The 102,577-nt window shown below is 39.5% G+C and overlaps 1 protein-coding gene across 1 annotated transcript; it reads right to left on the reverse strand.

The window, feature by feature from the left end:
- Positions 1–46,336: 46,336 nt before the first annotated feature.
- Positions 46,337–101,873, reverse strand: CPE (carboxypeptidase E; the record flags this gene model as incomplete). Its single annotated transcript, XM_084285749.1, has 9 exons — positions 46,337–46,740; positions 47,893–48,011; positions 50,258–50,357; positions 53,761–53,900; positions 59,397–59,575; positions 60,626–60,747; positions 61,635–61,802; positions 63,676–63,872; positions 101,597–101,873. 9 exons carry the CDS (start codon positions 101,871–101,873, stop codon positions 46,642–46,644), a joined length of 1,401 nt encoding a protein of 466 aa, XP_084141875.1. The 3' UTR covers positions 46,337–46,641.
- Between the last annotated feature and the right edge of the window lie 704 nt (positions 101,874–102,577).

Here is a 102,577-nt window from a genome sequence, read left to right on the forward strand (position 1 = left end):
CTCAGAGTTTCAACTACTACATCCTTTCATCAATTAAATCTGTTTTATACATACAGTTAAATTTGATTGGGGCTCCTGGTACTTTGACAGAATTGCACTGGATCACATATACTTTCTCCCCCAGAAGAACAAAAAAAAAATGGAAAAAAAAAAAAAAAAAAAAAGGAAAGAAAAAGGAAAAGATGAACACTTACATAAATCTGGTTATAGAAACTAGGTCAACATCAGCTAGTATCATTGCAAAGCTAGAAACCTGTGAGTACTTTGGTCTTCAAAACTGTTCTTCCTAAAACAAGTGGACCGACGTATTTAATAAATTATTTTCTTCATCACACTGTTCCTCCCCCACCTACTGTCCCATAATGATATATTGCCATGTACAGAAATAGACTATTGCAAAAACATTGCTACGTGCTCCACCATTTCATTCTAATCTAAGATATAATAGAAAAAATAAGTGAAAGAATGATTTATTAAAATATTATTGCTATTTTTTTTTGATAAATCTCAATGAGAAATCAGGTTGATATTTAGTAAAACTAAATACCAGTGAAGAATAGAAAGGAAAATCCCTGTGAGAAGGAAATTGGATAAATGTCAATATTCATGCATGAGCTGGTAAACTGTCTTGAATGACTGAATTAATTTCAATAGTTCTCCTGGTAGTTCTGTAAGCAATTAAGCAGTAATTAGCTACCCATATCTGTGAGGGGAGAAAAAAAAATCTATTTTTTTAAGGTTAAAGATCACATGGATAAATCAGTATCCTTCTCAGTGTGGATTACTAGTATCCAACAAAACCAATTCCTGGTATATAGTCAAAGGCAGTTTCATCTTTATCCATCCTGTAAACATTAAAAAAAAAAAACAAACAAACAAACAAACAAACAAAAAAAAACAATGAAATACAAGAAAAAAATAATTTTGTACCCTTAGAGGGGTCATTTTTCTGACTACTTATAGGCAAATTAATTTATTATGTACATTCACAATGACTTTTGATACAGGAAATTAGTAAAAAATACTTTTTTCATGAGCTTATCACATTGTGCAATTTGTTTTTCAATGCATGCTTCTGCTTGTTATTAATAATAAATCAAAAGCTCTGTTTTGTGAAAGTCTCACAGCTGGCTCTTCATAAATCTAAAATGCCAATAGCTATCGAGTATTGCAGATACGCCTTAGTGAGAACATTCCAACTGTTTTGGTCATACTGTAATTTTTGTTTCAGAAATATGGTTTTAATAGGGTTTTACTAGGGAAAACTGACTGGTAATACTTGAATTTTAATCTCAGACTTCAAATTACAAAGGAGATGTGGGAAACTAGGTGGAATCTGTGCTGCTAAACAATCCTCATAAAATTCACACCCTTGAGAATATTTCTAGTACCACAAAAATATTCTCACAAGTGAAATAATGTTTCTTTGTTCCACGTTAATCAAAAGTCTCCAAGAGAGCAGTTTTTATAGATGAAGAAAAAAAAAAAAAATCTTTGAAAGAGAAAAACATCAGCCAACCTATAAATCAAACAACATTGTGGCATTACAGAGAAGAGTCACCCTAACTGCTAGCATACTACAGAAAAGGAGATAGAGGTCCTCTAAAGGCCATCTTTAAAATTTTCTTATATCTTGTCAAACAAACTCCACATGTGCCTATTTTCAAAATACCATTGTCAGCTTTTCAGAGCACTCTCCATATCCAAATCTGAGTGAGCAGCAGGACTGAAATATAAGCCTATCTTTTTTTGCTCTGGAATCTTTTCTTCTGATCAAAAAATCTTAAAGAATAAAGCTGAAATGGAAATAAAAAGGTCATTCATTAAGCTATCTACCTCCGCCAAGCAGGATCAAACTGCATGCCAGCTATTTCTGACAGATTTCTCTAACTTCACTGTTAAAGCCCTTAGTAATGAGATCTTTTCGAAATAATCTATCCCAATGCTTATTTAACCTCATAATTAGCCATCACATTTTGCTAAAATCTAACAGAAGCCTATCATGCTGCAGTTCCTCTATTGCTTCTTGCTTTGCCCAGGACATAGCATTTTAGGAGAAATATAACATCTTACATGTTTGAAAACAACGTGCTTCCTTCTTGTCTCCTCTAGACTAAACAAAGACTTGACCAGCCTTTCAGCTTTACAGGTTCTGACCATTTTGGTTGCTCACCCAATGGCCATCTTAAAAAGCCCATCCATATGGAACATGAAGCCCCAAGGCTTCATGGGGCATAAACCAGGACCATAAACCAGCTCCAAGGCTTTCAGCAGAAACTGTTGTTTACCCTATCACACCTACGGCATTCCACAGTGACCTATTTTAATGTGACCTTATCTGTGAACAAGACTCATTTGTGATCACAATCAGCCTAACTGAACCTTTGCAAGCAATGGTGTTCCCCACTTCAGTGGGGATGAAAGAGAAGCAATACCACAGTGTCCAGCTCTGATGTTTATCTTTAAGTCCAATCCATGTTTGAAAATTCTTGCTGACTTTCTCAGGAGGATAGCATCTACAAAGATATTTTAGTGAGTACACTCTCTAAACCATTGTCCAACTAGCTAATTTAAATAGTTGACAGCAGACCACTGAAAACTGCTGAGTATAGTCTTAGAGTTGGACTTCATTTCTTAATGATGCATCTTGCATCTAGACTGTTTTTACTTTGCTTGTGAAAACATCCACAGCTCTAATAATGTAACAATATGCAATACCTTTTCTCTACCACTGAAGGGTATTTAGCCAGTCCTGTGTGGAAGATAAATAGGTTTAATATATTTTTGACAGGCCTGTGTTGACTACAACTCTTTTTTTTGTTTGTTTTGTTTTAAGCTCTGCTTCTTTCAACTTCTTACAAATAGTTGGCTTGATTTTCAGTTCCAGTATTTTTCCATGCATTGAAGCAAAGCTGACTCATTGATAATAATTCCTTTTCAGTCCCTTTAAAGATAGGCACTACCTTTATCTTTTTATGTCCTTCTGGAATAATATACAATGTCCCTGATGTCAAAATAAAAAATAAAAATCTATTCTGTTTCTGTTTTAGTCAAGCTCTAAGAACTGACAAACTCTGCTATGTAAGTTAAAAGAAAAATATTATGTATTTTAAATTAGAATTAGATACATGGGTATGATTATATACATTTTACATATTTACATGTATCATTAATACTTTATTTTAAAATATAGCTAAAAATGTAGAACAACAATAGTTATATTTTGGGAGTTCTCAGAACAGCTGCAGGTAAGAGAGAAAAAAAGTAACACAAGTAATCGTTGAAAAAGAGGCATAAATATGTGAGATAGAAAAATAAGAAGAAGGGAGGGGGGCTTAGGAGGGGAAGGTGAGGAGAAGAGCTAAAACTGAAGGGAGAAAGAATCAAAAAACTATACAGAATGCTTGACCAAGAACGCAAGTTCTATAAAAAGCCATCTAAGTAACAACCGACGGAAACAGCTTCATTCACATTATTACAGCAGAACCAAAAAAAAAAAAAAAAAAAAAAAAATCAGCATAACAGAAAAGAAAAAGGAAAAATAAAAGAAAGTTGAGTCCCAGTAAAGCAAAGAAAGTATCAAATCTGGGTTTAAAGGGGCTTTTAAAATATAACCATATGCAGTATTTTTTCTTTAGGGGTACAAGTATTGAGACAAATGTTCAAAACTGAATTTATAATAATTTGAACCACTTCAAAAAGTACTTCGTTTTGTTATGTAGCTTAGGCTAGTATATTATTTCTCTTATAGGTCACGATAATATAAATTCCCCAAATTAGCATAGCATCATCAAAACCAAGAATGAGATTTAAAGATACCAAGGTCACTCTTCCTTTTGTTCCTTGGCCACACAACTGCTGCTGAATCCTTTACACCAGCATAGCTGACAGAAGCTCCTTAGCTTCTCATTAAGCTAAAGTACTGCTATTGGTTTACAAAGCCTTTTCCTGTTGGAGAAGCGAGCCCTGTGTGTGTTCTTAATTTTTAGTTTGCTGCAACCATATTTAAAATAGAGAAAATTCTTATCTGGAATAAAGGAAGATGCCAAATTTACACTTAGCACATTATATGCTGTAGAAGGTTACATAAATGCAAGTATAGATAATTATGCATGGAAAATCCCTGACTGTTTTTGTTTGTTTGTTTGTTTGTTTTTAATGTATTCCAGGCACCAGATGATGTAGCATAATCTTATTGTCTTTCTATCAAAAGCTTCCTCAAATTTCTGTGTTCCATATAGATCCACACATTATTAACATTTAGCTTACAAGCTGTGATGTTTCTCAGTATTTTTTCCACATCTCCCCATTTCATGGAAATTTCCATCAGTCCTGAATAGTGTTTTGTATTGTCCCCTAACCATTGTACTTTGCAGATCTTTAATGACATTGCTGCTGGTATTTGAAGATCATCCAGTGATTTCTGCAGTGTCTGAACGATGGGATACAGGAACCCTCAGAGCAGTGGGAATAACTTCTCTGTACCATCCTCCCTCCCTGATACAGCAGCACCACTCAGAGCAGCATCTTACATCAGATTCATTTATGTCAGCTTTACTTTTCTTGATGAAAAAAAAATAAATAAATAAATAATAAAAATATATAAAGGATATAATAAAATATATAAAATATATAATGCAAAGGGTATGGAAAGGGAGCTCTTTAAAGAATCAGTTAAAGAAAGAGTAAACAATAATTGGAAAACAGTGATTATGCATAATACAAACTGAAAGTCTCCTAGATCACATTTGCCAAAGTAATAAAACAACACAGTTCCATCCCTGCCACCAACAAATGTGGAAGTATTGTTTGCAGAGCATAATTCATCTACTATGATGAGCAGCCTGATCAGCAAGCACCCAGTAAAATTAAGAACACAAGTGAGATTTTCAAGAAAGAATTAAATAAGGCAATAGGGACAATATGAAGTTGCTGACATTGAAATTTTGCATCCAGCACTTCCTTTGGCTGAGCCAAAAGACTATTTGAAGACAAATAATAAATGTATAAAGCCGATGTGTCATATCACGATGCTGTTACACTGCTTTTTTATGTGAAACAAAATCCTTTGCAAATGTTAATTACACTTCAGAAATCCTCGAAGAAGAATTTATTCTCAAATAAATTTTAGCAATGGAGGAATAATATCACACAGAAATGAACCAATACAAGGTGACCCAGCAAACCAGTGAAGTAACTGGTCAGTCAGCTAATTTCCTGGCTCCTGAATTACACAATTATCCCTGAAAATACTTCACAGGGATGTGAACAGGAGTATCACTGAGGAGAAAAAAATTAAACAGACATTCAGTTCCATGAGATGGGATGGCCACTAATTACTACCAAGATTCTCCATTTAGCATTGTGAAGAAGACTATGGTAATGATTATTTTCCAGGTTCTTACATATTCACATTTCCCCTCCTCTATTTGCATCTGCACCAGCTTCACAGTTCAGATTCAATATTGAGGAATCAAATGGTGGCAGGGTGGGGAAGGCTTCAGGCCTATCTCCAGCAGCATTTTGGGCGGATGTTAAGGTACTTGATACCCGGCAAACTACTTGCAAAACTGAACAGAATGGAGATAAGCTAAGTAGAAAACAGTGATATTATTTGGATGTATACTCTGAGAAAGAATGAATTTTGTTTACCAACAGAAGCCAAATTAACAACTTTCTTGTATCTTCACACTCATTAAAACTGATATATTTGGTATTCTGGGGGTGCAATTGCTTTATCAGAAAGCAGGGGAGTTATGGAACTGGCCATCACAGCAGCAGCTTCTGTAGTGACATTTGCTGTGCCACATGAATGCAGAGCGCCAAGAGGTGCACGTGCCATGCAGTACTGGATAGCTCCACGTTTGCTGTCTTCTTCGCAAACAAAGATGCTTTCAGTCAACTAGGAGATGTGCCCCAGCCTGCCTCATTGCAAGGAATAACCCCAACTCATTGCAAGGAATAGGAAACTCCTCCAGGATACAAGTTCAGTTATATGAATTCAGGATACCTAGTCATTGGCAAGTAACACAGAGGACCTGCCACTGATGCTACTGCTTTCAGGGTGCTTACACTGGACTAGCAAAGCAGCCCAATTCATCCCAGAATATGAACCAAAATGCAATGAGAGGATCACCAGAAGATGCACTTTGAAAGGATGTGTTTGATTCAAACAAAAAGGATATAGCACATCACTAACTTTGGTTGAGCTGAAAATGAAGTTGCACAAAAATCATGTGAAAGCCCCTTTACTAGTAGATTGGAAAAACTATGAAGCAATCTCAAAACAATGGCAACATTTCACAATCAATTTAAGGTAATAAACTGTGGTGAACTTGTGTAGTAAGCATACTGAGGCAAACAAACACTCGAGGGCTGTCGGATGCACTTTCTACTCTAATTCTCCAATTTCAGATTCTCTTGAGCATACAGTTGGGTGCCTAAGGGAGACAACTCATTTTGCTGCTGCAGACTTTGTTCCTGTACTCAGAATTAACCAACAGGATACACAGCCCATGTTTACAAGACTTCTTACTGGAATTACTCACACCACAGTTCCTCAAAGCTTATTACCCCCACGGTCTGTGTCAGAGCTGGATGAAAATTCAATTAATTTTCTGTTCCTTCACACTGATCCCTAAAAAAAAAACAATTATGTTTAAGTTTGGGTGTGTCTGAAAATTTAATTCTGGGAGAGGGAGGACAGGACAGGAAGATAGGGACCAATTTCTCCTGCACACACATGCTGTGATATACAATCTGTGTTGGTTCCTCCACCAGAGCTATTTCACTGCAGACAGACACTGCACAGCACTAAAAATGATCTAATTAAGATAGTCATGGAAAATCACTAGAAGCAAACCATCTTTTAGAGTAGGTGGAGCCTCCTACATCTGAACTGCATTAAACAGGATGAGACGGACCTCCACAATCTGCTGTCCAAGTCTAGTCCTTGGGAACTGTCTTCCATCCCATTTTATAAAAGCTAAAAATTGATTGGCCAATTTCCTAAGGGAGATAAGCAGGGAAAGAGTTCTCTACTTCCACCAAGCTTTAACAAATAACTGTCTGTACCATTTAAATTTTTAAAAAGTAACAAATCATCACATTTAGATTATAAAAACATTCTAATGAATGTTTATATTTAATAAAACTGTTATGAGGACATAGAATGCTATTTATAAAGTGCCAGATCTGTACAAATACAGAGATTTGGCAGTCATCAGGAGCAATCATCTCTCTTTTCTTCCAATTTCTGGCCTGGACACTTTGAGGTGCTGAATGCTCTGGCATATTGTGAAAAGCTTGAACAAACTTTCACAATTAGATCCTCCCAGGATCAGACCGAATGGTAGCTGCCAAGTAATCCTCCTATCCACTCTCCTAAGCTACTGTGAAGCTGCAATGCTGCTCCACAGAGCTTATTTTCTCTTAGCAGCAGCCCACCAGGTTCCCCCTACCATGACTTATAGGCATGTGCCTACAGCCCATGTTCTCTGCTAATCTGAAAGCCTGGGGAACTGGCAACTCACATTAACATCCATGCATCTAGAGTCCTCTCCTACCGCTCTATACAGTGGAAATCACAGAATCATAGAACTTCTAGGTTGGAAGAGACCTCAAGATCATCGAGTCCAACCTCTGAGCTAACACTAACAGTCCTCCACTATACCATATCCCTAAGCTCTACATCTTTTAAAGACCTCCAGGGATGGTGACTCCACCACTTCCCTGGGCAGCCCATTCCAATGTCTAACAACCCTTTTGGTAAAGAAGTTCTTCCTAACATCCAACCTAAAACACCCCTGGCGCAACTTTAGCCCATTTCCCTTAACCTTTCACCAGTAACATGGGAGAACAGACCAACCCCCACCTCGCTACAGCCTCCTTTAAGGTACCTGTAGAGAGCAATAAGGTCGCCCCTGAGCCTCCTTTTCTCCAGGCTGAACAAGCCCAGCTCCCTCAGCCGCTCCTCGTAGGACTTGTTCTCCAGACCCCTCACCAGCTTCGTCGCCCTTCTCTGGACTCGCTCAAGCACCTCAATGTCCTTCTTGTAGCGAGAGGCCCAAAACTGAACACAGTACTCGAGGTGCGGCCTCACCAGAGCCGAGTACAGGGGGACGATCACCTCCCTAGCCCTGCTGGCCACACCGCTTCTTATACAAGCCAGGATGCTGTTGGCCTTCTTGGCCACCTGAGCACACTGCTGGCTCATATTCAGCCAACTATCCACCAATACTCCCAGGTCCTTCTCTGCCTGGCAGCTTTCCAACCATTCATCTCCCAGTCTGTAGCTCTGCTTGGGGTTATTGCATCCCAGGTGCAGGACCCTGCACTTGGCCTTGTTGAACTTCATGCAGTTGACCTCAGCCCATCGGTGCAGCCTATCCAGATCCTCCTGCAGAGCCTTCCTACCCTCAAGCAGATCAACACACGCACCTAACTTGGTGTCATCTGTGAACTTACTGAGGGTGCACTCGATGCCCTCGTCCAGATCATCGATGAAGATATTAAAGAGGACTGGGCCCAGTACTGAGCCCTGGGGAACGCCACTAGTGACCGTCCTCCAGCTGGATTTGACTCCATTCACCACAACTCTTTGGGCCCGGCTATCCAGCCAGTTTCTAACCCAACGAAGCATATGCCAGTCCAAGCCAAGAGCAGACAGTTTCTTGAGGAGAATGCTGTGGGAAACGGTGTCAAAAGCCTTGCTGAAGTCAAGGTAGACAACATCCACAGCCTTTCCCTCATCCACCAGGCGTGTCACTTTGTCATAGAAGGAGATCAGGTTCGTCAAGCAGGACCTGCCTTTCATAAACCCATGCTGACTAGGCTTGATCGCCTGCTTGCCCTGCAAGTGCCACGTGATGACTCTCAAGATAATCTGCTCCATGAGCTTCCCTGGCAGATGTCAAACTGACAGGCCTATAGTTCCCCGGGTCTGCCCTCCGGCCCTTCTTGTAGATAGGCATCACGTTTGCTAGCCGCCAGTTGACTGGGACCTCCCCCAATAGCCAGGACTGCTGATAAATGATGGAAAGCGGCTAGGCCAACTCCTCTGCCAGTTCTCTCAGTACCCTCAGGTGGATCCCATCCATTCCCATCGACTTGCACACATCCAGGTAGCAGGTCGCCAACCATTTCTTCGTGGATAGTGAGGGCCACGTTCTGCTCCCTATCCCCTTCCACCAGCTCAGGGTACTGGGTATCCAGAGAACAACTGGTTTTGCCACTAAAGACTGAGGCAAAGAAGGCACTAAGCACCTCCGCCTTTTCCTCATCTTTTGTAACAAGGTTTCCCCCCGCATCCAGTAAAGGATGGAGATTTTCCTTAGTCCTCCATTTTGCATTGATGTATTTGTAAAAATATTTTTTGTTGTCTTTAATGGCAGTAGCCAGATTGAGCTCCAGATGAGCTTTGGCCTTCCTAATTTTGTCCCTGCATAGCCTCATAACATCCTTATAGTCCTCTTTAGTGGCCCACCCTCTTTTCCAAAGACTGTAAACCCTCTTTTTTCTCCTAAGCTCAAGCTGCAACTCTGTGTTGAGCCAGGCCAGTCTTCTTCCACGCTGGCTCATCTTTGGGCACATGGGGACAGACCGCTCCTGCACCGTTAAGATTTCCTTCTTCAAGAGCACCCAGCCTTCCTCGACTCCTCTGCCTTTCAGAACCGCCTCCCAAGGGACTCTACCAACCAGTGTCCTGAGCAGCTCAAAGTCAGCCCTCCGGAAGTCCAATACAGCGGTTTTTCTGGTCCCCTTCCTGGCCTCGCCAAGAATAGAGAACTCCACCATTTCGTGGTCACTCTGCCCAAGACAGCTTCCGACCACCACATCTCCCACCAGTCCTTCTCCGTTTGTGAAGAGGTCTAGCGGGGCACCACCCCTGGTAGGCTCACTAACCAGCTGCGTCAGGAAGCTATCTTCCACGCTCTCCAGAAATCTCCTAGTCTGTCTTCTCTGGGCTGTGTTGTGCTTCCAGGATATGTCAGGGAAGTTGAAGTCCCCCACGAGAACAAGTGCCGACAATTTCACAACTTCTGTCAGCTGCCTGTAGAACTCCTCATCAGTCTCCTCATCCTGGTTCGGCAGTCTATAACAGACCCCGACAAGGTTGCTAGCCTTGTTGGCCTTCCCGTTGATCCTAACCCAAAATGACTCAACCTTGTCATTCCCAGCCTTGAGTTCCACAACATCGAAAGATTCTCTAATATAGAGAACCACACCGCCACCCCTTCCATGCTGCCTGTCCCTTCTGAAGAGCCTATAGCCAGACACTGCAGCACTCCAGTCATGAGAGTGGTCCCACCATGTCTCTGTGATGGCAACCAAGTCGTAGCCTGCCTGCCGCATGATGGCTTCCAGCTCCTCCTGTTTGTTACCCATGCTGCGTGCATTAGTGTAGATGCACTTCAGTTGGGCCATTGCCTTATCCCCCGGCCTTGCCATTGTTACCCCTGGCACAGCTCCAACAAGCCTTGTTTCAGCCCCATCCCCCATCTTACCTAGTTTAAAGCCCTCTCAATGAGCCCTGCCAGCTCCTGGACCAGGATCCGTTTTCCCCTCAGAGATAGGGACCCGTCTGTGGCCATCAGGCCAGGTGCTGAGTAAAGCGCCCCATGGTCAAAAAAAACCAAGATTTCTGTGCTGGCACCAGCCTCTGAGCCACGTGTTTAGCAGGTGCGCTTTTCGTGTCCTGTCAGTACCCCTCCCTGCCACCGTAGGGATAGACAAAAACACCACCTGTACTCCCACTCCATTCATTAATTGTCCCAGCCCCCTAAAGTCCTGTTTGATAGCCTTGAGGCTTCTCTCTTCAGCGTCATCACTGTCCGCCTGAACTATCAAAAGAGGATAATAGTCAGAGGGGCAAACCAGGTTGGGAAGCTTCCTGGCAACGTACCTAACCCTGGCCCCAGGGAGGCAGCAGACTTCCCTACAGGTAGGGTCAGGCCGACAAATAGGGCCCTCTGTTCCCCTGAGAAGAGAGTCTCCCACAACAATAACCCTTCTTTCTTTCTTGGTGGAGGCAGTCCTGAGATGTGGAGTCGACTTCCTTGCCCTAGGCATCCTCCTGGGTACACTTTCTACCTTTTCCTCAGCTACCGGTCTCTCAATCTCCAGGGCCTCAAACCTGTTGCATAAGGGCACCTGGGAAGGTGGAGCTGGTGGGGGAGCGCATTGCCTGCGATGTCGAGCAGGGACCTGTTTCCATTCCTCCTCAACTCCCAGGTCCCCTCCCTCTGCCCGACGGCGACAGGGCAGGGGGTCCACCCCCATTTGGGGTGTCTCACCCTGGTACTTCTCCTTGAGGCCCTGCAGGGAGTTGCTCCACCAAAGAAAAAGATTGCACTGTTCTGCCAGATACCTCAATATCTGCTGGGGTTGGGCTCCAGATCCCTCCTGCTAGAGGTAAGGAGAGACTATATTCACATGGATATATATACATAATTCTTCCATGTGAAAGAATTGACTCAGGAATGCACTGCAGAAAGCCTGCTGGTTAGTTTGGTTTCCTTAAAACTTACTTTTAAATTAAGCAGAGGGAGGGGGCTCCAGGCTTTATTATTCCCTGTCCCAGCAGCACAGGTGTGTGGAAATGAGCTTTCCCATTAGAAAAGAATCAAAAATCTGTGGAACAAAGCAGACAAAGGAAAAATATACTATGCATAACATAATAATGTGATGTTTCCTGTAATCCCTAGGAAAACAAAAAATGACAGAATCAAGCCAGATAGTGACTTGTATTTGTGAAGCAGCACCCTTTATTATCAAGGAATGAGGGAGTCTGCTTTGAGGTGGGATGAGGTGTGGGAGGCAGAGGCTGTTGTGCTCCTTCTTTCAGAGGTCATCCTTACAAAGCTTGGTATCAACTGACAAATTTCTAAAAATAATGCAGCAAGTAGTATCACTATCAGAGAAAGGTAGAAAATAACACTGACATTAATATATCCTGCCCAGAAAGTCATTCCTAAATGAGCTAAGTTATGCCATTGGATGTAGTGAGGCCTTTTAATTAAGCAAGCATTAAGAACACAATAAATGGAATCTAAAATGGAGTTTGTATCTACCACTTCCCAGCCTGTATGGATAAATGCTTCTATCCTCAGAAGAGTCCAAAATAGAAGAATAAGCCAGACAAATCAGCTACCCAGAAAAAACTCAGGATCTTATATGTGCAATAGCTGATTCCAGCAGTCAGTCACAGACCCCTGAAACACTGTCATAGCTGATGTCATGTTGCTCAGCCTGCTCTTGCACTACAGTGCATACATATAGTTGATTTGTAAATGGAAACCATTGCAACATTCTATGAAATGATTGTTGAATTTATTTCAGAAGCACTGACCTTTCCTTTAATCCCCTTAATCAGATTGATTAATAGGTGTTATATTTGAAGGTAGCAACTAATGATATAGCATAGGTTCTCAAATTGGACATTTAGGTTGAATCTAGAGGGGAAGGGGCTCAGGATATTTCCAAACAGTGTAAAAACAACTTTCTGATGCTACTTCTATGTTGCTTTTTTTAATGCTTTTGTGTCTTTTCAAGATTACACTCAGTCATTTGAGATTGTGTGCATGCGCGCGTGTGTGTGTGTAGAGATTTAAACAATGACTTGCAGGTGAAACCCCAGACCTGCAGAGCATACTAGGCTAAAACATGATTAGTTTTGAGTCATTCAGTTATAACCGTAAAACACAGTTTTAAAGGGTTCCCCTAAATCTGGGATACTCCGTTGAGAGAATAATAATAATAATAACAACAATAATAATAATAATCTTCATTACAATACCCAGTTCCTTCTGAGAAAGATATCCAAAACATACCATAAAGAACTGGCATAGAAGAAATGTCTCTGAGAAAACAGTTACTAATTCAGCTGATGAGCCCATATTCCACAGGCTTCAAATGATTTAAGTACAGGACTTTCCTTCACTATTTTTGATCTCTAGAATACTTGATATGAAAAGAAAGCTGTAGCAGAGGAGCCAGCTTTGCAAATAGCCTGTTTTCTCTCACTTCTCTGAGGATTAGAACATAGTTTGTTAGAAGAGTTTATTAAAAAAAAAAAAAATACACATTCACTGAGAAACAACAGTAGATTGGAAAAATAATTCAAACACTGGAAGGCAAATCAACTGTTAAGTTCACGTAGAAAAGAGATGAGGTCCTGAAAGTAGTTTCCATGGAATCTGTGAAAACTACTGACGTAGGAAATACAATTCTGTTCCAAAAAAGTAAAGTCATTTCACCCAAGGGCATTGTAGACTTCACTGGTGCCAAAGAGTATCAGGAGGTGATGACCACACCGTTCTAGGAAGTCCTGAGTAAGGACACAGTATCAAGTGGTACGGCTGTCAGTGAGACAGAAACGCTTAAGATTATATTGGCTCTTTATTCCCATGAATCACACAGGAGTTGATTTGTTATCAGCAATAACAGCCTTTCTCCCTAAGAGAGGGGGACCATACAGGAAGCATATGCTCCAGGCTATTTATGAGGATGTTGCCAGAAACGGGTGTAACATTTTGAACATGGTGACCTGCACCTTTAGATTATAATTGTATGTGAAATCATAAACTAGACAGAAAGGACATAAGAGGGACATAGAAAGGAAATCTAATAAAAACGATTAATACGTGATAGTTTCCAATCCATTATTTCATCAGGAAAAGAATAAAACAGCATATTGCAGCTCTTGGACTCCACCTTTTAGTTCCCTTAGTCAGGAACAACTATATCCAGCTCAAATTTCTGTTTTATCTGTTGTAATGACAAACATCTCATCTAGCAGCAGAGTTAATATTTGCTCTAGAGATAGCTAAGTCCCTCTGGCAATGATTAGGGAAGGACTGGGACATAACAGCACCACTGGGTTCAGTGTCAAGAGAGGCTGCCAGTGCTTACTTTCAGATACCTATGGATTGTTTATCTATTTCTAGTCTCACTCAGAATAAGCTATTAGTAAATTTGTACCAATTTCATTATAAATTATTCTGCTAAAGAGAGTAAGCTGAGGTGAGGCTGCTAAAATACAGAAATATTTAAGATTCAGTTCACTTTCTTCTCAGTTATATCAGACATACAAAACTATTTTAATATTCACTACCAATTTCTTTTGTCTTTGCTCTTGAGCTCCCCAGATTCACTTCCACTGTGGCCTGAAGGGTCACTATAGCAGCAGGTATTCAATGCTTATGGCTACATTTTCTCTGTATTTTTCTTCATTACCATCCTGTTTATATCATGTCCAAATAATAGAATCGACTATTTTACTAGATCAAGTTTCTAATGACAGATGTATTTCAACATCCAAATGCTAACATTTAGGTCCTTAAGGAAAACAAGTTTTCCTTCACTTTCAGATCAGCCATAAGCACAATTTAAAATAAAACAGGAAGATAAAGAGATGGATAGAAAATCTTAAAGAGTCTAACCTATGAAAGAATAAGAAACATTGTAATAAGCCTATACATATTTTTGGATCAATTAAAATGTTTGTATGAGACCTGGTATTCACATTCATTTGATTCTTCCATAGAAAAAAAAATTATCCTACTGAAATTGTCTTGATACAGTAATCAAAAATCCATGAACACATCAGAAGTGGTTATGTTTTTTTGCCAGATTGGATGATCAGCTGGCACTGCTGTCTGATCATATGGACTTCTGCATAGGAAAGCAGTTTTTCTTTGCACAAATACATTGAACAAGAGTTTCAGACATAAGCCACAAATAGCATTGATGTGGTGTTTAACAAGAAGGAGTTCTCTGTTAAGTCCTTCATTCCAGTTACTTATTATGGAAGAAACAGATGGAATTCAATTTTTTGCCCCACTGTTTTTAACCATGAATATCATTTCAGTCGATGCTGAGGGAGTACAAAGATATAACAAAACAGTCTGGAGACCAAAATATAAAATATGATTCAACACAAAGAATAAATGCAATCATCATCTGATTTGTTGCTTCCACCATGACTTCCTCACACATAATAGGCCACCAGCTTGCAAAAGCCTGGTTTGAGAACTTTGCTGATATATATGTTCTGGCATAATAATTTCAACCCAATTAAAAGCCCTAATTCAAAGCTACAGAAATCAATCAACACATTGCCTTTGACATCAATGGTTTCATTCAAATCTGATGTTCAGATCTTTTTTTGCCATTCTTGCAGATGGTCTTTGGCTTTAACCTCAGTTTTCTTACTTGCTTTTCATACTGTTCTTCCATAATCACATTTTCTTCCAAGCCTTTCCTCTAATTGGAGACGTAAGCTTTCTTGTTTATTTCTAGTGGCTGAAATCCATCCTTCTTACAAAGATATTTTTCTTTTGGGGGCTATCATAGCTTCTGGTATTATCAATGAAGAAATATTTAGTCACAACACTATTGCAAGCTTTTCATATTACCTGTGAGAACTAGTTGCATTAAATGTGGTTTAATTTTTCAGTCATTTTAAAAGGGAAAAGAATAAGTTAAAGAATAAGTTAAAAAATATGTTCGTAGTCTCTTTTCTCCATGCAGAATCCTTCTCTCTCTGAAGCCATTTGGATATTTGCCACTGATTTAAACAAGAGATTGATAGGGCTGTAAATCAACTTTTCTGGGATGCCCCCCAATCTCTCCCCCAAGCTTTTTTTTTTTTTTCTTTAAACATTGACCTGATTATTTTCCAACATTTTCTTCTACAATTCTAGCATGCAATATAAATCAGAGAAGTTTCTCTTTGTTTTTTGTCACATGTTTTCCTGGAAAATTCATAGTGGAGATTTAACGGAAGAACACTAGCGATACATGCAAAATGTGTACACATTTTTCTTTTGAACTTATGTCTAAGGTGGTCTTCAGTACTCTATGATTTTTCCTATTGTATGTGAAGTGACTCATTTGGACTTTGGCACTGTTCATTATTTTCCTGCTGTTTAAAACAAAAAAAAAATAGTGAGCGTGAAGAGGCCTATGCAGACTGGCTCCATCTGCGCTTCCTCACCGGCTCCTGGGCTGTCGGAGAGTCAAGGACGGCCAACACTCCCCATGTTCCAGCATCACTTGCTCTTGATGGGCCATTGTTTCCCTAAACACTATTATTGTTTTAGGCTGTCACTTAAAGGAGATGTTAGGCTTACAGTTACTTCAGAGGAGCCAGGTCGCTCTGCCCTCAGAAGTGGTGTTTATAACTTCACCACAACATTTTGCAGAGGATGACTGGCTGACACTACTGTTGTCTGCAGTTTAAGGGTAACTGTAAAAAGCTCTCCTTTTTCCTGTTGGTGACTGTTTCTCCATGCCAAACTGCAAGGTTTGCATAGCCACCTCCACTGTTATAAAGAGAAAAGTTCAGTTCCTTTATGCATTAAGAGATGTTTCATAGATGAGGTTTAGAGGAGCCAGGAATGGAAATTTCTGTTAAGCTACAGAAAGAATTCTGTGGGGAGCAGGCAATCAGAGCAATAGAATTTGTAGAATTCTGTATAGATCATTACCTAATTATAGGTCTTAATCATCTGCATATTGCAGAAAAAAAGCCTTGCTGCAAATCAGATCCACTCAGCCAGTTTACAGACCAGCATAAAACTGAGAAGTAAACGTATGGGTAGTTAGTAATCATCTCCTTAATCTGGTGGCACTGCTGCACATAATGATATTCTGAAAACAAATCTGATACATGTGACAACTTTAATACTACTGGGGGAAACAAAATGCAGATGTTCCTAAAGTTAAGGAATCTATAAACAAATGTATGGAAAGATTAAGAAGATTTACCATCTGCAGTAACCTAAAAGGAGTAATAAACCTGACAACCTGAGCTGAGTATTTAAAAATGCATTTGCATACTTCCAGAACTGCTGTGCTGTCATTAAAAAAAAAAAAAAAAAAAAAAAAAAACCTCTCTCTAGTTATTCTACATTCATCAACCTCTCTCATTATCCCAGGCTCTTAGCACACTTGGCTCACAGGTGCCAGACCACAGCACAAGCCAGCAGTTGGGAGTCCTTCACCCAAGGACTTTCAGCTGCTTTGGAGCATCCATTATGCCCAATTTCTGACACTTACATTCGTCCTCAAAGAAAAATACACAAATCCATATTATGTGAAATATAATGAAAATGATTCAACCACTGTGATGGGATATTTTCAGGAGACTCAAGTTAAGACTTGCTAATCAGGTTTTAAGGATCCAGCCACAAGTGCCCTCAGCCAGCACCCTACAGGATGGGTGGGAATTCTTCCCCTCATCTCAGAGGATTTTTTCTCCTTTTACTTTTGTAATAGGGACAGTCTAGATCAGATTAAATCACTTTTGTGCAAATCTCGCTCAGATCACTATGAACTGCCTACTCTTGAGGCAATTTGTTTTCTTTTATTTTAGGTAAGAAAGTTATTTCTGCTCAGCAGGGTTGTGTAGCTTAATACATGATGAAGAGATATGAGACAACTATTAAATAAGGCTAAAATTTGCTTGCTCCCTACTACAGGGCTCTTTGTCACTACCAAGCACGAAAAGAGCAACGTAAAATAAACAGCATCTATTCATCTTATTCAGTGAGAAAATTCTCTTGAATGTTTGACTTCACTCATACCCACGAATGACTAGAAAATATGCATCCTACCAACCCAACCATGCAACTGAGCGGTGGAAAACTGACACACAAACAAAGGCAAACAATTTGATAAAAACTTATTTCTTAACTTAAAAAATAAGCTTCTGGGTCTGGACTTCTGACAGAAAGCTGTAAATCTATAGCTGCCAGCCCAGCTAGCTGGTGGGAACATCCATGTGGCAGCAGGGCTGTATGACAGCAGGTCTCCTCATGGTCACTGGGATGACACCACTTGTCCTTACAGCAGTTAGAGCCTGCAGTGGAGCCCCTCACACTCCTTTCTGAGAAAGGGACATCTCACATATTCAAAGTGTGCTCTGGAGCTAAGAAAAACAAAGATCCCTGAACACATTCACTTGCACGTCTTCACACACTCATGGAGAGATGGGTTTATGGTTCTAGAATATTTAAGAATGCTCTGATGAATTCAAATTCAATAAACAGAAGGAAAAACTACAGAGAAGACAGACTACTGGTATCCCAGAAGCAGGAATTATTTTGCACTTGAAGCAGTTTCCAGGACTCCTTGGCAATGGGAAGGCAAAGAGCCTTTGCCCAAAAACCCTCTGCTGTCAGTTGCATATGTCAAATTGAGCCAGGTAATGCTCCAATCTTTATAAAATCTACCAGTTTGCTTTGCTGGTCTGTCTGCTTCCAACTTCCTCCACTTTTACTGCAGCTGAAAGGAGTAATCAAGGCATGTATTGGTTGGTGTGTGCATACAAGCCACCTACGTTGTGTGCTCAGTGCCTCTAGTATAGAGTTTCTTTGCATTTCCTGATTGCCATATCCGCTCGTTTTTCATCACGTATTTAGTTGTTTAGTGTTTTGTGGCAGGAACCATCTGTTTGCTGTGAAGAATGGCTAATGAAATAGGTACTCCATTGCTGACATAGACATCTGGTTGCTACTTCACTATTAATAACAAAGAAGAAATCGTACTTTTAACTTTAAATAAAAATGTTATTAGTTTTTGGGGGGGTTGGTTTGTTTTGGATTTTTTTCCCCCCTCAAAAAAAACTTTAATGAAAGAAGTAATACACTTCTGCAAAATGGCAACAGAAAAAGTTATTTGGAAATAAGCATGTTTAGCTCCTTCAAAAGGCATCTTTATAGTACCACACCACTGGAAATTACATAGATAATACCTAGCAGGTGACAAGACTCCAAGCTGCAGAACACCAGAAGTTAAAGTGTTATGTGACCGTTTCCTCTTTCATTAATGTCTCTGTAATGGGTGATATAAGGAGCAGGGTCTGATTAATACTTTTCAGTAATAATAGAGAAGCATATTTCTGAGGAAGCCAAGGTTTCTTGCATGAGTAACTAGTAGTCTAAAATAGGACAGATATCTGAATATAATGTGGTTAGAGGACTAGGGGGGTAGGAAGGGGGAAATAGAACGGCAATATGTATTCTGGTCCAAATAACATGTCCCAACAAATTTACACAGTGTAGCTGATGCCCTAGAATTAGATTAGCACAACATTGCTCATTTCCAAGTGCAAAGACTGCGTGCATAAAATGCTTAATGACAACACTACGAGGAAACTTGCTGAAGCAGTGAGACACAGATGGCCAGGATTCAGTACCGCAACTCCACAGGAGTCAAGTTGTACTGGGGCAGGGATGAGATTTCCCTGTGCACTGATCTGCTCAACAGAGGACAAAGAGCAATTGTGCCTACTCCAGAGAAAAAAAAGAAATATTAGAACAGCTACGTGCAGCAGATTTAGGGGTGGAGATGTGCCAGAAGAAGGTTCACAATTTCCTTCTCTTGCCAATAATGAGCAAGCAGATTGAATATTTTGACATGTAGATATCATTCTACATGTAGTTAAAATAAAGAAAAAAATATATTCTCCATATCAGAAGACCCTAGTGAGTAGGAAGGCATCAATAATTTATTTGGTGCTGCTGGATTTATACCGTAGACACTCTGGGTACTACTTCCAAATTAATAGTACTTCTGTGTCAAAATACTTTTTTTTTTTTTTTTTCCTCTCTTGATATGAACAGGATTTAGGGATTGTTTTAAAATAAAGGATATTGTGAAGGAAGGGTGGGGTTAAGCACTAGGGAAATAAAAGTTGTCTCATTCGCTTTACTACAAAAAATTTAGATGACATTGGGACAAGTTTCTCCAGATTGGTACTTTATCTAATTAATACTTAGAATAAAGTAATAATATTTCCTCTCTTTTGCTCTTGCAAAATCATGCCTTTCACTCCCTTGAAGCCAGTATTTCCAGCAATACACGTCTCCCCAACTCCTAACATAGTAACTCACACATCTGAGTTGGGGACTTTAGGAATCACAGTTCAGACAGGAGGCATGTGTGTAAGTTCATTGTTTGCTAGTAGATGAAATTGGCAGCAGAAGAAAAATAACTCAGAAAGAGGTGAGCAAAAGAACAATATGTGGGGACACTGACACAAACACTTATTTCCATACCCAAATATCTATGGTATCTTTAAAAACAGCAGTGAATGCAGATGTAACATATTTAACCTTGCAGCAGGGTGGAAGTGCTCAGCAAGCACGAGGCACTGTAGGAGACACAAAGCAAAAATGTTCCTGAATTATACAGTTTCTGAAGATTTAAATGGTCCCCTGAAATCAAAGTTGATGAGCAAGTTTGCCCAGATATAAATCTCCAACACAAGGTACAGTTACTGGCACTTTAGAGCAACAGGCATTGCCCTTTAATGTCATTTTATGTTATCGGACTCCATTTTTCAACTATGATCAGCGAAATAAGGTCTGAGGCAGGCAGAGAAGAAACAGTGCTTTTACTTCAAAACCGAGAAGTAAAGACAATATAAAGTGTTTGAACAGCACTTTCTAAGTAGTGGTCTGTTACACCTGCCATCAGCACATTTTCAAAAGTGTTCTTGAACAAAGGAGGATATTACATAGTCACAAGTTATGTATATGTGATACTTCAGAAGTACCTAATTAAGTAATTTTTAAATGAGTGGCATACTGGTGTTTAACTTTACGGCCGCGAGAGCTAACTACTTTTGTTCCATCCAAGTAGAGATCTATATCCAAAACATTTTGGAACTTTCAAACAAGAAAAACTTCCTGCAGGTTTTTTTTTGTTTTGTTTTGTTTTTTGTCAGTTTTGTCAATAAGTTACTCAGAAAGATATGAAATACATCTGTAAACTCCACTCAGAATCATATGAAACTCACTGCTCTACTACAATCAAAAGACTTCCCATCCTGTCACTAAATTAAATTTTGTACTCAAGTAAGAATTCCAGGTGCTGCAGATTATTGATATTTCAACTTTCATAAGGAAAGTTCTACAGCCTTAAAGAATTAAATTGAAGACTGTCATAATGAAACATGGAATTAACCCCATAAGCCATATTTGATTGCAAAATTTTGCAATAGTCTTATTCATCACACTGAGCATTCCAGTACTAGACCATTGAAAGCACTGGGGACAGTCAGCATTACAAATATCCAGAGATGCAATTCCAGGCAGTGTTAATATGTATATGCCTTTGACAGTCTGTGATTTAGGACTCATTCAAATCCCAGCAAAGCTCAAAACTTTGAATCAGTGCCTTATCAGCACTGATATGGACTCAGCTATCTGAGGTCCCTATGTCAGGTCAAGTGCTTAACAAACTTCACTCACAGAAAAGTAACTTAAAAGAGATTTATCATCCCATGTAGTTCATATTTAATTGTAAACAGAAGAAAATTCTGAGAAAGGAACAAAGTACATAAACACCAAATAAAGGTACCATTATTGTTAGTGTAAAAATAATTATCTGGGTTAAGAGATTTGCCTTGCAAGATATTGCTCTGACTCAGTGCTCGCTCCCAAACTCAGTGCTGTGCATGGCTACCTGCAGCTCCTCCTGTCCCCTAGACTCTCCATCTCCTTAGCAAATAAAGCTTTGGCAAGCTCTACACTCAGGCTGTTGTGTGCACAGCCTCCATCCTTTGCTTTTTATCATTCTTAGGTTAGAAAAATACTGTCATCTCCCTCCAAGAAAATAGTCTTCAAAACTCTGTATCTAATATTATGCACTTTTGATACGTGGATGAGCAAGTAAGAGCCAGTCACAGAATGAGACAGAGGTATCTGTAATTAATACTTTGTTATGATGATGACTGAACACTGTGATTCATATAATACATCAGCCAAGATGTACCAGTTTTGCAGGTGGTGAGAAAGAAATAAATTGTCATTACGATAATTAAACAAATAAATATAATCACTGATCTGGAGCACATATGAATGCAAAATATATTTTTTTTTTTTTGCTATGGTTAATTCTGCAGTGTCCTTGTTCCTCAAGCTATTTTATAACACTGCAAGTTCTAACATTGCTAAGGATTAAATTGCAATTAACGCTAAATAATCTGATACCACTCAAAAGCCAGGGTTGACAAAACTAAATTGCAATCTCCAAATCCTTTTTATGCTGTTGATACTGGGCCTTTTTAGTTGTGGCAGTCCTCAGCAGGACCAGCTGCTTGCGGTCATTATCATGGCAATCAAGTCCCTCACAGATGTGTCAAGAATGAGAAGGCACACTGGGGTCAATAGGAGCATGACACAATTGACAGTAGGAGCATGAAGAGAACACTTTTTACCAGACAGAGGCAATGCCAATTTATAACGGGTGACAATCATCATTACCAGAGAACCAAGGATAGGCAGTCAAAAAATGCAGAATTTGTCTGTGGAGCCACCAGAGCTGTGCTGGGACAGGAAAGCCCTTCCTACATGTACACCAAAAAACAGGATTCTTTGAGCAGGCATCCACAGGCTGCTCTTGTGAAGGCCAAAGCCAGGTGCCAGAGACAGAAAGTTTTGTTGCATTAAATAATTGTTAGAAAAGTCAGCTGCATTAGCCCCTCTCAATAATTCATTCAGTAATGGTGCTGAATTCTCCCTGCTTGCAAGTTTGCATGTGCCAAGTGCATCCTGCAACTGATATTGAGTGTAAAGGTATCAAGGCACAGTGGGCTTGGTTTTGTTTTTAAGTAAGACCCTTAGCCTAGGTCCAAACTATTAAGTACAATCCATGAAAATAACTCTGGGAACTGTTGTGCTCAGAAATAGAAATTCTGCCAGTAGAAGACAGAAGTCTTGTTTCCTATTCCCAAGTACTTCTCAGAAAAAATAGAAATAAAAATATATATATATATACACACACACACACAGTTTGTAATGCCGTGATTATAGACAACTGAATTTTAAAAGTAAAATGCTCCAGAAGAGAACCCAAGATTTTATCTGATCATAGATCATTGCTTCCAGAATTATGCAGCCTAATGAAGAACAGGTTATTTACAACTCAATGTGGTTATACAATTGAAAGCTTGATAAGACTAATAACAACAACAAAGATGATACCACTTTCTCCACTGTTCATAAAACCTTCCTTTCAGTAGTCCTAGCTCTGCTTATACCAAAAATGTCTTGTTAACAAATTTATTATTATTATTATTTCCACATTTCTGTGATCCATTGTTTTTTTTGTTTGTTTCTAAAGAAAAAGAGGTAGTTTATGTACAGATTAAGCTTTTTTTTTTCCCCCCTCCTCTCTGTCATCTGGTTTTAAGATTTCCTCACTGCTCCATAACATGTATAGATCACTTGCAATCTATAACTTCCAAGTACTCTCAAACATGGCTCAGAGGATAAAAATATCTTGAAGACGCTCAAACTGTTAGTTTTACTGTGTTGTTAATCATAGAATCATAGAATCATAGAATATCCTGAGTTGGAAGGGACCCTTAAGGATCATCAAGTCCAACTCTTGACACCGCACAGGTCTACCCAAAAGTTCAGACCATGTGACTAAGTGCACAGTCCAATCTCTTCTTAAATTCAGCCAGGCTCGGTGCAGTGACCACTTCCCTGGGGAGCCTGTTCCAGTGTGCAACCACCCTCTCTGTGAAGAACCCCCTCCTGACGTCCAGCCTAAATTTCCCCTGCCTCAGCTTAACCCCATTCCCGCGGGTCCTGTCACTAGTGTTAATGGAGAAAAGGTCTCCTGCCTCTCGACACCCCCTTACGAGGAAGTTGTAGACTGAGTCCCACTAAGTGGGACTAAGTCCCACTGCCCAATGACAGAATTTGAACAGGCTGAGAGGATTGTGGTTTCAGCAGAAGGACTGGAGCCATTTTCCTACTGCAGTGGTAGTATTGAATTCAAACCAGCTGCATTGCAGTGAATCCCACCAGCCCTTTCCAGATGTCCTTCAGTCACCTCTGAGAACATTTTGGTAGGGAAGAGAACTAACCATATTTAAAGACACACAGGATGAACACATAAGGTTAAGATTATTTCTGTCTAGCAATTGTTCCTTAAGGAAGAAAGAATGACTACTGTCTGATGTTCATCATTGTATTATACTGAGTAGATGATTCTAGCAGTCTTTCTGGACCATCACAGTCAATCAACTAATAGACATACTGCTCTGAGCCATGCTAATTCACAGGAGTTGACATTTGGACATTTATTTATATAAATTCAGATGACAAAAAAGAATTCTTTAAACCTGTTCTGCCTTTCTTTGAAGTTGTATTCACTTGGTCAATAATACAGGATAGTTTAAATTTATTAATAAATCACCATATTCTGATGGTTAGCTCCTGACAAGCTTGTATTTTTCAGTGTTGCTGTTCTCCAAGTTCCCATCTTTTCACGATTATTTTGCTCCCCTGCAATCTTTCTTACTTTCTTCTTGATACCCTGGGAAATATCTGTATTCTGCATGATTAAAGTTAATGGGAGCTTTGCCATCAACTTCAGTGAACATGCGATCATGCTCTGTGCCAAATTCCATAAACCTTCTAGTAAGCCACAACACCTGTTTTCCTTCTTCTCCCATGCCCCATTTCTCTTCATTGCACATTTTTTCTCTGCTCTGACACCTATTAATCCATGCACTCTATCCAATCCATCATATTCACCTTTCTTCACCAGTTACGTTGCTGTGGCTCTATGGCTGGAATTAGTGGGAGAGTGTGAACTCACTTATAAAAGTGCTACTTTTCCTACTGCCAAAATAATGTCAGAGCATCACAGAACACGAGTCCAAAATGGTATGCAATATCTTTTCATGTATCTTGATCTGGTTTTAATTTTACTTCCAGTCCCCCTTGGAAAATCACCACCCCATACATTTATTTCTAAGATGTTCTTATACCCAAGTGCTAAATCTCTGCCATTGTTCAGTTTGTTGAATTCCAGCTTTCTCCTTCCTAGCAAATGTAATGAACATACTTTATTATTTCTGCCAAATTATTTCAAGATTCAAGCGCCAGCAGTTCTTCATTCCTTGTGCTAAAACCCTCCCTGGGATTTTTATTTTCAGTCCTCCCAAGTTTAATTAAAGACATGTCTTCTAAAAACACCTATTGAGACAAGCAGAACAAGTGAAACTATCTTAGGAAAGTATAGAGCTTCAGCTTTATATTGATAGTGACTAGGCAGACTGAAAGCAAAAGACGATCATTTGGGAGCGATCACTCGGGTCAACAGTCTCAAATACAGATTAATCATGGGAGGGAAGGAAAAAAAAAAGAGCACTTGGGGAACAGTTGGTTCCTTATTGAATCAAGACCTACTGCTCCATCTCTTTAGCATATCCTCTCATTTGTTAAGACCTTTCATTAGTTGTGTGAATGTAATCCACTACTTCATCTCCAAAATGCGTGACAGGCCCAGCAGCAGGTGAAGGACATCCTTTATTTAGCTCCTTCTGACTTTGACTTTATTAGAGTGATACATCATTCAGGATTCAAATTAACATCTATCCCAAGAGACATATTGTATGGCTCGATATTTACTCTAAAGCATTCTTTGAATTTGCTGTCTATACACACAAAGCATACTGCCATTACCAGAAAATTTATCTTCAGCTACTGGAGATCGTTCTGTGAAACCCAGACTTCTGCTCATGCTAGTTTAAGATGAAATATGTTTTTTTACCCCCACTTTCTTCAGAAAAAAATAAAGCCTGAGCAGCTATAGCACTAAGTAAATAGCAAAATATTGCTTGTCCATTCAAACACAAAAGCTAAACACACAGTTCAGAGTATAACAGCCAAATGCTCATTGCTCACTCACTGCTTTTATAAGAAGTTAGGACACTGCCTTAGGGAGCCACTGACATCAAGTATTTCATAACAGTACCAGCAGAGCTGAGTTCCATCTCCTTATTACTAATCCCTAAACTTAAAAAAAAATAAAATAAAAATCAAACTTAAAAAAAATTAAACAATTTAATCCAATCTGACATCTCACCAGATTGCTGGGGTATCTTGGTAAAGTAACCTGATGTGTCAAAGAAATTGCACTGCTGTCTTGTCCAATGAGCTATACTTAATATTTAATCAGCTAATGAAAGACATCTTAGCATTGTTTCTTCTTCCAATGAAAATTAGACTCAAGACTAAGAGAAGCAAAGTAGTTCTGAAGCATTTTAGCTAGTGGTAAAGCTTTGAAAGCAAAATTCAAGCCAACAGAAAGCCATTTAGGTAGATTTTTGAATTTCCACCACATAGAAAGAAGAGCAAAGCACCAAAATACTACCTTTAAATGCAGAAAACAGAATTTTCTACTGAGCAGCACAAGCAGACCAGGGATGTAATCAGAATGGGGCTTTCACAGCAACCCCATTACCATTCACAAGGCTTTCAGAACCACTGTTCCTTCCTCATTGTTCAGATCCCAGCAGCATTCACTGCAGATTTAGCTACATATGTTCTTCTGACTGTTGTTTTTATTTCCTTATCCTAGCTTCTATTAGCAATTCTTCTTTTCAGCCCTCTGCTAGGCACCTGACTCTTTTCAGTAATCATTACACTTAATTTTAAGTACTGGTTTAAGCACTTGGGGAAACGTAAAAGTAGGCTGGGTAGCATTGCAGTTATTTTACAGGCACAAGGAGTGAGAAACATTTTTTTTTGACTGCAATATTTCATCCAAATTAATCCTTTACAGTTAAACATTACAATATTAGGGCTTTGTTTCCCTTCCTCCCCCACATAAAGTTGCACTCCAAACATTGGCTGTCTTGGTATTTTTTAAACAATGGAAAGAAAGACCAACTTCAGGTTAAGTTTTATTTTGTTTCACTGTATTGTAAAATAGTACTTCTTGAACTATTTCTCATGTAAGTTTCTATTTTGAGGGCTTGCTCTGTACAGCGATCTGCACCAGTGTAATTGATACTCCCCCTAATGCACATTTGTGCGTGCACACATGCACTATAAACCTGAGAGTTTAGAGCAGCAAAATTTACTTCAGTATCAACGGAACTGTACAAAACCGACTTGCACATCAGTGGTATTATCCTCCATGAACTGGTTTTGTGTAGGCAGGGAATAAATCACCTGGATAATCTAATGAGAATAGATCATGTAAGTAGTTCCACAAAGAGCAAATGTGCATAGCTAGGGCAATAAATTGGAATGATCGATGGGATAAGCACCACGGTAAGATCAAAGGCATAAGATTACAGCAAGTGTTTTAATCACCAGACCTTGCACTGCCATTAACCACATCCTGTAAGTGCTCTTGCAGCACCCCAGACTGGATATTTTCTGCATATTTCTGCCTTGGACCATTCAAGTTCAGTAGGATACAGCCTCCAGCAGCACCAAAAACCAGGTAAAGTGCAAACAAGATCACCCTCATGATGCATCGGCTCAAGTTCAGCAGCTCTGCATGCTGCAACATGAGGGCTCAGCCACCCTGGCTTCCCTTGAGCCTGCTGCTGCATGCTGTCTTGTCTTTCACAGGAAGCATTATTAGCTAGAATTGTGAGTGTACCTTTGGGGTACGAGGGTGACACAAGAGGACATCCTTCCATCCCCTACCCTTCAATGCTTTACTGTGCTTTTTTTTTTTTTCCCCACAAGCCACCACAGTAGATTTACCAGAAGAGTTCAGCAGGTGAAAGAGCATAGGATAACACTTGTCTCCCCTTATCATCCTAATACCCCATTTCCAACTCAACCCATGCCTTCTTCTCTGCATCTCCTCAAGTTTGCCTTATTAAGGCCAGAAACTTCCCCCTAAACCTGAGCTCCCCTCCCAGGTCCTGTTTCATCCTCCACAACATTTTTTTTTTATTCCTCTACAGCTGCTGGATGCTACAGCAACTGCCTCTTCCTTGTCTATTCAATCATCGTAATGAATCTGTAAAAGATGCCAAAGAGTGCTGAAATGCAATGAGAGCAAAGTTCAAAGTACTCACTGTTCTTCCTCTACCAAATAGAAAGGAGGAGTTTAATTATCCAGAGCTCTGCAAATACTCAAGTTATCAAGTGATCTCCTCTAGTTCTAAAACTTTTCTTAACCCTAAAGATGTTTCAGCCACCAGAAGTCAAAAAAGGCAGCTTTTTAGAGACAAATTATGAGTATGCTCTTTTCACCTAATTCATACATACTACATCACAAATTTATCAGCATTTAATATTTCATTTATGTTCTTCATCTCCTTTACTTTTGCATTTTAATTTCTTTTCACTGAAAGAAGAAGTATGCTGACTTAGCCTCCAGAAAGAGGTCATCTTAGCTTTAAATGTATCATAAATGCAGCCATTGCCTAGGGGAAGGGTAAAGGAATTGAACATTCAACATAGGCACAGCACATTTTTCAATAATTTTAAATAATCAATATATTAAGTATTCCAATATGTTAAAGGAACTTTACACTGAAGAAAGAGAGACACATATCTGTATACCAAATAAAAAGTAATACGTTCATGGGTTTTGGTTTGGATCCCCTGTCCTCCTTCAGTGTTTAGGGTGTGAATATTAAAGATTCTCAGTGATTATTTTCTTGGTTCATTGATTGCTTTTCAGATAAACTCAAATACCTAGCTCAGTTCAAGAACATAACCATTACTGTCAGGTCAGTAATTAAAAAAAAGGCATTTTGGAACAGTTTCAAGAAAACATCTCCCATATGATATCCTCAGAACAGCGCTCTGATGTCAAGATACCACAGTCCTTAATGAACTCATTCACAAGGCAGGCCCACTGAGTAAGCAAAGATGTCAAGGAAAGTATAAAAGCTTGAAAAAAGAATTGATCAACAAAGGATTGCAGGATTTTCTTCTAAACATGCAGGTCAAATTATGAATGTGTGGAAATGTGTGGGCAAAGATTATTACTACTTCTCTCTTTTGGATTGGTCTCATTTGCAAGATAATAGGTATGTCATTTCTCTCCCTAGGAATTTCAGTCAGCTGTTATGTCTTCTATACTTAAGACCATTGCAAATCACCATAGGCAATACGGGTATTTTTTCCAAATTGATCAAGATTTCCCTCAACTCCACGGTTGATCCATTTTACACTGAAAAACAGATAATCAGAAAGGGAGAAAGTCCAGTCTGAACATTTTAACTAGCCAGACGCAAGAGATTTGCAGTGGGAATTATTTTTAAAACTGGTTTCCTTTTCTGAAATAGAATCCCATAATTAAAGAAAAGTCCTTAAGGGGAAGGCTTTGAACTTAAAGGAAAGAAACGACATCATCAACCAAGCCAAAGACTTGATGGGCCAGAGTAAATCCAACCTAAACAGAAAAAAAAAATACATGCTACTGCAATCACCACCACAACCCAACTATATCTCTAATTTACAACAAAGCAAAGAAAATTCACATCAGCTGTGTTATATTTCACATCGCAAACTGTAAATAGCAACAAAATGAGAACAAAATTTCAGCTGGAAATTGCAAAGCTGTGATGGGCTGAGATGCTGTAGCTGCCAGAGTTGATACTCCACTGGAAAAAAAAAAAATAGCATTTAAGTCACTGTGACTTATTACATGCTTTTTAATTTTGATTTGTGTTGGGGAATGTGTGATCAAAGACGGAGACATGCAAGGTTTTTTTTCTTCGCTTCAATCTCACAGAGTCAATCACTCTAGAATAAAATCAGTTCATCAGTGAAGAAAAATTCATTTTTTATTTTCTCCTTGCCTTAGAAAGCCATTCTGCAGCATTTGCTAGTAAGAACTGTGAAAATTACTTATATGACAGATTTGCATCTTGAGGCTAAACTAAGCACACTGACCTTCCACTCCTTACTCAAAATACATTCTTTTTATATTAAAATAACATATGGAATGAACTCCTGCATTTTTTCAGCACCTGGAACTGTGTGGTATGTTATAAAGCACAGAAATTATCTAGTTTATAATATTCTGACAACATAAATCTATAACACCAAAACAATAGAGTGAAACAACAGGTCTGCACAGGTTGACTTGCTTTTCTTCACTCAAATGAAAACTACTCCTCACTTGCAAATAAAAGTTAATTACATAAAAATCAGTCTCCCTAACATATTAAACCCTTGCTTTATATGCAGGTGCCAATACATTAGTCTGAGACAGACATCTTTCACCCAAGGCTGCTAACTTCATACCTCAAAGGAATATCTCAGAAACCAAAAGGACAAACATCTCTGTGTTAAAGTGTCAAATCAAAATGTAAATCAAACAACAGATGTTCAAAAACATTTTCTAAATAGCTGCGGTTAAAGTACATATATACATATACTTACTAAGCTTTTAAAAATACATATTGTTAAATTATTTTTAACAATACCACCTAATAAAATGTCTCAAATGCAAGATGCCACATGGTAAGTGTGGCGCTAGGAATGGAGAAATTTATCCTAGGACCCCTCCAGCTATCAAAAGCACCAAAAGGATTTCATGGGGAATTTTCAGCTGACTTTTATCTAAGGCCATACTACCCAGTTAGGGAAGGCATTTTCCATAAATTAATGACCTGATTCAGTTTTCACTTTTGCTTTCTGTTTCACTTTAAAAGAAAACCCTGAGGCTAGCAATACTGTAATACAATGCAAACCTGTGCTGGTTTGTAAGAGGGCTGCATTCAAGGAAAACTCCACTGCTGGCCTCAAATGCAAGAGCAGGTCATTGCTAGAAAGGGGCTAAGGAAGGAGCTTTAGAAGACAAGAAAGAGGAGGTGCAGTCAGGAGAAATACATGATTGCAATTAGTCACTGGGAAAGCAAAGCAGTGTTAAGCTTTTCTGTAGTTTTTGTATTGCTTACATTCAGATACTCTGATGAGAAAACAAATAATCAATTAATCTTATGATAGAGTCAAAGCATGAGCATGAGGAAATGGTAATACCGAACCCTCAAGGGAGAAAATTAATTTAACTACTGCTGTTAACTCCCTGCAAGCCAAAATACAATTTTTAAATCTTTGTGAGTATCTTCTATACAGAAGTGAGCAGGAAGGAAGGAAAAGGCAGCTAAAAAAAGCAGGTGGGTGGACAGGACGGAAATAATAAATGGCCTGCAAGAGACTGCACTAATGGGGAAAAATGCTGGAAGAATTAATTGGGAGAGAGTAAATGAAGACCTGAGGAGAAAAAATAAAACGGGGGGGGGAGGAAGGGGAAGAAAAAAACTTGGGCAGCTATACAGGATGTAGAAAGATACTTGACAGGACAAATTCTTGAGGGACTTGTGGGATTACTGGTTGCTGCCTCAGGTTACAGCAGCTCTTCATACCTTGACACCAGAAATACTAGAGAATAACATCTGGAGCGTCCTGCTAATCCTTTAGTTGACTGAAAGAAAAATGGAAATTCACTGATTGCACAGTTAAGAAAGCTGCAAAGGGTATGAATTGAATTAAAATTTAGATTAAAAGTTCAGCATGGTATAAGTGAAATACTAATTTTCTGGGTCAGAATAAAAAAAAAAAAAAAAAAAAAAAAAAAAAAAAACACAGAACATAGTGATATCTGGTTTATTCTTGATTACAGCATTACCAAGAAAATAAATACACAGAAAGTCTGCTATGAGTTTAGGACAGCAGATATCCCTTAAGTTTTATTTAAATAGTATGTGGAATAAATTAAAACAAACAAACAAACAAACTGAAGAGGAAGAACTTCTCAGTATGTTACAGTTTTACCAAACATTCAGATATATTAAAACTTTTTCATTCTGGCCATACTTGAATGAGGCAATCACATAAATATATGAACAAGAAGAGCACAGTATATGCTAAATCTACTATTATCACAGGCTTATCTATGCCTGGGCTAAATCCAGAAAGCCACGGCAAAGCCTGAGAAAGAGGTGGACCTGGAATACACATGCAACAAAGCTTCCTTGTGTCCCAGAAACATTACTGAGCTGTTACACAGGCTTTTGCTCATCGGAAAAAGAGGAAATGAAAGGGGAACATCTGCAATGTCTAAAGTATTCTAAAGGGAATACACGGGAAGGATGTTTCAAAGCTATTTGAGCTAGTGTCAAACAGAGGTAGGAGATGCAAAACCTGATTAAACCACATATTCACAGAGTTTACCGTATGAAATATGACATGACAAATATATAAGCAGTTATGAAAAATACTGAGGGAGGAACAAGCAAGAAACAAACTCTGTGGACCTCTCCTGACCTAAACTTGTCCTGTATTTTTCCTTTGTGTTAGAATGTTTGCTCACAATAAGAGTAAAACAGTTAAGGTAAAGCTGTTACTTGTAAAGAACTTGTGGTACCTACCTGAATGCAGTTTTTGTTGAATTCACTGATAAGCCCTTTATGCAGGTATTACATTGCCATCTAGTGTATGTGGCATATATTGTAAAACACAGGAAACAGACACAGACATGCATTGCACAGAGCAGCTGAATTTCCCCCTAGCTGGTTTTCCTCTAAACATTTCATCTTACAGAAAGACAGATTTCCTCCATGCTACTCAGTCCCAAGAAACATATGACTTGTATTATAGGAAAAAAAAAAAAAAAAAAAAAAGGCACCATAAAAAAAGCACTACTCCAGAAGCAGTTTTTCTACTGAATCCCATGCTGTTGTATTCAGTGGGTACATTCACTGACAGTTTTAGCTATTTCCACTGTTCTCATGCATCAAAGTGTGCTTTAGCTTCAGCAGGCCTCCTGCTGAGAGGATGAGCCCTAACCCCTACCAGCCAAATAACATGGGGCTAAAGAATGAAGAACAACACTGATCTTTCTAGCTGGCTCCACTGAGTGTCGAGCAATGCCCCCCCACACACCTTGTGACTGCATAGGCCTCACTCCAGTTTAAGGTCTTGGGCTGTTAAACCCAGACTTCTGAAACAAGTTTTTCCTCCAACCTTTACAGTGAAATTATTTTTTTTTAAAAAAAAAAAAGCCCTTTTGAAACACAAACATGCCCAAACACATAGTACTCATAACATACTCCATATGGCAGAAAAACAAGTGTGTACCCTGACTACCAGGTTTACAGAGAGACTGCCCTGGCACTGAGCCCCCCACCTGCCTGCTTGGCTCTTCTTAGCCTCTGGGTGCTGCAGTAAATACTGGAGTGAAAAGATGAAATGGTTTCACACTAACCTCATCTGCCAGTTCACCTGAGAGAAAAAGAGGCCTCTTCACACTCTTTTCCAGTGAAAAGCCTCTTCACTAGGCAGAGGGAATAGGAAACAATCCTTACTATGATCAGAATGGAAAGTGGTATCCATAAAACATGCTCCTGCTTTCAAACCAGGCTTTCCAGTTGTGGAGCCAAAGAAGCTCCTTTACATCCCAGCATCAGTTACTAAAATACCACATTTTAGGAGAACTTGCTACAGCTGTTCTTTTTGGAGCCTCACCATTTTAACAAGATATCAAGAGCCTGATATTACACATAATCAGCAAATTTTATCTTGTTTTTGCTAGATGTTGGGCAATTGTATTACTAGTTCTCCTCAATAACAAATTTACTTGCTTTACTCATCATATGATCTATTGCATAGGATGAAGTAGCAAATACAAAAAACGATCTGTAGCCTTTTTTTCAGCCATTACGTATGTGTATTTGTTAGCAATACAGTCAACATTCAAAATACATCCTTTACTGAATTCAGTTTTGGTTTGTTATTGACCTACAGATATTACTTACACTGTGCCAACATGCGTGCAGCCCATAAACAGCTGAGCTAGGGAAGGAGGCTAGCAAGCTCCCTAATTCCTTTCTGTCTAAAAAAGCCAAGTTAGCAAAAAAAAACAAACAACTGTTTAAGCTAACCGATGTCGCTTTAAATGAATCACTGCAATAGCTCTGTCAGCAGATCAAAGGGACCAGTCCCTTCCAGCAGGGAAGGAGGTAAAGGACAGTTAGAGCTGATAACTCCTCTTGATGGTACAGCTGTTGGGCATCATGCCAAGGGAAAAAGTAGCAAGTGTAAATAGAGCTCCAGGGTGATTATAATTCCTTTGTTCTAAAAGTGTTTAACATTAATTCACCAAGATACAGGTACCCTCACTTAACACTAATCAAGTAAATACTTCCATTCTCTTTAATAGGACAACATCTCAGGTGAAGCAAGCAAGTGGCTTGCTGAATTAAACCTTTAATGTAATAATCTCCAGTGAGAGATTTTAGTATACCTCTTCTACCCCATTTTGTGGACTGCCTCCCTCATTCTGTCACTGTGCTTAAACTTCAGCCCTCCTTAAAATGACAGATTTTCATAGACAGACAGACACATTGTCTATCTATATTAGTCAGGCATATTTGTAGCCTCTTGGCATGTGAACAGAAAAAGCTGTCATTGCTGTAGCTGGAGCAAGGTACATCCCCCATTTACTGAAATAAAAGAACTTAAAAATGATTACCTGATCATCAGTTTACCGCCTGATCAGCTAATAAAATAAATGAATGTTTTCTTCAGAGATCAAGACAAGAAAAGGAGGTGATTGTTTCTATATCAGCTGGGGTTATCTGTCTTGTTTTTGCTAATAGAAAAATGAGGTTTTGTTAAATAATAATAATTAAAAAAAAAAAAAAAAAAGCTGCTCCAAACTAAAGAGCATCCTTTTCTAATTATTTAAATAAGATTTGTTTTAATCCAAAATGGAAATAGCAAAATGCTCACATTAAAGTTTTGAGTAAGAACTTTGTTGAGATGCCTAACAGCATACAAATTTCAACAGCATCCTAATAATCAGCCTCAATTTGTTTGTGAGACCTAGCAAATTAGCACCAGTCTTTCATTTGAACTCATCTAGCACAAGAAAGATTTTATTCTAAGAAGGTAGATGAGGGTCAAGAAACTTCTGAAGACACAGTCCTGCTAATTCCTAAGCTAGAGCAGAAGACAAAGCTTGTAGCAAGAGCTCATTGTGTGCTATTCTCAAACATTTACAGTCAAATATCAGTAGACTGCTGAAATCATGCAAGAGAACTGTAAAGCTGTTCAGATTACAGCTTTATCAGAAAGTATTTGCAGATCATATGGTCATGAAGTATTTTTCTTATTAAAATTATGTGGAAAGACATGAACTGTTGGAACTGTTTCCCAAAAGCTATTGTGTGCTGCTGAGCATAATGGATGGCAAAGCTTCCATTGAATTTATCTGTGAGGGAGATGTCTGGCTCCTCACCTGGAAGAAGAGAATTTAACGTTCTTGTCCTAAAAAACACATCTTCCATTCAAGCTTCTGCAGTGTTTTGCATGTAACATGCTATAACATTTCTTTTTAATAAAGTGAGCAGTAAAATATTGAAGGTAAAATGATAATATAGAGCGGAAAATCTTAGTGGAATTTCCTATGGCCACATGAGGCTTTTATTCACAAAAGGGGCAGCTATCTGTTCAGAACAAATCTAATAACCAGATGTGTCCAGAACTTGGTGCTTCCAAGTATTTCAGGTATGTGAGGTTTGAGAACATGACACATCATGCCAAAAATGCACACAGGAGAGGAAACAGGTAATTGGGAGGGAAATACGCAGTAGCAGCACATGCCAAACTGCCATTGCTCAGTGTGTGAAAGCTGGGAAAGGGGATCTTTGTGGTGGAAAGAAATGGGACACAAGGTCATTTTCTACTCCTAAGGATGGCATTTAAACCCAGAGTAATTCCACTGAAGTCAATGGTTTTAAATATAGAGTGGAAAATAGACTCTGGCTGTTGTCCCTTTCTAATCACAACAGGAGGTGGAGAGTCAGTTCAGCACATCTTTAAGACTCTCATTCTCTCTAGGGACAGCTGGGATCAGAACCAAACAGGTACCTAAATACCTGGATTTGCTCACTCACAGACAGTGCTGGATTAAGGCATGTTACAGAAGATGGTCACCTCATCAGCCAAAATCTGTTTGTCCCATCTCTCTGCCAGAGGGTGCTACCCAGCAGCAGGGCAGTTTTGACTCACAATGCACAGAATTTAAAGCTGAAGACATGGGAATAATGTGGCATTTGCAGCAAGGCGTAGCATAGATGTCTAGATCCTGTTTTACGTTTTTATGCTTAGGTTTTCCAAATACTAGGAATCCAAGTTTTGTAGTATTTTTTTAGTCTTTCAAAACAATTTTTCCAAATATTAAAGGCTTCAGCTGGGGGGAAGAAAAGTTGTAACAGGAAGGGTTTGCACAAGTAGATTTTTATCTTTTAGTTATTTTGATCTGCAAGTTTCTAAAGGGAAAACATTCATTGGAAAAGTATAATTGATTTTTTTTTTGTTTGTTTCCATTTTTGGTTTCTGAGTGCACTCCAAAAAAAAATTAAAAAACAAAAACAAAAACAGAAACAGAAACAAAAACAAAAACAAAAACAAAAATAAAAGAGAGAGAGAAAGAGCTTATGTTTAAGTATCTATAGATTCTTCAGATAAATAACCACACTGTAGTTTTCCTGTGGTTTATTGTCCTGAATTTCAGTTTTGCTTTGTTCCTATCTCCTAGGTAGAAAGAAAAAATATTTGAATAGCTAAAGAAGCTAAATAGCTAAAGAACAGCTAAAGTACAGAATTTACTGTACACAGTCATGCAGGAACCTCAGTCAAGCTGGGTCCTTTCTGTTTACATCCCATTCTAACTCTACAAGTGGGAAGTGCTTGAGGTACACTCATTGAACAGCCATGCAGATGAGAGTTGCATGATTGTACTTGACCTCTGCTGTAGTGAAGAAATGGTTTCTCTGGGGGTGCTCCTGGACAGTAACACTCTTGGCTGCTTGCCTACAATGCATGAAGCTTACCCTAATATTTCTTCTCAGCATTAACCATGGCTCTGATTCTAAGACCACACAAGTCTTAATCCAAGACACTAAAACAAGAAAGCAGCAGCTCAAACTGTCTGGATGAACATGTTTTTAAAGTATTGAAACTGATGCAGTAGAGATTAGTGTTGGTCAAACAAAGCCCTTTCATGGTCCATCCTCTCCTGGAGAGAAAATATCCCCTGCAAGGCAAAATGAGAAACAAGATGAATACATCCATGAGATCCCCAATCCTGAAGTCTGTCACCTAAAGCTGACTGTAATACTCTAAGAAAAGTGCCAAGGCTTGTGCTCCCCACTGGTTTAGTGAGAGAAAAGGCTGTTAATGTATTACTGCCAACAACAAAGGCCTCAGATAACCCCTGTTGCTGCTGTTCTGTAAAGGACTAGGAGAAGGAAACAAAGTGAAATATTGACATTCAGGAAAGAGTAAGCATATGTATATATGTTGTGTATCTAGAAGCATACATCTATGTATGTATGTACATAAAACATATGTAACTCTAATCTTTGTTTCCCTTTTGTGGCTTTTTTATAATATGCATAATATGCACCTAAATATCCATTTATCTAAAAAAAGAAAAAAAAAAAAAAAAAGTTGCCATGAAGTAATTTGCTCTCATTCAAGAGGCTGAATGGTGTGAGGAACTGAGACTAAAAGGAAGCAGAAAGGGAACTAAATTGCAGATTATGATCACACCTTTCTAGCCCCTGTGGTGGTTTTACTCAGGTGGGCAGCCGAGCTCCACCACAACCGCTCTCTCACTCCCCCTCTCCTCAAAGAGGAAGGGGGAGAAAATACAACACAGAGAACTCGAGGTTTGAGATGAGAAAGGTTTAATTAAAGGGGAAGGGAATGGGGAGGAAAAACAGAAACAAGAGAAACAATCAGTCCGCGTGGAAGCACAGAGAGAGAAAAAATTATTCTCTACTTCCCATCAGCGAGCGGTGTTCGGCCACATCCTGGGAAGCAGGGCCTCAAACGTGTAGTGGTTGTTCAGGAGGAACAGCCCCCTCCCCCACGAGAGCCCCCCCTTTTATTGCTGAGTGTGACATCAGGTGTTATGGAATATCCCTTTGGTTGGTTTAGGTCAGCTGCCCTGGCAATGTCCCCTCCCCATCACTTGCCCACCCCCAGCCTGCTGGCTCTTGGGGGCTTGGAAGGAGTCCTGATGCTGTGCCAGCACTATGCAGCAATAGACACAACACTGGAGTGATATCAGTGCTGTTCCAGCTACGAGTGCAGAGCACAGCACTGTGCGGGCTGCTGCAGGGAAAAGGTGACTCCAGCTCAGACAGACCCAACACAGCCCCATGTTTATGGGGGATGGCCAAGTGAAGATCTGACAGGACATTACCAATGAAGACTACTCATTGCCTTCAGCAATTTCTGTCCAAAGGCGCAGAATAATGAGGTTATTCATAGGAAATGATGCAGCTGTGCATCTGCAACTGTATGGCCTCATGCTGATGTATCAGCATCAGCAGCCTAGCTTCACCTTTTAGATAATAAATTCCAGCATACCATGATCTATTTCACATTTTCTGACTTGGAACCCAGTGCACAGGCCATATCAGGGTTTCAACATGCATCTCAGGGACGCTGGAATGCAAAAATGAAATTGTGGAGAAAGAACAACTACAAAATCCTGATGAGGGGGAGAAACAGTGCATGGCTTTGATGTCCCACCTCTACCCCTGGAAGTAACTGGATTTGAGAGGTGTGGGAGCTTACTATACAAACAATTTTCATGGATATTATGGGACCTGAATCTGCTGACATAAATATGACACCAACAAGCCAGGCTTTAATTAGTAAATTCTGGGAATACTGTAATTCAAGGAAAATGACAATGTTGTAAGTCTCAAGGATAGAAAGCCCTCCTAAGCATTTCCTTTGATCTAAAAATCAAACACATTCCTGTAAGCATTTCAGCAGGTTGTGTTATAGCTTAGAATTCAGTTCAGAACCAAAGCTAAAATCTCCCTTGGCTTCATTCATAGAGCACATAGTAAGGGAACCCACAATCAAACATGGAAAATCAATATCCAGATACAATTAATGGCATGAAGATCCTGCCCTCAGAAGCCAAAGCTGAATTCTCAGAATCCGGTAATTAATGCATCCCAAAATGCCCTTAGATTGATGAAGCAGACCCTTGAAGGGAGGTATAATTGTCTGATACCTCGGGAAACAATTAAACCAGATGGGACAATCAACAGAAAGGGAGTATCCGTGAAGGATAAAGGATTGGTTCAGCCAAGGAACAAACTTTTCTTTTAAAAGGACAATGGTCTTAGTTTAAAACATTCATTTGATGAAAAAAATCTGTACTGCTACATGAACTATTGCTAAGGTGAATTAGTCCCATTAAGAAAATACTGAACATTATTTCTGCTTCTGAATTTGTCTAGTTTTAGCTGCCAACTATTTGATCTTATTCAGTCTTTCTTTGCTAGACTGTGGGTTCATTTATGTGGTTACATTAATAAAAACTATGAAATTGGTAAAAATGCTTATAAGTACAAGCATTATACCCTAAAATCTCAAATTTATCTTTCAATAGCTGTTCTATTATTATTTTTCATCCTATAGTTTCCAAAGGCGTATAGAAAGTTTTATTATAAATGAATTGTTTTGGTACACAAATACTTAGTACCATCTTTTAAATTTGTATTTATTGTATTTTTATTTGGGAATTCACAGTGTTTTTTATTTTTATCTTGGCTTCAATTTTCTCAAATTTAAAATTAATTCTTGAGGTAAATTTATTTTCAAACAGTATATGAACATATATCTATATTTAACCTCCTTGCTGAAAAAAAAAAAATCCACTAGGTAAAAATTTCATTCATCTGTGACACTTGTTCAAATGCATTAAATGTAATTATTATTGTTTTATTGTTTGGGCTTTGTATTTCTAGTATCTATTTATCTAAGGATTCTTAATATAATGTGCCAGCAACTTATGTAAACTCATAACTAATAGTACTGAATATTTTCCATGTTATTTTGAGTTTTTCTTGGCATCTTATAATACCATCCAGTATGCTGGCAAACAAATATCCACTGACTTAACTTAGAATCTCCTCCAAATTTTCTTTTCAGTGGAAATCCCCTGCAAACTGCATCTAACTTTTGAGACATTACAAAAATGATCAAAAGGTTTTGCAAATATTTATATCTTGCCTATTACTTCTTATTTTAACAGGCATCTGATGCTGACACCTGTCAGACATAGGTGGAAATAGAGAGCTATGTTTATTTAGAAAGGAAGGTTTCATGCCTCGGTGTAATGAAGCTTAGAATGAGTTTCTCTACATTTAGCCTTTCAGTTTCCTGAAGAAGGCACAAGGAAGCAGTGCCTTCAGAAAATTCTTCTACAAAATCCCTATTAAAATACCTAATGAACAGGCTTTATAGGTCAAAATGCCGTAAAGGGTTCAGTGCTACAGACTTCAGCAGATGGCATTAAGGCAGTCTGGTGCCATCAGACATGATGCAGGGCAGCCAGCACGCAGAGCCAGCAGCCATCGTGTCATTTTGATGTAGTCACCAGCTATATTAGAGGCATATGTTATGTCCTTCAAACCATTCCCTCGAGTGGTGATTGGGCCTGAAGCTTCCCCAGCCTCTCTGGCAAGGTGTCTACCTGCTCCCTCAAAGCTTCAGGGTCTGCCTGGGACTCACATGACCTACACAGGCATTTCATTTAGATGTGAAGCATGAAACCAGGAGGTGGTGTTCCTTTTATGCCAAACAGAATAGGTACCTTCAGGGATTTCTGAGCAGCGCCTGCCATAGCCTGGAGATGTTGTACATTCCAGTACTGCTCCTCTGCTCCCCCTACCACACACGCTCACAGTGCACCCAAAAGGTAAACTTTGCAGCATCTGAGACTTTTCTTTGCCAGTAAGACTTTTCTGGGCCCTAAGCTTTTATAATCTATGCATGCGCAATGCAAAAGCTCTTTCAGACTGCCTCCCAACAGTCTTCACCACAGCGGTTAAACACCAGGACTGGAGCGAGTGCCCCTCGTTTACCACACAGCAAGAACAAATGCTGTGCAGCACAAGCCAGTGAGCTGCATTTCCATGTGCTCCTGCTCCAAAGGCTGCTCCTGTATTTCAGACAAAGCTCCTTTAGAAGCACTTCAGCCCCTTGAATAGGATCTGCTGCTATACGCATACACAGGTTCAAATATCACTACCATGATAATCCTTTAAATAAATTACCTGAATCTGAAGGGGAAAGAAGATAGTATTACATTTACTGCTATACCTTTTGAAACTGATTTTCTGATACTGTCTCAAAAACCATGTCTCAGACTATGCCTGAGACCTGTAGGACGCAGGAGCACTTCCCATCCTCTGAGTATTCATATGCCTGCCATGCTATGAAATGGAGTCCAGGGAGTAGGCCAGATCCTTCCTCCTACACCACCAAGAAAGTGTAGCAGATTTCTTCTACCTCCATGGGAATAATCCTAAACATAAAGGCTAAAAGCAAACTGCTGGGGGGTCCCCATTCTGAAGAACTAAAAATTCAGGGTGCCAGGCTATGCCATAAGAGATCTGTCTCAAGTGGAAGCGCAAGTGCAGATTTAGGATTTTTGGACACAAGAAAACCCTGTAATCCTGTCCTGATGGGTCTTGGCACAAGCGAGCCTTGAGCTGCTCAGGCCGGGCTAGTTTTTGACACACCCAGAGAGAAAACTGGAAGCAGCCAAGGAAAGCCACATGAGCGGATATTTAGTGAGCGGAAGGGAGGCAAGTCAGACTGTAATTCTGCTCTTGGCAGCCAAGTCCTGTCTTGAATCTAGTCCATAGTCTCTGAAAATGTGTTTAATTTACCTTTTGTGCTGGAGGTGCTGGAATGTGGAAGAGGGATATTGGTTCTGCGCGTTCGGACACTAGCGCGTGCATCGCCGCACACCACAGCACAGATGCTCCTCTGGGTTTCTGAACTGAAATCTCACATTACTGGGTGGAATTGACACTCTGTTATATCCTATTGTGGCCACACTGCAGGCAGGTGAGAAGTTCACCTAGCTTGATATTTTGTCTCTTTATAGCCCTGACCACATCCTCAGCAGGTGACTGTTCCAAAAGCATCCTCCTGATTTATCCTTCTGTCTTCTCCTGAGGCTTAGTGAGCTATAGGTTTCCACTAGTGCAGCTAATTGCCTTTATTTCTACTTTAGGTCATGCGATGACCCTTAACAAATTCCACAACCATATCTGCACTTTGAGAAAATTGGACTTCATTTCTTGTTTATTGTTTTGCATCTTTCTTCTGGAAAAGATGAAGAACAATTACTGTTAATGCAAAATGAGCAGCCTTGGCAACACATAGTCGCGATTACTCAGATTCCAGGCTTGAGGGTCTGATAAAAACCCCAGTGAAGCTAATGGGAATCTTTCCAGAGTAGCTTTAGCTGAAGTCTAAAGGCATGGACATGTTACACTCCTAGAATCCCATAGGTCCATAATCCTTTTCAGCCCTTTCCTGAGGAATGATTAGCAGAAAGATCTACAAAATCTACTTATTTCACAATACTAAGCTGCTTCCAGTGCATTCCCAGATGTCAAATTCCCTCAACATTCCCAATGCAGAAGCCAAACTCTTCAACTTCTATCTTTGACAATTTCCACTGTGTGCAGAGCAATCCATGATTACAAAAATCTGTGGTGGCTTAACTTAATATGAAAGTAGGACAAAGATAAAATAACAGGCGAGTATTAACCATCAATTCAGGGAAAATCTAGCACTGTGATAAATGGTGCCTAACCATGGATGTGTTTAAGTCACTGATGAAATATAACACCTCCAGCACAGAGAGGCAAAATATGAAGGGCAGAGCGATCAGCACATGAAGGCCATTTAACTCGTTTAACATAGTTCCCATTATCACTGTTAGTAAAAGTAAACATCAGTTGTTTCTAAATGTCTCTTTTTGTACACTGCCTACTCCAGTACTTGCTCAGAACCCTTGCTCCTGAAGGCATAGGATTACATCAGCTTCTCAGTTGTCATTTTCTTCTCCCCTCAAAGCAGGCTTTAAAAATGGAAACTTTAAACAAGCTCACTCAAAGTCTTCACAAGCCAGGAGAAAAACAAACCCACTGTTTTTTTCTTAATACCATGACTTTCAGAAAATCCCCTGGGTGTTTTTGTTTTCTGGGTTTAATTATAGAAGTCAGAAATACTGGAACAGCGGCTGTGTCAATGACCAAACTTCTGAGTCAAATTAACAAGCAGTGAATTATTCACAACAGATGTTGCTCTGCATAAACAGAAATGTAGGGAGCAATAAAATACCTACAAGGAGATGATCAGAGTGGGATGGATCACTGCAAGCTTCAGGAAGCCAGAAGGCAAGGGCAGAAGCGATGTCTCTGGGTCTCCCACTTCCAGAGCTGCTGATTAAAAGCAGCAGGAAGCAAGGCGCTCCTCCACTGAGGCAGGTCTGCTGAGAAGGTCTGGAGGCAGCTCAAACCCTCAGAGACTGACATCAAACTGCTGCTGGACTACGGCCCTCAGTGGCCTGAGTAAACTAAGGTCATATACGGAGACAACCAGGTTGATGGGAACTATTCCTGCTTTAAGTTCTGCCTCCTCTGAACTTATTTGTCATCCTGCTCTGAATCCTCCTTCCTATAACAAGCTATTTATATTCACCAAGTGTTCCTAACACACCTGTTAGAGTACCTCAAAGAAACTTGGTAGTAATTCTGCTTTCTTACATACCCTCTTAGTTTTAATTCACACTTCAGATTTTGTCATTATCAGCTCAGGAATATGACAGGACTGTGTGAAACAGATATATCAATGTGCACATTGATATAAAGTGCACAATTGATGAAAAGGGAGATGTAATACAGATGCGTTTTTATTTGGCTGGCTTCATTATAACCCTGACCACCATAGTACCACAGTTTTGCAAACAACTTGCACACTGTGCTTACTCATCCTAAGAAATAATATGGAAAAACAATGGGATTGTAAGTACCGTGAAAGGGAAAAGGACTTACAAAAGTGGATGCCCTGTCCCCAGTGACCCCACATAGATGCAGAGCATCTCATGATATTCTTCTCCATGATGCTTCTCCATGACATTACCTACATGGGGAAAAGGTGCAAAATCAGGCTATTCTGGCATGGATTGAAGGGGCCATGGCTGGCTCTCACTGGGATACAGGCACTAATCCTGGTCTTGTTCTTCTCTTCAAACAACAAATTAATTGGCAGATGCACCTCACTGAGGATGTTGATGACATACCTTACAGACATGGCCAGCCAAAAAGGTCATGTTTTGAACTTGTAAATTACTCACACGTTTTACATTTTAAATAAACCTGTAGATTTATTGTACAATAGTACAGCATGTGTCTTTTTAACCAAAAGCTCAGCATCACACAACACTTTAATCTTCCATTTAAACATACACGGTCCTACAACACAGCTCAGTTCAGCTAGGAAGGCTACATAACTCATTGAAGTCCTGGCTACGCTATTCTGAAGGATGTATACCTACAGCAAGAACAGTGGCAGTGGTTCTGGTGTTGTAACAGTTAATTACTTTAACCTGTTCTCAGCACAGTAATGGCAAGCAGCTATCTAAAGCAAAACATAGAGATCATTTACGGGATACTGCATTTAATCGCCAATGCACAAAACAGTAGAGGATCCCACATGTAACACAGGTAAGGGTTGGAGATGCACCATGACCTCAGTTTGATGTAACATCTGCACTAGCTATGCTACACAACCCACCACAGGAAGACTGGATGCAAGACAGGCATTGCACCACATAGTAATATTGTTTGGATTGAAATTGTAAGGTTTGGAAGGGGCAGAGCAGGGTGTTCTGTACAAATATACACTTGCCATATTATGTTAGTTTACAGGTCAGAAACACTCCTGTAGCCAGTTGCCCCCATGCCCACAGTCTCTTTAGTTAATTTTCATACTGCTTGCTTGAGTTTTGCCTGGTTCTGTTGAAAATGGTATCATCACTTCCAAACACAGGTCATGCTGTGTCTTAACCTTTCAGATGATCAGGGACCACACAGCTGAGTTGGTGTAACTGAGCATCCTTTATCCATGCACGTGCTTGTGCCCATATCGCTGCAGGCTGTTACCAAGACATGCACAGGTAAGGTAAATTCTTGGTTTGCCACACAGGCTCCTCCTCACACTGGAGATTCTAAGGTCATCACTGGATGATGACGTACAGCACATGAAGTTCTCCTGTAGTCTGGAATTCAACAACTAACACCTAAATGATCTACAGGTTACATGGTAAATTCTTGATCAGAAAGTATATTTGTTTTTATTGCTGTTCAATTTATCAATGTGTATTGTAATACTGTAATATGTAATCTTATTGTAAAGGACCAACTATGTTTTTTATTAAAGAATATCAAATTCTCAAAAAGTATTTTTAGTAGATTTTTAAATACCCAAAGGAGGTAAATTTGGATCCCACTCCTGGACATGTGATTTTTCACTTAAGGCGGGGAGCATGATATTGAATTGTTTCAGTGGTTCTGAACAGTACTGAACTTCTACAACATCAATGAAAATAACGTGCTCATCAAAACACACAGTGATACTAAAGAAACAGAGGAAGGAAATCTGTATCAAACACCTGATCCGGAATTAAAACAGGCCAGCAATAGTGTCTAAGCTTTCAAACAGATGAGATGCTTAGCTGATATCAAGTAGCATACCTGCAGCAGCTTCAGAAGAATTATACCAGACGTGCACCCACTACAGTTCATGTGTATTCTCTGACTCCGCAATCTTCACTCAGACAAAATACTAAAGCAAGCTAATTCAAGTGTACTAAAAAATTAAAATGGGTGGGGAGGTATCTTTTTAATCAAAGTTGCTTTATTTGGTAAAATTTCACCACTGATAAAATTTTCAATTCTCTCCATTGCTTTTGGATTTAGATAAGACTAACCAACAGAAGAGACAAAGTTGGAAACAAAACTGTTCTTGGCTTGTGAGACTAGACGCATGTCCTCTGTAATTCTTGGTTCATTGTCTAAACTTTGTGTAAAGCTTTGGTAGCTTTCAGTGAGCATATGAATTTCTGGCTGAATATCTAGACACCACTGATACATGTAAAGATTATTGAAAAAGCAGTTTTCTAATTTAAATAGACCTCACCTGAAATCCTATTTTTCTTGCTGTAAAACAAACACAAGCAGCATATTAACATAGTACACAAACTTTTCTTCTTTGTCCATTCAAAATTTTTAATTTGGTTAATAAGTAATGAGAAATAATTAAAACCTGATCTTGAAATGTAATTAACAGCTTAAGGAATATAGCTCTTTTATTTCCTGAATTCATTTCATGCCATCTTCAATAAAAGAGCTTATGCAGATTCTTTCTGCTTATTAAAATGAAGCCAGAAGCTTATGTTTCTTATGTATTTAAATAGCCCCAACACCAGAAACATACAAAATATTATACTATATTTTAATCCTTGTAAAACATCATTACACTACCACACTTATTATAAATCTTTTCAATAACATTCATTATGGAACTCGGTAAGAGCACTGTCTACTACTATGCACTGTCAAATATTTCTGGCAGTATTGGGAATTGACTACAGCATTTTTATTTATTTATTTATTTTTAAACCAAGATTAAACCTACATATTCTGAACTTGTACATAATACACAACAGATTGTACTTCCATATAGGCTGCAGACACATTCACTCATTTTGTTCTGATTTGTATATAAGAGTAGATTTTCTATAACAATATGAAAGAAAATTAATAACTTCTGTATCTACCTAGGAGTTTAGTAGTTATTTTTATTCATATGAATCAAAAGATGACTGGAAAAAAAAAGTTAATTATTGTGAAGTGCACAAAATCTAAAATATAGGGACTTTCCACAGTACAATATACTAAATCAACACATAACAGATTCATGGCTGTAAAGCCAAAATCTTCATTTAAAAATTTAGTGTTTCTGACATCATCTTCCACCATTCCATCAACTCTTCTTTCTCCTCTTCTTTTCTTTCAGATAACGACTCCAGTTCAAAATCAACCTGAGTAAGAGAAACAAACAATAACTTCAGTAAGAGACAGAGAGAGAAATAAGTTGATATTTTGAAGAGTTATTTATTGAAAGCTGTTGTTTAATATAGCCATGGGCCTTATGGACGTAATTCCTATTTCAGGCTATTACAAAGTCTCTTGAGGCTGATTTAAATATGTGCAACACTTGCATATCAGTACAGTAAACTTATCTTAAACTGCATATAGACGTATAACAAAATTTCCAAAAGAAAACAGATATGTGACCAGTCCTTGACTTGTCTAAAAACTTGTCTAAAAAAATATGGGCCAAGGAAACTAAAAATTAAATAGTGGTAAGGCACATAAATCTTCTAGCATATAATACTGTGTCTCATCAGCATTCTGCTGTCTATCACCTAACAGTGCGGACTCCCAGCATATCAAAACATGTATTCTATTTTATGCCATAAAGAAAATCCAGGGAGCTTTTCTGACATATGGCTCACTAGTGTAGATATGATGTACATCTTCCTGTATGATACACACTACAGAAATAAGCATCTATTTTAATTTTTATGAGAGGAATCTACACTTATACAGAGGATGAATTAAAAATGCTTCTGAACTCTCAAACAGAGCTAAGTTTTACTCGCCATATATGCTGGGTATCTATATGAAGCACAGCTCCATCATTATCTTTCTGAGTTGCTTTCCAAATTCTTTTCTTTAGCTCACTAATTGAGCTGAACATCATTTTTAACCTATGCAGGTAGTCACTACAAACTAGACTACAAACACCAAGTCTCACTGAAAACCTCAACATCTCTTGCTCTTTATGCCACAAAATTTACAGCCATACCGATCAGATTCTATCTGATCTGCTAGCCATGCATCCACTAATAAGAAACATACAAATATTTCAGTATTATCCTTCTCTGTGTCAGCTTGTTTTAAACAAGACTGTAAGGAAATGAAGTGAGTTTAAAATGAGACTACTCTCAGTGGCTTACACAGCATGTACTAGAAAAGCAGATTTCCAGACTGTCTTCTAAAATAGCATATATCAGTAATACTCTGAAAAATAACCTCCTGGTTACACAAATACCATGAAGGGGAAAAAGAGAGAGTTTTTCTTTTTTTGCCATAATAGATGTTAAACTGATGTACACATGAGCACTTACCATGACAGCAGGGCTAAAGGGCACAGCTACTTTTTTAGTTATTGCTAAATAACCTGGCGCCGAGGCTGTAAGTTTGTAATTTCCAGGCACAAGCAGTCTCCAATAATCACCATCCTTGGCTGTGGAGAAGAAGAAAAAAATAAAACCATATAAATATGTATAAAACTAGTTATGCAGCCAAGTAAAATGGACTGTCTAGCTTGTCAGCATCTTTTGTGTTCCTGTCAGCCCTCTTCTTTTGGCTGTCTGAAAGAATTTTTCTGTAAAGGCTGTACAAATATATCACCACAGACTTTCTTCTTTTCAGGTAATCAAAACAAGCATTTTAACTCTGACATTGTGCTGTAGCCCCCACAAAAGATTTTGCCTTCTGAAGTGGAAGGCTCTCCAGCACGCTGAAGAAAAGGACAAGAGCCTTGCTTAGAAGGACTCCACCAATGCACAGCCAATTTCAAGCATCTGAGTTTGCCTGCAATGCAGCATGTTTTTTTGATATCCCTCGATATTCTGGAAATCCAAATGTAAATAATTTTTATTCTCCCCAAATTCAAACAAACAAGACTACTTTTCTCAAGTTATATTGCAGAGATAGCTACATGTATAAATGCTCGTTTCCATGTGTCACCCCTGAAAGTATCAGTATCTACAGGTTTCAGTATCCAGGCTGTGTCTAGGGATTTTTTTCTTCCATTTAACTGAAAAAAGAAATGAAAGCTTGATCCACTGAGGTCAAAGAAGGGCTCCTGCTGCACTGACTGTTACTTCAGACAATCTTTCTCTGCCACAGAATAAAAATGCATAATCTTGTTTTCTGAAATGACCCTCTACCATTTCCACAAAGAATCTGATCCTCTCTGCACAAGGAGTGGCCTTCAAATCATCTGATTTGTCTCAGGCTAATATTGCAAATGTCTCCACACAGAACTTCAGAAAGCATGACAAATTATTACAAAGTCCATTTAGCAGTGCTATTCAAAGCACTTGTCCATGCTTGGGGAAATATTATTTAAATGTCTGCAATTTGCATGGTCAAAAAATGTTAGTAGTCAAGCCAGTTGTCCACAGACTTTTTTCTTTATGAAACAAAAGGAAAAGCAAACACTGCTGCAAAGCAACGATAATGATCTATTCTACTTCCTGGCAATGAAACAAAGATGAATTTTAAGTCATGAACAAAGGAGCAGGAGAAAGAGGGGAAAAAAAAAAAAAAAAGAAGACGAAGAAAAAGATGATGATCTGTCCTTCATTTCAAATGTGCTAAAATTTACATACTTATTTTCCTCACTGTTTTGACAGTATGCAACTTCCAGGCATATACAGACACAATAATGTAAGGGGATTCACTACAATACCCTTCTGTACCATAGAAGTGTGAGTATTCTACGTATCACTCTCTTATACTGCAAAGTATCTCTGCAAAGCTTATTCCCTGAAAATTTATTTCCAGCCTTTATACCTTTTGCTTTCCTATATGTAGTGAAAGACGGTAGTTAATGTTATAAGAGACTGTTCTGTTTGGCAGAAATGCTGCCCAACTAGCAGGTGATGTGAGAACACAATCAAAGCCAACTGAGGGTCTACCTGTCCTGTATCATTGTGTTTAGCACCTCTGTAAGAGTACGGTGAGACGTATCATTGGCAAAATTATCATATTGTAAAATGCCAATGCTTTATGCATGATCTTATTATTGTTTTTCTAATTAGTATCTTGTAAAAACAACAACAACAAAATGCCATTTAGTATAAGAAAGCATGGTCCATAGGGAAGTCTGCAAGTTGGCACTGTGCAAACTACCTTCAACTCTTTCATAGAATAAAGCACAGTAACACCCAAGAGGTGACACAATTTTCTATAAACACCAACATGACATTTGTCTCTCTTAGAACTGCCCTTCTAGAAAGAAAAAATCACACAACAGCAGAGAGAATTTACCTTCTCAGGACAAATTTATGTAAACTGAAAATCTTTCAAGAATTTACATATGAAAAGGTATGATCACATCGTAATATAAGTTTTATACTGCCACTTAGGCTTTCGACTCAAAACAGCACTGCCAACAGAACTTTACATTCTGGCACATTTGTGAAACACTGCTTGCACCACAAATCAGTAGAAAAACCAAGCATGAATAACCAAGAGCCATCAGAACCAATCCATGCTGGAGATCCATTAACTCCCAACAACGGGTCTTCAGCTCCTTTGAAAGCAAGCAGCTGGAGGAATATTCATGAAATCCTGCAGATAGCAAGCTTCTTGAGGCACAATATGTTTTTCTAGCTCCAAAATTTTGGTGCCTTAAGGCATCAGCTAAATAAGATCTGAAATGGCCCTAGTTTGTGAAGCAGAGGATATAGCAGTACTCACCTGATGTAATGTCATGGCTTATCCCCTCCACAGAAATTGTAGCATTTGCTATTGGATTGCCCTGAAGATCTTTAACAAAACCCTTCACTCCTCGATGAATCTAAAATAATTAAATAAAACCACATGAGAAATTATTTAACAATTCTTAAGAAAAGGCATTTTCATCAGTGAAATATACTGATACATGTATATCTAAGGATGCATGCTATGGATCCCAGTCTACATGTTGACAACTATCAAAGATAATTATTAATAAGTATAGATATAATATTAATATTGATAATATTTATTATTATTAAATATAGAATTTTATATATATAATAAATATTAAACATCATAATGGCACAAACAGTGATGAGGTAAAAAAATTAGTTGATATACTAATTTCTCTGCATTATGCAAACATTTCTCAGAAACACAGAGCAAATCATAATTCACATAAACACTATTTTGAAAGTATTTGTCATGGGGAATTAATAAATGTTCTGAAAAGTTTTGAAAAACAGTCTGAAATTACTTCTTTTTTGTTTTTAAGGTTTCATCAGCTGTAAGAATTTAGGGCCCATAATGGACACAACAGCGTAAAAGTCACACATTAACAAAGTTAAAAGTGGGCACTTGGACTTGCACGAGCAATCCAGGACCTTGAGTGAGATGCCTGAGCTCTCTTCATTGAGCACCCAAAGCTCCCAGGTCTTTGAGCTGGGATCGCTTGGAGCCACAGCACTCCCCGTGTGGCCTGCAAGAGAGAGGCCATGGTGGGTCACGTCCTACTTCCTTCTTGCCCTGTGGGCAGCATTCTCACGGCTGCAGCAGGGCTGAGCTTTTGGAATCTCCATCTTAAAACCTTCTCTGTTCAGTTTTTAAAAATTGAACCAGGTTCCCTGCTTTCTTTAAAATCAAAGGAGGAATAGCAGTAGCCCTAATGTTTAAGGTAAGACAACCTGAGAGCAGGGACCAAAGTTTACAATCACTTCTTACTCTGCCCAGTAAACATCAGAGTTATCTAACCCATCTGTTCCCAGCATATATACAACTAAAGCAGTGATTTGACTGCAGTGTGTAGGGAGACAATCCTGCTGGTATTCACAGAATCACAGAATTTTCTAGGTTGGAAGAGACCTCAAGGTCATCGAGTCCAACCTCCAACCTAACGCTAACAGTCCCCACTAAACCATATCCCTAAGCTCTACATCTAAACGTCTTTTGAAGACTTCCAGGGATGGTGACTCCACCACTTCCCTGGGCAGCCTGTTCCAGTGCCTCACAACCCTTTCAGTGAAGAAGTTCTTCCTAACATCTAACCTAAAACTCCCCTGGCTCAACTTAAACCCATTCCCCCTCGTCCTGTCACCAGGCACATGGGAGAACAGGCCAACCCCCACCTCGCTACAGCCTCCCTTGAGGTACCTATAGAGAGCGATAAGGTCACCCCTGAGCCTCCTCTTCTCCAGGCTGAACAAGCCCAGCTCCCTCAGCCGCTCCTCGTAGGACTTGTTCTCCAGGCCCCTCACCAGCTTCGTCGCCCTTCTCTGCACCCGCTCAAGCACCTCGATGTCCTTCTTGTAGCGAGGGGCCCAAAACTGAACACAGTACTCGAGGTGCGGCCTCACCAGAGCTGAGTACAGGGGGACGATCACCTCCCTAGCCCTGCTGGTCACGCTGTTCCTGATACAAGCCAGGATGCCGTTGGCCTTATTGGCCACCTGAGCACACTGCTGGCTCATATTCAGCCGACTATCCACCATCACTCCCAGGTCCGTAGCTACAGTTCCTGTAACTTAGTCTGAAAGCAGACTGAGCTCCTCAGAGGCAAGCACCTTTCCACAGAGAAGCCCTCAACTCTGGGCAGAATGGGAAGTTTTGAATTTGTGCAGATAGGAATCCTACTGAGGGCCTGGAAATTAAGCAGGGAAGTGCGGGGAAGAATCAAAGATTTGCTTTGATTCTGTGGCATTTGAGAAGATTTCTGTCTCACACATTTTTATTTTTTTGTTGTCTGAGACTGTGATGTTCTCCTTTAAGAAGCTCTGTGATATATTCAGCTGCTATCATTTAGTTCACCAGATTCCTCCAGTTTACACTGTGGCAGAAGCCTGACACAGATCAGCTGAGAAAAGCATAAAGTACATAGTTGCAATGTCCTCAGCAGTCACTGGGGAGCTGGAGCATGGGGCTGGATCTCTTACCATGTATGAGTTAAAAAACAATGCCAGATAGACCATCTGAGCTTTGCGGATAATGCCAGCAGCTCCACAGGAGAAAAGGAAGTTGGCAAATGAATCTCTTACATGTTAGTAATTTTGAAAATGCAGTGACACCAGAGTTTTCCATGACTCAGAAAAAATTAACCCATACACTAAGGAGCTCAACAATGTCTAGATAGCTGATATATGGATCCCATAATACATGTAAATTCCAGTGCAGATAAAGCTTGTTCTTCACCCTAAATACAACTTCCAGAACTATTCAACTCAAACATTTCAAATAGTCAAATGTTTCAAATTTCTGGCTAAATAAAACATTTCTGCATAAATAAATTTTATGCATATTTTATGCATAAAAATATTTTATGCAATTTTATGCACAAATTTATAAAATTTCATAAAGAAATTACTGTGTTACTTGACCAGCTCTGGTAAAAAAATGTATTTCTGATTTCACAATCCTAGGTGTGTAGCCATTAATGAAGCCAGATATATTTGCAGTCTCTAACTATAATATCTGGATTACAGACATTTGAAACTGCCACAGTGTTTGGAATCTTCTTTTCGGTTCAGCCTGCTTGCATTGGCATGTAATCCTTTAAAAAAAAAAAAAAAGGACAAAAAACTCACACAGAGATCTATTTCAGGAGTCTTAACTTGTAACAACCCATTTAGCACAAGGTTATCTAAACTCATAACAGTGCTTTAAAATTCTAACCAGACTCTGTATCATTTTTAATTGAATCACTCACTTTAATCACAGGAAAAGCACTTCACTCAGTGTCAGCAGCTCATGTAATCGCAGAGCAGATGAGTATCTACAAAACTGGGATTACAGATGTCCCCTGGCCTTACACTGAACTGCCAGGCAGTTATAGCCCAGCCTCATCATCTAGGCTCCCTGTATATCCAGACTGATTCATAGCTTATGTTCTGTACACAGTTATCTGCAGAGGGCAATTCATCTTCTGTCAGTGTACGCATCAGTGCTGGTGGGATGAATTATACTCTGGAGATGTGTATTTCTCTTCATTAAGAAGGCCAACATGCACCACTTAAGTTAGATATCTGTAACAGATGAAGTAAGGTGGGATGACTCCATACTATACATCTTTTTTTTTCCTCTCTTCTTCCACGTGTTTAGAAAGATCACAAAGGATTTATTTACAGAGACATGTAAGAACTATGGAGTACCAATCAGAATAATATAAACTTTAGAATTAGATATGCACACAGGACAAAGTTCAGAAGTTTCACATACAATAACTAGAGTTTTCCCATCCTCTTTTTTGTTACCTGCTCGATGTAATTAATGAGAGAGTTCTTGTTGTCCTCCCAGTAGCCCTTCAGAGTTTCTTCAGGTGGGAATTTTTCACAGCTAAGCTCCACTGTGATTTCAAAGCAGTTGCTGCTGAGGTAATTGAAATCCTGCATTCCTGCAATGCCAGGAAAGAGAGTTAGTGGTGGATTTTGCATTGTTCCAAAGTAAATAAATACCAAATATTTATGATTTCCCACAAAGAAAAAAAAAAAAAAGGCAAACATCCCACTATTTTTTTCTGTAGATAGGAATATTTCCCACCCACTCAAAGCCTCTGCAAAAGAAATACTAGGTAGCTTTCAATGCAATAAGAGAAACCTCATTATTAATGCAACTTTAATCATATGAATTTAAAAATATATACAGTATATATAAAAATATATATGTCTAGGCATAAAAACTTGGCGGGAACGACATACTCTTTTGCACTTCTGAGGCACTCCTCTGGCTACATGGGAATATTGCCTATTGCGAATCAGTCAACAGAAAACCAAGACAATTTTCTAAGTGGATCAAGCAGCTGGAGTGGGAATGTGGCTGTCCCCAGGAGGGTTACAAATACGTTCCTTGCAGAAGCTGATACAGGTGACACTTGCCCTCCCAGTCTAGGTATCTAGCAAAATCACTGGACTCACAAATGTGAAAATAAAAATGCTGAAAATAAAAAAGCTACCAAGCATTTTGAGCATTCCCATGGAGGTCACCAAAGGATTTAAAAGCAGCTACTTTGTTTAGCTCTGTGTTGCCCCATTCAAGTTAAGTATGAGACCTAATGTAGGCTCCTTACCAAAGTACTGGCACTGTGCTCAGCAATGCCCAGAGACCTGATGTCATACCCAAAAGAGAACACTGAAGGCAGCAAACAGATTGAGTCAGGTGGGAATTTGCCAACACATATGGGTGAAGAGTCTGTTTTCTGCCAACCAGGCACGTAGACTCCTAACTAACAAGAGGAGCAGGGACTGTTCAGACCCCCTAAAGCTTTTTATTTCTAAGCTTTTTTAGATGGCTGAAATATTAGGACAAACAGTGCTCCAGGAAGGGCTGGCTCTGATGTCTCACCACACACAATGCAAGATGGACCATTCACCAGCACACAGCAAGAGAGCAAGAGAGTCATGAGCAAAATCCTGACCGCAGTGCTGACTGCCAGGCATATGTTCCAGACACCAGATAATGTTGTTTTTCTTGATTCTTGCCTTTCTTCTACAAGAAACCATGAAGAGAAGAACTGGGAGCCAAAGGGCATTATGTAATTTACTGTGATGCCAACAGCTCCGGACCATTGCTGCTCCAGTTCTCAGGAAGTTTCTCCCTCTTCTCTCCCAAAGCAAGGTGATACCAGGGACACCCTACTTCCTCAAGGACAGCAGAAATATAGTTTCAAGTTTTGTAAAAGTGGCTGAATCTGTTATTACTGCCCTATTCCTCCTTGTCACACACATGGCACGTGTCACATGCACGCACATCACCACACTCCCAAAGCCTCTCATTTTAACAAAGGACAGCGAAACTTATTTTCCTACACTTTAGCAGAAGCCACCCTGAAGATCAGAAAGGCTTAGCAGACCTCAGATATAACTGATATTCACACCCTTCATTGCTGACCACAAGTATTATTTTTCTTTGCAACTGAGCAACACACAAACACTCCTCTCTTGCACTGTTCTGAAGGACTACAGTTTCCCACATTAGTACTTATGTAAATAAGCACAGAATACAGGACAAAAAAAGCATTTATTCAGCTTTTACAAAAGGAACTCCTACCTTTGAAAAGAAAGTGGAGTGCAGGGGTATGCCCCTTGCATCCAGGCATCAGAATTGCCTAGACTTTGAATTACAAACTACAACACTAAGCTAGGACCACTTCCACACATCAGAAGACAGTAACTTCTAGCAGGACAGGATGGAGCCTTGTGCAGAATGTGGAGAACATGTGCCTCCTACATGCTTCTATAAAATCCTAAACAAATGTTCTTTAACATTGCTTCCAAATCTGGTAACATGAAGGGTAATTGAAGTTAAGAATGAATGGAGTGCCAAGAGTGATTTAAGAGCATCTGAAGATAAAAAGACATTTAAACAATAGTCTACAAACATTGCAGTGGAAGCTGCTTTGAAATTATATTTCTGTAACGACATAAAGATCTGATTAGACTCAGGTGATACTCTATGACAGAACAAGCAGAACACACATATGGCCAGCTAGTACTTCATCGCTATCAGCTCTTCTCTTTCATATTTCCAAAAAGATATTCCACACAAAAGGTACATTAAAAAAAAAAAAAAAAAAAAAAAAACACATTATTGTTGTTGAAATTAAAGCTGCCTGTGCAAATTTAATTTGGCTTTCTTATGCATTAGTGAAATCATTAATTACATGCTGACAGGGAGAAGACCAGTGTTAAAAATAGCACAGATTTTATGTATAGGCTTGCTTTTGCCTGGGGTCCAATGGCTTAAAAGGGCCTTTCCTAAACACAGAAAAAATCACCTCTTTGCTTTTGCTTGCTGTGCTCTGAAAAACCTACAGTGATCAACTAATTACAGATGACAACTAATGCAAAACAAGTGTAACAGGTATCATGGTCTCAGATTTAGCACAAAGATGCCATTGTGGGGGCTGACTGCCTCTGTGCTCCTGCTCCACAGAAGAAAGTAATTACTACGCAGCAAATAGTTAGAAAAAACTCACAGAAAAGTGTATCAAGAGACAAAACTAGTGTCAAATATTCCTATACTCCATCTGCTCTCTCCACACGAAAACTTCAAAGCCTGAGAGAATTGCCACCTTGCCTGTGGCTGACAAGTCCTGAGATTTTCAAGAGGGTAAGGACAAAACAAATGCAATGGAGAGTACATCCTTACTTCCAGTTTGAGGCAAGGCTGCTAACAGATGCTTCTGCCAGTGAACATCCAGTCTTCCTACTGAAAGAACCCAAATACTCAGAAAAATACATGCAAAAAAAACCCTATACTCATACCCATGTATTATCTCTGCATACATATGAAGACCCAGGCCCACCAAGCAGTGCTGCCTTTCACCTGTGGGAGAAGGGCAGAGGCAAAGAAATGGATGCAGCACAACCAGGACCACCATAACAAGCATTATAGGCCAACATTAACATTAGTAACCTGTTAGAAAGAAAAATCAGCCCTTCATAGGACAGAGTTCTTGGTGTGATGAGGTACTATCAAAGAAAGCATCTTGGAGACCACAGCCTCTCTCACTTAGCTCTTCCACTCCCCACTTTCTTCTTTTCTCTTTCCTTGCTAATGCTCTGCTAAAGCCATGCTTTCCTTTTGACACCAAACACAGCTCCAGTACCACTCTCACCTAATTTCTACCTCTATTCTCTGTCACATTACTTCAATTCTTTCTTTACAGAGCTGTGTCAAGTCACATTTTATTTTGCCTCCACAGAGATCACACAGGGATGCCACCAAACACGCTCACAGGCCCCAGAACAAGCCCACAGCAACCCAAAGGTGCAAAGGCAGGGAAGAGCCACCTTAGCTCAGGACCAGAGCAGACACTGAATAGACAAGGTCTCCAGAGAGTTTCCTCTTGATAAATTCTAACCTCTAGTAAGGATATATAATGGAACTCTTTTCCTACAGCAATACACATAGCTATTCAACAGCTTACACCACTAACTTTGAGTGTGTTATCATATGGATAGCAAAATGTCAGCTAGCTTTCCAGAATAAAGCTTCCAAGAAAATCTTAACTTGAACTAAGCAACGTTTAGTTATCTTCCTTAGCCCTAGACATAGAAACAAGAGAATTGTTTTCATTATTTTTTGTTGTTGTCTTTTTTTTTTTATTATTATTATTATTATTATTATTATTATTATTATTATTTCTTAAGTTGGCCTGTGGCAATTATTAGCATGAAGGTTTCAGTCAACAGTTACAGCTTGCCAGCTAGTTTTTACACTTGAAGGAAAAAACAACAGCAACAAAATCAATTCATGCTGCATGGTCCACAGTCTATTGTCACCTTTCCATTTTTTATTACCTACACCACCAGGATTAGAACTAGGATTCCTTTCTACTAATTTCTGTACAAATACATGAGAAAAAGAAAGGACTCCCTTGGGGAATTTCCAGTCTAACTTAAAATAAGATCCAAAAAGAAGACATAATTCAAGCTTTCCAACAATTTTTTTTCCATTGGAAAAAAAATGCCTTTGGCATGTGTAGTTTAGTCAGAATAAAAGCATTTCATCAAAACAATGGATAACATTTTCCTAAGGAAAAAAGCTAAAAGTTAAACATGTCCACATTTTTACAGTTAGTATTTGATATTTTTGGACTCAATTGAAACAAATTTTAATAGTTAAACCTTTTAATATTTTGTTCACATTCAGCTCTCTTTTTTTTCAATTATGCAAACACCATTTTGTAAAGGATATTTTAATGGTTCCAAATCAAAGTCTGTGGAAAGCTTCACACAAAGGAAAACTCTTGCTTTTCAACAGTATTCAGAAATGCCAACATTTTATGTCATCGCTAGTCTCTGACACTGGTACCATAGCAGAAGAAACATGCTGCCCCTGAGAAGCCTGGTTAGACTGTCACTGAGACTACCTAACACTTTGAGAGATTCCTACTCATTCCACATAAAAATTTTTAATTCATTCAGAGGCTGTTACTTTGAGTGTTAAGATGAAAGCAAACAGTAATACTGGTATATTTGTGTTCAAAGTTATCTGCTACAGATCAACAAAGCCCTTGTGCAGACAAACCATTACACGCTATCTGAGTTTCCAGATCAAAAATCCCCAGCTGAATTTTCACTTGAAGTTTCAACTGAGTTTAGCAACACAGAAGATTCTGCTTGATTGAGAATCTACATATTCCCAAATCTGCTTTGATTCCATTTGCAAAGAAAATGAAACATCAAAAACTTTACTGAAAAGGAACAAAAGCTCTGACTTCAAGCTACACTCCCAAACAGACAAAATCAGTTTTCAAGGAACCGCAGTAGCTCTGCTGGTCCTCTTAGCACAAAAGGCTCTGCCAAAGTCTAGGCACCACCTAAGCATGAATCAAGTACTAATTAAGCCAAGAAGTATAAAAATGCAAGTTATCTTCATGGCTGGATTTTGTTCCCATGGAAATCAAAGGACAAACTTCCTTTCTTCCATTATCTTCAGCACTGGCCACAAAGCCGTTCCGTATCTTCCAAGGATGGATACTTTTGTTATTGAGGTTAAAATGAATGGTTATTAGCCTGTTATCTCTCATTAGGGTTTGTTGGGGGGGGGGGGTATTTTTATTTTTTTAACTTAAACCTTCATCATGATAACACAGCAATTGCTCACCCACTGCATAGCTATTACATTTGCAATGACCTGAACCTTGAATTAAGAAATACTTTAGACAAAGTAATAAAAGAGGAATATTTGAATAGGAATCATGATGCGCTTTGTGAGATTTTGTTGACGCACTGTGGTGAGTGATCAGCCTTTGATCTACCCTTAACCAGACCAAAAATTGTGGATAACCTTGTGGTATTCCAGTCTGTGGGAATAAGTTCCCAGAGTGAAAACTCAAGCTTGAAATAACCACCCATGACATTGAACCCCCAGCCATGGGTCTCACCTCCCGGGACGCTGTACCATGCACCGCCATTAGTCGTTCCATCCACAAAGCTGCTGTCATCATCATTTTTACGACACGGTGGTCTGTTTGGATCAGACATTGCAGGATTAAAAGAAGAATAACTGCGAGCCAGGCTTTGAAAAATAGCATCATCGGGACAGGAGCTGTACTCATGAGCACTGCCTAGGATGGAAAAATGGTCCAAGAAAAAGGATTGTTAAAAATGCAGTCACAGGCCATAACCTAGATTAACAGCACTGTACAGCAAGATGGTGCTTGGAAATTTCCTGGACAATGGTAAGTTTCCTACAGCACCATCAACTAATATTGCATTACATGTATTTAAATAACATTAACATTTCCCCAATCCTTAATCAGTTGCCTGTATCAAGTTGCCCCATTATTAAGGTGATTTATACAAAAATATTAATTTCAAAGTGCACCAAAAAGTCTACATTCTAGGCTTTGGATTCTTTTAAGAACACAGTACATAGAAAAATGTGTCTCCATAGATATTTTTAAAGTCTGATCTTAAGAGGATTTGCAATTAAACTGTACGAGAGTATATTGAAGAAAGTCAATCTCTAACAATACCATCAAATCACTTCGGTCATGCGTCCATACTACTATAGGCTAAAGGATAGCATCTCTGCCACAAAGAGACCCTTCTTTTTATGTGATCAATACTGAAAAAGTAGAAATAATGATAGTTGTTTCTATCAGCATACAATCACTTTCAGAAATTCACTTTTTAAAGGTTCAAGAAGATAAACCTTAGATCATACAGACAGCCTAGATGCATCTCTCTGGCTTCATTTAGCAGGGTATAAGCAGCCCAGCTAATTTAAGACCTAAGTTACTTCATTAAATACATGAGGGACCATGATTCCCTCAGGTATTACATCATTTTTGTAATGTAACTCTACTGAAACAAGCTATCTGTCTTAAAATCTAGACAACATGGTCATACAGTGACTAGCTTTAAATACATAATTTTAATTAATGACTATTAATACTAAACTAAGTCATTACAATGCCATGATATGATGTTTACAAGTGAATCTCAGGTAGCAGTGTAGTAAATATAGATCCACATATTTATGTATGTATAGAATAATATAATATAGAATAAATATATAATATTATTTATAATAATTAACATGGAATAATTTTTAAAGTATAGAGTAAGTATTTATATCTCTTGCACTTTCATGTCAACTCATAACTACACACCACTCCGAGTCTCATCATAAGGGTAGTTGGCAACAAGGTCTCCTCCATGAAGATTGGCAGAGAGCACAAAGGGAATATCCATAATCCAGTGAATGACACCTTTCGTTTCAGGAGCAAGCTACAACAAAGCAGCATTACCATCTGTTACAATTTGATTATTCAGTGTAGAGACTTACTTACTTACAGTATACTTATAGTATACTATAGTATACTATCCTACGATCATACATGTTGTACAAGCATTTAAATGAGCAGCATTTTTATTTTGGCTTCATAGAGATCTGGATCAGTCTTTTACATCAGAACCTAAGTAGATACACATCAGTCATGAAACTGGTGTAAATTAGTTCAGAGTGAAGTATTTTTCTGAGTATATATCTCAGTATTTTTATCCTTTTATTATGGCTGAAAATAAGCATATCAAATTAAAAACCAGGGAAAATAATTCAAAATATATGTTGATAGTATGTAGTCTAATTCTATGCACTGAAAGTAAAATTACTTTGTTTAATAATTTGAACCTGGAGGGTAAATGCAAGAAGATTTAAAAAGAATAAAAATAAATAAATAAATAAATAAATAAAAACTCCAGATGTGAAAATACCTGTACATTTAAGTCTTAGGCTTAACAAAAATGCACATTATATGTGAGAATAGTTATCTAGCCAACAGTATAATTTCTGACAATGTGAACTTCTGACAATGGTAAAATGCTGAATATCTGCAAGAAAATCTATTCAGACCAAGGGAGAAGGCTACACAATCCCTATCCTTAAAAATAAAGCATGTTTTGAATGAGGAATTGTCTCAGGATTAACCAACACAGATCAAAAGGTTTTACTACAAGATGCCATCAGATGAATAAATGTAAAGCGACAAAAAAAATGAACAAAATAGTTTCAAGAACATGAATCACAGAAAGACTGCATACACAGCTCCTAGGGTTTGTTGCATAAAAGGGAGGATATGGGCACACAAGAAACTGGCTCTACAGCCCTTACTTACCTTGGGATTCTGGTCCACAGCCTTTTTCATGTTTTTCAACAGGTGGTTATTTGGGCCACCTTCTTTCTCATTAACATAGACTATTCTATCCAGATCAGGGAAATTTCGGTTTAGATCTATTCCCTGGGCATTACTTCGACCAACAAACCAGTCTTTAAGTTCACCGGGCTAAATGAGGAAAAGAAGCAGAAAGAGAAAGGAAATTGACAGATTAATGAGCTGAAGCACCAACCCTTATGTGGGTATATTTACCCATGTAAATTCTCATCATGGTTTTACTTCTCCTGTTCTCAAGAACAAGAACGGATTGTGTGGGAGTGAAACCTGGAGCACCAACAGCTGAGTTACCTGTATGTCTTCCTAGAGCTCTGCAGGAACAAAACAAAACTCTATTTCACTGTCTCAGAGGAAATGATCATTCCCATTGTGGCAGATCTGGACTAAGGATGGGCAAAATGACCAGCAGCATCAGATTTTCCAGAGCCTGCCCAGTTTGTGCCCACTGAGTCTTCCCCTGAGACCTGGCTTTTCCCATTGCTTCACACACGCTTTTGACTTACAGACTTCATTTCAGTGAGTACCAAGGCAGTTGCAGATGTATCTACCAGCTGCAAGGAACATTTGCATTTGCTTCAAAGTTCCTCTAAATGGCTTCAGGATTAAGAAGGACCTTAATCTTTCTTTCCCTTAATCTGTATTTTTATTTTTGCAGTGACCATCAGCTTCATTCACTGCAAGGGTGGCACTGAATAAAGATGAAGTGAGATGTTTTACACAATCTTTTCTTTAAGCTACTTCTTTACAATAGGTTTTGTTTGCTTTAAGGAAATACCTTGAGGGTGCATAGTTTTCCCTAGCTTGTCTCTCTAAGCTTTCAGTACTCTGTAAAATAGGTTTAGTTTGATTTTTGGTTTTAGTCTTGGGGTATATAAAATTTACTGTCACACACTGTAGGGTCAAGATGCTGCTAAATTAGAACAGCAGCACTAATGGAAATTATACTATAGATAATAAGTAATTTTTAAAGAAATCTTGTAAAAGCAAATGTACTTTGACTAAAGAAAAAGTTTCAAATTGTGTTATTGCTGTATCTCTACGGTAAGAGATTTCAAACAAGTGAAATATGGCACCAATTTGAGGACAGCTTCTGCTTTATTGCCACTAGAGGGAGATATCATCTTGGACATGGTTTAAAGAGGTCTGAGGGTGGATTTTTAAAGACTTCGTAAGAATCTGTTTAATGAAGAGCTTAATCAGGTTTGACATTTAACCATAAATAGTCATGTAAAAAGAATCAACATTTCTATATTTCTATATATTTCTATAAAAAAAAAAAAAAACAATAAATCTTCTTGAACAAGAAAATTCTCATTTTCTTTTAGAGTATAATACGCACTATAAACACAGCATATCAGGGTTCTATTTGGCCTCCATATGCTAACTATGCATTAGTACATCTCTTGACTGAGTGTTTATCCGAAATTACATGCTAAATAGTCTGACTAATAGATTAACTAAAGCACCTTATGCCTGAAATTCAGAATCAGAGCTATTATTAAAAAGACAGGTCACAAAGTTTCCTTATTTTGAGATAAAGCACTAATGGATGTGAATAATTCACGTAAGTGTGATTGCATGAGAATGGTCTTAAAGGAAACATCAGCTTTTTCCCTTTCTGCCACTTGAGAAATGTGATGTATTCCTAGAAGTTACTCGTTCAGAAAGTAGTTTGGTCAGTGAACTCGGATGAAAGAATATGCATGAAGCATAAACATCTTTGTACTTTAAAATGCAGTATATTCATTTAAAACAAAGATGGCCATTTGTGGAAAACTATTTGTGATACCAGCTCAAGTATAAAATCCTTGTTAAACAGAACAAGCCTACTGTACTGTTAGAAAATATATCAGTTACACAGCTCCATTCAACAATCACCACAGAGTTCATATGTTTGTAAAACTGCTAAATTAAAGTGTCATTTTGATCCTCCCTCAGGTTAATATACATCGTTAGTTATTCTTATATTCACAGACTTACAAACCTGGGATGCTGCCTTCTCAAAGCCATCTGGATTCAAAGATGGCATGATATGGATACGCGTGCTATGGATCAAGTTGATAATAGTTTCGTTCCCTTTCTGGTATTCATTACACAGGTACTGAGCCAAGAAGATGAGCAGCTCCCTTCCAACAGCTTCATTCCCATGCATATTCCCAACATATTTAAATTCCGGCTCTCCTGCAAGAAAAAGGAAGAAAATGTCTTAGAACAGCACACAAAAACAGGCGTGGACTAGATCACAGCACACCATAGACATGGCTATCCCTGTGAGTCCATCTGGTCACAGTATCGCCAGGAAGCTACAAGTCTCTTTCAGAAAAGTGGACTGAGATTTTTTTCTAAACTCTGGCTGAACAAACAGTAATTTACATTCATGAGTTTGCCAAAGGCAGAGAAAGAATACCAGAGGACAATAAACTACATCAAAATAAATGTTAAGCACAGCCATTAACATTATTACTGTTGAGATCTAATGCAATTGATGCCTCAGTACCACAAAAGGGTGTCCCAATTTTTAAACATATAAACTGACGCTAACAGTGCTTCTTATCTTTAATGTTCTCTCCAAGATTAGGTTAGGCTTATCATACTACAAATGCATTAAACGGCAATTCTTTTACCAAAGCACTGCCAATGAACACCTAGCTGTTGATCCTAGTGGCTTGAAAAATCTTACTCAGCAGTCACTTTGGATACTCAGCACAGACTTTATGAAGCAGGTGCAGTAACCTAACTCGTAACGTGGATCATTCCCACTGAACATTGTAATAAACATTCAAAGGTTAAATATGTAAGTAAACAACATACCTATATATGTAACTATATGGTCATATGAATTGTACATCTATACAGAATCACAGAATCACAGAATTGTCTAGGTTGGAAGAGACCTCAAGATCATCAAGTCCAACCTCTGACATAACACTAACAAGTCCTCCACTAAACCATATCGCTAAGTTCAACATCTAAAGGTCTTTTAAAGACCTCCAGGGATGGTGACTCCACCACTTCCCTGGGCAGCACAACCCTCTCAGTAAAGAAGTTCTTCCTAATATCCAACCTAAAACATCCCTGGCGCAACTTTAGCCCATTCCCCCTCCTCCTGTCACCAGTCACGTGGGAGAATAGACCAACCCCCACCTCTCTACAGCCTCCTTTAATGTATTTAAGGAGTACATTACGAATCATATGAATCGATTTTTTATGTCAAATGTATATAAGGATGTTTAATAATATATTTAATACAGGTTTGAATATATAATGTATATTTGTAAGTATTCTTACATTCATACACCTTCTTACATATGTGTATATATGTATTCATAAATTTGATATTTAAATAAACATTCCAACACTCCCAATTGCTCATGAATTGCACTCTCATGATCCTAGACATAATGAACGTATCAGAGAGGTCTTAGAGCTGTGAAAGATTTACCTTTAAAAGAACATATTTTTTGCCCTAATTACAGAGAGGTTTTAGAAGAAACGTAGGTATCTGCAGGAGATTCATAGGATTGTCCTGTAACTAGCCAGAATCACATGTTGTTTTCTGGGTTAAAGCCCTTTTTTCTTATCCTTTTCCTTTTTAACTACAGTTCATCTGTTAAAGCAGCTTGAATTGAACCTTCTGCTGGTGATATGCTTTGAATTGTCTTTGAATATGCTTTTTGATAGCCTTTGGCACTATCACAGTGGCAAATTCAAGCCAGGAAGCATTACACAAACAAGGCCTAAATAATTGCTAATCAAGCACACATCTGCTTACGACTCTTCAGTCTGTGCTTGTTAACCTTAATCCAGTGATAAGGTGCTAGCAGGCAGTGTGCTATTAATACCATGCCTTCTTTCCTTCCAGCAAAGGTGGTTTTGTATATATAGATTATTCCCTCATATCTTTTGTCAGATAGGTTAAAAAGTGCTCTAGTTTCAGCAGAATAGCTTTTTTTTTTTTTTTAATATCTGATACAGCCAATTCCATTACTGGGACTAAAACCCTCCATTTCCTGTTTTGGCATTGCACATCTATTTACTGTTTCCTCTTATCTGTTAATACCAGGGAATGCAAGAGATCTAATCATCAAGAGTAATCAGACCATGCACTCAGAGCATGAATATGAATATATGAATACTATTTGATAACATGTGCAGTGCTGCATTATCTCATATGCTCATAATTAAAATACTCATGCATATGCATACTGGCATGCTACTTATGGGGAAAGTGTTTCACAAGCTAAAAGACAGATCTGTTACCATAGTAAATACGAACACAGTCACATTTTGCATTTGTGGTTTTCCTTAGGATGCCACTATGGATGCATGAAAGTTAAACCATTTCTCCTGATTTCCAGACAGTGCAGTGTTCATCTGCCTTTGCTTCCCACTTGCATTTTACAGACCTGGTTCAAATAAAGGAATAGAAACAGAGGCTTCCCATAGGGTATTTCTTGCCCCCACCACAACCACTACCAGCAAAGAGTTGTTAACAGTGTTTAGAAAGGTTTGTGAAAACAGGCACAGCCTACAGTGAACCCAGAGTACAGCCTCATTGACCACACAGCTTCTTCCTCCAATGGTAATGAACCATCCCGCATGGGCATGAAAAGATAAAAGGAGTTCAGAAAGAGGTAGAGAGATTCATTGGAATTACAGAAAGCCTCCCCTATTAAAGTCATTGAAGAGATCAGCCCTGTTTTCCTTAGGAAGAGCTGCAAGAAAAGGGAATAGCCATATATCCCAGTCGTCGTGGCATGGAGTAATCAGTCTGGAAAGCAGCGTTTCCCTACACCACAAAACAAGAGGTTTCTTCCTTCATTGAAAGGAAGAAAAATGTCATTTTTTAGACTGACAAAGAAAAACACAATTACTTATAACACAAACTGTGAAACTAGCTGTCAAAAGAACTGTGTTGGCAGCAAGGTGTCAGCTGAACTCCAAGTTTTGCTAACAAACCCAAAGTTTAAAAAAGAAAACTAACCTAAAAATGGAGGCAAAAGAATGAAAAGGGAAAGATAACAGAGAGCTGAGTAACACCCTGCTCCAAAAGTTATTATTGTGTCTATATGCTAGCTCCCGTGGGCTTTTTCTTGCACCTTTGTCTGCAGCAGAGAAATCCATCTCCCGTCCATCCTCTGGCAGCCGAGAACAAGTCTAAGAGGCACACACACTTGGGAACCTGCTCCCTGCCAGCTCCCACGGCCGCCTGTTTCCGTATCATTAGGTACAGCAACCAAAGAAATACTGGGTTTTTGCCCAAAATGTAGCAGACCATATCTGACAGTTTTAGGAAAACTCTTCTTCATTTCAACAGTGTAATTTACTTCTACAAGAACAATGGAAAATATGAGTCCTTCTCATATCTAAACCTTGCAGCCGTTCCAAGGGAAACAAACTTGTTTTTTTTTTTACTATTCATTTCATTGGAAGCAAATGCATGCTACAAGCTGGCTGTGGGCAAATTAGCAGTTTGTTCATTAGCTGTCCATGCCCATCACCAGCAAAGTCGGGGAGTCCATTCTGGAAAACAGAACAATGCTGCTAAAGTCATTCATTAGCCCCACACAGCCCAAGGAGCTGAGGAAGCTTCCAGAGCCTGATGACACAGTTTTGTGGTTAGGGAAGCCCTTAATTTGCATTTGCATCTCTTCCAGTCCTTAATGGTGAAGCAAAAACTGCAACTCAGGGTATGCATTCTGGAAACCTTTTTTTGAGTTGTTTTTACCTAACTCCTTTCCTAATCATCTGTTCCTCTAGGGCAACAGAATTATGCTCATCGCTCCTCTGCCGGAGCTGAGCAAGACCAGAGCTTTAGGGAATGACCCTACAAGGCTGTCAGCATCCCGGGTCCACTTCTGAAGGAACCTGTTCCTTCTGCATGGGCTAACACAGATACCTCAGACGCCAAGGACATCAGTCATATAAGCTGCACAGTACAGCTTTTGCCAGCAGCATGATGACTAAAAGACCTCCTCACCTGGGTTCCCAGGTAATTCGACAGCTCCTACCACACTGCTTCTTTCAGCATTCCCTGGAAAACAGCCCACCCCACTGTCACCTGTTGCTAGCATGCTACTTAGCTGGAGGAATAGTTGTTCTTCCTGCTAATCCCTCATGAGCCATTTAATACAGACCTTAATCACCCTTCATGGGATTCCGTAACTGTAATTGCCTCACAGATTACTTTTTTTAAATTAAAAGACTGCAAATCTCAATTTGATGATGAACTTCTTTAAGTTTCTCCAAAGCAGCAGAAATGCTCCTCTTCCACTGCAGAGAACTGGAAGTAGCTTTGAGGGAGAAGAGGCATAAAGAAATTAAAGCTTTTTTCCTGATTTGACACCCACACATATGTAAAAAAAGTAAAAAATATTAATGGATCTCCTTGGCCCAATATACGGTAAACACAAAGGAACTTATCTGCTGCTTGAATATTTACAATTCTTGTTTAACATTATTAACTTTCCGATAATTTCTTTATAAAAGATAATCTCTCATCCCTAGTAGCCACAGCGTGCCTTGTGTAACCATGTGAAGATGGCATTTATAAATGCTTACATACGACTTCAGCCCAGATACAGAGGTTTCTGGTAACAGATGAATGGGTGGCTACTAATATCCTTTGGAGCAAGTCACAAGAAATTAGATGCAGCAATCAAGTTTATAAATGTCTTAGTATCTCAGAGAGGCCTAAACCAGCACATCATTATGGCTTTTAGAAGGCTTTTACATCCCTCCCGGATTGACCGTGTGGTACATTACAACCTGATTACAACAATTGAGGAAAAAGTATTTTAAAATGTCATGCCTTTCTGGTGCCTGACAAACATTGTGAAATGTCACTTCAGTTCTGCAGTTACAGTTAGCTCAGGTCTTCTGCATTTTCCTAGGAACAGAAGGTACATCATTAATGTTAGACAGATCACCCAATTAAAGATGACTAACCACTGCCTTTTTTTAGGTCAGCCTGTGTTTGTAAAGACAGTAACTTTCTAAAACGTAGGTACAAAAAATTTAGCACCTATTAATTATATTTACTTCGAGTCAAGATAATGTCACTCCACAAGTCACGCTGTCATGCCAAGCAGTTAAAATGTATAGTAGTGTAATGTTGAAATGTTAAAATGTATAGTAGTCTGCTCATGGAAGTGCAAACCATATGGAAGAAAAAATTAACAACTGGAAAGCTGAAGTGCTTAATGACCCATTTTGCAAATGAGCATCTATTACCCTTAACACTAGAATCCCTTCTGTTTTCCTATATTCCTTCTGGAAAAGCAAGCGGTGTTCCTGAAATAATAGACTTAGTGTTTTTGATTACTTACAGTTGCTTGTCATTTTTAATATGGCAACCAGTAAACTTTTCTTGTAGATAAACAGTACTCAGAACATCTCAGAACTCCTGCTGGCAAGAAATTCATTTATCTAAATGTGATTGAGAACTTTCTTATGCTCCACATTTTTGTGAGTAGTTCAAAGGGAAGGAAATTCTCTGGAGATCAACTACACAGGATTATAAAATGGGTTTCTCCTTTGAACATGAAAACTTTAAGAGAGGAAAAGGAGAAAATAAACAAGGAGGTGAAAAAGAGTGAAAGAATTAGAAAATTTTGATTTCTGTCACTCTATAAACTAGATGTCTACAACCTGCTCTAACAGCACTTCAATAGAAAAGGTGATCTCCATGACTTGTGTGAAAATGGACAGCACTGGAAGATAGAACAACAGGGCAGTATTAGCTTCTAAATCCTTCTAGAGGCCTAATACAATTTTAGGGTGACGTTTAACAAGGAGTAGTATTGGTATAGCATTGCTGAAAGGGAAACTACTGAAAGTTTCACAGTTCATTTACATGAAAGCAGAAATGGGACAATACTGACGGCCTTTAAATCTTTCATGTTCTTGCCATTAACTACTACAAAATGTACTAGGAAAGAAACAAGAAGAAAAGAAATTCAAGGAACTTTTGGCAAGCTCCTGCTTTAAAAAAATCATGCATTTTTTCACGGCCATGTTTCAATACTGGCCTCAAGCTGTTTCTGGAAAATTTCATAACTATTGGAGCACTATTACTTAAAGTCAAAGTTAACAGCAGAGCCTGTACAGCACATTAAAACAGGAGTGAACCTCGCAAACAACAGCTCTAGTTCTGCTAGCTTTGACATATATAAATTAAGATGCAATCTCCATTATAATGGGTATCAAGTCTGTCACTTGGGCTTTCAATATGGGGATCTTCTTCTGTATCTTCAGTATGGCAACAAAAATCTCCAGGCAGATTACCTCATGCTGAAGATGGCTCTTTCCACCACAAAGGTTCTGCGTGACCCGATGCTTCCTTCGTGTTTCTAACAGCCCACTCCCACCCCTGCAGCTACAGGATGTGGCACAGCCTCCCACCATCAGCGGGCCAAGCATCTGCTCTGCTCCTGCAGCCCACATTGCTGGCACATCCCAGTGCCAGGCTTTTCACAGCACCCTGCCCTTACCCTGCAGGGTCGCACAGTGTAGCACTGAGCAAGGAATTTCTGCAGCAAAGCCCCCGTGCTATCACGGAGAAGAAGGCAGCTTTCTGCCTGCTACTCTTCTGTTACGATACATAAAAGGATGGGGCTGTGTCATGAAATCGATGATGACTCTTTCAATCGTAACAAACTAAATTTAGTTATTTAATCAAAACCCTTAACTTAATAAGAATCACTGAAATATAATACGCACAGAGCCCTGATTTTGTGTAAATGTGTTAAAAAGCACTCTGTGAAGTTCAAAGCAAATTAGAAAAACATCAGAATTTTAGCAATAACAAATACCAATCTCTACATACATCCGGATTAACCAGACTGGTTTTGCCATTGCATTGCATTTTTTGTGCTCTAGGAAAAATGAGCAGCACTCTATATTTATAGAATTCATTACTTCGTTACGGCAGCCAGGATGGTATGCTCAGCACTGAAGGTGAGGTTCCTGAGAACACCAAACATGAAACGAACTGTCCTGAACCAGCCCTACCAGTCAGTGGCAGAGCACGAGACATGTGCAGTTCTTTCATCTCCCAACTTTTGTTCTCACTGCTAGGGGGAAAAAAAAAAAAAAGAAAAAAAAAATGAATAAGACATACCCTGGGACTATTTGTGAGGGATGCTGGCAGTACAGAGATGACACAAGTAAGCCTCTATGTGTCCCCTGTGATGCTGGCTGTGGGATATAACAGATCCAATCCAGCTTTCTGCTGTGCTCCATAGAAGGAGCACATTCTCCATTTATAACTTCTCCATTTATAACTACGTGTGACCGAGCAAATTTTCATATCAAAGGCTTTCACTCCAGTAACCCTCCAATTTTGGTTGGTACATACAGCAACAACACTTTTTTAATCCATCAACTCATCACTGACATAGATCTTTTGATGAAGAGAAAGTTGATACATAATTTAGGTGTGCACTTATGAGGGTTCCTCATCAAGCTCACTTAACAAGCTTTCCCTCTTCAGGAAACTACAGATTTGGCTTTTTCACTGCAGCTACAAAAGTCCCTGCCAACCATCACAGCACTTCAAAAGGACTGAGCTCACCCATCTTTCCCACTGCTTTCACAGGCAGTATGTGGGAAATTTCAAAGCTAATCTATTTCAAATGGCTGGTTCCAGCGGAGACGCATTTGGAACTCGGAGCTCTACTTTTCCTCATCCTCATTTTGTGAAGAGCTGAAAAAAAAAAGTTGGAAATAACCCATTTACATCCAGACCTCAGGCTCTGAAGTCAAAGAGGGAGGCAGAAATGCTGGATAAAAGAAAAAAAAAATGAAAAAGAAAATAAAAAAGAAAGAAAGAAAAGGAAACAAAAGTAGTTCTCCCTTTTTACTGGAAACAAATAAACAGAAAGTCACTGGAAAGACATGAATGATTCCTCCCCACTTCATTACACCAGCCCACCTCAGTATCGCCATGAACATTTGTTGTGCCAAATCGGTGCCAAAAAGTCCAAAAGCACAGGAATGACTTCACTCTTAGGCTCTTTTAAAGCTGGAAATCATGGGTACAGCTTCTACAGCAGTGGCCAAAGCAAGGCTGAAAAGGGAGGAAGGTGTCAAGCCCCACAATTCCTCCTCCATAGGAAGAGGCTGTCACACCCCAGCACTCGCTGCTCGGCTGTGTTTCAGGAGGAAAACAACCTGGGGCAGCTTGCGAAGCTGCGCTGCCTTGCACCCAGAGCTCCATCAGTGAAAGCAAGGCAAGCGCATTCACAGAATCCATCTACCAAAACTCTCACCTTCATCACCTTCATCTACTGCTTCCTCTCCTTAGAGCTGAGCTAGTTATGACTGAAAAGGATTACAGTTCCCCCCAGAGGATGTTCTGGAGCCTTGGGAAATGCAGTATCTGTGCTTTGGATCTGTGCACAGCTAGCAGCAAACACCCTTTGTGCCTTGGTCTTCCTTGATTTTCAGGAGGCTTTCACAATGGCACTTGTTGCTTCACTGAGGCTACACACACTGGACAACCCTTCCTTATTGGTAATTCAAACATCATTTTGTTCCACCACTGTTCTGTCACAAAGCAACAAAGTGTGGAAAAGCCTGTGGGCTGCAGATTTTTGACTGATTCACAAATAGTCACATAGACGATGCTGAAGTGCACTGGCCATCACTAACAGATGGAGAGGGACAGAACCTCCCCATAAATATACATCTGTCACAAGTCCCTCCTGTAGGCAACATGTTACAGAATACATACAAGCTTTTGCTTTAGCTTATTTATTTAGCTTCCCAAGCTTAGATGAGCCCTAATATTTAGTGATGTTTGCTTCCATGATTATTGGCCATGGAGTGTACAGAAAGAGTTATAAAGTGCCCATTTAAAATAAATAACAGTGAGATAGAAATAGGCAAACTGCAAAAGCTAATTTTGCTGTTAACTTGCTTCTTTGTGGAAAAAAATATGAAAGATGGACTTGTGATGACTAACAGAGGACACCATTTACGTCAGAACATAAGTAACCCTATTTATGCCTCAGAGACCAAAAACATACCCAGTCAGCTTCTTTTAGTCCTAGTATCAATTTAGCATCACACTTTTGGTGTGATGAATGTAAAGAGTTTTAAAAAAAGAACTCCAGCATTTTAGAAGGTAGGACTGCTTGGAGTTACTTTGGTGACTGCTTGGAGTTATTTTGGTTTTTGTTTGCTTGTTTTTATTGGTGGTGTGTTGTGTGTTTTTTTTTTCCAGAAAAACTGCAGCTGCACTATAGGCTTACAAAGTGTGTGAATCTGGGATTAAAAAGTAGCTTCATAGAATCATAGAATACCCCGAGTTGGAAGGGACCCATAAGGATCATCGAGTCCAACTCCTGGCACCACACAGGTCTACCCAGAACTTTAGACCATGTGACTAAGTGCACAGTCCAAACACTTCTTAAATACTTCCTGCATCTTTTTTATTGCTGCACTTCATCTCCAGCCTGATTTTAGAAACTGATATTCCCTCAAGTTTCTGCATTTAAGGTATGAATGTTGTGTGATAACCAGCAGTAAATCTTCATTGCATTTGTTCTTACGAGAGCAGCTGTTAAATCAGGTCAGTATGAAGCAGAAGAAAAAAAGGTTAAGTGGGTGGAGAGTGATCAAGATTGATATTCAACACTACATCTCCAAGCATTTCAACACTTCAGGATTGTTCAAGGATATGTAAAATTTTACTTGAAATTGGTATTGCACCTTAATGATTTGTTCACATCCAGTTCAATTAGAAATGCAGACCTACATGCTTGGAGGAGGTCTTTCTCTTCACACTCACATATGTCTGAAATGCAGATAGCCCCGAAAAGGTGTCCTCTGTATCATCTTAAACACTAAAAACTGAAAAGAAATAGGGAGAAAAAGAAAAAAAGTGATGATTCCTGATGACAGCACAAGGAGAGGAAGCTAAATTGGTGCAAAGGCTAATACAATCAAGCTTGGTGCGTAAGAGGAAGAAGTGAATCATATAACTGCTTGTTGACTCAAGAATAATGATTCCGATGACTGATCCAGACAAATCCTTTGTCTCAATAGCAGAAGGAATTGGATCCAGAAGGCTTTCAAGAGATGTTTTACATTTAGACAAAGGAGCTCCAGACAAAAAAAGCCACATAAACACTGACCTCAGCACTGCCAGCCACAGCACAGCTGTGAGACACAGAACAGCTTGCCGAGGAGAGAAAATAAATGCTTAACAAAAATCCTGTAACACCTTTTATATCTGCTCAAGGACATATGTCCTAATGTCCTAAAAACCGGCAGATTTTTTCCTCCTATAGGGAACAAATATAAAAGCTTTGTATCTTCTTTAGTTCTTCTCAGAGCTTCCACTGGATCTGACCTCCAAGGAGTCATACAACAGTTCTGAGTTAAGGGAAAGTAGAGACAGGTTCCTGTTGGCTACGTAGCCTACAATGAAGCACAGTCCCTACAGAAATCACCGTCTTGTCCTTGAACAACACCTGTAAGTGTAGAAAGTGAACTGGCAGCTGAGCAATACATATAATGAGCTCTACGTACCTCAGTAGATCTTTGTACAGTTTGATAAAAATTGAACCTACCTAGGGTTTATTCTACCTGCAAGCAAGAAGAAAGGTTAGTTAAAAATAATGAGGCATGTTCCTTACAGAAGGGCAAACAATAGCAATTTCCCACAATTATACCTGCTATGCCCTCAATATGCCAAGCTTATTAAAGTGCAATGACCAGCAGGACCTAAAACTGACTAGCTCTTCGTAGCTCTTCCTAGCATTGCCTAATTATTTTTTTTCCTCCAAGCAACACAAAAAGCTACAGCAAATCCATCCCTTGTGGTCTCTTTCATCCCACTTGAAACTTTCTTTCTGTTTTATGTTACTTGCTGTACAACCGACAAGCTCTTTCTAGAGAAGCAAACATCATGGTAGCAAAAAATTTATGCTATCTATCAGCAAATCCTTTCACTAATAACAGTCCAAATGATTTTTGTTACTGGTGTCTGGCTTCAGTTTGAGCATATTCATCATGATTTCTGTGCAGTACTTTATAGCTTTAAAAAGTGTAATAAAACACTAGGAGATGATATATTTTGTCATTCTTCAGACCAATATTGAAGCAGTGAAAGGAAAATTGTGCCCTATCTTCCAAATGTACAGCATTTTATTTCAATTTTATGCAGGCCAGAGAGGCATACAGTGAAAAAGAAAATAAGGTCTGGCACTTCTTTAAAGGCTGACTTCTTGTATTTTGTGCCCTTAACAACATATACTTAATATTCTGATAGGGTGGAAATTTTTTCTCTCATACATAGTACCATTCCTAATGGCTTGAGACCCCATGAAAGAGCTACCCAGCTATCCCACAAAGGAGAGCAGAACACAGCCAACAGACATCTCTTGAGAAGCTCTACTATAATATTTTCATTTTGAGGCTTCAACCATTTGGGTTCTTCTCAGGAGATGAAAAAATTCCCATGGAAAGAAGACACCTTCACTGTAATTTCAATAAGGAGTGAAGCTTTCATTGAAATGCCATTTTACAGGATATTTGATCTGTATTCTATTTTTATGATTTAGCAATAGGAGGCAAACAGAAAACGTGAAACAACAGTCAGATACTCTGAATGCATGGAAGAAATGCAATATGAATCCTAAGACTTTGAGCCACCTCTTACAAATATCAGTCTTTTTTTTCCACCCTTCTGGAAAGAACATTGGCCCTCCATATAAAGAGAAGAGAGGATAAAACAGCACATCTCAGAAACCTGATTGGAAAAATAGCAGACAGAAAATGCTAGAAGACAGAAGAGAATTATTTACTAATTTTAAACTCACTTTCCTTCACATGCTCCAATGAAATAGTCTGGCAGGTGGCTACATAATCCCTGTAAACCAAACAGGAATGTAACAATTTGCTCCCATTTATTTATTTTTAACAGAGCCAGATGCTTCTCAGTAGTGCCCAGTGACAGGGCAGGAGATGGTGGGCACAAACTGGAATACAGGAAATTCCACTTAAAACAAAAATCTTTATTTTTGGGCAGTCAAGTACTGAACCAGGTTGCCCAGAGAAGTTGTGGAGTCTCCATCCTTGGAGATCCTCCACATCTGACTGGCCACAGCCCTGAGCAACCAGCTGTAGGTGAGCAGGACACTGGAGGAGGTGATCTCCAGAGTCCCTTCCAAACTCAGCTACTCTATGATTCTGTGCCACATCTGTGAGGAAGGCTTTCAAGAAAATCATACTTCCTAATAAATGGAAAAGGAAGTCTAGGAAATAATTATTCCAACGAAATGGGAGGAAGATGTGGTACCCGATCCAATATGCATTTGACTATCTCTTTAGACAAGGACAGCAATTTGTCACACAAGGGGGGAACAGTATAGCATAGTGTATATGGAAAAGCCTTCTCTGACTCCATATACTGACTCTGTACTAGTCTGTGTGTCTGAGCGAGATGTATATGCCCAGATACACACACAAACGTCCTCCACTGAGAAACTCCAGCTCCGGGGAGATCATTCCCAGGTCAGGACAACATTTTTCATGTTTCTGTTCACTGATATCTTAGATCTAAAGTACACTTCTAATTTTAACTAAAGAAATTGCATTTCCAGATATTCAAAATCATATGAAAAGACAGATTTGGCACTGTTCACATACAAAATCAAAACCACATGACTCCAAAGCAGAAAGAAACTAAACCCTTAAGGAAGCAACTCACAATTCCCTATCTTTATTAACGCCCTTATGATTGAGTGGTTCAATCTTATTTAATCAAGCAATGTGAAAAAGCCTTTTTTATCATATGAATATATATTTTTTGCTTTCAAAGACAAGCTTAAAGCTGTTTGGATTGTTCTACATAAAATATGAGCTATCCAGTCTTTCCCACATTTTCTATTTCTTTTTATATGCATTTTTACTTAACTTTCTCTTTCATCCTGGTCTTAACTTCCATGATCACAGTGTAATGACTGCCAAAGGCATGTTTCAGTATATTTTTTCCAGCTGTCTGCTAAGTGATAGAGAAAAAAAATAGTTACAAAATGTAAAATACTCTACAAAACAAAGTGTTCAGATTATAGGAACACAGAAATACAAAGGCAGATGGACTGAAAATTACCATATTGTCCATTAAAGATTGCATTTAATGAAAAGCAATAAATTCGGGAAATAAAACACATAAAACTTCCTGAGACATGCTACTAACCCAGCAGGTATTAAGAATACTTCTTCATTCCCTTCTTCTCCCCAGAATGTCCCAGTGATATTTGACCTGACATGGCTCTTTTTCTAACCCTAAAGGCTTCCATATGGTTACATAGAAACCATATACATATAAAATAAAGGCATTCTCCTCTTTAACTTCTCTAGTAGCAAAAACCACCATTGAAACTACATTGAGACTTCAGTTTTATGATCTTTTCCCTTTATGTAGGCCTTGAAGCACATTAAACATATGCTTAACTTCAGCATAGCGACTTCAGAGGGGTCAGCCAGGAACTTCAAGTCAAGCACACGTCTAGGAGTTTGCCAGATGAGGCCTTACAGTCTCTTACAAAAACAACAACATTGGGAAGGCTAAGGCACATGGAGAAAAAAGAAGTGACTGGTGACATCCAACATGGCTTCATCTAAGGGCATATTGTTCCTGACAAATTTGGTAGGTTTCTACAATGAAGTTAAAATGTTGGTGGAATAGCAACTGATGTCATCTACCTGAACTTGTGCAAAGCATTTGACACTCTCTCACACGACATCCATGTCTCTAAATTGGAGAAACACGGATTTGACAGATGACCACTTGGTGGGTAAGGAAGTGGCTGCATGTCGCACTCAAAGAGTTGTGGTGAATGGCTCAATGTCCAGGTGGAGACCAGAGATGAATGGCATTCCTCATGGGTTGGTATTGGGACCAACACTATTTAGCATCTTTGTCAGTGACATGGATAGTGACATTGAGTGCACCCTCAGCAAGTTTGCCGATGACACCAAGCTGTGTGGTGCAGTCAACACACTGGAGGCTTTCCTCTGGATGCCATCCAGAGGGACCTGGGCATGCTGGAAAGGTGGGCCCATGCGAACCTTATGAGGTTCAACAAGGCCAAGTGCAAGGTCCTGCACCACAGTCAGAGCAATGCCAAGCACAAATACAGGCTGGATGGAGAATGGTTTAAGGGCAGCCCTCAGGAGAAGGACCTGGGGGTGTTGGTGGATGAGAAGCTCAACATGAGCCAGCAATGTGCGCTTGTAGCCCAGAAAGCCAACCATATCCTGGGCTGCATCAAAAGTAGTGCAGCCAGCAGGGAGAGGGAGGTGGTTCTCCCCCTCTGCTCTGCTCTTGTGAGACCCCACCTGGAGCCCTGAGTTCAGAAATGGGTCCCCCAGCGTAAGAAGGATGTGGATGTATTTGAACGAGTCCAGAGAAGGGCCACAAAGATGATCAGAGGGCTGGAGCACCTCTCCTATGAAAAGAGGCTGAGGGATTTGGGGTTGTTCAGCCTGGAGAAAAGAAGGCTCCAGGGAAACCTTACAGCAGCTATATCTTTTACTTAAAAAAGGAAACGGGAAGTAAAATTACATTTATATTGTATTATTGCTATCCTAAGACAACTATTTCAAACTCTCCGGTGGTAGAAAACATTTTTTTATTAGTAGTAGTATTTTTATAGGGGAAAGAGAAAGCAGCCCTTAGTGATACAGCTGTACTGGGAACACATGTACTAGGCTCTCAGAGTCCTCTTCATTTCCCCACTGGACATGTTAGTCTACTAGTATAACCCTGTGGAAGCAACTAGCTCAACCTCAGCTTTGGTCATAAAATATTCCACACTGGAAACAACATTGTTCTCACATCTTACACTATTCAGAAGGCCCTGTTGGAAATGAAATATCAACTCAAAGTGTCAAAGGAAGCAGGATACAAGGGCAAACTTACTTGTTTTATGGCAAAAAAATAAAATAAAAATCGAGAGAGAACTTCACGAACAGCATGAGCTTCAGAAGTATGAGTCAGAATGACTAAGAGCTACCCCCAGACCTCCATCAAGATGCCGTTCTGTCAAGGCTGCATAACTTACTGCAAGCTAAAACATAAGAGGGTATAATGCAGGAAACCAGAATTTACCAGGCTTTCCAAATGATGTTACACACAGCCATTATGAGCAGCTCATGCTTTGGTTTACAGCTCTTCTCGACATGGTAAAAGTAGTCTGGCCTCTATGCTCCTCCCCAAAATGAAAAGGCTGTTGTTTTCTGAGCCAGCAGCCCTCTGTCTCTATGTGTACACAAGCCTGATGGATACAAGGGACGGTCGCAATGGAGAAAGCCACACAGCAACCTTAATTATGTGCTACTCAAAGCTGCCACTCTGGCAGTGCAATACTTTCCATACAAGCATTAATATCATTATCACACATCCCTAACAGCCCCTGTAAGAGGACAGACAGCCCTGTGCCGTCACTGAACAAACAAAGCAGACAATGTGCCTGCTCCCAGAGCATTTGCTATCTGGGGAAAGGAAGGAAAGACAATAGAAGCATATGGTGAGTACGGGCACTTGGTGATCTTGTCACAGATGTCACTAGCCTCTTTTCCTCCCTTGCCATCAGTAAGTTTTCCTTTTGTCAGTACTATGACAAATGTAAATATTATGGAGAGATCTCAACGAGGGCTCCAAGCCTTTGGACACAAAGAAACCTCCAAACACCGGCAAAACAAGCAACATCTGTTCAAATAGACAACTTAATATGTATTTGTACATATTTCTTCTTAAGGAACAGTTAATTTCACCATCTAATAAAAAAATGAAGAAGCAGAGGATTGTATAAGTAAAAGTATGACCATCCAAAATGAAAATCAGTTAGCTGTACAATTAGTATAAAAGCAGGTGAATACTGGCAGAGGAAGAAACACGCAGCACTCCCTTCTTACACTGCAATTGCTCCTGCATATCCTGTTAATGTTTCTACTAACAGAATTAACAGGTTTTATAATGGTCCTGAGCTCTTTTCTGAAAGAGCAGAGCTCTTTCTTCACCACAGAAAGACCCTAACAGACGTCATTTTGATATCCCATCGGTGCGCAATAGAGAAAGCAGGACAAGAGGTGATGTTCAGCTGCTAATTGCTGTCACTGGGCTTTACAACCATGTGCTTCTCTTTAAAGGAAGGAAGGAAACGCACTATCTTACAAGTTTATTTTAGGATTGCTGAATTGTAATTACACCCACACAGATCCACCTACATAGGAAAACACGAGTTGTGTGAAAGCAACGTCACACCTGGTGAATAAAACATTACTCCAGGTAAATCAGACCAAACTAGAGAAGACACTGTGTTTTCCTTATGCTCTTCACATCCTTTTATTTAAATCCCACAAACCATCCAAATGTCAACATGCAAGAGTGAAAACAAATAGGCTTTGTTAACTAGGAAAGTGAAGAAGAGAGAGAAGCAGGCAAAGTCTACATGGATATCATATATATTTCTTCTGCCAGACAATGCTGCTCTAAAGTATCCTTCAATGAATACTCATTTATTTTTAATTAACAAAGTTTGAGCCTTCCTGACACTTAATTTGTAGACTGACACCCTCCTGTAGACTAATTCAGGAAAAATGTTAACTTTTTTACAGAAAATGGAAATGTCTTAGCACAGCAGAAAAGCAGCCTGAACTAAACTTAGAGTTTGCACAGAAATCATCATACTCATTCCAAATATTTATTTTTTTTAAGTTTAGTATCCAGTTTTTAATAAAAGGAAGGACCAGATATTGGAAAGAAAAGTGCAAAAACTCTCCATACTTCGAATGCATAAGCACATATTTAAGAATTGTGTGGATAAGATCTAGTAAAGTAACATTTATTTACTTTTTCCCATTACATTTTGTGCTAGCTGTATAATTCCATAGAGAATGAGCATTTTGCTCTTTGCAAGTTTGATACGCCTTGCCAGACTTCTATGTTGTTTTTTTCAATCTCAGTTTTGGGATTGGGATTGCTCTAAATACTCACGGTAGACTGAGATCAGATACCTAGACTACATGTAGGTATCAGCTATCAATGAATAACACACAAAGATGATGGTCACAGCTGAGTTTGGGTGGCAGCAAACCACAGAACAAGCACACCACTTGTCTAATGAGCAACCATATAACACAGATGCGTCCTCCATAAATAATTCACTCTGAAAACAGTGCATCTTCAGTGACACTGGAAATTTCAGAGCACTGAAGAGGCAAGACAGATTCACCTCAGAGCACATTTTCTGTTAGATGTATTTGTTCTGTCAAATATAGGACATTCAGATTTTACTTTGTCATCTATGCCTGGGGATGCTGACCACTGAACCTGCCATGCTTTGCTGGCACAAATATGTAATATTACATTTATTAACTATTTCATATATATATGCTGTTTCATTAAGACAAAGGATATTTCTTCCAAGTTTCCAAGTGCTCATTTTCTCCAAGAAACACTTCTGGGTTTTGAATTTATCTTATCTTTTACAGAATGTCAGAAATGGAAGAGAAAGACATATGTGTTCAAGTTATTAACTTGGAGGACAAGCAAGGAACATCCTTAACAAAAAATAAATAAATAAATTATTTAAAAAAATAAAATGAAGAAAACATTTAATAAGACTAAATGCCAAGATTTTTCTCTGGAAATCACTACGGAAATACAAATGCCGGTGTGCTCCTTTAGCATTTACAAGTCCTTTAGTTTGGGGAGAGGGAGGCCAGGATTTCCTGAGGTTACAATACAGTGCAGAAGATAATCACACTGGACTTTTTCCACTAAGTCAAAATATTTCAGAAATCATTGCGGATTCCAGGGAGAGTTAAGCTAAGTTGCCATAAAGGGTTTATTAATAAAGACAATTATAGAGAATAAAACAAGAACAGGATAAGCTACTGCAGGCAGACAATAGGATGAAAAGAGAAATAAGATACCATGTCAGGCTCTGAAAGGCATGAGTTCAATTCTGCTGCAAGGCTTGTCAGTGCACAAAGGGAGAAGTCTCAGAGAATCACGGCATCTGGAAAGCAGCACTTTGAAATACAGTCATGTACCCAGAAGGCTATTCCATGCTTCAAGACGATGTTTTCCAGAACAGCAAAGGAGTACTTTGAAGAAATTCAAGGTACTTTGAAGTAAAGAAGGAGGAAGAGGGAAGTTGCACTGTTTGGGACACAAAAAGCACAAGGACAAGAGGTGCAAAAAAAAAAGATTTGCAAGAGGTGCAAATCTCTTCCTTCTGCTCCATCCTCACTGCCTGAGCCTGTGCTCAGACAGTGCTCTCTTCTGGAGCAAGAGAGATGCCAGCTCACATGGCCTGTACAGGAGCAGTGACCCAGCACTGCATGCTCTACAGACAGGACCACACTCAGATTCAGCAGCACACAGCAGTGGCCCACAAGGTTAATACTTCCACAGCCTTGCTACAGCCCAGCAACTGTGCCACCAGCCTTTCATCATCAATCCCCTTGTGACATCCCACCAGCCCACTCTTGGCACATGGCCTAAAATTGCAAAGAATTGTTATGAGGGTAACAGATTTTTTAAAAATCGTAATTGGCTTATCACGGCAAAGTCCTAACAAGAGTGACAGCCACTGGCCAAAGAACAAATGGGGAGGGAACACTTGTACACTTCTTCATATTTGTTTCCCTAATTTAATTTCTTAAATTCTAGCTATCATCTACTATATAGTGTTTTCTGACAAGGAACTCAAACTCATTGGATATTACTGTGATGTTCTGCCTGTCATTTCCATAAGTGACTATTATCTGATTTCACGTTTTCACCTTTTTCTCATAAAGTAGTTCCCATGTGTGAACTAAACACTGCTTAATCCTAATACTTAGCCTTTGATTTCTGCCTATCCACCCCCAAAAATACATCATTTAGCACAGTAATTAGCATCTATTCACTGGAGACGTGGTGGACATCCAAGACAGCAGCAGCTAAGTCTCCTAAGTCACTGCCAAATTAACCCATTTTCATCTATTCTCTTTATGGCCTTGGGAAGTGGTATAGTATTAGTAGTACTTAGCCTCCCAGAGGATCACAATCGATTCTTTTTCAAGTGCTAGGAACCAATGGAATATCACATGCATTTATGTGTTGTTTTGTACCAGTTTTATATGTCAAAACATGAAATTATTCTAGCTGCTACCTCTACAGCCCTAGTGCTTTAAAATTAAGCAGTGCTCCACATGAACCATAATTAACCTTACATTTTTGTATCACATTCATAATCACAGTATTCTTTCCCCTGAAAAAAAATCCTGCAACTAATTTCTGCTTCCAGTTAGAGTAGCTGTACAGTGCATGAATGTTTGTACAAAATTGAGCTCATTCTTCCACTGTTGTGTTGACTTTACTACCCAGGAACAATGCATCCATCCTTGTTTTAAGTAGAGCAGACTTGATTAAGGAAAAGTTATCCTTAACAGTAACTTCAATTACAGGTTATTTTCAGAAGTAAAATAAATCAAATTTATCAAAACATCACATATATTGTGATTTAACTTTTATGAAGAGTTTTGCCTAGTTCTTTTCCTTCTGATCATGCCAAAGATGATAACACTTAAGTATTAACTATAAACACTTCTTAATTCATTGTTTACATTCCACTTATCAGTGAAACTGAATTCTGCAGAGTATATCTACAAACACTGCTTATGATCCCTGGTTCCTGAGGAAATCCCACAGAGGCACAGGCTTAAAACTACGACCAGGACAATATGACAACATTATGAGTTGACATGTCAAATGTAGTTCAGCGCTTACATGGGAAAACCAAAAGCTCAGGAATTTCCTTCCAGAGTTCTGACAAAACAATAAGAATTAACAGGATAATAATGTAGGAAAGGATGGAATAGAGAAAAAAAACTTTAAAATTACATTTATATTAATTACTAAAAATGTCCTTGAAGAAAGAAAACAAACTAAATGATAGTAATTATTATTAAGTTTGTCTACTTTAATAAATTTCACTTATTTAATTATTAGGGAAATGTGAAAAAAATACATTTTAAGAAGTCTATTAATGTAGTGTCATCAATAAGACAATGACTGTATCAACATCATCTTTGTGCTGTAGCTAGGGATATTATTTCACACCAAATTATCAAGGAAAACCTAATAAATAATATTACCAAGACTGGCAAAGCGAGATGTTTAGACATGATTTATTTGCTTTCCTGTCTTTAGAGAATACCTGGCTATTACAATACCTCCAATCCCTTGGGAATGAACGCCTCACATTGTTAAAGATATTCTCTTTCTGAGGATGCCAACCTCCAGATTATTAAAAAACAAAATAAAGTCATATCTGTCACTATTAAAAATTTCATGGCACATCTTTAACAAATGGGTTGCTTATCCTGGTTCTATCTCCAGATTTCACCTTCAGCAACCAAAGCGCTCTAGGAAGCCCTAGGAACAAGTTTGGGTTACCTAAGTGGGTGACAACAGTGATGGAGTTGCATGTTTAAGCATAGGCTAGCAACACAAATAGCAACAAATGTTCCCAGTCAGCTCATAAGAACCTCAGAAAAAAATAAAAACGTATAGGAAAACCTCTATTAACATATTTTCATCAACACTATTGGATGCAGCCACTTGCCTAAACAAAACGTAAGTAGTAGACACCTACAAAGAGACAGGTTTGTGCTTCTCTTTTCTGAATAAATTTGTCCCTCTCACACATATATTACCCATAGATCAATATTCAACAACAATGAAATTGTACTTTAATGTCTTCCAGCATTTCTAGAGTCATGTCAGGTCTTGCTAAATAGTCTTGCCATGGTTCTTCAGAGTAAACATTATTGACGAAATCTCACAACATGGACAAATCTTTTTAACTTGAGTCAAAACACTGCTTTCTCTTTTGATACCACCTACAAAAAATCCTTCTTGGAATAGTGGGTACTCAGTATACAATTTCTGCTACTGCGTTATAACTGTTCACATAGCAACACAATAACACCCTTGGGAGAATTTTTTTTGTTTCTTTTAATCTAAAAAAGCTTTCACAGATTTGAGCATTAGGTAGTTTCCTTTATTTCCTTTCTCTAGCTGTAGAGAAAGAAATAAAACAGTTATTCAAGATGTGTCATATGACTCTAACCTATCTGCTTTTACCCCTTCAATACATGAGAAAGTTTTAGAAAGCTACCCTTGATATTTTTGTTCCTATTCTCTAAAACTACTTTCTGTTAAACTTGTTTATGTTGTTTGTTTGTTTGTTTGTTTTTTTCCCCCCTTTGAAATTACTGAATTGCAAATGAAGCAAGCTCTTGACTGCAGCACAGTTTAGGCTCAGTATATCTTAAAGGCTTTTGAGCCCATGAGAACGGTTTGAAATTACATTTCCTAGGGATACCTTTCAGTCTGCCACCTACCCATGGTGCTCCAGTTTGCCTTGATCATCGGACTCCTTGCTTCTTAAGCAGCTCACATGAGAGCTGGGAAATCTGCTCACTGGCCTCAGCGTGCCTCCAGGCCCTGCGTGACTCTTTCATTATACTCCTGCAATGGCTTCCTCGTTCTCTCTAACTGGCACTTCACAAATGATGTTCATACTGGTACTTCATAGCTAGTTGTATTTCATCATGAAGATCTAAAAGTTTTAAATTTTCTTCTGGAAGAAATAATCTGAATAAAAATGTTTTTAATGCTGAAGAAAAATATTGATCGGGTAGGAAGTTAACCATAGATGCACCAACCATAACCATTCTTTCACATTTTTCTACAGACCTACAGATATCAAACCAAACAGTCTCCAAGCAAACTCCAGCTTGCTACTTCAATGGAAGACATTGGTCTTCACCCACCTGCAGCTCTACTCTGCCTGTGGAATCCTGCTAAGAGCCAAGTCAACACTGCTGCAGAGAGGAAAGCAGTGCCATGGGAGCCTCACAGAAGCAGGCAGAAATGCCACAATCAATAGCACTGGCCATAATGGGAGAAAAACAGTTATTTCAACCACAGGAGATGGGAAATTCTAAATTTATTCTACTCTGTTTAGCACTGTCAGACCTTTGGTCTCACTCTAAAGATTTGGGAAAGCAAAACTATTCCAGGATTAGAAGCAAGTCAAGAGTTCAAGACGCTTACTTCCACATTTTCCTTCTCCTTAGTGACCCCTGTCTGCAGTGTTACAGACAATGGCCTCAGCCTTGCAAGGCAAATAGGTAGGCTGGTGTGACAGCCCCCTGCTTCGACACAGGATGACAGCACAGAAACTGCGACAGTTTGGGTATAATTGAGTGATTAGCAGCAACTCTGTAGTCCAGAAAACTGTGGAAGCAGTTCCACTAGGGCAAATAACCCGCTCTAGCATCTCAGAGATGAGACACCAGAGTCAAGCAGTGCCCAGCTGTCTGTCACCTGATCCTTTGCTGCTTTCTTTAGGTCTTGAAGGCCAGGCCTGCTTGCTGTGGGGCACTGCTCCTCTCACACCTTCATGGCTCAGAGAGACAAGCCTCCTGTGAGCACCCTGCAGCTTCTAGAGAATTGCCACAAAGTTCAGAAAATCTGTTTCTGTAACATATGATAATGCTTGAAGCTTTGAAAGATTTGTCAAGATACACCAGAAAATCATCCGCAAAAAGACTTGTAGACTACTAGAAATGCAACATGCACCAAGAATGCCAAACCTGCATTTAAAGCATACTTTAATGTTTCCAAGTCTGATTAATAGTTGGAAAAAATTGCATGTTTATTCATTTTTATTAAACCTTTATTAAAACTATTCAAAAAAAGAATCTCTTTGAGGTGAAACCTGGCCACTGGGAAATTACACTCACTCCCAACACAGTCTTGACCACACCAGGATATCAAATAAAAGCCACAAGACTTGTTGACATTTCAAATTATTTAAAAAACAGACACACAAGTACACGCACAAGGTCATCATTATTTTTATCTTTATAGTATTATTCTTCTTTTTCTAGAGCAAAATCCAAATGAATTTAAAAAAAAAAAATCATTTTTTTAGGGATTTAATAATAAAAAGCAGCATTGGGAAGGGCTTGTTACTTTTTGTTGTTGTTTGTTTTGTTTTTTGTTATTTCCCCAAGAGCTTTGTAAGAAAGGTTGCTTTCTGAGGGAGTCTGAACTTATAATTGCTTCTAGGGATAGCCAAGCAAACAGAAAAAAAAAATCGATCAGAATATCAATTCTGCACACAGTGAAGGACACTGAAGTTTTGCTAATAAGATCAAGAAAGTCAGAACATCACTAATTAGCTACGTTATTGATAAAAACAAAAGAGCATGGACTTCATATATTATACCTCTTGTTAAACCTTTAACTATACCCAATTAACAGTATAAAATAGCTTGCAAACACCGGGTCAAGCATAATTGCCTGTTAATTTGTATCTGCATATTTTGTATTAAAACAAATCCTTCCAGGGTCTGGGGTTCATTTGCTTATAGAAAAGAATTAGAAAAATCTCACAGCTACTGACTGGTTCTTGCCCTGCCCACAATAAGTCAGAAGTCTCCTTGGCACTGCACTGATGTGGCAACAGCCAGCAGCACTATTAAATGTCATCACTTCATGAATAGGTAATTGCAGCTTGAGTATGGAAAGCTGGGAAGTTTGTCAAGTACCTACTTTATAATGTGAAATTGTACCTAAGATAAGGACTAGTGTCATGTTTTTTTTGTTTTGTTGTTTTTTTGTGTGTGTTTTTGTTTGTTTGTTTTTATTTTGCTTTCCTCTTTTGAGTATTCAAGGAGCTTTAAAGATCAGCTCACCAGCTACAGCACTCATAATACAAAATAATAGAAATAATAGAAATAACGCTTGATTTTAACCTGAGTTACTTCATGTTATTAATGATATCTGTTCATAATATCTGATGAAGACCCCTACAGCTAGCCCTTTTGCCTCACTCCCCCAGTACTTATCAGCACAGATAGCATGTTAATCTCTGGATCCCTTGACGTCACTGCCAAAGCTTCAATGGACTTCACTGTGTGCAGAACTGAAATCCCCATAGATTTTCATGCTGTTTAATTTTGACTGCTTTGCTGGAAGATACATTCATCATTGTAAAACAGTTAATGGGAAAGCTGGAAGAAATAACTCTTGACATGTATTTCTTGAAATGCACTTACTGCGTTTCTGAAAAACTGTTTCAAAAATTAAATATGTGCTACCCGGTTTGTCAAGTAAACACAAAGAGAATTTAATGCTGCATTAATTCTAATACTGCTGGATTTGTTTTGTTTTGTTTTTGATAACAGAGACTAACACAAAGGCAACTAAAGGCAATGTAAGAGAACGATGACTGCAGTGAAATCATCCAACCCCTCCTCGAACACAAGCAGCAGGAGTTTGATCCATATTCCTGCTGAGTCTGTCCATGAAAATCTCAATAACCAAGTCAGCATTTTGCCGTAAAAATATTAATTGTGAAATTAGCATGGCATTTGGTTTGCTTCCACTCGTACAAATGAGGTGAGACCCTGCGCACTTACTGCCCCTTATACTGAGAGGCTCCTATCTGGGAATGACAGATCCCAGCTGATTACAGGCTGCAGCAATCTCCTGATCATCAGCTGAAACACTGATGTCATTACTTGTCTACCCCCCTTATGCATGTAAATGGGATTTCTACCTTTGTTGAAAGCTTTCAAAGAGACCTTTAATGACAGCTACAATAGATGTAGGAGGATCCTTGCCTGTGACTGCTCCCTGGCATTTTTAATGTACATTTCCTTCTACAGCTGCAGCTGCTTTCATTTTCCTCAGATTCTGCTGGAGATCCTCCCGCAGAAAGGGCGAGTTCTCCTCTAAACCACAATGTTAAAAACAGACTGCTTACTAACATGCCATTTTGTTGTTGTAAACTACAGCTTCCTTCGACACAGCACAATCTCAACACACCCTATAATGCAGCCACAGAGCTGGTGAAAACCAGAAGTCTAAAGAATCTGCAGCAAAAGCACATTTTATTCAGTCTTCTGTTTCCTCTGCTTTGTTTCATGCCACTGAATTTTGAGAGGTTGCTTTTGAAAGACAACTTCATTGATTTAAAAATAAAAATAAAATTAAAAAAAAAAATTGAGAAGAAGAGGATGAAAAGAAAGAAAGAAGAAAAAAAAAAAAAAACAAAAGAAAAAAAATGTTTTAAATGAATCTTTGTATCAAAAAACTGTATGCCATTCACAGGTTTCCAGGATGCAATGAGTCTCAATTAGAACTGGGAGCTATAAAGTTTTCAGCCTACATTTTTTTAAACCAGCAATAAGGTAAGGTCTATATAACTCACTGTCCATGCAATTAATTTTAATAGAAATAGTCTGGGAAGTGCTCCCAGGTGACAGGCACCAGCAATAGGCAAATAGTAAGCTATTCATGTTGGGATGCTCACGTGTTCTTCTGCAAAGTACAGCTCTGTTTGTAATTCTGGTCATTAGAGAGGACACTAAAGAACACTCTAGTAGGACCTGCAACAGGACACTCCACCTCCTCTGGTTTCTCAAACTCTTGGGGTTTTTGGCTTAGATTATCCTAATCCTTCTTGCAGTTCCTGGGAAGCAGAAAGTGAATAACAGACTGGATCATCAGTACCTCCAGCTTCTGTGGTATTTGTACAACTCACAGACATGAAACACTGCTCCCGTGCCCCAGAGGGCGAACTGAGGTCCAGGCACCTTTCTCAAAGTCACAGAGGTTGTCAGGGGCGTAGATGGGCACTAAACCTTTGTCAAATCTTAGACTAACACCTAAGCACTCCAAAGTAACCTTATATGCTGATTTCACTGGACTTACTGGAATAGCACTGGAATATTCTCCAAAGGTGCAGTTTCCCTAGGACAATGCACAGGAAGCATAAATCTAATAGCAGCTCTGTTTACATTTAAAAAGAACATTGCTGGAGGCTTTGATCGATTCTTTGTACAGGAGACATTTCACCTTCTGATAATTCAGCAGCTTCTAAATACGGGTTTCTGAAATTGCCCCCATAATATGGAAAGATTAATTAATAAGTGATCCACCAAATATAGAAGATATATTGTTTAAATGGATCTATAGATCTATTACAAAGGTATTGTGGTAAGAACTTGTCATTAGCCATTTCTGGCTGGTTATTTCAAAAATACATTTTCTTATCATTAGTTTTCAGGGCTATTAATAAAATAGATCATAAAACATATGAGAAATTCATCTACGTTGATCCCACCTCATATTAATAGTCAATCTAAAGAATTGCGTTGGCCACAACAGAGACCGAAAGCCTACTTGCAACTCTTTCAATTTCAGACAGCCCAAGTCATTGCACTTTGCAACTCAATATACTGTTAAGCAATGCGACCACTATTTTAGATCGTATTGTTTCTCAATTGTATCATCTTTCCTCATATTGAAATAATCTGTGAGTAGTTTAATCAATTGCAGTTGATTAGGCTATTTTAAGGGTTGTGGCAATGTAGCAGGAATGGAAATGGCATTCCATTCTTTGAAATGAATGGAACGGGGGGAAAAAATAAAGAAAAAAATAGTTAATTCCCAGAATATAAATATTAATATGTTAAACTTCAGTATCTGAAGAACTGAAACAAACCAAATACTGAGAAAGAATGGTGTAGCACCTGGCCAAAATAGATGGCTTCAGAAATTAAGTTTTTAAGTACAAATGATTGTCAAGAAACTATAACTTCTGATTCTAAAACTAGACGTGAGCAATGATGGCCATGCCTATATTGCTAATGGTACCCAGCAGAGCCCTCACATTGAGTGGTGTGGGTGCCTTATGCCCTCACTGATCAGGGGCCTTCCAGTCATCTCCATGGTTGGACAAAGCTATATGGCCCCACCAGGAGTCTTTATGAAGTAATTATTTGTAAGTTTATTTAGTTTAAAGTGCCTGAAATCATGTGAGGGCTGTGTCACAGCCTCTCAGGCTCATTTTAATGTCACAACACTGTAAAAATGCATGGCATACCTTGGTTGTGCTGTGGATATACACAGATGGCACGTGAAGTTGTCAGCCGTGATGAGGTGGCACTGGAAGCCTGTGCAGGAATCAAAGCAACACACCGTCCTGTAGCTGTCCTGACCATGTCACAGCGAGATGGGTCTTGGGGTGAACAGCTCCACAAAACTGCACCCAAGCTTTGGCTCAGACATAACTCAATGACTGACTTAGAAATAAAAAAAAAAAAAAAAAACAGGGATTGAACTGACTTACAAACAAGGAACTGGGGCTTGGGAGGTAAGTTACTTACCATTTGTCATGTGCCCTATACTCTTTCTGACAGAGTGAAAATAGGACTAAGCTGTAAAAACATTAGGCATGAAATATAATAATTGAAAAGCTATTTAAAGGGGCTAGAACATCCACAGCTATGTGTTTCTTGGGTCTTGCATTTGAAGTGAACTCATAAAATGAATTTATGTTGGCATCAGAGCTCCAGAATAAAGCCTTAAAACCTAAGGGTTTCTGAAATAGATCCCAAGTCTTTTGTTTTTATTTTTTTTTGTTGTGCAACACAGTGTACCTACCACCACGATCCAATGGATATCACATCAATATCTGCGGACAGGTGTTACGTAGCTGTTAGCACCATTTTCATCAGTAACTACAGAATGTCAGTATTTGAGAATGTAAAAATGCTTCCAGTCGTACGCCTTCAGAGCATTTATTAACAAGATTTAACTTTGATTTCAACTTAGTTTTAAGTCTGTACAGGAGAACAAAGTCCCTGGCTAATTTTCCCTCCATTTTTACACATTTAAGCATTGCTATGATGCTTAGCACAGACATGGACCTCCACGCTGGAACTCGGAAGCTCAGACAGGAACACTTTCTAGTTAGTATTTGGTCACTCTTCAACCATCCATCTCTGCCTGGGGAAAATTCTTGGGAATAAATAAGCATCACGATAACAAGAAAGGAAAAGGAAAAGGAAAAGGAAAAGGAAAAGGAAAAGGAAAAGGAAAAGGAAAAGGAAAAGGAAAAGGAAAAGGAAAAGGAAAAGGAAAAGGAAAAGGAAAAGGAAAAGGAAAAGGAAAAGGAAAAGGAAAAGGAAAAGGAAAAGGAAAAGGAAAAGGAAAAGGAAAAGGAAAAGGAAAAGGAAAAGGAAAAGAAGGAAGGAAAGAAGTGAAATTCACAAGCATCTGTGCAATGCCTGCACTGTGGCATAAGCTCCTTTGGAAGATAACACCCACTCTACAGTCGCATTAAGGAAAGGAGATGAAGACTCACAGCTATAAATAGATCAAAGATAAGGTTTATCTAATCTTAGTCTCTACAAAACTCCTTTTCTTATCAAATACTTTGCTCAGAAATATATTTTCAATAGTATGTAGCAAAACTGAAAGAAAATTGAAATAGACCATTTCTTGAAAGCGCAGACTCCAAAGTATCTTAGAGGGGATCTGTTTGGTCAGCTTTGTTTTGTTCCTTTATGACATATTTTTCCTTAATACACAGCATGATGAGCAATACGATCCCATGCTTGTTCAAGGTATTGGAGCTGTGGCTCCCAAACAGCTCCACACTGTATAGGCTTCATTTTGCAAAGCAAATGGTGGCTGCCCACACATACACACCTGAAGAAACATGCAAAAGTGCATGTTTGTACAGGACATACTTTAAATTTGTGTTGACTGAAGATAAACTTCAGGAATTCCCTGCGTGGCTTCCCAAAGCCTCACTTCATTTCTCTGTGCGCTGTGACTTTCTAGAATATTTTTAGGGCATAAGGCTGTTTTTGAAAGACCTCTTAACTCTCATAACTTGTCTTACAAGCATAAATCAAACCATGTTGGCCAACTCCTTCCATAACACGACTGCACCTTTAAATACCACTAATGCCAGATGGTCTCAGCATATAAAGCAGCATGAGACAACATATTAATGCTGCTCAAACAAGCAACTTGTGCTAGCAGCAGACCAATGAAATCAGTCTCAGGCTGTTAATCCTCTCTGTCACCATGGCTACATCTATTTCAGACAATTCTTCAATTTTCAAGTCAGATGAGATTGTTGGCTCTTAAACTTCTCTGTTCTGGGGTTATGTTGTCAGAGACTTTTCTTTTTGCATTGACTGCTGTTAGCAGGACCCTATTTCTGTTTATTTATAGGTTTCTCCACTAGAAATTTGTACTATTTGATTTACACTAAAGATTCATACTATTACCACTACAGGTTTGCCCTCCTAACTGTAACACATAGAAACTGCAAATATAGGTGTCTCTATTGCGACTCTCCCTGCCAGCCCTGGAAGAAAAGGGAGAATCGGTACCTCCCTATCAGGGCAGCTCACAAACAATAACAAAAATGTACATCCACAGCAGGTAAACGGGAAGAAGGTTTCAACTCCTCCTCGCTGTATGCCTGTTAGCATAGCTGAGCCAGCACTAATACTGGGGCTGCTTGCTACTGGGAAAAGGAGAGAGGAAGCAGGTAGGAACTGCGTCTTGGAAGTAGATCAAACACTGAGCCACACACCATCTATCAGGTACGTGTACTGGGCACGTGGCATCGGCACATGCTAACTAAAGCAAGGGAGTATGATGTTCCCTGTCACGTAGGTGAGAAGCTGAGGCACAAGGAGAAGATGTTCTTATCCAAAAAACACAAGAGAAATGTGGTAAAGCTGGAAAATAAGTCAGGCACCCTTTATCACAAGACCACTTCTTCTCTGCAAAGCAACTTCCTCCAATGTCGTTGTGAAAAGATTATACACAGGGTAGCCCAGCTCCCGACTCCACAGCTTCCCTTTTCTCTCCACTCTGCTACGTACTGACGTCACAAAAAAAGAAAAGAAATTTTATTCTGAAAAGCATAAATTTAGACTGCTCATTGCTTAACTGCAGGCTATTTCGGAATGGCAGCCGCATTTAGTTTTCTTTTTTAAGGGTACGCACGCAAGCAGGCTTGAGCTTTAGGATTTACAAGCCTCCTGCTTATCATGAAGATTCAGCGATACAACTCCCACTGACTTCAGTTTGACTTATAGATGCTCATCAGCTGGGTGAGAGGAGAAATTAAAGCACCATTCAGCTCGTATCAGATGAAGATCTGACACAGTAAGCTTACCAAACAGCTCCCTGTGAAGTAACATTTTTACATGGGTAAGAATTATATAGTTAGGTCTTAGACTCATCCCATCCCAATTTTTTGCAAAAATTTAAGCAAAACCTATTCCTTTGTGCAAAATGCAGAACTAGCCAAAATCCCAAAACCTTCATTTACCACAAGAAAAGAAGTTAATTTTGAATGATAGATGTGCAAGGAATCATAATGCTGAAGGACAGCAGTGTGCTAATGAAGGGCAATGACAAAGCTCCCTTTTGCTGTCTTTTGGGATGCAGAAGTGGGAGGACATTCAAATGATATGTCTTGCTGCTAGAAATCTCAGGGGAAAAATATGCAGTAACAAAACATATTTGTTATTTATCTAGTAGTGTGACGACAACTATGCAAAAAGTTATCTTTGACATACTTCGCCTTTTTTGCTTTCTCTGTATCTAAGCAGATCTTCTCATAGCAAAGCACTGCATGATTTCTCTTTTGTTTGGAGAGCCAATATGGCAAAGGTCAGGGTCACACTTTCCAGATGCCATAAAAACCTCCTGGATCATTAAATTGGCATGTCAGCAAGAATGACTTTGCCAAGAAAACAGTTTGTTAAATCTTGGCCACACAGCCACAAGTCCCATCTGACCAAACAACACCCTTGGCTTTAAGGAAGATTCACATGGAAGTATTCACATGGAAGTGTAAGCATTTAAAATGGCACACGATGGCTATTCTCGCTGCAAGCAGGCTGCAGCCAGGGCAGCACCCTTCTTTGGTTGTACATCGGGCAGCTCATGTTCACAGTACAGAATGGCTCCACGTAAGGAACAGCTATCCCTGCTACCATTACCCCAGTAAGATTTTTTTTCAGCCTTTTAACTGAAAAAGCCTTTGGTGTCTTCATTTAGCCTCAGCATACCAGAAAGCAAGCTGCCAACCACCCTCATCCCACTGAATTCAGTGAATCCCATCTTTTGATTTGCAACTTACCTCAAAACAAATGCAACTCCCCTGCTCAAAACTCTACCCATCATTTTAATTACCTACCCAGGAGTCTTGAAGTACACATGCCAATTTTCACTTTTCCTTGATTCCACTAAATTTTAAGAGGACTCAGCTACAAGCCTTTCCAATTTACCTCCCAACTGAATGGAAAAAATAACCACAAGTCTGTGGTAATACACATACGAGACTTTTGTTTAAAAATATATATATAAACGTGACATGAGACATGGAGGAATATGAATGAAATAGCTAAGGAGACTTAACAATATGAATTGAAAATGCTGAGAAAAGGTCAGGTAGGGTTCATGAACAGCATTTTTTTCAAAGCAAGCATATACAGTAAAACAGGAATTTTTAGATGATGAAACATTGAGGATGGTATTCATCAGGTCTTTCCAACAAGCTCTTGCACACATTGCTGAATGAAAAGCCTGCCCAATGTCAGCAACTCTCACAGTCACTGGAGAAGAGAGATGTTCAGGGCATGTCAGTTTGGGCATTGCAGCTCAACTAACAGTCTACCTACTAACCAGCAAAAAAAGAATATATTATGAATATGAATGTCCAGCATGTAGGCTTGTATCCCCTTTGAAAGACAAAACTTAGGTAAAATTAACATAGAACTAGCTCTAAATTAGATTTAATACTAACCTGTTGCATGAACCTAGTGGCAGATCCTCTGTTACAGAAAAAAAATGTACTTTTATGAAATAGGAAGACCTGTTCTGCACCTTTTGCCCTAAGTGAAATTTAAAGGTTTGAGATATTGATCTCTAAATTATAGACAAATTTATAGTTTACCCTGAATACAGTAGATTAAGAATCAATATAATAGCAAAGTCCCTTTTTGAAACATCCCATGATTACAACTTACATATTTAACAAAACATCACACAAAATCTTTGGAAATCACTGTGCTGTATATACTCCTCACTAGTTCTCTGGAGTTCACATTAATTGCACCAGAATAAAACATTCATTTAATGCAAGTAACAAGAGAACAGGCTCACCTCCTGTTTTCACTGGGAACTGCTATGGCATTCTGCAGGTGTGGGTGGGAAGGATAACTGTTCTCTCTAAAAGAAATTGAGTCAAAATAATCAGCACTTTCAAAAGGAGTAGGATGGTCAAAACCAGTCTGAGTCAGACCAACCAACTCAGAATGCTTCTGCACTCCCAGACTAATTTTAAACCCGAAAAATAAAATAGCTGCCTTCTGTGGAGTCATGCTATGCTCCTTGTGATTATAGCCTTTTTCACTATAGATCATTTCACCTTTTTGTTATTCCAGAAAGTAAAAAGGAAACTCTTTAGATGCAGTAGCTGGGATCTATAGTGCATCTGCAGGTAACACACAGTCTTCTCTTCACCCTTTTTAAACAATCTTACAAAAATGGAAGACATGAAATACCTCAGCCAGTGAAGCAATTTGGAGAAAGGGTATTAAATCTCTAGGAAACACTGCAGAGACTGTCTAGCACAGCTGCCCAACAACACTTACTGTAAATTTCCATCCACTTCAATAGCAACGTGAACGGCATTACCAATCAACTGCAAATGTGATCTATAAATGTAGCTACCTCTCCTTTATTTGCATCAGTTTTGTGAGCAACAATATTTTTCTCTGGGTATTCTGTACCTCTTTATATTTAAATGAGCATTAAAGTCAGGATAGGAAGACGTGATGAATCCAGAAATAACACGAACACATTATTTAAGGAAGAAAATATTTTTATTTTTGAAAAAATGTGTGCTGACAAGTAGGTTTGAAATTCTCTGTAATTTCATGGGAAAGTTAATTCCAGCCTCTCAACCTCCCGCAGCCTGAGCAAGGTGCAGCCAGCCTCCACTTTGCCCTAGACCACCAGCACTCCCAGAAGGTGAGTCAGTAGCATATCCCCTGTGACAGAAAGAAACTGTTTCCTGATGCACAAAAGAAAAAATCCAAAATGCCGAAGGCTACCTACGCAATAGGTAGACTTTGCATGGGACGCAACCCCATTAATGCGAGCTATCAAATAACTCACAAGATTTTTATGTGTAAATTCCAAGAGTAAGGAAAAGAAGCTTTACAAAGCCAAGTGCAATTAACTTTTTTAACAATTTTAACAATTAAATTGTAAGTGACAAAATTAGACCAGCATCACCTGACGACATCACTGTAACCCAGAGACAAGCAGCATGCTTCCTAACATCACCACCGCTACCACATCTCGCTGCCCACCCCAGCGCAGCAAGCACCCAGCTGAAGGGAAGCAGCCCGTCAGGTCCCAAGGTGACACTGAGTGGTGTCCCCACAGTGCTCCAGGAGCACAGCAGGATCCTGTCCACGCTGTGCTGAAACCATGGCAGCCTCCTGCACAGCTGTTCCTCTTTGCTGCTGCTGGTTTTGTATTTTTTGTTTTTCAAAAAAGACCAACATTTTGCTCGCAGCAATCTTAAACTGCCAAAATCATTTTAAAAAATTAAAAAATTATATGGGCTTCTGTTCAACACTGAAATACAAACATTGTGAACAACACTCCCTGTCCCATGTATTTGTCAGGTTTACTTACCACAACTTCTTGTCCCAGCAAGTGTTACCCCAGATGGCTGATGCCACAGCTGAGTGCAGGAGTGCTTCGATGACAGAAATAAGACCTAGGTACGTTTTTTGTATTATCAGACAGATCTTGGATTTCCCCACTCATTTATACACAGCAGAGGCATGGTTTTCACTTCTCTCACAGGCAGACTTGAATTACATTTTTTCAGGAGGAAGTGGCTCCAGTGCTTGCTGACCTTGCAGGGCAAGGCTGGGGCAGAGGCATGTAAGAGCCCAACAATGGGCTCCTCTATGGGGCCAGCACAGGAACAGGGGAGCACCAAGCCATTTTGAAAGCCAAGAAGCTTATTTTGGCTCTGTGCCACCAGTGACCCATCCAGCCCACCTCCCCGCTGTGCCAAGAGGGGTCTTGCACAGAGTGGTGGTGCCAGAGGTTGAGGAGGTCGAGGCGGCCGTACTAGGCCTGGCGAGGCTGCTCACAGCCTGCTGCCATCACACCCACAGGCTCCTACAGCCATGCAAAGGCGTCCTTCACCCGCCTCACACATGGCGTGCTCGCACCTCATCCCACTTTCACAGACACTTGCGAGGTGAAGGATGAACAGCAGAATCATTAAAACTGAAAAACTACTCTGAACTATGGGCTGGTTTGAGAAACTCCGAAACACTGCGTTTGAAGTGCCAACATTCTCAGGATTCCTTGTGTGCTCTTCTCCAGCATGAGTAATCTGATGAAGATGCCACAAACTTGCAGATCGTTTTGTTGTCACAGAGCCTGTATTTTCATCCATCCTCTCTTCTCTCCACTTGGTGCAAAAGAAATTTTTGGGGCATGCATCTATACCACACGCAACCAGTCACTTAATAATCTTTACTTGAAGAATTTCATAAAACTACAACACTGAAAATATGTATATATAAATGTTTGCTTGATTTTTAAACGAAGTAGAATTTGAGATAATTTTTTAGTTGCAACTTTTTCAGGTAAAGAACAAAAAATTAAGAATCTCAGATGTCTCATTTTCAGCAGGTAGAAGGGAAGCGGTAATGGAGAGGACTGATCCTGTGCCACCAAAATCAATGGTACAAATGAGTCAGAAGTGGCAGCACGCCTAAACAAGTGGCTGAACATTAATGGTGGAGGAACTGCTTTGAGCATTAATTGATTCTAAATATATTTCACTGCTATTAAAGAATACAAACTTATGACTATAAATAAGCTCATTTTGGGCATAAAAAGGCCTTGAGAGATCAGCATCTACTTGGTGTTTTTTCAACAGAACATCAGATATCTGAAGCCAGAGTCTATTTGCTATATTTGCAAGTAGTCGCACCTGCACAGCAATTAAGGCAAAACATTATTTACTTTGTCCCGGAAATAACCTGTGCTTTACTGTCAACTGTTCTCTGTTTCCCTTTAGTGCATCATCAGTTTCCCATCATCTCTTTCTCCTTGCTTTATCTCGCCTTGCCCTCTGCTGTCTTCTGTCAACTTTGCCAATTTTTAGCAAGCACGGGGACCAAATGGTATTTTCTCACTTAATCAAAACCACTCTAAAATGTTTTGATCACTTTGAGTCTCAGGTCATACAACACCTTTTACACCTAACCACTGATACAAGCTCATTCACATCTTGCTTTGCCTTAACTTTCTGTTAAGGCACAGCTTCCCCAGTGTAGAACTGTTTGGTAAAGTTCAGACATCTTAATTTCCAGGTTTTACTTCTCCTTATTCAATACTTTCTTTTCCGTTAGCCTAAAGAAACTACTGCCAAAAAAAAAAATATCACAAAATACTAGAACAAACTGTAGCATGAACCAAAATGGAAACGTGAGTAGTGAAATACCCACATCTGCAGAGAAGGCGACACATTCTCCTAGAATTTAATGTAGGGATCAGAAACTTTCAGCACTCTCATGCTTTTGACATTTAGCATGTCAAAAAATGGGAATAGTTCAGCAACTCTTACCCTCCAAGTAACTGATCTGTATTTCAAAGATTTGCCAAGATACATTTAAATGCTTATGGAAGAAATCAGACTTGCTCATATGGAGTTGCTCCAGTTTCTAATGTAGTATCAGGGCTTCACAAAAAAAAAAAAAAAAGTCCTCCCAGTGTATATTTACTCCACCAAAAGATGAGGCCTTAATGATTCACTCTGATTGCTTATTAAAGATTTCTTCCAGTTGCTCTGGAAATCTAAAGTATGTTTCTAAGTTTTTTCTTTCCATTTCTTTCCTGAATTTGTTTTCAATATTGCACAAGTATTACTAATTTATTTTGAAAAATAGCTGATATTCTAAAACAGAAGTTGACTCTTATGTCCACGTGTGACTGAACGCTGTACGGGCATAACATACATGTGCTTATGTAATGCATGCGTGTATGTGCCAGATTTGATTTATTCAGTGCAAAGCCTCTTTACTCAGTATAAAGCATCTTTACGGATGCTCTGCTGACACTTTGCGGATTTATTTTGTCATCAACTTGCTCACTAAGTGAGCAGAAACATTTTTTTGTGTGTTTTCATGGTGGCTCACTGGATAGTTCTGGTATCATCTCTGCATACTCACCAGGCTTCCAGATGCACGAGCTCTCTACAGATCATAAACCAGTAAGTAAATCATATCCCACTTAGATATATATTTAAAAATAAACCCCGTGACACATATCCTGTCTTGTAAAAACAGGTTATGCTCAGGAATAACAACTCCTTGACCTGTCATGAAAAAAAAAAAAAATCTATACGTATGCCTGTGTCTATGAATCTGCTAAACATTTTTTAATAATAGATGATAATAAATTAGATGGGTCCTGATCCTGGAAGCTTTAATCACCCAAAATATTCCTATTCTGCCCTGGGAATCCAGCATGGCTCCTCACAGTGAGCAAGGATCCCCCCTGCTCAGGTAAGCGCTGCAAAATCAGCCTCACAGCTCCTGCCAAGGCTCGTACAAGGCTCCACTTCTTTTAATGCACAGCTTATAAAAAACACACACAGGAAAACAAACAGTGCTACCTTTCACTGCACAGCAGAAGAAAGGGCACGTTATTAAGAAGAAAGCCCCTCTAATACAAACAACCATGAGCATCATGGTGAGGTGCTTGGGCTCTGGAACAGAGCAGCACAGATGCTTCAATGCCTTTACGATTAATTCGAAGAAGCACAGCCCTAGCTAGGCACGAGTCTGTCCTTCCTGAAGGGATCCCAAGTCTCTCATGTGCCACTGCAGATAACGGAGGCTGCAGCAGCTCTCTGCTTTTCTGAGCAATGCCCCGTACCTTGCAGAAGGATACAGAGGGTTTAAATAAAACAACGAGCATGCTCTGGTTCAAATCCTAGCTAATCCTCTGGGGAGGGGGGAAAAAAAATCACACACACACAGTATCTTCAGCATCTACCACTACAGATCATCAGTGCTCATCACATTCCCCAACATGTGATTTGGGCATTAAAACATGTGGCTTTTTCATCCACGGGCCTCCTTTTGTGAAGGACCCAGCACAGTATAGGAAGCACGGAACACCCTTCATGCTCCCCGCAGCTTCTGTGTGGATGCAGTCTGGAGGAAATGTTTGTTTCTGCAGTTTGATATCGCTCAGTGACATAAAGCCAGATTCTCTTCTCCCTGGGCCCAGCAACAAGCCCTTCCCCATATCCCCAACAGCAGCAGCAGGAGGAGAAGGAGCCTCCATCTCTGACCACACACAGGGCTCTTTTTCTCCCCATTTCAGCTGGCTTGACGGAAGTGGCAGATAAAAAAAAAAGAGCTGCAGCAGAACGTCCCCTCCCAGTAACTCAGTTACAACAGGAGCCGTGCATCATTTTAGCGTGCAGATTACATAGTGGTGACAGGTTAAGCCTTAGCGTCGGGATCGCCCTTTGCATCGAGATGGCAACATACCACGGAGAAATTGTTTGGCTTCCACTGCAATTCCTACACGTTTTTATTGCAAGATGATGCTTTGTTACTCTGCCTCCCTCCTCTGTCTTCCAATAAACGACCTCGAAGTGCCAGCAGCAGCCCTAAGCAGTCAGTCAAAACGTGAGCCCCCTAAGGATGCAGAAAGTTGGGTCCAGCTCAGAGGGCTGCAGGGACCCACTCCGGGGACAGCCCGTCTCCAGCTACAAACCCAGCACTCGGGGCCTGCTCCGAAACCCCCAGAAGGGCGAGGGGACAACCGCAGGTGCCCCACTCAGGGTCCCGGCTCTGCCCCCCGGGGGTGGCAGCGCCCGAGGTCCGCGCCCCCCCGGCACAAAATGTCCCCGTGCCCCCGCCCGCCGCCGCCTCACCGGGCTCATGCTCGCCGGGCCGGTCGGACAGCTCGATGACCAGCAGCTCCCGGCCCTCGGCGCTGCGCCCCACCGTGTAGATCCTACTGACGGCCGGGCATTGCAGCCACACGGCCACCAGCGCCTCCCGCAGCTCGGCGTAGCGGTGGTACTCGAAGGAGATGCCCTCTTCGGAGCTCAGCCGCCGCCGCCGGCTGGCGCCGCCCGCCCCCGCCGGCTCGGCCGCCCGGCAGGCAACAAGCAGCCCGCACAGAGCCAGCAGCAGCCGAGCCGCCATCCCCGCGCACACACACACACGCGTTCAGGCTCCCGCCGGCCCGGCAGGGAGGGAAGGACGGACGGACGGACGGACAGACGGAGGGAGGGGCGGCGGGAGGAGCCGCGGCAGCCGCAGGAGGGGGCGGGCCGCCCAGCCCAGCCAGCACCTGCTGCTGCTGCCCGGGGGCGAAGTGGGGCTGCGTTTCTGCACCACGGGGCATGTCTGGGGGCAGTGAAGGCTCAGGGGGGTTACTGAGGTCATGGAGGTGACTTTGGTGCAGCGCAGAAAGCCACGGGTAAGGCACGACCTGGTGCTGGAGGCTGCTCACACGGAGAAGACAGCCTGGATTGCTCCATGGGGCTCTGGGGGAGCCACTCGCAATAGAATCACAGGACCACAGAACCATTAAGGTTGGAAAAGCCCTCCAGGATCATCTGGTCCAACCATCACCCTACCACCAATGTCACCCCCTAGACTATGTCCCTAAGCACGACGCCCAACCTTTCCTTGAACACCCCCAGGGACAGTGATGCCATCACCTCCCTGGGCAACCCGTCCCAATGCCTGGCTGCTCTTTCTGAGAAGAAATGTCTCCTCATTTCCAACCCAAACCTCTCCTGGTGCAACTTGAGGCCATTCCCTCTGGTCCTATCACTAGTTATCTGTGAGAACAGGCCAACCCCCAGTTCCCCACACTTTCCTTTCAGGTACTTATAAAGAGC

Source organism: Netta rufina (genome assembly GCF_964035555.1).
Source record: "Netta rufina genome assembly, chromosome: 4".
NCBI lineage: Eukaryota > Metazoa > Chordata > Aves > Anseriformes > Anatidae > Netta > Netta rufina.